Source organism: Spea bombifrons, chromosome 2 (genome assembly GCF_027358695.1).
Source record: "Spea bombifrons isolate aSpeBom1 chromosome 2, aSpeBom1.2.pri, whole genome shotgun sequence".
Classification (NCBI taxonomy): Eukaryota; Metazoa; Chordata; class Amphibia; order Anura; family Pelobatidae; genus Spea; species Spea bombifrons.
In genome coordinates, this window is record NC_071088.1 from 28,130,380 (window position 1) to 28,250,000 (window position 119,621).

Sequence of the window (119,621 nt, forward strand, 5' to 3'; positions counted from 1 at the left end):
AAGCGTTAGCTGGTGGCTATCCCCAGAAGAGCAAATCAAAATGATAATCGCCTCTTAAACACAAGTGGATCGATCCGTAGTTTTGACAAATACTTTCCTCATTAGACATCCACCGATAGCTCTCGTCATGTGTATTCAGAGTACTAAAGAACTGGAGTGTATATTCCTAGCTATTTATAACATTTGTGTTGAGAATTCTTCAGTACCGAACGTACTTGGAACACACACCATGCAAATGGAATTGGCTAAGCCAACTTATATGGAGGGTAGCGGTCATCATATAATTATAAACACAGGGCAGTTCATAGAGTGATCTGGATCTCCCACGCAGCCGTTGTGTGCCGTTTCAATGACCTCAAAATACAGAATGGTGATGGTTATGGGCTTCTTTCCCTCTAAACATGATGATGGCATTTTTTTTTTTTTTTTAATACTATGAAATCAGACTAAAGTCAAAATACCGTATGATTCCGGATTTTTGTTGTACTGTATACATTTGGTTTTTTTTCTCCTTCCTTCAAATCGTTAACATTTAAGTTTTTAAAAGGACATTATGTCTTGATTAATAGATGGATAATGGGGGAGTTTCCAGTGGTGAAAGTGATATTCATGCATTAGCTTTATTGTATAACCCTCATTCAAACTAAAGGGACAATACACACAAAGGGATGCAATTATTTAGAAGGTCTCTCTGGTGGGAGGGGGTGTTCGGTTAAGTTTTTTTTCTTTTTTTTTTGTTTTTGTTTTTTAAGGCAAATCATAGAGAATATTTTTCTACAGTTCTGTACAATCATTCTTTCTAATAGATTATTTAGCATGGCATGTCAGTACGTTTATGATACTTGAAATATGATATTGAATTAGCCCTTTGCACCCAGCATTTGGAAGTGCTCAAAAAAAATACTTCCGTACAATACAGTAGATAATAAATGTCATAGTACATTAAATATAAAAGTAATCTCATACCTAGAAAGAAATCTATGCTAACATGTATTCAACATGATCAGTCCTAAATGGTAATCACTGCTTGTACATTTCTCTTAATCAGTTTTGTAATCCAATGAAGAAAAAATGCAGACATTTATATAATAAACTTTCAAATACATGCGTAATACAAGCTGTTTGTTTTTCCATTTTGACCTTTCTGACCAGATTACCAATGGGAAATAAAGGGATATAAGTAATTATTGCACTAATGATCTTAAAGAACTTTTAAAAAAAAAATTACACTCTGAAACATATGTGAGGACATTCGCTGTGCCGGACCTCCCTCATATAGTTCAGGTATAGAGCAAACACATGAAAACATAGCACTGCAGATATAGAGCAACCGAATAACACAAACCCAGCCTTGCATGTATAAATCACTTAAGATCTCATGTAAACTCTGCATTGAACGTTTAGATCAAATAAATAATACATACAAACTCTAAACTGCAGACATACATGACATAGGTCACGCACCCTAAAGGCCAGCCCTGGAACCCAGATTGCCTCCACAGGACCTGCCCAGTACCCAGATTGGACACGTAGGACTTGCAATCTTTACCCCCGAATAGCCAGCCTGTGCCATATTTGCCTGCACTTAGACACCCCCGTTATCAAGCACTCATACTTGCATGCATATATACATACATGTGTCAAAGAATTCCCGAGTACTTCTATACCTTGGGGTTCCAAATTATGTAGATATATTTATCAAGCAGCCCAAGAGAAATCAGACACACAGACAGGAGTGTATGTATAATAAGATCTTTGTTTATTACGTCCCATTATGGCTACATTTATATGACCTTATAAACAGCATATCTAAAAAAAAAACAGAGCAAATGGGTGGGCAATGGATACTTGTTGTTGCATCCAAAAGAACCTAGTACCTAGTTCCAGCCGAAACCGGTGTTATCACATAATAGTGTGGACGTGCACTTTCAGGAGAACAAAATATGGAATAGAGTTCATCCTGCATTCTTCCACACATGCATACATACTCATTCATTCACTTGTTCACACATATTCATTCACAGATTTATACCCCACAAAGAAAATACAAGCTTAGAAATGTGTGGCCCAAGCTGGCTGATTGAATGTGACAACACTCTAATTGAGCGCTGTTACTTTCTTTTCTAGGGATTTAAATGCCCTAACAGAAGTTCCCCATCACTGACGTCGCCAGGGAAACCCCATGATGCACCGGGACCTGCAAGGCATATAAAGACCCTGATTATTATTTCAGTGTGTGTGCAGTTGTGCTGCAGCCCCAGGACAGAGCTGTGACAGGGCTGCACACAGCGACCAGAGAGCTCCCCATAGGATTCCCCTGATTGCTGTAGAGGGGAACATGACAGGGGAGCCCCCGAATTGTGTGCTGGGGAACCCAAACAGGTAATGTCATCGTTGACATAACAGAGGTGCACTGCTCTCTAATAGATGACTGTGTTAAAAATCATAAAACATTTTAAAAAATCTAACTTTATAGTTTAAAAAAAATCCCATTGTATCTATCGCTATATGAAATATCCCTTACAATGCTTCCCAGTTACCACCCCAAAAAATAGAAGATCCAAAAAATGAAACACTTTTATGCAAATTTGCCTACAAGAATGATACAAAATCACTCCAATATCATGTGGTAAGCTGGTACATGCTTACCCCAAAATAGGGCCATCTAAGTGCCGTTGACAGAGGTGCCCAGTGGGGTCATGCAATTCTCATTACGTGACGCCACAATAGTAGGGCAGAAGCAGTGCAGCAGTTCAAGCTGCAGTGAAGACAGGGCTCTATGTGAGGTAAGAGGGAAGGAGAGCTGTAAGAGCTGCAGTGATAATGGCAGAGAGTAAGTGTGTATGATGCTGGAGAGTGTTTGTATGGTGTGTGTTACTTTATGGTGTTAGAGTGTGCACAGGAGTATGTGTGAATGTTAGTATAGAATTTAAGATTGTCAGGGGTGAACGTAGGGTTAGCTGTGCGAGGAAAAGTATAGCAGGGAAGAGTGTGAGTATGTATGTGTGAGTGTATGGTGTTAGTGATTGTTAGAATGAATGTGCGTGTGGTATGCACATGTGTTTTTGAAATACTGCCACTAACCCCTGCACCTAAAAGACATAAAGCTCTTATTGCACCCAAAGGTGGCTCTATGAAATATTGAATATTTATGTATATGATTTCTTTTTATTCTGGGATAATTGGAAATGGGTCTAAATATTTTTTAAAAGCAACATGCATACACATATATTCACTTTCCCTGATTATTTTTTTAATTTCAGGTACAATTTCCTTAAAGAAGGCTGATAGCGCCATCTCATGTCAAACTAATGAACTGCCGCTAAATTACAACTACGACTATGCAAAGTAAGAGGCAAACTATAATATGCACACCCTAAATCACACAAACTTCTTACCCGATAAACCTTTAAGTTGGAGACTATAAGTAAATTATTACAGAAAATGCGTCCAGTGCACAGTCTGCTGCAGAAAACAAATTTCAATGACACATATATGTCTCAGGACTCTGTAGATGAAGTTTCCGAAAGGCTCGTATTTAACCGGTAGGCCATTTTTATTAAGATCGAAGAGGTCTCTGAGTAGACTGGATGTATTGAAAGTCTGTTCTTGCAATAAGAAGGCTGATGGCCTGGTCTCCCTTGTAAAAGCAGAAGCCGGTGTAGCTGGCTCATCACAGACAAATGCAATGTAACACACACACACTCTCTCCCCTCTTTCCCTGTGGCAGACTTGATACAATGTAGCGGATGCATTGTAACTACCGTATTTGCTCGATTATAAGACGACCCTGATTATAAGACGACCCCCCAAAATCTGAATATTAACTTAGGAAAAAAAGAAAAAGCCTGAATATAAGACGACCCTAAAGGAAAAAAGTTTTAGCAGTAAATGTTAATTCATGTAAACTATTTTTTTTAATAAAAGCTATGATTGAGAAAAATATTTTTTTTTTGTTTTTATTTCTTGTATTTTCCAACCTGTCCCCCAGTTACGCACATCTGCCCCCAGGCTTGCCACACCAATATGGCACTGTGGCCCATGATATGCCTTTTAACCCTCTATATGCCACTGTGCCCCATGGTATGCCTTTTGACCCCCTATGTGCCACTCTGCCTCCAGAAATGCCTTATACCCCTATATCCCATTCTGGCATTTAGGGGGTTAAAATGCATATTATGGGGCAGAGTGGCATATAGGGAGGTATAAGGCATTCCAGGAGGCAGAGTGGCATTAAGGGAGTTAAAAGGCATTATATAGAGCACTCTGCCTCCAGAAATGCCTTATACCCCTATATGCCACTCTGGCATTTAGGGGGTTAAAAGGCATATTATGGGGCAGAGTGGCATATAGGGAGGTATAAGGCATTTCAGGAGGCAGAGTGCACTATTAAATGCCCCCTTAACGCCACTCTGCCTCCTGAAATGCCTTATACCTCCCTATATGCCACTCTGCCCCATAATATGCCTTTTAACCCCCTAAGTGCCAGAGTGGCATATAGGGGTGTAAGGCATTCCAGAAATGCCCTACACACACACACACACACACACACACACACACACACACACACACACACACACACTTACTTACTTACCGGTGCTTCCAATTTCCTGCTGTATTGCCGGGGCAGCGGGTTGACGTCTCATTCCGCGGCAGCCGGAAGGAGGTGGAGTTGGCAGCGGGGGTTTGTATGCGTCCGTCGCAAATACCTTCCCCGGCTGTCAGAGATCAGGAACTCTTGAACTCTGATCTCTGACAGTCGGGGAAGGTATTTGCGACGGACGCATACAAACCCCCGCTGCCAACTTCACCTCCGGAAGCACCGGTAAGTGTGTGTGTGTGTGGGGGGGGGCGACGACAGGAGGATCCAGGTCCCCTGCAGCGGTGCGGGGGATCTGGATCTTAGTCTCCTAATCAGACCTCTATTTGAGGTCTGATTAGAAGACGACCCCGATTATAAGACGAGGGGTATTTTTCAGAGCATTTGCTCTGAAAAAAACCTCGTCTTATAATCGAGCAAATACGGTAATACTTGCAGCAAAGCTAAGCAATGACCTCTGCCAGTTCATTCTGTTTGTACATGGCTAGTATTTATATAGCACAGGGGCGTCCAACATGCGGCCCACGGGACCTCGAGGTGCGGCCCGCGTGAGACCGGCAGCCAGGATCGCAAGAGCCCTGCTGCTTACTTGTGGGAGGGTCTATGCAGAGCCGGCCTTAGGTGTTCTGGCGCCCTGTGCGGACTACTCGTCTGGCGCCCCCCCATCCCAAAAAAAGAAAGGAATCAAAACTTGTAACAAAACCCCAATCACTATATACTACGCCAAACATTGATGTGGTGTAGGCCTACCACTTCATTGTCTGGCTTAGTAGTAGGGATGCACCGAAACGAATTCTGGACTGAAACCAAAAGTGCAGCATTTACCTGGCCGAAACCGAATATGACCCCCCCCCACACCATAACACATAACAAAACAATTAAATAACAATATTTATATGATTAACAGCAATCACATTCTTATCATGCCCGCAGATTCCAGGATGTACTCGTAGACTACTTGGCATGATAGGAGTATGATTGCCCTATGTACCCCGTCTCACTCCATTCTCCCTATCTACCCCCTCCTAACTATCTACCCTCTCCCTCTTTGAAGTTCACTTACCTTTCAGAAGTCCTGCGGTGAGGGTGCAAGGCCTCTGCCTCCCAGCTCTGCCACTGTATGGAACAGTATAGAGTGATGGGAGTTATGATGTACTTTAGAGCATAATTATATAATGAAAAATACATTGGAAATGGTACAGCATAACACCCATCACTCTCACGCACTTACTAATCCACACATATATACACCAATCCACACGTATACACCAATCCACACATATATACCAATCCACACACATACACCAATCCACACACATACACCAATCCACACACATACACCAATCCACACATATATACCAATCCACACACATACACCAATCCACACACATACACCAATCCACACATATATACCAATCCACACACATACACCAATCCACACACATACACCAATCCACACATATACACCAATCCACTCCACACACATACACCAATCCACACACATACACCAATCCACACATATACACCAATCCACACATATACACCAATCCACTCCACACATATACACCAATCCACACATATACACCAATCCACTCTCACTATCACTCTATGCTTTCCTACCTTTCCTCTTTCAGTTTCTTTGCCTCCTCTTCGCTCTTCTTCTTAGTTCTTCTGTCTTCTCTTCTTCCGGGTCAGAGGGCATGGAGACCGGTGGGCGCGGCTTCAGTGCTGTGCGCCGGGATCTGACAGCAAACCCCGGCGCACAGCAGCTGTTGCCGCGGGGATCACAAGGGAGCGGTATCGGAGGTCTGTTAAAGACCTCCGATACTGCTCCCTTGCGAGCCTGCTCCTCCAGCGGCGGACATTACTGTCCGTCTCTGGAGGGGTGCCGGGTGCCCCCATACTGGCGGCAGCGGACCCCGCGGCGGCAGGGGCGTCGGACCGCGCTGCGGCGGCGGCGGACCCCGCGGCGGCGCCCCCTGGAGTGTGGCGCTCTGTGCGGTCGCACAGGTCGCACACCCCAAAGGCCGGCCCTGGGTCTATGCTCTGCTCCAGTCCTGCCTCCTCTGTGGGGAGAACGAGGGAGGCCGCGCCCCCTGCTGAAGTCAGTGATCGGCATTGAGAGAGCTGTAATGCAGGTAAGGGGGTGGGGGAGTGTGTTTGAATGAGTATGCCTGATTGAGGGAATGAATCTGTGAATGAATGGATTTGTGTGTGTGATAGCATGGATGTGTAAGTGCTGGAACCTAGGCATGATGGGACTGTGATTGCTGTTAACAATCCCACTCCTATCATGCCAAGTCAGCCAGTACATGCTGAAATCTGGCTAGCTGCCCCCTTGTGTATTGATGCTGCCAGCAGTATGGGGTCTGCACTTACAGCCACCCTGTACCAGCATGTACTGGCTGACTTGGGATGATAGGAGTGTGATTGCTAACAGCTAACAGCAATCTGCTAACAGCAATCACAGTCCCATCATGCCTAGGTTCCAGCATTTAATGGTTGCCTGGGTATAAAAAGAGTGTGTTTGCTGTTAGCAATCACACTCCTATCATGCCAAGTCAGCCAGTACATGCTGAAACCTGGCTAGCTGCCAGCAGTATGGGGTCTGCACTTACAGCCACTCTGTACCAACATGTACTGGCTGACTTGGGATGATAGGAGTGTGATTGCTAGCAGCTAACAGCAATCTGCTAACAGCAATCACAGTCCCATCATGCCTAGGTTCCAGCATTTACTGGTTGCCTGGGTATAAAAAGAGTGTGTTTGCTGTTAGCAATCACACTCCTATCATGCCAAGTCATATTGTTGATTTTTTTTGTCCAATTGTGGTGTGTTACTTTTAATAAAAGCATGGTTACACACTAAAATTGGACAAAAATACCGGTACAATGCCCAGCCAACCAGTACATGCTGGAATCTGGGTATGCCTGAGATTGCTGTTAACAATCATAATATATAATTTTTTGTACAATTTTGGTTTGTAACTTACTTTTATTAAAAGTGTGTGGGGGGTCATTTTCAGTTTCGGCTAAGTGAACCCTGAATTTTTGGTTTTGGTCCAGAATTTTCATTTTAGTGCATCGCTAAAATAAATAGAACTATTTTATTTTTTACTTATACAGAATCCTGCATTTGTAGTCACAAAACTTTCTAGGCCCAGAAATCAGTGAGAGGAAAAGTAAAGGTTTTGTGTCATTTAATTTATTTTAAGCTGCATATTTTATTAAAGGCCATATTTTCTCACAGTGAAAAATGAGTGCGGCCCGCGCACGTATACAATTCTGATGAAGTGGCCCACTGCAGAAAAAACTTGGACGCCCCTGATATAGCGCCTTTCTCCCAGTGGGACATAAAGAGTCGCCCCCCCAGAATTAACCAAATCGAATAAAGATGATGATGTGCATAATTAACTACTGATGCTGAAGGGCAAAACATCAGTGTGGTTAACTTCTGCAGTCCTGGAGTGCAAAGCTTCATAATTTTTCACAACAATTGTGGAAATGATTGATTTTTCTGCCTGGAAGGTGTTTTCAGAGCAGCGGTGTGTATTGGGGACATTATCAATTGTACAAAATTGTACATAAATTCAAGACCAGAATTATTACCATTATTACACATTAACTTACTGAGGCTTACTTAGGGAGAAATCACACAAAAATTATGCTCATTAAAGTGCATATGATGACCGGATCTTCCCTTTCAGTCAGTGACATGACTTTCAAGAAATCTGCCCCATTAACTGCGCATTATGCAGGACAAGCTCACCTCTTCTTAGAGAAGAATCATGTTTGGGTTGGTCCTTCATAACAAGTACAACTGGTAGTTCCTGGCTTTATGAATACAACCTATCACCTACCACCATACATGCTCACCTGTAGAACGTAGGTATGCTATGTTCTTCGGTATTGTAATCCTGTTCACACTAACCTTGCTTGTTGTTACCTAAACCTGTAATATTCTATACGTTTTGTTGACTTTAAGGTTATTGTCAGGCTTAAGATGACAATGTACAGAGTGTCCTCTGATACAAAGAGACAGAGTACCTTAAATAACCAGCACTAAAGCGGTTTTATACATGTGAGAGCTCACATAAAAAAAAAATTGGGAAATTTAAGCCTAAAGAATCTTTAAAAGACCAGGACCTGATGGGGAGTAGGACTTCTTCCAATGTCTCCTGACATTGGCATGTATTGCTTTGGCATGCCTAGTACCTCTTGCTGCTCATAAGTAAATGTCTGAAGAGGTAATACTTGAGTTGTCTGAAACCTCCTGGAACCTCCTTAATGTAGTCTCTGCGCCTCCAGATTGAGTACCAGGAAAAATGGTAAACTGGCTCTGATGTCCACGCAGGACCAGTAGGCCTCTGGTCAGCTACTTTACAACCACTAGATAAGTGTCTGTATGTTGTGAACACTTTGCTTTAAACATTGTACAGCTCTCAAAATAACAACCACCAATATTCTACATACATGTTTTAAATGAACCGTAAGCACACCTAAAACCAGATCTTCTGCTTTACACGGCCATACTTGGGAATCCCCAGGGCTTTTGGCTCAGGGTGAAGGGGTAGATTCTGAGGGTAACAGTCTGGCTGTGATCACACATAAGACTCCCAATTGATGCTTTTGCTACTGGTATCTTATGGAAGATATCCCTGCTTAAGTGCAGGTGACTCGATTAAGCGTATCTTTACTGGGACCTATATTTGTATTTATCTTTATATCATATCTGTTTTTATATAGCAACATAATTATAATTATTATAAGTATTGATTATACCTATATATATATATATATATATATATATATATATACTAATATTAAAACACTATTACACCTAATTCATTTTCTTTTTTACCTATTTTTTTACCTATTTCTAGGTAGATGTTTTTGCAACAATACAGGTGCCCGAAGGTGCCATTTTTCAGCTTTAGTTTTTTTTTTGGCCATCCCGTTCATTACGTATTTAAAACTACAAAGCCAGATTCTTTTAAGGAAGATGCATGTCTCGTGTAAAATACATGAATAAAGTTGGTTGAGGAAAAAAAAAGAACGCAATGACGCCAGGCATATAAGTGCCTTTTATTGGATAGGTTGCGGCCCGATAACTGAACGCTCGACTCCCTCTGGCGCAGGGGTGATTACGTCATTAGGTTTCCTACGTCCAGACGCCCTGCTTACGGCTGCACGCGCCGGTTTCCTACGCACGCGGGAGAACGAGCTGGTCATCTTTTGGCACTCACGCTTCGCCTGTTGTAACGCCGTTTATTACGCCGGTCATACCGCTTTCTCCGTTCACGCCAGTGTCCTGGGCCGTGTCTTCGACGTTTAGTTTGGCTTAGAATCTTTTTTCCGCTATGCCGAAGAATAAAGGTGAGCTGCCGGTGGGGTTTTCGAAGCCGGAAAGGTAAAGGCCGCGTGGGGGGGGCAAAGCCTCTAGGTTGTGTAGTGGGGTATCCGCGTGTGTTATCCTCGTTTTTGCCGCATTCGTCTCTAGTCCTACGAGTAGGCCTCAGGCTGACGGCCCTGTCAGGTCCTTGATATGCAGCTGTAGGCCCACGAATGTAAAACATCTTGGCCTCTGAATAAAAGCCTGCTTGGGGTTCATCATGGCGCAGTACATCCTCCACATTCTACACAATGAGGTGTGGATTGGTGGGGACCAGGCGCTATTAGGGGGTCTTATTGTAATTTTATCAATCCCAACGTCGGATATCTAATTTGCCCCTTTTGTATCATATCATCCAGACACCCCAGGCCTTTCACACACAGAGTGTAACAGCAATCAATTGTGCGCTTAAACTTAACTAGGAATTTGGTCAAGACCAGCTGAAGTCTTTAGTGGAACTTGGGTGTGTGTGTATGTGTGTGTATATGTATGTATATATATATATATATATATATGTGTGTCTATATATATATATATATATGTGTGTCAGGTGGGACTTTTTTATTTGTTTGGAGAAAAGATATTGTGAAACTGCATTTCGGAACACTAAGCCACACTTTCTTCAGAATTATGTTACGATTTGATCATGCAGTCCCCAGTTTCTAGATCCAAGTGCTGAAACAGAAAATATCTTGATGGAAGCTGGGTTTGTAAATGTCATACAGGTTCTAATTTAATTGTTTGTATGACGTCTGGCAAAATTAACCTCGTGATGCCTAAACTCTACTAAGACCTGCCCTAAGAATTTTTGTTCACCTGGGCCGTTTGTAAGCATGCACCTTCATTACTACCAGCTTATGTTATAAAATCTGCGCCATGGCATATGATGGTGCCAAATAAAACAAACAATAAAATACTTACAACCTAACACCATAGCAACCAGTAGAATACCCTGTTGACGGACTGTTTCATTGTTTCTGACGGTAATTAGATTTTTTTTTTTTTTTCTACCTCTTGCTGGAAATTCTCAGTATATCATCCCATTGTCTTATGTTTTCATGGCTAGCATTTTAAACAATATTGTGCACCTCCTATAAGATGTTGTGCATTCAATTCCAAGTTCACAATCACAAATACAGTACATACCCACAACTTGTCAACATTATTGTTCTCCAGCATGCATTCACTTACATGGCAGCGTGGCTTTGCAGTAACTCTTGTCAATATCACGTTAGTGTGATGACTTCTGCTGCATTTATTCAAGTTGCTGAACTCGGCTAAAAAGCATTTGCCCCTCCACCTCCCTGATGACTAAGCCATGTAAGTAGTAAGTTTAATTTCGGTGCTGGCCTATACCTACTGGAGGCCTCCCCTTAGTGACATGTTCATTAGACGTTCTTGTTAAAATTTATAAACATTAAAACCTTATATTGGTCAGTGTGTGGTAGCAACTGCAATGGGTTATGCTACTGTCCCACATAAAACAATGTTTCGATAGAATGCATGGCAATGTCTGGTCTTCTGGCTCCCAGCTTCTACAACAATGCATCTACTCCTTGATGGGTATAAAACACAAGTGATTTAACTAATATATATATCACAGGAAAGCAGCTAGAGACCTTTCCGTGAACATCTGAAGCTTAGTTTCTTGGAGTACTTAATATATGTTAAGGTGTATTTATGAAACCGTGTGCTTAACACATTGACTCGGACATTATTGTGCTTTATGCTGGGTAACTGCCATTTGTCTTTACCAAAAGGGTGATGTGGAGCTGCATAATGCAAGGTTTTTCAGGAGAAGGTGGCAGTCAAGGAATATCTGGCATTGATTAAACATTATGTGGGAAGAAGCAAGAAACTGGTATTAGACCTTCGGAAGCTTTAGTAAAATCATGAAGTTAAAGTGTTCCTCGGTCTGTTTATTGGGTAGAATACATAGTGTATTAATATTGTGTACAAATCTTTTTCTTCTCAGGTAAGGGAGGTAAGAACAGAAGGCGTGGTAAGAATGAAAATGAATCAGAAAAGAGAGAACTGGTGTTTAAAGAAGATGGCCAAGGTAAGGATATGTAGATATTGTCTCTAAAGCATCACTAGAACCTTTATTACACCTCTAAAACTTTGTTATTTTGCTTCCTCAGAGTATGCACAAGTGATCAAAATGTTGGGAAATGGCCGACTGGAAGCCATGTGTTTTGATGGTGTCAAGAGGTTATGTCATATTAGAGGAAAGCTGAGAAAAAAGGTAACTAGCCATTTGGTCGCTAGAACATGCGCTTTAATGAAGGCCATAAATATATTCTATAACATTATCGTCTGTTTTAGCATTCATAATGCTAACATGTCTGTCGGGGAGTTTATCTAGTGTGTCATGAAAATGTTGTATTTCAAATGTCGGTCTTTATACTGTAAAAACAATTCAATAGGTAATGCAGTGAAAATTTTTAATGCAGAGTCACAGCTTATTGTAGTAGTGCTCTAATTGAATAAAATGTTAATTCTGCTCCTGGTGATCTTTTTCTTTTCTCCAGGTCTGGATAAACACCTCAGACATTATATTGGTGGGCCTCCGAGACTATCAAGTACGTAACTCTAGTTATTTTGTGTATCTTTATGGATGTACCATAAAGTAGTAGGTTTGCTTACTAGCCTTTTTTCCCCTCAGTGTTTTTATATCCTAAAAGCCAGATGTATGCTAGACTAAGATTCCTTTATTCATGTTTAAAGTACCCACGCAGTAAAGTAAGTGAAACTTTGTAGGGCCTTCTTTGGAAACCATATTTATACATATAACACAATATGGGTACTAACTTTAAACTAAGTCTAAACTTTAAAAAAAACTCTGTTCAGCAGCATCCCCTCACTATGGTAATACCCAATACACACATCTTAGAGGGCCATATTGCTGTTACTTAGTACTATATAAAATTTAGAATCTGTTTATCCCTCTGGTCTCGCTTTGTACTGGTCACAGGGCTCCATTGGGGTTGTGATCAGAGTTCTTATCAGTGTCTAGAGAACCCTGTCTCCAGTCTTCAGTCCTTCAGGCAGTGACACCCGCTGCACGAGAACACCAGATTATATGATTGGCTGTTCAATCAGGGAAGGTGTATAGGCATTCATACTGAGCTGTGGTCTCAAAGCCAGCAGTGCTTCTTCAGCTAGTGCCATTTCCCAATCTCCAAAACAGCAGCGTTGCTGTCCTTTGAGAGTTGTGAAAATTGTTGTCCTGTTCAAGCTATCAATTTTGTAGTCTAAACCAGAATAAAACTATTTGTTAGTGTTGGCCAGCAATGTGATCTCTGGGGGAAAAAAACTTGTCTGCCTTTCTCAAATGCCTTTGTTAGGACAACAAAGCAGATGTTATACTGAAATACAATGCAGATGAAGCCAGGAGTCTCAAGGCATATGGAGAGCTTCCTGAACACGGTAAGTTAAACGGGTGTAACGTCTGGTGTGCGTTCAAGTTGGTGAATCAGCCCACTTTTAACCTGTTTTTTTTCTTTTTTCCCCTTCAGCTAAGATCAATGAAACAGACACATTTGGTCCTGGAGATGATGATGAAATCCAGTTTGATGATATTGGAGATGATGATGAAGATATTGATGATGTAAGTTTGGGTTTTTTTTCTCTCTTCGTTTGCTGTTATCCTCAATAGTATTGGGTTGAGTTCTCAGAATAAACCAGATTAAATTATACCACACAGTATATAAAGCAATTGTATATCAGTATTGATATTTATTAAACATAAAACGTTAATGAACCATTCTGTCATTAGATTGCAGCCTAAACTGACTTCAAATTAGTTATATATTATAGGGCTCTATCTTTCTGACCAATGAGGGGCGCCCAATGTGTCGCATGTCTGTTTTTTAACATTGGGTGATTAAAAGTATACAAGCTGAAATAACCCACCATGGCTAAAACAGATGGTTATTGATAGGAAAGTGCATTTTGAAATGCAGACCTGTATGTAGTGAGTGGCTCAATTCCTACATCCCTGTTACTCTTGTTCACTTGCATATACCTTGCTTTAATATTACATATAGCATGTTTCCTTTCTATAATTTTTGTCATGCTGCCTCACATGTATTTGTTTTTCTCTTTTCCTCAGATCTGAGCACAGATGTTTATTCCATTCCGATAAGCAATGATTCTACTTTTGTTTTGGATTTCGTGTGAAGCCCTCCAACTGAGAACATATACACTTGCGCTCCATTAAAAATAAATACATTTAGTTTTAACCTATTTATATTTCAGTAGAAGTCAAATATGCTGGATATTCAGGATCATCTGAACATTTTAAATGTTTGGCATTGTAGAGCTTCCATGTGGGGCTCTGCCTTCAAAGTGGTTAACATGCTTCCTTCTGCATTACTGCTCCTACTGCATCCCAGTTTCCACCTACTGTACACCATTGTTTTAAAGTCTGATCATCATGATTGATTTAGTTGGATTTGTCATTATCCAGAAAATGGTAAGTGTGCGATTACCAACACTGTGGCCAAAATAAATGGCGGATTCTTTCTCTTCTAGATCTGTCATCCATTTTTTTGGCCACAGTGTTGGTGATTTCCCATGTTTTTACCACGACTTGTTTTTTTTTATATAAGTTTCAATAACTGGCATTTGCATCTTTATTCCATGACTTCCATCTGCAATCTTCAGCAATGTTTCGTAGTAATACAACGAATAATATACACTGTACAGTTATCACAGACAGAATACTGGATAAAGCCTAATGACTATTCCTTTAACTATATCCTTTTTTTGTTCGATTAAAATTCTGAATCTTATTTTTGTCAAATTGCCTAACTGTACATTTTTTTTTTCTTTCAAGGGGTATATAGTCTTAAGATACAGAAAGTGCTTTAGCATGTCACTTTAGGGGGTTCTTGTGCAAGGTACTCTGCAAGATTACAGTACAAGCTATTTTTGGAGGCAAACTCCAAAGAAAGGTTAATGCTTAACAGTTTTTAAAAAGTCAGCACAACCAAGTCTGTCAAGAGTCCGTATGTGAAACATTTTGTCCTGTATCATTTATAAACTTAAAACAAAACCGCCTCACTAATGCAATTAATGGCTAATTACGACTTATACCTTCGCATAGGTTGGGATGGCAAAACTGACGGGAAATATTTGGGCTTCTTTAAATTATCCGGTTAAACACACATTAACTAGTCTGCTGAGTACTTCTGTGCCAATTTGCATAAAACGCTTATTGTACCTCATTTAAATCAGGTTCTCTGTATCGTGGTCTGGAAGGGTTTAGCGACAAATATCTTAGATTGGAGGACCGTGCATCTCTCGGAATTATACTCACGAGTATCTTTGTAATTTGCAATAAAATTGGGGTTTTGCAGGCAGGCTCAAAGTCATATCCTAACACATTGTACTGTGGGCTCTGATGTGTTAATGCTCCAGAACTGGGCCATCTGTGCCTGAGTAGTTGTATCCTTAAATTATAGCTGTTGGGTGTATTAATGCCACCTAGTATTGGGGAAATATAATAAATGTCTGGGTTGCTCAGTGTTCCTAAATAGGTTTATGCAAATTGGCATTTTATGTATCTGGTCAGGAGGCGTGCATTAAGATTTAAGTAAATGCCGTATCAATTATAAATATAAAGACACATCTAGCAAAAGGATTACACTTTAATTTTAACGGACAAGAATAAACCTTTAGAAGATAAAGGTTATTGAAAACCTTTTTTTTTCCATGTAAGAGTTCATTAACAGTATCATTTTGTATAATATGTGAATTGAGATTGTGTACAGATTGATATTGGTGAAACTTTAAGGCATGTGTTCTAAAACCAAAATAGTAAAATTAATGGGGAGATACCCTGATAATTGATTGGAAAGCATCCTCAAAGAGCATAATTTGTGCTTGTCTTTTTCCCCTAAAAAATGAATAAAACAACCTAAAACAAAGTTGGGTTTTGTGTTTAATGTAAGTAGAATGTCCTAAACAGTTACATTGTGCTAAAAATGTATTGCTTGCACCTTACTAGCACTCCTAATGTCCAGTCAAACCCCTTGTTAGGATCACATACATGCATGTGAGCTGCCGAGTGCCTTTATGTGCGTGAGTCTATATATTATGGAAGCTTTTGACATTTTACGTTCCTTCAGGATGCATACATATCCCTTTCTTCCCTATTTTCAATTCCTCTGCCTTATAATATAATATCATATGCCCCTTAAGACTTGGTCAAGCCACATACTGCCTTAATGTTAATATGTTGGTAGACTGGCATAACTGTCAGTTTCATTACTATGTGAATGTAATATTTGTTACAATACTTATGTTAGGTTTTAAACTGAGTTGTATGCGAATCCTGCCTTTGAACCACTTTTTCTTTTTAATGGTAAGCAATTTGATAGAGGAAACATCTTTTGGAACCTAAGTCATATTCCATATTTTTTTTAATCGGATGTAGCTGAATATAAATTAAGTCATTGTTCAGCTGGGGCACTTACAGCATAGAAGAAAACTTAAGCAATTAAGATTGCAGGCATTTTTTTCTTTTCTTTCTAAAAACAAAAAAAAACACACCTGGAGCTTTTAACCCTAACACTTGCCTACCCATGATTTTTAGGCACTCTCTTCCATCGCATCCTTGAGCTCAGAACACTACAATAATGCTACAGACAACTTGGTGTGTAAAATGTTGTAGGTACAGGTCCCACGTATTCCTGAAACGGCTGCAAATTCTGCCTTCATGTTAGTCTATACAAAGCTTTATGTAAAAAAAAAATGCATTTACCATAACAGACATGCATACAGAAGATGCTACCTGCAAACAACTATCCTTTCAAATTTTTACCATGTTTTATTTTTTTATAGTAAATAATATCACAACATATGAAGAAAGCCCACCTTGTCCTGAAAAAAAACAAAATATAACGTCTGGGTACACTAAATGAGTGAGGAGAAAATTACAGCTGAACACACGCACCGCAAAAGTGTTAAAACAGCCTCTGTCCCACAGGGTACAAAAAGAAAAAATGAGCCCGGTCCTTAAGGGGTTAAGAGGCGTTTTTTTTTGGGCGTCCCGGTATGTCCATAGGGCATTGAAGGGGTTAAGGACAATGGGCGGTCCCTACACCCATTGAAAACAATGCATTTTGAGCCTGTACATGTATGGGCTTTGTCATTAAGGGTTAATGTAACTAAGGCATTTATAACCCCTTCAGGCCCGAAGGGTTTCATGACCTAAGGCCCAGATTTATTTTTGTTTCACATTTTTTACTATATGTTTGTAAAGCCATGATTCCTCTTTTTCCATATATGCTATATGGGCAAAAGTATTGGGACACCTGACCATTACACCAACAGGGAATTTCATGACATTGCATTCTACATAGACGTTAACCCCTTAAGGACAATGGGCGGTCCCTAAACCCATTGAAAACAATGCATTTTGAGCCCGTACATGAACGGGCTTTGTCATTAAGGGGTTAATATGTATTTGGTCCTCCTTATAGCTATAACAGCTTCCACTCTTCTGGGAAGGCTTTCCACAGGAGTTTGGAGTGTTTCTGTGGGAATTTTTGCTTATTCATCCAGTAGAGCATTTGTGAGGTCAGGTGCTGATGTTGGACAGGAAGCCCTGGCTTGCAATCTCGATTCCAGTTAATTTGAAAGATGTTTGATGGGGTTAAGGTCAGGATCTGTGTGGACCGGTCAAGTTCTTCCACACCAAACTCATTCAACCATGGAATAGAAAAGGGCCTCCCCCCAAACTGCCCACAAAGTTGGAACTAGCATTGTCTAAAATGTCTTGGTATTTCAGCCTAGCGCATAGATTTGGATCAATAACGTTATCAATAGGTCACAAAGTCAAATAAAAAAAAAACTTGGTAAAGCCCTCTAAAGGACCTAAAATTGTCGGGGGCCCAAACCAGAGACATAGTGTGAGTATGCCAATTATGGTTATTCCACGAAGTCAAGGTTCTGGCAAACATTATCAAGGAAGAGTAGAAGTATCCAGGGGGGATATTGAGCACATCCAGGAGAGAAAGAAAGCTCTTCCCTTTTGATGAGGAAAATACCAACTTATGGGTCCTTCCAAGTTGTACTGACCCAATAAATAGGAAAAGAGGTTTCTGGTTTCTTCAGAAAAAGGAAGTTCCTGAAGAAGAATATCTCCTGTCAGATCCTCACAAGACAAGAACATCTGCATGGTTTGAAGTATTTAAGAGAGAGGCACTATTCCAGCATTCCAAGCGTTTGGCTTGTGGCAGCCGGAGAAACAGTGGTGAAAAACAAACAAACAAGGGTGTCATTCTGAGTACCCTAGCTAAGACGAATTCATTGAGATATGCAGTTTCCTGGGCTCCAGCTCTTGCTTGCCCTCTAAAGCATTCATGCTAAGACACAGAAATCCTCTCTCCCTGGACAAGCCTGTTCTGCTTTTCAGAAGCATTACACTTTCCCTAAGGTGGTGGCTCAGAAGCGAGAATTTGTCAAGGGGTCTTTCACGGAGTCGCCTGGTGGACTACACTTCAACGGATGCCAGACTGACAGGCCCGGGAGCTCATTTGGGGGACGAGGTGGCCCAAGGCATTTAGCCAGGAAAGAACAGGCATGCTCCTCAAATTACAAGGAACTTCTTGCTGTATGGAGAGCTCTATGGTTCTGGCAGAGGAAGATAATAAGAACAAAATTTGAATTTTCTCAACAGGACTGTGGTGGAATATAGGCAGAAAGCTAACGCAACATTACACAATAAGATCATACCAACAGTCAAAAACAGTGCTGGTAGTGTGATTGTGTGTAGTTTCTTTGCTGCTTTAGGGCCTAGGCAACTTTTCATAACTGATGGAACCATGAATTCTGCTCCCTACCAGAATATCCTGAAGGAGAGCGTCCGGCCATCAATTTGTGACTGAAAGCTCAAGCGCAGTTAGGTTATGCAGTAGGACAGTGATCTAAAGCGATAAAAACAAAAGGGGTAAAACAAAGTACACGACGAGAGTAATTTAAGATTGGCACCTCTTTATCAAAAGCTACATGCAAACAATTTCTCATTCAGAGCTGCACTCTGGGACCTGGGTAAGAAAAGTTTGTGGGGCCCCTTTGTTATTAGGAATAGGCAGGTCCCACTCTTCCTCAAACCTGTGATATCTGCTGGTCTGAGAGAAGCAGACGTAACATCGTATCTCAGTGCTAAGCTTCATTTGGACTAGAGAGACCACAAGGTTGAGGAAGAATAGTAAGCAGTAGGACTGTGGGCCCCTTCTAGGTGGGGGCTCAGGAGAGGAGTCCAGCTTGCCCTGCCTAATTGTGGCCCCAGCCTCACCTATGCACAGGTATGTAATAATACCTGTCATTATATATTATGATGAAACAATAATGATGAACCCCTCTTCCAAGAAAGACTGAGCTGGCTGAGAGTACAGCGTAGTTTAATCAGTGTGATGAAGCAGTAGCAGCAGTTAAATTATATATATATATATAAATATATATATATATATATATATATAAGGCTCTGATGTATGATATCTTGTTTGACTAATGTGGGTTGGTCCCTGTCCTTTGCACCTGCCACACCAACAATACTCCCGTCTCTGACTGGTACAGTGTGACTTACACTTATTTTATATATTTGTCCTTTTATATAATATCTTAGTCTGTGTATATGTGTTCTGCAAAACAAGAACCGTGCTTTAGCAGGCAATAACTAGGAAATTAAAGGAGAGGCTGTGACCTGCCGGTGGTAAAGTAGTGTTATATTTTCCTTTTTCTCCAACTACTGGCTGAAAAAGCACCTTAGTATTTGGAAAAAGGGTATATTTAGAAATATGGTTACTAACCTACCAAATGAGAATAATTATTACATTGTGAATTTTACATCATTATTACAATCAATGAAACAGAGAACCATACAGCTCATTTAGTCTGCCTAGTTTTCCTGGTGTAAGACTCAAAGCTTAATTAGACTTTTCTTAGATTCCAGATAGCTTTATGTCCATCCCATGCATGTTTAAATTCCACCACTGCATTAGCTTCTGGCACTTCTACTGGGAGGCTGTTCCATTTATCTACCACCCTCTAGAAAAAATTATGCTTCCTTACATTACATTGAAGCGCCTTTGAAATACATTTCTCTCCTGCGCTTTGTTAAATCCCTCTGAATCATATCATCATATGTCATATCATATCATCATATATTATATCATCTCAATATATGTCATATCATCATATGATCTACCTCTCCTGAGTCTGTATTTCACTAGTAGCCTCCACGGCAGCTTAGATCTCAGGTGGCAGGGGAAATGGTCAAATTCACCGAATTTCCCTTGAAGTAGAAGATTAACCCGTTAGAATCTGGAGAACCCCGAAGCACATATTAGAGCTGGGCATTTCAGATCCCCTCCCCTAGATCCAGCTGACTGTAAAGGTAAACCGGATTAATGGAGTGGCAGCAGTAAGCCTACAGCCTGTGGCTTGAAGCCCAGCCCCCTGCACCTCCTCCTCGTTAAGATCCTCCACCTCCTTTCTTCTTGCCCGGTGTTTGCCTCTGCCCTGGGCTGCTGAATGCACCTTTTATTGCGGGGCTGACACATATGCTGCGTCTTCTTAGCTGATTGATAGCTTTACTGCAGCTCTCTGCCGGCAGATGTGCGGGGAGGGTGCCTAAGGTCATCATAGGCAATAAGCTTGCCCATTTCGGAAAGACCCCCCCGAAAAAAATTGGAAGGTGACTGCAAAGGGTTAATAAGGAAAAAATAATAACATTTGGCATCTTGAAGATGGCGGATCAGGGGGCTATGAAGACGTCCCCACAGAGCCCCAGGCTGTCTCCAGGAGCTGCTGCAGCAGCAGGTGAGGTCGGGGGTTAGTATGAATGTCTGGCTGTGGGTGGTTTATGGCACCATTCGTGGTAGAGGATGGCGAGTGCTGTTGGCGCCCGTGTGACGTGTGCCAAGGCTCTGTTGCTTTAGCATGGTAGTCAGCAGCTGGACACGGGTGCCATCCCGGCGCAGGGAGGATAATCTGCGGATGATCAGACATTTGCAGAGGTAGCACAGAGGGATTTAATGGCGAGGGACGCAGGGCATGTTTACTGAAGTGTCTGCCTAGCTGGGTGAGGATATATGGGCAAAGTGCAAAGGGGGTGGGAGGAACCTGCTTTCACTGCATGTATTCCTTTTGGGTCATTTGCATATGATTTGCATTTAATTTCTTCTGACTGTTTAGTTTGCTATCTGAGCAGTGAGGTGTGTGGTTGTAGCTAACAGGCATACAAACTGGGGGTATTTGTGTATTAATGCCCCAGCTTATGACGTGTCTCAAGTTACACATGTTCCGCTTAGATATGTAGCTATGCTATATATAGACACACCGTATATACCTGGTCTTTATTAAACTACATGGGCCAGTATAAACCTGGAGGAATCTGCGTAATTAAGGCCTTTAAAACAAATAACAAAAATAGGACCTGTGTACACCAAGTAGTGTCGAGGCCACATATTACTGTACAGCGCAAAGCATACCATAGCCTGGATTCTACTCGCGGCTCTTGCCAAGTCCACAGGCTCTCTCAGCCGTAGTCTGCGGTGATGTTGGTCGGACAGGCTAGACCTGTCCCTGATGCCTTGTAGCCATGTCTGAATTCTTTTTTGTTTTTTCAATTATATTTTTTTAAAACCACTCATTAACACATGTTGACAGATACTTTATATAACCGCGGCAGAGTGTTCTTTTCGGTTGTTCCCCAATTTTAATTTGTGTTTTTTTTTTTTTTTAAAACAGATCATTACGGTAGACATCAGCTCATCAGCCCTACCTGATACTTCCATGTGCTTGTCTACACAAACATTTATGAATTACTAGTCCTTGATATGCTCTTCCTTGGTTTCCCTTAATATACCCTAGAAGGGTAATTAATGTATATAGCACCCTTTGTTAGACCATACATAGGCCATACACCATTTACTTTAATGGTTTGTGTTAAAATTCTGTGCTTAAAATCAAATTTTCCTGAATCTGTTGAACCTCTCGACGTACGTAAGTGAATTGATTACTTGCCGGAGGTAAATTCTCTTGGATGTGTCCGTAGGGATAGGTTTCCGAGGAATGCCCTTGTAATATCCTCTACTAGAGTCCAGCAAACCTCTGGAAGGTTAATTTGTACATTAGTATAATGTCCTGCAGCGTGTATCAGAATAAATGGTTCTGTCCTCTGATTGAGAAATTGAATAATCTGTTTTGTGCATCCTGCAGGTAATCCAGATACATCGAGATAAGTGAATGAAAAAATAGTTGAAAGATGAATGGTAACGATCTTGATAGTAAATGATGTGTGTGCCAGCTGACATGTTGTGTGTCGGGTTGTGCAACAACATCAATTAAAAAAGTGAACATCCCTTCGTTCAAAAATGCTGCATTACTATAGCAACCGATTAAATGGTTCAGTCAGTAGAACCATTTCTATTGCTTTGGTTGCCATGGTGATAAGACCACTTTGAACCTCCAGCACCGGAAGCGGTTTTTTTATTACATGATCCCTTCTGTATGCTAGGACTGATCATCACGTATTATTGTAAGATTCTCAGAAGTGAGTGTCATATTGTAATGTATAGTCTTTCAAAAGACATCTCTTTGAACAATTACATAAACATCAGAAGCCGCATATAATCTTTTATAGAGGGGAGTGAGTGTGGTGTAAATCATTTGTGTTGGCCTGTACACACTTTCAAGGTTTCATTAATCTTTAATTAGACAGTGTCTGGTAAATCACTCTTTACTTTTACATTTAATATGCAGGACAAAAAAAAAACCCAAACTGTAAAATCAAATCCGCCTGTATAGGAATTAATAATGGTTTTCTGCTGGGATTGCGTTGGTGGGTTTTAGACTTTTGTTCTTACCCGACTCCCGTTCAGCGTGTAACTCCACTAGTGTCTGATTGGTAGAACACGTAAACTACGTTTACACGTGTTAGCCATGTTGCAGCCTGATGTGCCAGAGGTTGGAAGTGCTGCTCCGGTGGGGAGTGCTGCCGTCACAGCAGCCTCGCTTCACACCTTGTGATGCACTTCCAGCAACTTGCTCATGGTTCTAATGTGCAAGAATTGAATCTTCTACAGAGCTGCCCAAACATGGAAGAATATTGCAGAAAACATTAAATAATCCTCCTGAAAATGTCTGCCTCCTTGTATTTAACATCATAATGCCACCATAATAAGTGTTAGATTTTACTTTGCTCCCCTTTAATTGTTTTATGAATGCTACCTTGGAACTGTAAGATGGACCTGTAAGCGCTCCCCAGGACATAGTTGAAAACCAAGAGAAATCTTGGTGTATGTTATACAGAAATAATAAAATACTCGTACCGTGTTGCATATAATCTCAAGAAGGGACTAGAGACACTATTCGGGGGGGGGCGATAAAAACCTAATTCTTCATGGTGTTGTTATCAGCACTGTCATTTCATGGTCCTTTTCATGTTCCTCATCATGGAACATACATCGGTAGGAAAAGTCTTCAGCTCCCTCTATTAGACATAAGATGCCGTTCTGCCTCTGCGACCAGCAAAGCGTAAGGGAAACCAGAGGACTCAAAATAGATTAATGGAGAGGTATCTCCTCATCATCTACCGGCCGCACACCACTTTGGAATTATCTTGGTAGGGTCATGAACGGTTTTGTGGACAGTGTATCGAATACATTTATGACCAGTATGCTTTTCTGAGAACATGGATGTACTGTTACTTACAGTGTATGTGTTTTCAATGTGATTAAAAAAAACACCAACATTCAAGTGAACTTTTAAAATTATATTAACCTCACTTCGCAAGAGCAGGGTCCTCTTCTCCCTTTGTGGCAGCATATGTCTTAGCGGGTTAATGTTATTGTACTTTTTGATGGTATTGCTAATTTTATGTTTAAGCAATTCTCTAAAATAATATAGACTGGTGTGTTCAAACTAGATAAACAAAAGAGAGGGTTTGCAGGAGATATGTTAAATTAGTCATTATCAAGGACAAATTTCTCCCATGAGATGGGCTAAGTAGGCCCTACAAATTTCGATCAGTTAGGTAAAGGTTCAAGAACTTATGTGCAAATAGGGCCAACGACTCTCTTTCTGGGGGTTAGCCCCTCGTAATGGAATGTGTTAGAATGTTCCTCTCCCTGTTTATTCACGTTTTAGTGAATGAGTCTCATGGCATTGTGGATGGATGTGAAGTAGTAGGCCACCTTCTCAGCCATATCACATCTGTCTCTGACCAGCCCTGCTTTCTTTTCCAGAGCTTGTAACTTTAGATGTTCACATGCATCCTGAAATGAATCATCTGTTCAGCTTGTGTAACATGATGATAAAATAATACAATGTTTGTTCAGGTTGTATGAGTTTGCTTGTAATGGAAGCGGGAAGTGTCTACAGTTAAAGTATCTTGGTTGTCCAGTAGTCTGTTAGTAAATGTATAATTTTGTATAACTCCTGCAATTAAATAGATCATATAGAAGCTTGGACAATTTTTACTCTTATGTAAAAGGGTTCACTCCCTTTTCTATGTCTCATGCTACGTGTAGCTTGGTGTCTTAATTTCGAAGGCTTAATGAGAATCTTTATCATTAATAATGAAACACCCTTGATTGTACCGATGTTTATTGCAGCATTTTGCATCTGAATAATGTACAATTAAATTCATATTTAAAAATGACTTCTGCTAAACCTAGTTTGTATGTAATGTGAGTTGGCATATGCCACAGCTTCAGGTGAGTATCCCAGTGGCAGTGATTGAGCATTGAGTACATGCCAGTGGGCTCATAAAAGGTGACCACTGTGAGGCAACTGCTCTAATAGGGGGGATACTCAGGCCAAGACTCAGAGATAAGGTCAAGAGAGAGATCAAAACTAAATAATCCATCCAAGTAGAAGACGGACCCAATTACTGAGCTCTGCTGTAGAATTTGCAGTTAAAGTGATTCTGGAGCAAGTAAAAGTGGCCTTTTTGCTATGTCAGCTAGTGGAATTGGGCCTGGACTGGCCATCTGGCACACTGGGCATGTGCCGGCTGGCTGACACCACCACAAACTCACCCTATCTGCCATTTCAGCAGCAGGTGGGGTTCTGCAGCATACAGCCCGCAGCTGGACGTACCCAGCCACACGCTACATGAGCAAAAACAGCATTGTACGGCAGCGCGTGTCTAGCTGTTGCCTTCACTGACACCAGCCTTAAATTGCCAGGGCCACCTGGCCATCGCCAGTTAAGCTCTGAGTAGAATAGTCCCTTTTTATTAGGTGTGCCCTTCAACACCAAGCGTGTAGACATGTTAGTTTCTACTTGTATATTATCTATAAACACAAGTGTCATCACAGGCCAAATTCTGTTTGGTGTAGGTTTGCTGTCAGCCGTCAGGGTTTTTTTTTTTGTTTTTTTTTTTATATCGGCAGTAGTTAAAATGCATTACAAGCATCCAGCAATAGCGGTTTGTTAGGAGGAACGTTCATAAAGGTATAACTGTTTTGGGACCAACAGTTCCAAACTCTGTATCTGGTAGACTTGACGTTAAGGGATTGCTTATATGGAAGTGTTCAAAAACGTACAGATTTTCAGAACTGAAAACCCAAAGTCTAAATGGTTTAGGCAAGAAGCTATGTATAATTTGAGATTTCCTGATTCCCAGGGTTTTGTTTGTAGGTAAAGTCATTTTCGTGCTCCCTAATTCTCAATATTTAACTTGGCCACGTTTTATTACAACAACACCTTGCTATGCTTTCGCAAGTAACGAGATACGGGCAGAGCGGTTAAACATTTATAAATACAAATTCAGATACTTGTATAACAACATTGAATGTACAAAATGGAGGTGTCATACCCTTATTGAGGCTGAAAAGCCCAAACACCTTTTTAGTAAGATTTATGTAATTAACATCTGATCAAATAACGCAACGTATTTGTTTGTAAATATTATATAATATGAACGTGTTTGTGAATATAACTCTGATGTGCATTAATGCCTCTGCAGGAGCCATATATTTTAGGCTGTAGTGGTGTTAATTTAATGCAGTTAAGTTCTATGCCAGTGTCTCCCAATGTAATACCCCACGGATTGTGGGTTACTTGGGGTCCCAGGATCTACTGTGTTTAGATATCTGTGGAGTGTGGAAGAATGGGGTGTGTGTGCGCGCGCATGTGTATTTAGACAAAAATGCAAGAAATGCTTACAACAATGTAAATACTCCAGTGTTTTGCTGATTGTTTATATGTTTAGAATGCAATATGGAACATGTCAAACAAGATTACTCACTTTTTATTGCACATACCCTATGTTCAATGGTTTTTACGAGGGCTATTTTATAGACGGGCTATGATGTCCATGTAGAATCGTGATTAAGAATGATCAGAGGTATGTGTTGTGGTGTTTTTTTTTTTATTTTTTTTTTTTTATTGTGTGTCTGGAAAAAGGTGAACAAAATACCATACATGCATTTCTTGCTACCCAAGTTACTAGGTAATGAACAGATTTAGTTAGTTTGTCCTAAATTTAGCCTACAGAAATACAATTTTGCTGGTGGGTTTTGCGTATATCCACAGTGCCCCGTCTTCTATGTCTTTAATCTCAATGCATTGATAGTAAATACTAGTACTCTTCCTGCAATTAAATAGATTATTCCACGTAATGTTGCTGAATTTAATGCTTTTTTTAACTACCTGTAGCATTAGAAACATCATCCCTAGCTGCCCAATACCCAAAAACCTTCCCAGAAATAATTCTTTACCGTTTTTAAACCTTGCCTCGTTAATATTTTTGGCAAGAATACTAAAAAGTTTGACAGCGCTTGGTTATTGTATGCATTAAAAGTAACTAGAGAGTGTAGTTAATGTTTTGGCCGAAGTAGAGCATTTTTTAAATGTGTCAATAATAATAAAAATTAAAATTAAAAATATATATATTGTTGTGCTCTGTCAGGATTAAAGAATTCAAATCAAAACTGAAGGTATGTCTCGCTCTCTGGCAGGCCAAAATAAATATCTAAATATAAAGCACCTTCCTGTATGTGCGTGCCCTAAACCCTTGAAGGTTTGTAAATTAGTAACAATTTTACAACTTAAATTTACTGCAGTTTTTTTTTTTGGCAAAGATGATTTGCATCTTTTAAAACTCATTATAGGCAAAGCAAGAGAACAAAGCAAATGTGTCATTTTTTTAAAAAGATTCCTCATTAACGCCTAGATCTATATAGAGCAGATCCTTGACAGTCTTTCAGTGGAACTGATGCTTGCGACCTCACTGAAGACTCGACCGGACATTAAAATCAGTCTTGGCACTTTAACGCCAGCAGCTGATAAATGACATACACGTGGCCAAGCGCTTACACTCTCGCAGTGTGCCACCATGTGTATAAAGCTGGTGGCCGCACACTGAAAGACCTGATCTCCTTCATCGGTGACGATAAAGGTTAGTAAATGGCATTTGCCCAGTTTGCTCGATGGTCTGGAGATGGTCAGGCCTGAGAGTCCAAAATAAAGGGAGGATTTTAAGACCTGTCTCTGCTCTTACCCACAAGCCTTGGTCTAGCCAAATTAGAATGGAGGAAAGTATTGGGTGCTAGCCGACACCAGCTATACAACTTAAAGGCCCCTTACCTACCTGGTGTGTTTATTGGAAATGTTAGTAAGGAGGCTACAGCTAGGTGGGTTTGGGCTGCCCTGTGGACACTCCAATGTTTCTGTGCCGGTTTACACAGCATTTGCTTTGCATGCCTTGTGGTGTTAATCTGACATGTGGGAAATGTTGAGTATGTTGCAACATCAGATGGCGGGAACTGCCCTTTTCTGCCTGTTTCCTTAAATGTCATTAGCGTTGCAGGTGACTGGAGGGAAATGGCCCTGCAGTAACCAAGGGGGTAACAATTTCCCTTTTTTAGCTCTTTGCTCTATCAGGTGACTGCATTGACTTTTGGGGTGCTATAAATTGGCTTGTCATGACGATCAAGGCCTTGTCTCTGACTTGCCCACATCTACTCAAAATAACTCTGTCCCACTTCTGTTTGACTCGGTATACTTTGATGTTTTGTATATTGCCAGTTCTTATTATTATAAATGACTTCCTCTGTGTCATAATTATTTATTGTTATTATTTATGATGACTTCATGTAGTTCTTGCAGAGACTCATTTCTCCCTCCTTTTTTGATCTTGAAGTTAGATTTATTTTCTTGGCCGAATCAGATGTCCAACCACTTTGGTCAAATAGCACTGTTTTTGGGTATACAGGCTTTACAAACATTTATTTTTAAAGATTAATTCAAATAGCTATTATTCAAGAAATAACAAGCACAGCATATGTGTTCAGATTTTTTTCCCCATGATTTTGCTAGGGTTTACAACTCTTTTTGTGCCAAAACATAAAAGATACTCTATCTTCGGCAATCCAATGTTAGAAATAACTACCAATCCCTATATGACAAATAGAACCGGTAGTGTGGAGTCCTGAATGCAATTAATTGTTTATCATATTCCACAGTGCTGTACAAAATGAATGTTTTGTTTTTATGGTTTATTTTTGCTCTGGGATTTGCTTCATTTATTAGGAGACTGATAAATTTAACGCGCATGTTATAAATGTAAGCACTTATTTTTTTAAAGATTGTGGCTAAAGACGTGGCAGAGCTTTACTGAGACTTTTGTTTTTACGTTGTGACCTATCTCTAACTATGTGAGTAGTTAATTGTATGGGAATAAGTAAAATCAAATGTATTCATTTTTATTTAAACTGTGGCTTATGCTTTTTTTTTTTTTTTTTTTTTTCCCCCCCCATTAAGAAATTGGGGCTGCAGGACACAGATACCCTCATACTCGGAAAGATAGATGGGCAGGTAGATTTGGACTGTTGACTTTATTTAGATTTAGCCCACCTGTGCTAATGATAGTTAGCCATTAGCCATTTGAGGTCCAGGATGAGATGTATCGTTTTATTTTTTTTATATCCAGCCCACCTTTTTCATGGTCTACAAAGACTTGCCATTAAATGAAAATAGTTTTTGGAGCCATGGTGTAAACAAAACAGATTTGCTCTGGGACAAATGTTGGGAGATTTCTCTGCAAAAAGAGGCTGGGTAGGATCTACATAATTTACTGTTAAATCAATGAGATTTCTAGAGTCTAGTCCTCATTTTTAATGCTTGCTGGATTCCAATTTGCGTGGACCTGATACATTAAATGCATTCAAATCGGCACAGGTATGTAATTGTTGGAGTTAGCAAATGAGACCTTAATGTGATCATTTTGTTGATATATGTGGGTGTGTTTGAACAACCTGATCAGTCTGACATGCTTACTTGGATAAATGAATGATCAGCCATGTATGTAATATGTACACAGGTCAGAATGATCTTTATTGTAGTCTACCTTCCCAGCCCTCTTGTTCTAACAAAGTGTACACACCAATGCTCACTGAGTACTTCTTCATCCTCTGATTATGAATTTATTTTCATATTATATGCCACCATAATAATAACATTGTGTCATTCATTGCAGAATTTAAAAAAAAATAGAATGAATCTGAAATGTGTTAGAATTCCCACGGTGTGCAGTACGATAATATGGATCGCTTTTTCTACAGCTGTTTCTGCTTTATGTTTTGAGTGCTGATATCAGCAACATTAAAGTTGTTTAAAATGTAGTTTGAAACATTAGGTGAAACATTATAAAATATCTCAAAAACAAAAAACATAATGTGCGCCCACACATGATCTCCTGACTCATTGTGTGGAATGAATAAAGTGGCAGATCTCTTAATGTTTACTTGCTAGAGAGAGCAATTCATATTTTGCGTGGAACAAACCTTTTATTCTTGATGTTAAATGTGCAATCATAAAATCATTTTGTGGTGTTAATTAAATGAGTCACAAAACTAGTAACATTTGTTTAAGAGCCAGCAATGTAAACACGTGTTGTACATGTTCTATTGGCTGTTGCTGTGTTTTTAGGTTGTAGGTCTACATACCTGTTCTTGTTTATCATGTTATGTGTCACGGAGCAGACCAGCTTGATCTACCGCTGCTTTCAAAGAAATAACTGGGTTCCTTCAGCCTCCTCGTGTATGAACTTCACTGCGTCTCCACCAATCCCCCAAGGAAAACAAACTCCGGCATGAATGTCCCTTTTTGAGCCATGAATTCTGCTTTGTTTAAGATAATTCTACAGGTGTTTATCAGGCAGCCTGTTAGCTGACGTGTAGCTGGGTCACAACGATCTGAATAGTGCAAGCAGGGCTACATCCAAATATTTGAGGAACGAGTAACTTTTGAGAACGGACTAGTCTACTGGTGCGCAAATCCATATCAATCAGGCCACAATTTTTGGATATAACACCTTGGGCTCAGAAATCGGAATTAAAAATTAATGAAACATCCTCTTTTGGAGTAGGATACACAGAATTCCTGGTCTTTTTGCAGCCTTTGAAGATTGTAGTTATGCCGCTCTAGCATTCTCATACCCACCAAAGTCAATGCTTTAAGCAGTTCTGCATGGAGGAGCGGTCAAAATGTCCTTCTCGACAATAACTATTGGAAGCGTCTCTTCACAATTACCACTGCTAAAGGTGGCGTAGCCAAGTTCTGAGATGTTTAATACCTGAGTATCACAAACTCGCATCTAATTACTTTTTGGTTGAGCATCTAATAACTACATGTGCCAATAATATCCAACAATGTAGAACAAGTGGCGTTTTTCTCCTAGTTTTTATTACATTTGAAAAAATAGTTTACATGTGAATTTATATTTACCATTATTTTTTTTTTCCTATAGGGTAGACCAATATTCAGGCTTTTTCTACTTTTCCTAAATGAATATTCAAATTTTGGGGGGGGGTCTTATCAGGGTGGTCTTATAATCGAGCAAATACGGTAATAATGTGTATCAATATTATCCTCCAAAACACATTGTTTGCAAAATGTGCAGATCTGGTATCTTCAGTGTGGTGTTATTGTTTTAAATGGAGATATAGTGGTGGAACTGGTATTTGGAATGCACCAAACCACATTCCTTTGGAGGTTTCTTTATAGTTATTGAACATGCCTGAAGACACACAATGTCAGTGCAGCAAGATCCCAGGATTAGCAGAGTTTATAATTAGGGCTGCAGCAACTAATCGATAAAATCGATAATGAAAATTGTTGCCGATGAATTTCATTATCGATTAGTTAAATCGATAAAATCGAAAATAAGACGAGGGGTTTTTCAGCACTAATGTCCTCCACTTCCGCCGGGGCTTCTTTGATGGAGCACCAGTGTTACATGACCTTCCAGTGCTCCACCATAGAAGCCTCGGCGGAAGTACCGGCCAGCAGCAGCGGAAGTTGTCTGTGCGCAACGTTGCCAGAGAGGAGGATCCCCCGCAGCGCTGCAGGGGAACTGGATCCTCCTTTATGGCAGCCGGTGGGCGTCTGTGCAATGTGCGTAGAATAAACTAAAAATGTACATTATTTTTTTACCCGATTAAACGAAAAAATTATTGGCCAACTAATCGATTATGAAAATTGTTAGTTGCAGCCTTACTTATAATCCCAACTCCATCAGTTTTTTGTTTTTACTTGTTATAATAATATGCATAATAGTAATGCATCTGTAGACACTTTGTCCTGCCTGGTGATGCTTTAGTTTCCATGATGCTCAGATGGCTCCTTCTTTCTCACGCGCTTGACCCGCTGGTCCTGGTCCTTGTCTCATGGTCCGCTTGTTTTGTTTCCGCGACCCTGCGGATGCTGCCTTCATTTTCCTACTTTCGCCCATCTGCCTCACACACGTTACACTACTACATGGTGTCCACCTGCTCTGCTGTTCTGGGACCTGTGTTAACGTTCGCCTGTGTGCTTTTGGATTCATTCGTGCTGTACCCTCTTTTTGAGGGACATGTGCCTGGTCCCCTGTTTTGTTAGTTTTACATATGTCGTTCTGTGTGATATTGCTCTTGCATTTCATCATGGCCCGTCTTTTGTTCTGCGACGGCATGCTGGGTACCACTCCTGTAACCTACTGTGATGCTACCTGTGTCCCCCCCCCTCCCTTTTTTTTCCTTTCTGTATCCCTCCCTCGTCTGTTTGAAAAACAATAAAATTTGATTTACCCTAGATGACATCATAAAAGTGATGAGTGCGCCTGTAATAATTGTTTGAGGTGCAGTTCCTACTGTGTACTAGAATGGCAGCTGTCTTAGTCTTCAGTGGAGCTGGGGGGAAATGTAAGATTTTCTTTCATACTCCCCGGGAAGAAATTCTCACTATTTCATAATATCATGCAGTAACTTGTGCAGGAGTGCACATGTCTATGACATCATGACCTTGCTGACCTCACAACTCATGCAGTGACTTTTCTTTCTTGAAACCTTTTAATGTATTGCTATTTTATATTCACAACTGAAGTCACACAAACATATCTACGTACAGATATTTATTTTTTCCTCCCAAGGTGATACCTTCAGTCCTTTTGCCCACCCATGACAAGATCAAGGACTAATTAAGGTCCGAGTCTCTATATCAGGGAAAAAGCGCAATCTAGATGGGCTTAGTTGTTCTTATCTGCCGTCAAATTCTATGTTTTAAAAACTTCGCTGTAAATGGCTAACAACCATTATTTCTCTAAGGAACCAAAAAGCATATGTTGATAACCCCTGGCTGTTGTAAACTAGTAAAGCTGAGTTGTAAAGGCAGGCTCACTCAGCCTTCTGAGCGTTGGTTCTGCTATGAATCTGCTGGTATAATTATATGGTATCACTTTTTATGAATTTTACTCCGTAAACACATAAAAAAAGTGATTTGGAATTATAAACCTTTGGGCTGGAGTAGAAATATTTCACTGTGTCATGGCTCTGTCATTTACCAAACTCCCAACAGATCGGGTTCTTACGGAGTTTCAGTGTGAACCCTAGTGTTGAGGAAATGACTATAACAGACGAGCACACCTGTGCTCAAGCAGGAATATCACTATATCCCATGAATATAGTGAAATGTGTAGTTTTATGGACTTTTTATTTATATATTATTATAATATGTACTGCAGTTATCAGGCGAGATGTTAAGATGTTTCTCTAAAATCTCCAATCTTGTTCACAATTCTTGAAATGTTTTTGTTAATCTCTGTGAAAGATGTTTGGCCAACAGAGAAGGTTAAGATAAACATAGCCTTTTAGCTTCTTAACAAATGCGTTGCCTTTTCTTATTGTTTGCCATATTTTAAGTTACGTAATTGTTACGTAATCCTGAAAGTTACTAGGCTTGTTCTTGTTTTCCAGTGATCTTGGAAATTATTTCATACTGTGCATAACCACATGCTCTCCTAAGGGCTGCTGAAAGGACTGGATTAAGGGATTTATTTTTTAGCTCTGTTCTTCCCAGGTAACTTGTGATCTGTTTTAATGTCTCAAATGCTACTAGATGTATTGCAACCACCCTCTATTCTTCTGCTGCCTGGCAGCGGTACAGAGAACCAGACACCGCTACAGGATAGAATTATTGTCCTCTTAGGCTTCAGCAGTAAGGGAGAAGGCTGGTTACATTTGAATATAAAGAGGAGCTGTCGCTTATTGAAAAAATAAAAAAATCAATCTTTAAAAAAAAATATTGTCCTCCATGGCAGATACGTCATAATATAATATTTGGGAATAAAACATACCGGTATTTATTAACTAGTTTTAAAATCTCTATGGACACTTATAAGAAGCAATGCACTCAGTCCCTCTCAAGGCATACAGCTTTAAGGAACGGTTTATCTTATTTATTAGTTATCGCCCAAGAAGACTGTCGTACTCTTCTCTGGTAGCACTTTTCTTAGGAGCAAAGAAGTGATACCTGTTGCCAATCCTGCTTTACAGAATAATCTCTTAATCCAACCTTGGCCTTCTAAAGGTGAGGTCATTGATTTTTAAGGCACACGTTTTATGTTTGCTGGGTCTATGCACGATCACTACTGTATGTAAAGATGTGCTGTTTTAAACTCCGGTGGCCCGTACAGCTCCGGCAACGAAGAAAGCATATCGGCCCTGGAGCTGGCTGGCCGTGAGTATGCCTTGAATGTATGTTGGCAAGCAGGAGGGGATGTGTAAAAAGCAAACGCACAGGGAAATTCTAAAGAAACCCTCCATGGATTTGCATGGGGGGGGTAATTTTAAGATCAGCACATTATGTATAGAAAATGTACACTTTTTTTGCAATAGCATAATAATGGCTGGAATGTCCATTAGATTGACCAGTAGTAGCCATGGGACTGATAGACAAGGGACACGTTGATTGTGACATCACTGGAATGAAGAATGATGGCACATTTCCATAGCTGGGAACTTTCTAAATGAGATGACCTTGAGACCCTTGAAATATTAACTCTCTAATAGCCTGATGTCCATATTCTGTATGTTAACCAAATGGCTCTGAAATAGTCCTCATGGAAACTGACTTGTTATTAAAGATACACTTAAATTAGTGACCTGCATTCAAGCAGGCATATGAACCATGGCCTACTGGGAGCAAAAGCAGTAATTTTGGGTCTTGTATATGATCACAGCAGTATAGAATAGGAAGGAGTCACTGCAATCCCAGACTGCATGACCCTGGGATTGGGACCTGAGAGTTCCCAGGTACGTACCTTTCCCACATAAGAAAATTAGGAGGAGCATGGAGAAACTTTGTGATGAGTCGCTAGTCAAGGTTCTACCTTGTAAAAGTAAGGAGGACACGCGGACGTTTTATTGGAGTTGGGTTTGGTTGGATATGGATGGTGATATGGGTGCTGCTCCTTTAACAGCCTGGCACACCGCGAGTATATTTGCGTGAGGTTCTGGTTTCCAGGGCGACGGTGAAAGATGGGTTAGGGCATGCAGCGCCAGTAGCTGTGGAGCTTAATTGTCAAGCCTCCTCCTTTTCATCGACTTTTTCAAATTCCTTTTGTGCTGCCGATAGGAAAACATCACTGCGTGAGGTGAGCTTTCAGCTTCCCCCTTCTAATGTCTTTCTCAAAACATTTTAAAGAAGATAGAACCTTGTTATTGCAAAATGTTTTTTTGCAGATTGAGGAATCTATGGGATAGTCTTCTCTAAATATGTGTACGGTACATTATTTGCTTTTTGTAACCTTTTCCGTGTTTACTTGTTCTAGAATGATATGGACGGCTCCAATTCCTGTCTTTTTAATGCTTTCTTTCTTTAATTAGAGGGCGGTAGATAAGTGGGACTGCCTCCAGGCAGAGGTGGTAGAGGTTAATGTCGTAAGGGAGTTTTAAGCATGAATGGGATGGGCATATGGCTTCTAGGAGAAGACCAAGAACTGATTAAGATTTGCGTCTTTAAAGCAGAAGCAATAGAGAAACTAAAATGGGCTGAATGGTTATCTACCTAATTAAATAAAATTATTCCATGTTTATCAATTTCAGATTTTTTTATATATATATATATATATATATATATATTTTTTTTAATGGACACATTGATAATCCAGAGTGTCGCATATAACAATGCTTATTAATAAAATAATATTTGAAGAGTACACTTTACACTGTGCCTTCTTCCTCTGTTTGGTCCCCACATTAATGTTCTGTAAATGTATGACTTTTTAAGACTAAATTACACTTAAGGGTAAGCATATACTAAGCGCAGCCTTTGTACAGATTGGGTCGCATTGTGTGATTTCTTTTGTAAATGTGTGATTTTCGGCATTTAAATGAAGACTGGTTGCATGCTACTTGTAGGAAAACACTTTGTCTTGTGGAGCTGCCGGGGTAAGCGAGTGCAGACCTGTCCGGGATGTATGTGGCGGTGTCTGCGCAGGAGGCGATCTGGTGAGGGGGAGATATAAAATAACAAGGCAGCAAGTCGGCTAGTTAAGAAAATTCCATTGTAATTGTTGGCTTAATGAGTTTGTGCAGAAACATAGTTAAGCAGTAAACATACTAAGGGGTGCGTATTGTGTGAGTTAAGAGTCAGAGAAGCTGTCTCTCCGGTGCTAGATGTACCGGACTTGCTAGGAAACTGTACTGGTGAAAAAGATTGCGGTCTCGGCATCATTTTACCTGTTTTTTCTTTAAAACAGAATTTAGCGAATACCCGTTCAAGAAACCTATCTAAGGCATAAATATTGGGGATTCCATCACACTATATGGCCGCCACTACGTCAAAGTACCCCAAATGTTTCATGGCTATATTATTTACCAAGGCACTGAATCAGTGGGACTGCACTGTTTTTTAACCCAAATGAGACTCTCAAGCAATTTAAAGCCTACTCTGGAGACCAATAATGAGGAACCTGTATGGCAGGAGGGGTCTTCACCGTACAGTTTGGTCAGAATCTGCAAACATGCTCAGCAAAAAAACAATATACAGCAAGGAGAGCAGAGCATAAATGCATATACATTCAGATTTCCGGGTTGCTGTTAAATTAATAATATCCCAAACAGAGCATGAATTCAGCGCGTACCCAGTGACTAAGATTCACAAAACTCCTATCTCTTGGTAAGCAATAAAGCCATGGAAAACTAGGTAGGACCTGCCGATATTGGGGTAGTTTGGCGTGATGGCGGGCTGAGCAATATAAGACCATATAGTGTCTTATATTTTTTTTTGGGCTCTGTCTCCCTTTCTGTATATTTTTTCTTCTTGTTTAGTGAAGAGGTCAATTCTTTTTCTTCGCTATACTTTATGAACAACTAACCCTAGTGAGCATCTGCAGGAAGAGCTAGGCAGGCCATGTATAATGTATCTTCGTTCTCCTTACCCATTAAAATATGCATTATTCAGGGTCATCTCAACTTTTCTTGCTTTAGAAACTTGCCAGTGTTGACCTAGCGAATAGTGAATAAACCCCATTGTATATATTGTAGCCCAACCAGGAGTCCGCCAGAGGTGGGTGCTTGAGCTCTTTAAGGCAGAATTTTGCGCATTTGGTAATATTTTGGCAACTCATTTCTAATTTCCCTATGTTGTGCATGTAGATAGGCCCTTAAATGTAACTAATATCTGTACGGGAACCTGCTTGTCTGCATGGAAGTTCTTTCTCATAGGAGTACACAACCCTCGCCCCAAAAGGTGCCCCATTTGTGTTGGACAAATAAATATACAGCTTTATTGTAAAAATCATATTTGCTTCCCTTGTAGCAGCATTCTTTGATAAAGCCTTTTCTATAACAACAAATACAATATCACAGAAAATGGCGCACCTTTTTAAATGGCCGGTCAACCCTGTACTGTGTGTGTGTGTGTTGAATTCCATTACGCATTTGATGATGATACACAATATCATCATCGAAATACACCCCCGAGCCAGTCAAGTCTTTCTTTCTATGTGTTCCTTAGAACTGTTTATTAAGGAGACAATACATAATAAATAAACAGAATGGTTTATAGTTTGGGTGAATGTACTTTTTCAGAGGTTTTTATATTGGCGAATCCCACCCAGGGTAATGAGCTGTGAGAAGTGTTGTTGTGCGGTGATGGGTTGTGTGGGTGGCTGGGTGTGAGATTATTCAGTGCTCTTTTATAATGCTAGGAGTCCACTGATGGGTTTTGTAAATGTTTGCTAGCTGAAATGTCCTAAACTTTTAAACAAGATCATAAATATTGTTCATTAAGATGTGGATCATAATATAAGCATGAGGCAAATAATTAAAATACTAGTCATCGTTATTATTATTAATTAAATTCTAGCATAACCTTTGTAATGATGGTTGCAGGTTAAAGTGTATGTGTGTATATATAATATAATATATATATATATGTATATATGATATAATCCTTTATGAAGATTCCTTGTGGCAAACTTTAAAACCAGATAGGACCAAAATAATTGGGCTAATTGACGCACAAACCATTGACTGCTTAGTTGTTGGACGTTAATTTTGTTTTTGTGTAGTGCATTACTGTTCTTACACATACGTGGCAAATGACCCTACATTTCTGTGCAGCATTTGTTGGTCTTGGCCGTTGTTTAGTTTGCCAAGCCCATGTTAGCTGTCTTCAGAAATTCGCTGCTATGTATCTTTTCAGAATGCTGCCTACATAGAGTCCACCACAAGCATTGAACCTGTTTTGGCCAAACTCCATCTTAGAAATACCGTCTATGCCAATTCTGTAGAGAAGATATTTTATAAAATGGGATACTCCCAAGATGACTTCATCACTAGGTGTAGTGAAGGGATTATTATAGTTCGCAGTTTCAGCAGCCTTGAAGGACAAGTCGTTTTCGAGTAATTTTTTTTATGTCAACATTAATCAAGTCAGTATCATACTTGTCTTTAGGATGGCTCTCTTGTGGACCTACATCCCTCTGTATCTCTTTCCTCCTCAATGGCCCTCTTGTCTAGGAATGCTTGCTGGGTATTCATGTATCACACTGTTGTGTAGACCTAAAATGAATTCTTGATCATCTAAATCTCTTATGCAGTTACATAGGGCTTTTCCAGCCCCCATTCTGTTCACACCCCCAAAAATAACAATGAGCTCTAAAAAGATCTTATGTAATGTTGTAAAGAACTTCTGCCCTGAGTATGTTTTGGTGCCATACCCTGTTTGGAATAAGGACCGATTCACTTGATATTTAGCATGTCAACAATCTGTCGCATCCGCTTTGATGTGGAAAAGGATTGAGATGCTTGTCCTACTTTTGGACTGAATGGCTGCTGTCTGTTGTTGGTGCTGCCTAAGGATGCACAAGGAATAAGAATTCCCTGCTTAGAATTCTCACCATATCTGGGACAGAACTTGCAGAACTTTTCAGAACTTTAAACCTTCTTTCCAAGGCTTATTTCAAGCGTATTTATTTAATTTAACTGGGGTGAATGTGAGGACACTTTTTTTTTTTTTTTTTTTTTTTTAATTCTCTATTTAATTGCAGATGTCTCCAATGCTTGGAACGTGAAATATCTCATTGAGATAGTTAACTAAAAAATAGAATACCAGAACAAATACTGACCCTAATCTTAAAGTTTGTATTTGTAATTTTCTGGATGGTTTTTCTTTTTTTGTTCTACGTTGCTCATCTAGCTTACAAAGTCTTATTTTATTGAATGTGGTAATCAATTTTGGGATCAATAAACTTTGTAATGAAAAATGGATTTTGTTAAATCAAGCCTGAATATTTTTACTCAGCCTTTCTAAGGTTTTTAGCTTTTGGATGTTTCCAGGGGCATAGCTAGAGTATTTGCCCCCCCCACACACACACACACTTTTAAAAAACTCTATTTTCCCACCCAGGGGGAGCAGGAACCTGTATGTACTTATTTAGCCTAGACCACTGTTTTGTTCATATTGGACAGAGTTCCATTTTATATCTCAAACCTCATGTCACAGCGCTATAGGCACCCCACCCCATAGGCTATAACTGTACCATGCGTGACTAGACTTAAAAGGTATTTTATACAGGAACACGCAATCATATTTAAACCTCATCTTAAGTATGGAAAGCTATGGAGGTGTGTGCCGACCTTGCAACAACATCTGTACTGTAAATGGGCCAGTTACAGTCCATTGAGGTGTTATTGACATATTGAGCAATACGCCACGATAAAGTTAGTAAAGTCCAATATCGAGTCGTAAGTAATAAGCTTGGCCTACAAATGCAATGTATAGCATATTAAATGTACAGTAATAAGCAGAAGCAATGTAAAAACAGTGTCTGTGTTTGGAATATTACAAAAGAGCGATTTGAGTTGAGTTTCAGAGTTAAGCTGGTTAAATACCTGGTAACAGTTCGCATACCCTCACATTTCAGTACTTCAGGTTTAATTGAGTTGGTTTAAGTAACTTTTTTTTTTTTTAATATTTTTTTAATAAGAGCATTTTACAGACACAAGTTTACCACCTGGATAGAAAGGTCTATGAAGCTGACCTACAATGGTCGTTTAGAAAGCAGGAGAAATATGAGGTTGTGTTTGGTGGTGCTCCCTTTGGACAAGTAATGGTGGGCAGATGCTCAGTTGCTGGTGCTTCAAATACCAAATTTTGAACTTCCTTCAGCAATTGTTCCAGTAAATTATGGTGTTTTGGTTTTTTCCCCTCTATAATAAAATTAGTTGTAAAATATTTTACATGGGTCTTTAGATCACGGTAAACCCTTGTTAAACATTTAACCATCTCTTAAAGATATCAACCTGTAGCCTTTAACAAGTTAATTGATTTCTTGTTTTAACACATTCTTTTAAGGTGTTTTTTTGTTTTGTGTTTTGTTTTGTTTTTTTATGTGATCTAATATGCATTTTTTTCCCCTTAAGCTATGGACACCTTTTTCAAAACAGATGAAAGGCAAAGGTTGGCAAAAGAAAGGAGGGAAGAAAGAGAGAAGTATTTAGGTAAGCTAAAATATTTCATGCTTTTGACAAAAAAAAATGCTTTGATTTCTACTGTTGTGGATAAATTCCAACCATTAACCTTTTTCAGCCCACATGTATTCTCCTCTTTGGCATGAATATGTTTCCCATTTGAAATATCTAGGTAACCTTGTGGTCATGTCACCTTTTCCTTTATTTTCCCTTTTGACTGACAAATACTATCGAAATATTTAAAACCTTCTATTTTACTCTTGTTATAGTGCATTATTTTCAACTCTCCCCAATATAAGGCAGCCAAATAAATAGGTGCCTGTGTTGGAAAGATCATATAAGTGCATTCTACCTTTGTGTTTTCAAAAAAAAATGGGTGGGATGAAGTTAAAAGGATAGGTAGTAGATGCATTATTAAACACTAATCTGCAACCACCAAACAAGCCCAGAAACTTGTTGTTTTTCTCCAAGCTGCCAGAGAGCAGCAGATGCTGGAAAAGGAGAGAAGATCTAAGCTACAGTATGAAAAACAAATTGAAGAGCGGTTCAAGAAGCTGGAAGAGCAGAGGCTGAGAGAGGATCAAAAAAGAGCAGCTGTGGAGGAAAAGAGGAAGATCAAGATCAAGGAGGAAGAAGTAAGATGGGTTTTGCTTGATTTATCAGTGTCTTGCAAAGTGCAATGATCATTGCTTCGCTTACCTACAAAGAATGGTTATAGTTACAGTAATCATGTGTCTTGAAAAATTAGTTCATGTCTATACTGTTGACCTTCTTCGCTTTGCTACGTGTGCACAATCCTGGTCCCCACCAAGGGGATGTATTCTCTAAACTGAGAGGTGGCAGATAGGACGGAACATTTCAATTCCCCAAAATAACTGTGTACAGTATTATTAAGGGCCAACCCTAGTGAACTTCTCCATCAAGGAGCTGAGCAGGCCCTTGGCAATATCACAATGGTGATATGTTCAGCTCTCTGCAAGCTCCCAGGTCAATGAAAACACCCCACGGCTCACAAGCTCACAATCGTACAAAATAATCCAACATAACGGATCTCCGGTGTCATCTGTAGACCACATGTTGGCTTTGTAGAGCATTCTTGCCATTTTTCATTAAATAGGATTGGATGGTAGCATTGATGTTTATGTTGCGCAATTTACTTTTTTTAATCTGATTTACAAGACAGAAAGCACTATATTTGTGTTACATTTATTTTTTGGTACAACCACAATCATATGAGATCTTGAAGTAATTATATAAAATTATTGGCTTTTTTTCGGTGTGTTTTTATATATGCTTATGTGTTATTAATGTGCTGTTCCCCAAAGAAAACCATATTTTTGAGGTAAAGGTATATCAAATGTAAATTCTATTTTTTTTTGGGGGGGGGATAACATAGTGTACTTCCCATTTCTGTTACTGCTGCATGGCTTATAAGCAGATAATCCCTTGTCTTTGCTTCTAGTATCATGGAGAACTGGAAGTTCTTTGGTCACTGACAGAATTGACCATAAAGATGAGGTGTCAGTCTTAGAGGTGTTATGTTGCTACATAATTTAGATAAACTTTTCTGCTGGAAAGTAGCTCTTCCTACCAACTATAGAGAAATGAAAGGTGAAGAAAAGTATATAATAATAATAATAATGCACATTTATTTTATAATGTTCAGTGAGGGATTTTCGGATGCCTTTTGTCACTGTGTATCATACTGGTTGTCTACGATGTCTGGTGTTTTAGCTTCTTCTCTGTTTTGAGCATCACTGCGGATGCATCTATGCCACGACATGCTTTTTAGAGATTTTTTTTCATGTTGGGTTGTAACCGTCTTGCTATTTTCTATTATAATTAATTTTGCATGAAAAGGGTAGACATCAAAGTTTATGTATTCTGTTCTACGCTGTATGAAATCAGTGTAATGATTGTGGTAGTACAGATCTGTAAACGCATTTAAATGTGGTGAACGAAACCGTTTTATGTTGCCTCCTTTGCTGATTATTACCTTACATGTGAGAATTCTTTGGTTTCTCAAATTGTTTAAATCCAACTCATTTAGGTAGACAACAATAAGTCATCTCATACAAAGGACTACGTTTAGAAATGTTAGGAATTTAGGTCCATTGGTAAGTCCATCTGATGGCTGTAACCTGCACAGTGGACGTAGTCGTGGCTCCCAGATTCGTAGGACCTCAAGACTGGAGAGAACCTTCAGTCTTGCCTGAAAAACTATCCCTTCTCACACATCTTATCACTTAACACTAGTACTACTTCCAAACACTTTATACACAAAACTTGTAACTTTATATTAAAGTGGAACTCATATAATTATTAGTAAGACCCACTTTATGTGTATACCATGAGGGAAGCAATCCCACCGACTGAATCTTCTATTAAGTGAGATAGCTCAGTTGCTAAATACCCATGATTGCAGAGCCTGTTCAATGCTCAGGGTTGCAGGTTCAAATCCCGACAGTGTCATCCCACCCCTTCACCCTTCTGCCAATAAAAGGGTATATAATTCATTGGGTAATAAGTATTATTCAGCTTTGTGCAATAAAAAGAGCTTTGAGTCCCGTTAGGAGATCCGTGATCTCCCCAACCAGTACTGGAGGCTGCAGCTGCTGATCGGGCGGTTGTGTGCCCCCTCTAGGCTGGGGCCGAGGCGAGTGCCCTCCCTGGACCCCAGGTTGTGAACCCCGCTAGTTATATGTTCAACTGTCTGGTCTGGAAATCACCCCTTCATTCTCAAGTCTGACGTTTTATCAGTCCATTGGATTGTAGCTTTCCCAAACCCTCTGCCTCGTTTCAGATGGTTGTTTGCACTTACTCACCTACTTCTGTTGATTTTATTAACATATCCTAATTTGCATCCTAACACCCCTTAGCCCTTATTACGTCTACAAAAGAGCTACTACTCCCTCTTTTCACCCTTCCTTCTCAATTACCCATACTATTCCTTTAGCTCTTGAATGGGTCCCTCAAAAACCCACCATTCCTGCCAGGAACTTTGTATATAAGTACCATAAGGATAGATGGCAACTCACAGGTTCTCAACTCTGTGTCTGTATCTATTAATGTATATTTGTTATGTTGTATGTGTTAACTGCCCCATTTAAATTGTGCAGTACTGCGTAATTTGTTGGCTCTAATAATAATTTCACAGCATTTAGTAGGCTGTGTCATTCTCATGTACATCTTATGTAAACATGTTTGTTTTTGCAATTCCTCATATGGCCACTGGGGTGACTAATGAAACGAGGGCAAGGACAGTAGACTGCATTTACCCCATGGCCCTATCCTGTCTAATTCGTTTTCTATACTTCGTACACCTGATGTTTCTGTTTTTATTAGTAAAACCTCAGCGCGTGTTTCCCAGAATGCATTTCCACTTTGTCATGGTTTTTGCGTCAGTTTTTGCCAAATTGCGTCTCGATTTCAGGAAATCCTCTTTAAAGCAACACTTTCCTCCGGAGGCCAAGCAGTTTCTGGTGTAATGCTAGTAGCAGGTCCCCTGGGCTTTTATATAAATAAATAAAAAGTAACCTTTTAAAAACCATCAATAGTGTGTGATGCTGTCATGGCAACTCCAGTCTGCACTTCTCTCTGGGGAGCCATCAGTTTGTAACCTTTTTCTCCTCCATCTCTTCTACAAAGACAAAATCTAATAAATTAAAACCTGTGCTCATAAAAATAAATTGTAAATCCTAAGAAAAGCATTTGTGATTTGATAGGTTCACTTGATGGGTAAGCTTGGCAATATATTGCTGTATGTGCAATTAAAGGGTTAAAGTTATGTCTTGATTATTTACTGGAATTCAGAGTACAATTATTAAATTTTTAATGCTGAGAACAAAAAATGCTGCATTTGGAAGTATCAGCAATCATCAACAGAATAAATTCCCCTTTTTTTTTCTTGTAATCTAAATATATATATATATATATATATATATATATATATATATATATATATATATATATATATATATATATATATATATATATATATATATATATATAATAAAAAAAAATTATCCTTCCTTGATATATCATAGTCTTGGGTGGTTTATTTTTATTTTATTATTCGGAGATTAAACTCACAGCATTGTCTTAAAATTGTCAGGACGCCGGTTCATATCTGTCAAGTGTGACCATGTAATGTCCATCGATGCTGCAGACTGACTTGCAGTCCTCGGTTCTTTGTGTGATGGCAGTAGCAGCTTTAGACTGGAATGAGTTAATGCTGTCAAAGCATTATTCATCAAGATAACTGCTCATTGGCTGCCACACCAGAGGCATCAGATGGAGGAGTCTCTGATGCAACTTGTGTTATTTACCTTCCAAATCCCCTCTAGTGGCATCCGGTGACTAGGAACAAAACCAGCCACCTCCTCGTCTCTAAAGGGTTTGCTCGTCTCCTCCTGGTTTCTCAGGTCTAAGACTCCATCCCTGACAAGCAGTGCTTTTTACTATCCTTCTGTCGTCCTAAACAAAGGCTCTACAAAGCAACTCCCCTTTTTTTCTTTTTTTTTTTTTCTTTTTAATTTGGCCAGGAGCGATTAGAGGCCATGATGCGTCGCTCCCAGGAACGCAGTCATCAGCTGGAGCAGAAGCAGAAGAGATGGTCCTGGGGAGGTGCCCTTGTAGCAGGTTCAGGAAGAGATGGTGAGTTCCTCGAGCCTGCATTGCAGGTCCTTTTTAGCATTAGATCACATTTACACCAAAAGTTTGCATGCATTGACATTGAGAATTATGTTAAACACCATGACGCTGCAGAAATTTGCTACGTTTACTGTGGCATATTATACGATGAATTATTCAACAACTGAAATGTATCAGTTTTTTTTGTAAGCGAAAACCATGTTATTTGAACGCTTTTCTTATGACTTCTGTTTATTGAAAATCTATACATTTTAATTGCGATACCATCCTTACATAAGATATAGAGTCGCATAAGCTTTCGAGACCTTTGAGGTCTCCTCTTCAGATAGAATTAAAAGAAGACTTTGGGAACGAAGAGACCTCCTTAGGCCCTGAAAGCTTGAGATTCTACAACGTTTCTATGTTGGCCCAATAGAAGGTACCACCTCTAACTGAAGACTCTGTTTTAGTGACTCTGCAGATAAAAAAAAAAAAAATAATAAAAAAAAAAGGATTTCTTTGTTATGTCTTTGGTGGAAAAAAACCTGCATGTAGTTTACGTCCAAAGCTTTAAGTCTGGTTGCTACTATGTAAAACTTTTTGTTTTTCAGGATACCGCATTTGTGCGGTTTATTTCCCATTTTAATATAAATTCCATTCAATTATATTAGTTTGACAATATGTTGTGCTCTGGTTTTGTGCTGTGCAGGTGAATCCGAAAGCCCCCCAACCCCTGAGCTAGGTTTCTCTGCCAACACCCTTCCTCCAGACCCTGTGACCTCTGCTGGAGCTGAGGATTCTTCCAATGGTATTATAAGCACCACAGTACCATTGTGTGTGTTAATCACATCACTAAAGTCATCAACCAACCTATTCGTCACCAGACATTGTGTATTTTAGGGACTTTTTATTTTGTCGCATTCGTTTCCACTTTTAGTTGCCTGGTTTGTTGTGTGCCATGCATGCATTTCACGAAAACCCATTATACATCCCATACAAAATATACCATGATAAAATAAATAAATGAAAGCGCTTATATGATTTATATGATTATTTATGTCATGGTTTTATATCATTTCGTATTAGCCTCAGAAGACTGCATCAAGACCGTATTTTATAATTTTTTATTTTTTTTTTAATTTTTTGTGTGTTTATCTATTGCTCCAGACCGTAGTACATAGTTGAAGTTAATATATATGGCAGGGAAATGTTCACAATGCCAATTAGTAAATATTTAATAATAATTAAAATGAGCAGACAACAGTTTCATGGTTTAAAACGACTTGACACTTAGAAATTCTTATGTGTATGTGTCTATATGTTTCCACTGTATGTGTCTATATATGTAACCTAGTCCTTTATTGCTTTTGATTCATCAATGTTATGTTCTAGCAAGTATTATAAATGCTACAGTTAATTCAGGATGGGAGTATGAGGCATGTTAACAAAGCGACTGACCTGTTTGGCCTGAAAGGTCAAAAGCCAACCTGGCTGCTGTATTGCTGTGGGACTCACCAGGACCAGTAGGGACTAGATGACTGTTCTTGGCTGTCTTGCTGGAGGTACATGAGCCGTATTTGGCCTACCTTTCCTGACAGTGCAGTTTGGGATTCCTGGTGCTTGAATATGTTGAGGCTAATTCCATGCGTGATAGCTAGGGATGGTGGAAGTGTCTGTACAAAGGCCCCAGTGTCCGTAGTGGGGTTTGTGAAGGTCCATAGAGCATCATTAAATTGTCTACCACAGAACCCAATAAATGTCCACCATGAGCAATGTTTATGCCTACTCCTGGTGGTAGCATTCTGATAAAAGGATTACAGCAGTTTCTGTAGGCCCATAATAGAGACATCTGGCCTATTTTTCCATTTGTTGATCAGCGATATTATATGTTTGAGCGCTGGAGATGTTGACGGGGAGATTCATGCTGCTTTTCATGAGACTCCTGGTAATATAGTCCCTGATGTTTGCATCTACTGTACCAAGAGTAGCTTCGCCTCTATACGGTTAAATCGTGCTAGCCGTGAAATAGTGAGATGTCACAGGAATGGATTGCCCTCTGCAACCACGCCCTTTTGGGACTTTAATTCCGAAATGGAAAACGCTGCGTATCAATGCAGTCTGCGCTTTCCATAAGATAATGTATGCATTGCAAACGCCTATCACTACGTGGCCACGTTCAGCCCCTGTGCTGTGGGAAGCAGGCTTCTTGCATTCGTTATACGGTTTATGCGAGTCTGTCTGGAATCTATGCCTAGTCATTATTCTGCCCTCCCCCCACCGCATTACCGTAACACTAATTGAATTGTTACAAATCATTACAAATAGTGCTTAATTTTGTCAATACCACCAAATTCAATATTCAAGAAACAAGTGTCCTGCTTTCGTTATTCATTAATATCTAACATTTATGGAAAACATAGGGACTGTGTATTAAATAAGAGACAATAAAATGGCCAGTGGGAAACATTCATTGAAATGAACAATCCACTTATTTTTATAGGAATTTATACATCACGCAGTTAAATCTGTGAATTTGTATATTTACGGCCCATTGTGTTTAATGTTCTTTTGTTGTGTAAAATATTCTTTAATGTTGTCTCAAAAGCTAACTGCATATTAGCCCTTTTTTAAATGTATACCAGTATGTCATTAAGTCACCGTATGTGTCCCACCCAGCTGTGTCCACAATGCCTACTGCATTTGTACTTCACTGTACTGCAGTATTACTGCACATTTACTGGACTTTTTTTTTATATTGCAAACCTACAATTGTACTTCAATGTACTGCAGCTTTATTGCATTTGTACTTCCGTACAAAAATAACTGCAGTAAAACTGCAGTACAGTGAAGTACAAATGCAGTAAAACTGCAGTAAATGTGCAGTAATACTGCAGTAATACTTCAGAAAAACTGCAGTAATTACTTCAGAAAAACTGCAGTAATTTTTTCGTAAGGGTGATTTTAAATTTTAGACGTCTTCTGACCAACTTTGTACTTGTGACATCACAGGGCACTTCTTCATAATCAAGGATCTATTGAAATGCTTTGGTGCTGGTCAGGCAGAAATTAATTTATCTCTCTATCTATATAATTTCTGATGTCACAGCTGTATGTATTTTAATTAAATTAACCTTTAGCAAAATGCCTTGGCCAAGTATTTGTAGAGACCGGTCCCCTGGTGTCATTTGAAGCTTAAAATAAAACTATCCCGGTGGCTATTTCAAATGCTGGGAGGTATGTTATCGTAGGGTTTAAAGAGGCCACGAGGAGAGTCGTGTCCGTTGACCATGCGCAGTTTTGCTGAACCAGTCAGAAATGAGACTGACGAAGCCCGAGGGCAGGCCTGGTGGCCCCAGACTTTAACACAATTAGGAGACCAGTCTTTGCTAATAGTTTTCTGAAGATGTTAGTGGTGGTCCTGGAATATGTTGGCTTTGGTAGGGTGTTTGGTTGCTTTTTCCACAACTTTCTCCAAAAGTTATGTGTAAGACTGCAGATTAGTGGATCCAAAACGTATCCAGCAAACCCGCCTATAATTAAATGTAGATATGAGCAACTTTTAAGTAAATGCGTGGATTGTGGTGGAATCCTTAGAGCTCTGTATCATAATATTCAGCCATATCATTTATTGCGCTGCTTCGCTTGTTTACATTGATTATCCTTTATGAAGACATAGTTTTTGCAATATTGATACTTGTCTCGTTAGTTATAACTAAAGGTCTTTGCAGTGCTGTATGCTTTCTTCTACAGAATTCTTTCCTGAACAGTACATTTTGTGACTCTGCGTATCAGCTTTAACTTTAAAGTGGACCATATAACCTTTTGTAAATAGAGAAGGTGTTTATTAAACAACAATACATTTATAAAAATGTAAAAAAGCTTAAAGCTCTTGTCTGGAAAACAACCATCTCTGTGCATGTGAGTGACATTTAACTTGTATCAATGTGTTCAATGCGTCTCTCTCTACAGCCTTTGACAAGCTGTCATCTTCTACAATGAGTCTGCAAAGGTCCGTGGACTCCCCAATCAGTAAGAGGCTCTCCGCTTCAACAGCAGCAATCACACATTCCCTTGACCGAGGCAAGTGACCCAACAGCCTCCTGTTGATGCTCCCTGTATCTTCCTTTCCTCATGTCTGTCTACATATAACTACTCCCAGTCCCTCGTTTCTAGACCTCTTGTTTCCCTTGTCATTTAAATCTAGAGAAATATGTTTTATGGGCTGGCTTATTTTGGGCTTCTCTGATAGACAAGACAGAAAAATATTAATGGCAAGCTAGGCAAAAGTTCAAAATGGATCTGGATCAGTGCAATTAATGGGTATCTTGGATGCTTGATGCTAAGCCAAGTATCATAAGGTTCTTATGATGTGATGTTTCTGGGTGTAGAGGAGAGCCCTGGGTTACAGAGTTATCGGGGATACATGGCAACAGTTACTTTAACCCCATAAAATGATTATATTTTTAGATAATTTTTCTGTCTTTTCAGGGGCGGGTAGATGGGTTGAAAAGTTTTTTTAGCTCAACATATAAAGAAACAGTTTGATACAAGGTTTTATTAAACACACTCTCCCTTGATGTCTGTGCACGTCATACAATTCGCCATGGCCTTGATTCCAGTGGAACAGAAGTCCAAAGTCTTCATGAGACCTCCATGTCCACTTTCTCTTTTGATGGAGGCACAAGATAGACATTGTTCCTTCATAACATCAGTCTCATCTTCTTGACTGTATATGTGCAAACTTTATTTTAGCTGTCTTCTTTTCAAAAACAAAAATTAGTAGTATATTTTATCATTTAAAATTTCATATTGGCATCTAGGTAAACTAAGGTCCTTTATTACTATGATCATGATTTAGTCCAAAAAAAAATTCTGTAATTTCATCAATTGATTATTTTTTTTTTGTCTTTCCTGACCCAAGAGGCTGAGATTTTTATCCAGAGGTTAGTGTTAAGCCAGGGTGCTCTGATGACCACCAAAACACCAAGGGCTTGGACCTGAGGTTAAAGGATGGACTAAACTGGTACATGGTATAGATGATCAAATGTGTAATAGTATAGCCTATTGGTTTTGTACAGGCGAGAATGTTTCCCCGCCGGTACATAACAGATCAGACGTTAGACAGCTTGGGTTTAGGATCTAGCTTCCTTCGTACTCGGATGTAATGACTTGAGCGGCTATTCACAGAATAAAGGAGAACTTCTCTTTGGGTATTCTCTGCCGGTGGTGTCTTGACGGACACTGCCAGAAACAACATTAGATGTAAAAAGGTTCTCACAGGCTCTATCCAGACCCTCCTGAAACCTCTGAGGCAATGGGGATCCAAGTGATCTTGCTCCAAAAATTGTACAGTAAATAAATATAATGTTGAAAATAGTTAAATAGAAAAAAACTGAAATTAAAACAACTACTCAAATGAAAAAGCGAAGAATAAAAAGTGTAAAAATAAGTACCCAAACACTTCTTCCCCCAAACCAGCAAAAATGCTAAAACAGCAAAAAAGCTTCAGTCAGTTAGGAGAGTAAAACCCCTGGTCATGAAGGGTTACTATGATTAGCTTTCATGGATTAAACATGAGTGCTACCTACACTATATAAGAGCTTCACAATTGTCATATCTGGGGAGAAGGTACTCTGGGAGCGTCAGAATGTTTGTTCTGTTGCAGTGCAGTAGACAGGAGGATGATGGTTCACAAAGGGTTTGTATAAATGCCAAAGCTGCGGTGACTTTGAATCCATTAGAGGTCATGTTCTCTGCTTTTATACGTGCTGCTATTTTTTCTATTTAACATTTATATTTTGCTTTTTTAGGATTAACCCTTTTTCTGTTGCATTAAAGGGACTTACTACATTGTTGCAAGAACATACCACCTCTGTGCATATGGTGGTGTTCCTATATTGTTTTATGAATTTTCAATTACAGGATCACTAAGACCCCCCCCCCATTTGTACGCTGTATGATTGTGGCATCTTATGGCAAAGCTATTGATCCATCCTCAAAGAAAAACACAACCGATCTATAATCCGATTCTCCCGAATGCTGTATGTCTCAGGCATATAAAAAATGAACACTAAGAATTTAAAGGAATTTAGAACATATTTAGTTTTTTTTATTGTGTGTACTATATTTTTGCATGTATTCATAGAATTTGCAAATGAGTTTTCTTTTGCCATATCCTATCATTTCATATTCATTGCTTTTTTCCCCATTTCAAACCATCAGCTTATTTTGCTCATTCCTGTTTGTTTGTTTTTATATTTTTATTTTGTTTCAACATTAAATGCTGTGCTTCCATCCTTCAGCCCATCGCATGCATCTTAGTCCCTCGGAAAGTTTCATTGTCACTCGTCTGTTGATGCCAACCCATTCTTCTTTAGCCAGAAGCAGGAGTATGGCAGTGCTCAATGAGTCCTGCCATTCAATGTCAGGTAATAGAGGAATGGAATATATAGAAAAAATAAGTAAAATTGAGTTTTCAGATGGACAAGGCATGAATGTCCAATTATTTTCGCTGGATTGTTCTAAAGGAGCTGTATGTTGCATTGTTTAATATGAATGATGCTTTGGGGATGGAATATTTGAAGTCGTGTACTGGACCATCATTTATTATGAGATTATTGTGTGATGTCTATGGAAACACAGAACCTTCTATAGTATGCTTCCTGTTTTTATATAATGCTAGCTAATGTACCCATCAATAAAATGACAGCATTGCAGACTGTTTGTATAAATATTCCAATGATTTTCAGAATTTTTAATTCTATGAAGTGGTTCTGGTGACGGGGGTTTATATTTGCTTTTGATTTGGGGTTATGGATGCTTCACATACCCATCCGTACAATAGCTTTGTGCTTGTGGAGCAGTGCAGTGATGATTGTCAATAACTGTTCTCTCCTTGATGTAGTTATGCGTGACATCATATTGTCTGTTCTTTATGAAATCTGGCCAGCAGTGGTATACGTAGTGCATTTGACACCTGGGACCAATCTCCGTGGATTGCCTCAGCCTAGGAATGCCACTGCTGGCCTGGATGTTATAGTTGGTTGAAATACTCCATGTAAAAATAGTTGTATTTTTAGAATACAGCTTTTTTTTCTCTGCAATTTAACCTTTCGTGTAATGGAAGTTGCAAATGTTGGGGTTTTTTTTTTTTTTAATTAGAATTATTATTATTATTCTAACATATGTTAAAACAGTCATTTTAAATAGTCACATTGGCACTGGTTGATCTGGTTAAAAGGTGTCGGTACTATGAAACCAAGTAAAAAATATAGTAGAACATAACTAGACCCCTTTCTTATTACCATGTTTTGCATGAAATGTGAATTGCAAAAAAATCGAAGTAAAAAGGAAAACTGAAACTGGAGTTCACCACATGATAACATCTTAATTGTGGAATTTGCATATTTTTGTTTTACTCTTAACATATCGGTATTTTTTTTCCTTTTTTTTTTCAATTTTTCCTCCTTTCTTGAACTTCCTTTTGCATGCGCCTATTATCCTATACCTTTAAACTATAACTCTTTAGTCTCCCATGTCTGTCCTCGTGTAGCACCTGCTAGTCCTCTTAAATCACCCTACAAGTCTTCTCCTGTACGAAGTGCTGAAAGAAGGAAGACCTTGACATCTCCTATTACACCAGATGGCAACAAGGGAGCGACATCACCGGAATCCACACCGGTAGTGTAATTTGTCATTTACCATTGGCTGTTGACACATTGGTCTCAGGGAGACTGGTGCAGTACAAGTTGCAAGAACTGAAACCATGCTGCACAATATATTTTTAATCTTGTTTTGGAGTGTGACTTCATTAAATAAAAATAAATTCTAAAATACGCTCTAGAAGATCTTTTTGATCTTGTTTAGATTTTTGGAGTATGACATCTTATTGTTATTACATAATCATGACATCATCTTAGCATTATTACAACATTTGGAAACATCCTAAATGTGCTGTGCAAGATCTTTTTTACTCTTGTTTTGTTTTGAAGATTTTGGTTTTGGAGTGCGACATCATTAAAATGGACACCATGGAATTATTACAACATTGTAAAAGATCTTTTAATACAATCACAACACTTACACACTTCCTATTGAAGCAGGATGTAACGTCATAGGTTTACGTTTTGTTCGTGTTTGTGAAGGCTATCCTTAGAAAAAGCAAATGAAAGCAGTAGTTACGCATATAAGCAAAATTGCATAATCGGTGATTGATGACATATCTTTATTATTGCTGTTATGTCTACTTGTATCGGTCTCAAGAAACCCAATCGATGTTTGATATTTCAGCTTGAAAAAGTAAAGAAGGAAAAACGACCCACAACCCCTTCACCGTCGTGTGCAGCAAGTTCTCCTCTCCGAAGATCAGAGTCCCCTGCAACATTTTCAAAGAGGACATCTTCCCCAGCAGCATCCAGGTATGAGTAATGGGTAGACCATAAGTTGATTGTAGTAACAATGGGCGGTTTGAGCATATCCGTCGTCCAAAATTCAGCAGGAAATGTCCAAAAATGAGGAAGGGCCCCAACCAAACAAACACAAATTAAGCTGAATGCTCAGAATTTGAATTTGAATTTTGTTTTCTGCAGTCACAATCTTTTGCTGGCTCCCTACCTTCTCAGTCTCAATTTCTGCATGTCTGCTTCTTGTTTTCCACTCCTTCGTGTCTTCGTTCCTCTCCAGTGATCCACTGCATTACGATGGCCTTGTGGAGCACTTTCGCATCGGGGTGAAGCCTCAGCACGCACCAAGGCTCTGACCAGATGTAGAAGTGCTCCAGGAGACCAGAATAATACAGATGGATCCATGGAGAAAAAGATGCATTTCTGCACTTCTTTCTCTGCTGATCCATCTGCATTATTCTGGCCTCATGAAGCCTTGAAGCTCACCATAAGGACAACCTCCAATCAGGCAGAAGTGCCATGGAGGCCGGGGTAATGGCAGCAGATCTACGGAGAACATTAAAGACGCGTAGAACAAGAAGCGGAGCTGTTGAGACAGAGAAGGTAGGGAGACATTGAGAGTGTGTGTGAACAAGAGAGAGAAAGAGAGAGCAAATGACAACAAATTTTGTTTCTGGGGAAAGAGCCTCGGAATTTCATCCAAAACGAAAGGGCAGGAACTCATTTTTGATTGTCCCAAAACAAGTAGACCAAAAATGAAACTCCAAATTTGTCAAAATAGTTTTTGATCCTAATATTGGTTGTATCTCAGGTCTTTAGTTTCTGAATGGTTCAGCATTCATTTGTGGGTTATTAATCTAAGCCCCTTAGAATTTTAGTAATGTATCCTTTTTTAATTTATGTAGATCACTTTCAAAGTCATACTCTCAGTCTCCTGGAAAGAATAACAAACGTTACCCAGCAGCATCTCCTGTCAAAACTCGAGCTGCGTCTAGCCTTGGTCATGAGACGCCTAAAAAGAAAGGAGAAAAGGAACAAGTTGGTCATAGACCAGATGATAATAATGTGGGCCAAGGGACATTATCGCCAAAAGCAGAGACACCTGAAAGTAAGTACTAAAACAACGGGGGGAATATGTTCTATGAAAGGTGACATCTGGTGGGGTCTTTTTTTCTTTGATCAGTAAATATGGTGTGCTAAGTGTGTTTGTGTGCGTTCTAAATGTCCCTTAATGCCGGGTTAGTTTTAAGTTTATACATTAATACATTATATGGGTCAATGCTAAATGCGGGTAATCATTTCATCTTGCTCTCTTTTTTTTATTTATTTACTTTTATAGAGCCGTCTAAGTCTGAAAAGGTTTCCTCACCTGGAGTTAAAGCAGAGACACCTGAAAGTAAGTAGAAATGAGAGGCAGTTTTTTCCCTAAAAGCCTGGGGTATCTCATGCTTTTCATTCTTATGTGAAGATAGTAGTAGAGCCACAGTGGAAAACATTCCCACGGTCTTCCTCTTCTTGGGTTTCACTCCCCACATATGTAATTAGAGCCAATATGTTTACCAAGTGGTGTGATCATAGAAAGTTTTGTAGTGAGACACAACGGAAGTAAACAGGACTTTGCCTTCAGTTGATGTCTAGTAGTGTTGAGGAATGAGATTGCATTAACATTTGCCATGGTATCCACAATGTCTGTTAAAACTTTTGTTAACTCATGATATAAAATACAAATCTTATGTAAAACTCCCTCAAAATATTTTAAACCCAAGGTGTCATTTGATAGATATATATATTTAAATACAACATTCTGGCATGTTGTATGTATTAACACAACAACAATGTAATCCAAACATATCAGTTTTAGGCTGGATATTATTTTCATAAGTTTGTCTTGCTGATTTGGTTGATACAATGTCCACATTACTTCTGGTGGCATTTGCTATGGCATGGGCTAGTGTGCTTGGATGACTGGCAACATGATATATTTTACCCGCATGCTAGATACAGGGAAGACCGGCGCAGGCACAACCGATGCAGAAGAAGCGGCAAAGATTCTGAGTGAGAAGAGGCGCCAGGCCCGTCTTCAGAAAGAACAGGAGGAGCAGGAGAGGCGTGAACGAGAAGAAGCAGAAAGGTAACCTAGAAAATGTTTTTCATTTATAAAAGGATTTGTGCTTGAATAGGGCAGAACACAGTTTTCCACCATTGTTTTTACTTTTATTGTTACCCCTCCATAAAATACCACACACCATCCAATTGTCTTGATTTTTCATGCTCCTTCAGAAGCATCTCTATTCAGGGGGAATGTTCTAAATTAAAGAGCTCCTATGTTCTCATGGCACTAATATAATCCATAAAACAAACCCACAGGCAAAAGATGGAGGAGGACAAAAAGAAGGCAGAAGAAGAGAGAGTGCGCCTACAGGAGGAAGCTCGCCAGCTGGCGGAGAGAAAAAGATTGGAGGAGGAAGAAGCAAGGAGAAGGGCAGAAGAAGACGCCAAGAAGAAAGCAGAGGAGGAAGCGCTGCAGAAGGAAAAGCAAGAAAAAGAAATACTGGCCTCCCTAGAAAAACAGGTATGCTATGTGGCTTCAAGTTAAATGTGAAATATCGGGTATGGTCATTGCTAAAGCAGATCTGTATTTATTTTTTCCTTTCAAGCTCCAATTCAAGACATTACATAGATATATTTATATTTAATGTGTTTGCTAGAGCACAGTAAACAAAATGTGCATCTGTACAAGCTACATTTATTTACTCTATAGTTTTTTTATTTTTAGGGAGATATCATTATTTTTAAAATGGGAAGGATCTGTTTTGCTTTGTAGAAGTTCTAACCTTCTGTTGAAATCCTCTGTAAATGGTTAATATGGATAGTAAGGTAATGTTTGCTAAGCAGTCGGTGTAAAGTAGAAGCCAGCGGTTGTAGCATTTTTGCGGACTTTCAATAAAATTATACCTGCAGACGTTCCTGTCATTGAAATCACCACTTTTTTTTAAGGTTTACTTTTTAATATATTGTAAAGAACATAACATATATATATATTTATTTATTTATTTTTTTTTTAGAAAGAAGAAACTGAGACCAAAGCAAGAGAAGCTGCTGAAGCAATGAGGATTGAGAGGGAGCAAATAATTCAGCAAATTGAACAGGAACGGCTTGAGAGAAAGAAGGTAACATAGCCAGTGTTCTCCGATGTACCAGGAATGGATAGATCCCACGTATATTTTTGTTTTCTGAAAATGAGATGTATACCTTGTAACCCATCAAAAGCATAATGCGCAATCAAGTCTGACTGTTCCTGTGGAGAGAGATGTCCATTTTCACTCAAAGCAGTAGACCATGTCTACTTAAGAGCAATGAGTGTCTGCAAGACGTCTGAACTAGTCCCCAAAAGAAAACTGTAACTTATAAAGCTGCCCTCTCAAAATGTCAAGTGTTCTTCAAAAGAATCCAAAGTAATTTGTTTAATGATACTTTAACTAAAATCTTTGTTTTGCAGAGGATCGATGAGATCATGAAAAGAACAAGGAGAAGCGATGCTCCAGAGGGGAAGGTATGATGGAAAGATTTCACACGTGATACAGGTCTAGGTTTCAAGTGGGAAGTAACAACAGTAGAACAAACTCTTTCTAATAAGGTGTTTACATGAGACCAGTCCATTATTTTAGTTGTGTACATACTGTGTTCTTCCAGCTTCAGTACTCAACAGCTTTGTTTAGCTATAAGCTGTATTAGGAGGAGACAAGTAACAAGTGTCATAAATTAGACTGTAAGCTCCACTGGGTAGGGAACATCTTTGCTAATGTATTCATGCCTATTATACCCCAATCAGGTCCGTAGACTAACTTATTGACTGCACTTTTTATATCTCCCCATTGTAATACTGTAAACCATAAAGGAATGTGTAACTCTATTACCACATAATAAACAAATAATAATAATAAAAAATAAATATATATATAATATACTAATTCTTAGCCATCAAATAACTTACAGGATTAATTTATACCATTATGTATTTATTCCAGAAGGAAGAGTCCAAGATGGATATTCCACAGTCACTTGAAATGGTGAATGCAGAAAACACTGACGTGAAAGGTGAGTTTCTTTGTATTGCTTTGTATTAATCCTTAGGATTAATGTACCTGTCAGCTGGGTGACTCTTGCATCAATTGAATGTGTATTTCCTCCAATAAACCATGCGGCTCTATTAAGCTAAAAAAAAAAATGCAGCTCCGATTTAAAGGTAAAATTCATTAGCATACAAAGTTTCTGTTCGGCTTTTCATGTCAGGATTCTAGAACAAATAGTTTTTGTCTTTTTTTTAATTTGTTTTCTCCATATATAGATAAAAGGCCACGTGTTTACATTTGTGTTTTCTCTTCTTGTGTATTATGTTGAATTTTAGCCTGTTTTAATAAATTGTGTAAAACCGGAGTAGCCCAGAGGCTGTTCATCAGCCGTTAAACTACAACTCCCATGACTCTAATCAAGCCAATTGCAGTCTTCGACTTTGTAGTTTAGCAGCCAAACATTTAAAAATAATTGCCGGGACGTATCTTGAATGTTTGTCATTCATTTTCCCCTTTGCCTGGTTATCTTGTCAGTCCTTGTGAATGGGTTATCCAGCCATCATGGAAGCAAGGAATCGGCCCCTGCAGTGGTTGAAACAAAGCCTCAGGAACTCTTCCCCAATGGGCTTAAACCATCTGTTGGCGTTATCCATCTAGATGCCCTAGGCGGAAAATGCAACAGCTTGGATGATTCCGCCGATGAAGTCCAGTCAATGGATGTAAGGTATAAATCCCTTCTGGTTCTACTTAAGCCTTGTATACAGCTTTTTTTCTCATTTTTCTTTTCATGGCAATTTCACAACAATACAATAACTCAAAGTACCCTGATTTGAGCTTTCTCATCTGGGCCCTCATTGCTCTGCATACCCTGTACGGTAATATTTGATACTGATAACTTGTATTAGTGATGCTACCATTCTCCTCAACTAAATGGCTACCGATTTTTCTTTAACGGGAAGTTCCCCAGTTGTGATGTTAAAAATCCAATTTTCCGAGATCCTTAAAGGACAGTATTGTGCTTATGTCTGCCTGAACACTGCCAGAAATGTAGGTAGTATAACACTGATGTAGCACATATTAACTGGGCAAGTCTATGAAAATGAAGGTAGTGAGAGACTCTTATTAATGACGTTCCATGCCGTCACGTGGTCAACATCGCATCAAACGACCTTCGGTCATCAACAGGTTAACTTTGTCTTGATGGTTTTCCCAAAACCGAAAATAAAATTACTAGTGTATCACTGATATGTGCACATTATGTACTTACAACCAAATGTTTTTTAGTGCCATTAATACCAGTAAAAAAAGATGTAAGGGCAAAATGTCCAGTAAAACTGCCTCTAGAGTGTGACATTGGTTAGCGATCAATTATATTCACCATTGTGTCTTACATTAAAAGTAAGTGAGCGTTTTGCCTTTAATTTTAGCTTTAAACTGAGCTTGTTTGAAAACAATATGACATACTGTGTTACTTAGTTACCCACGTTTGTCTTATTAAAGCGATTAGAGATCTCCCATTGAGCAGTGACAGAGGGGATGCTGCACCCCCTACCAAACCTGCCACAATATGCTACATCCGTGTTCAACAGAACATTTGGGGATGTTTGTCTAAGGGGGGGATAGTTACTGGAAATCCACACTTTAAGTATATGGCACATTGATGTTTATTCCAGCCTCCAAAGGCAGCAGACGTGTTTTATGGAAAATAATTGCCTTGTTGTTGCGTGCTGATGATAGTTTGGTTGTATGTTAAACCAAAGAAATCTTTGATACATTTTAGTGGCCCTTAAGATGAAGAAGGGACATTTGAGGTCTTGAATACATATGTTGCTCCACTTAAATGGATTAGAAACCAATACAGAAATATCATCTATTTTGTGCAATTATGTGTTGGAAAATATAGAAGAAATTTGAACCCTCAGGGTCTGACACCCATATACTAGCCTCTTGCTGTTCCAGGCTAATTTTAGGCAAGACATTCACTGCTCCATAGTATATAACAGAAAAAAAGTGTAAATATCCATTTATTTGCCACATAGGCTGAAATAAGAATGTTTGTTTAATAAGTAGAGCCCCAAAAACATGAGGAGAACATGTTGTTTTGTTTTAATTATTTAACAGCTAGGAAGTTATCCCTTTGCTATAAAATGTTATTGCTGTTGTGTTCACAGTCCTGCCTCTAAAGAAGAGCTTATATCCATCCCGGAATTTTCTCCATTGAATGACCACATTCCCAGCGTATCATTGGACCAAAATGGAACAAATCATTCCAGAGCCCTGGAGGAACTTCTGGACTTTACCGGCCAGGTGACGTACTCTAAGATCTCCAGCGAAAGTATCGGCATCGATGACTGTAACAGAAATCTGATTGATGGATTTAACAGCCCTGGCCAGGAACCTAAACTTAACTCAATATGTTGACTTATCCAGCTTCAAATGTAATGGAGGTAATATGATTTTTTGTAAAAATTCTTTTGATCTTTTATCCCATTCAGCATGAAGAGAATAATAGACTAAGACTACTTATATTTCATTCTGTGGTTGCAATTCATAAAAGTAATTTAATGTGGAGCAGTAGGACATATGGAACATATATGGTGGTCCTGTACCAAACTGACCCCCTTCTGGTCACATATTCTCACAATGGTCAAATTAATAACAACTTCTATTAACTCTCTGACCCCAAAGATGGTTTTATTCAAAGTGATTCCCAATGTTATTCCCAAAGTACAGAGAATTATCCTTTCCCATTTATTCATTGCTGTCACTTCTATTCTCCCTAGACACTGGGGTAAACAAACTGTCCCAAATACGCAAGAATTGTTGACACTTTATAAAGAAAATAAATCTTTAGAACTCAGTGTACGTCATTTGACGATAGAATACCATACATTAAAGTACTATTGGGATGAATTTGATAGGAAGCTTCGTAACAAATTTAGGTCAGAATGGGACTCTACTTAGGAAAAAAAGAGAAGTGTATTGTGTCATTTTCAAGTTCAACTGTGATATATTAAGATTGTACCTTGTGATTGTACATCTCATTATACTCTCATGTGGATGTACTACAGTATATATGAAAAATTTACATTAACTATTGTAAGTAGCTGAACCCCTCCCTTTTTTTTTTTTTTTTTTCTCTTTTTCTGTATTCCTATCTTAAAAGTTATACTTATCTGTTATTTGAAAAACCTTTCAATAAAAATTAATTGGGAAAAAAAAAAGTAATTTAATGTAAAGGTTTATTTGTTATAATAAATGTTTAATAATAAACTTAGCCCTTGTTTACCTCACATGAAAGCAGAACCAGCCTTATGGGCATAGCTATATAATTCCATGTATTTATACAAACTGCTCAAAATTGCTAATGGGTGAAAAAAATCAAAGTACATACGGAGCCATCCCCATAGACAATAACTGGCAGTAGAATGGGTCGTAAGATGCCACATTTGCCGCAAGATTTCTGCCCTGCTAGATCTGCCGACGTGCGCTGTAAGCACTATTATTGTGACGTGGAAGCATCTAGGACTAACATGAGCACAAGCACTGTGCGTATTGGAGCTTCGTGAAATTGGTTTCTATGGCCAAGCAGCTGCACACAAACCAAAGATCACATTTTAGGCCATTGTACACTTCCAACTTTGTGGCACCAGCTTTGTACATAACAAGGTCCGTAAGGAACATGGTTTGATGTGGAGGAACCCACACAGAGCTCTGGCCTTAACCCAGTTGAACACCGTTGGGATATATTGGAATGCTGATTACGAGCACAGTCCAAAATCTTGTGGAAAGTCTTCCCAGAAAAATGGAGGCTGTTATAGTAGCAAAGGGGGTTCCAAATATGTTAATAGATTTTGCCTCATTAATTTCCTTTTTTTTACACCATTAGCAGCAAACTCTAAAAGACTGTTAGGTAATGTAACATGGACATGTATGCTAACAAATAGGTAACCTGGATCCTATAGTTTTATAACCAATGTATTAGGCATGGCTGGAGTATCTTCTTTGACATGATGAACAGGAGTTGAGCTAAGCCCGCTTTACTCGTTTCCAAAAAGTCTTTGGACTGGATTAGAAATCCTTTTTGTTGGCAGTAGGTCTATGGCTTACCTGAAACGGCTGAACTGTGTCTTAACAATTACATTCCTCATAATGTCTTGGCTTTTGCTAATAACCTCTGCTTTATTTTGTTACAGATCTAATACAGTAACAAGGCGAAGGGAACACTTTGCCCCAATGATGCTGCTGGCAGTGAGACAGATAGATAGAAGAAGCTTTTTCTTGCAGATCTAGCACCGGATTCTAATATTGGAACTGAATATAACTTGCAAGTCGTATAGCATTAAGAGGTTTGCATCGGCAAAAACCAAGCCTCGGCTTCATAGATTTTTTTTATTTTTTTTTCTGAAACTATCACGTTTTATTGGTTCCAGCTTGTAGCAATGTTTGATTCATTTGACACTGGGTTAAGTTTATAGTTTTGCAGAATTCTTATGGTCTTTAGTAGGGGGAAAAATCCTATATTAAGGCTAAACCTGACTGCTGTAATGAAATACTGTGACTCACATTGCAATTATTTATCCTGAAAACGAATGGGCGTTAATTGCTGTTTTATTGCAGAGTGGTTATAATGTTGGGCAATATAACAACCAGTAGAATGTAATTGCTGATTACCACTTTTTGCACCAGAATTGCTTCATACATAAACCCCAAATCCCATTGCATGCATCCCGTTAACGTTCTATACCATGTGGCTAGCCGGTTAAAAGTACGTTATTGTCATTTTATATCATTACAGTAGAGAACGTGTAAAACTGCCTATCTGCAAGGGTTTGGAGCAAATCTTACACAGCTGGGGTAGCCAAAGTACATTTGTAAATGGAAAAAAATAACTCTGGATGCATGAAGTGCAGTTCTAATCCAAAACAGAACATCAGGAGCATTCCCTTAGTTGCTATGGTGATTGCACCACCTCCATAACTTTGTACCAACATTACACTTTCACACCCATTATATTTAATGTTTAACTTGTCTACTTTTTTTTTTTTATAATATTCGGGATGCATTGGGCCAGATTAGAGTAGAATATATTTAGTTTTAGGTCGGTTATGGCACAGTACCTTCCAAATAATAGCCCAGTCAATAAATTACTACGATGATTAGACCATTCTTTCATGGCTTCAGGTTTGAGTCCTTCCTGCAGCTCCTCTGCTTTAATGTTGTTGGGTTGCCATGCTTTTGGCGTCTGTGTGCCCTGAATAAACTTTAATTTAAATTGAATAAACTAAATGTTGCTCTTATGAAGGAAATAATGGTGATTCAGAAGTTCTACAGAATGTTTTATGTATGTTACAGTATGTGTTGTATTCTGGTATCACTGTTCCTTTAAGTATATCCAGGGCATATACAAAATATATAGGGCGTTCGCTATTTTCTGTGCAGTTTAGGCTTTTCAACAAACACTATGTTTTGCAGCAACAAGCCTAGCTTATGAAATATATTACTTTAGATCAAACCTCGCAATTCCCAAATAACATCTTGTGACTTGGTGAGAGTAAAAATCCCAGAAAACGCCTTTATATTTTTTTTTAACAGACATACAATATAAAGAGGTTTATTCACTAAAGAGAGAGTTGGCAGGAGAGTGGTAGTTTCATTTTACTGACTTTACTTGAAATTATGGAAGTCCAAACCTAGTAAGGTTCTGTTGCAGGATTTCTTGTCACCTTGTTGATTGAAGAATGCATTATGCAGGGCTAGCTCTGTCCTTCTTGCCACTGAAGGCCCTTTATAATGTATAATGAGTTCAGTTGAAATCACAACTCTCCTGCCAAATCTGGTTTAAGTGGATATATTCTAAAGACAATAGTTTGCGTTTATACTGATGTGCTGTAAATAAGAGGATTTCTACCCAATTTGAATAATTCCTCAAAATGAATCGGCTTAATATGATACAATCTCTAAACATTTTGTATCACATAGTGTTATTCATTCCACTGCGCACGGTTACCCAATACAGGGATATAGTTATCAAAGATGAATAAATGTGTAATCATATTGTAAGTACTATAATGTGAGTAATTTGATGTACGAGAGACTTGCTGTATATAACTTTCAGACTGTCCTTGGTCGCTTTGCAGATTGTGATATCTCAATGGGGCTGGAAGATCAATGTGTTGGACTTTGTTGCGAATGTATTCTGTAAAATAATTAAGTGCCATATTGTACATTTAATTAACTTTTTTTTTTTTTTCTTTTTTCCCCAGTCGGTGAATTATTTAATTGTTCTCAAAGTGTATATATTTTGAAGCCTTCAATTAGAAAGTCACAGGATTAAGATATATATTCAGCTTTGAATCCGTGGCTGTATGATATGTAATAGATAATTGCTAATATACCTCTGAATTGCAGTTATTACTGTCCAGGGTAATGAGCAATAAAGACTACTTTTAAATGTTCCTACAAATTCATACTTATTGCACTAATTAAACTGTGTTACAATAGGAATAAAGGACACAGGTTGGTAAGGCTTATAAATCTGATAAGTGCTAGAGAGTTGACTGTGTTACCTATACCTCTGGCACTTAATGGGTTAAATGTAATTTTTGAAGGTTTTTTATTTATTTCATTTTTTTTGGACTCAAAATTGGATTAGGATTTTAGTTTAATTTTGTTTCTCTTGAGAACTAACATTAAGTACTGCAGCAGCTTTAGGAAGTAATTCATGGCTGTAGCCATCATGTAGCTTTCCAAATAGCGTCTCATGTATTTTGTGTGTAACAGTGCACACGATACGGTTATATTCATACTGGTGATAATTTGACTCGCTAGCTGTGCAGTAAGATTCAGCATGTTACTGTGACCTCAAATTAGTCCTGCCATTGAAAATACAACAGCAAAACGTTGTGGTATATTGTACTTTATGAAGTCATCAGACCTGTAGATTCTCAATTGGCATGACACGTATAGCATGTATAGATCAAAATAAAATACATCCTTGTTTTGAAACTGTAATTTGTCTCCTGTGTCTTGTTTTTTTTACTAATTGACCTCTTCTATACATTGCAGAATACTGAATTAGCATGGGGGGGGGTATGTGGTGTGTGTGTGTGTGTGTGTGTGTGTGTGTGTGTGTGGCTAATACATTTTAGCCCTGGGTTTACCTGAGAAGGTGGGGGTGTATAACTGTGTTTATATTACATTTATTTATACAGCGCTGGCAGATTCTGCAGCGCTTTTACAGTCAGAAGAACAATTTAGAAACACATATAATAACAAACTGGTTCAAAGGAGAAGAGGGCCCTGCTCTTGCAAGCTTACAATCTAGTCGGTGGTTGAGGGGGAAGTGAGACAGCTTGGATGGGGATGAGTTGATCTGGTTCCGATGTGTTGAAGCTGTTGATTTGTTCAGATGGCTTGATTATGATGATGGTTGGGAGTACTGGGAAGGAATGTTGTACAGGTGGGTTTTCAGAGAGGTTTTGGAAGTTGCGTATGAGGCAGAAAGTCTGATGGAACGGGGAAGGGAATTCCACAGGAGGGGTGCGGCGTGGGTGAAATCCTGCTTTCTGCTGTGGTGCTTGGTATGTCGTTTCCCTCCAGTTTAACTTATGAAGAGTCCACTGGGGTTAGGCCACAGTAGTTACATTTCCAAGTGAGGCCTAGGAATTTATAGGGCTGCCTCACAAAGTAGTCAGATAAGGTGATTGCATACAGGAGGCAAATATTTCACACCTTGGCTAACAAATGCAATTAAGCTAGACTAGAGGGCACCAAATCTAACCCTTTGAGAGCAGCAGGGTATGGAGACATGCAGGATAAAGACATACCAGGTGGAAAGCATGTGGTTGTATGGTGTATTACAATGTAACCAGATAATAAATAAACACAGACACAATTTTTTTGGATGAACAAAGGCCGTGGTCTTTTATTTAGCTTATAACAAAATCACCATATAAACACTCAACCAATAACTTAGTATCAACTTCATAAATAACCACAACTCTTGGCCCAAACCACAGAGTTAATAAATTAAAACAAGGCCGACTGCCCCAAAGCCGGTCGGCCTACCACTGAAAAAACCCTGGTGTTCACTCTCTTTACAGAAAGCAACTTAACCCCAATAAAAGCCACGACATGAAATATATACTTTTTTTTTATTTTTATAAATGGAAAATAACATACATAAAATAAAAACGGGGGAAGGGGGGGGCGGTCGACAATTCAGCAGCTCTTCCATGCTGCCACCCCGAAGCCTTGCTGAAAACCGCCGCTCACCAGACGCAATTAAGGTCAGTGCAGTCGGTTAACGCAGCCTGGGGTAGTGAGACGGACGCCTCAGGAACAGCGCTTATATAGTGCAAAATCCTGCCCAAACCATAGCGCGAGCTGTCCGCGAGCGCAACAAAAAGCAGCAGCGCGAGACAAACTAAGCGGCGCGAGCCGCCCCCAGAACATTCTTTCAAAAAAGGCGGGCAAAACTAAGCGGCGCGAGCGCATGCAAAACACAAACCAGGCTGTCCTTTGCCTGACCCCTGCATAGTTAACCCTTTCACATACTCAGCTCCCCCCCAACAACCACATGTAACCCCGTGCTATTTGCACAGGGTTTTTTCAGGAGATGAGGGGTTCAGGTGAAACGTGTGATAGTCATACCAGGTGGAAAGCAGGGGTAACAGCAGGAAATGAGGGGTTCAGGTGAAAGGTCTCATTACTGTATGAGAAGGAGATATGGCAGGTTTATAATTGACTTCTACCTATTATATGTAGTCTGTAAAAATTAAACTCTCTTTAGAAAACCGCTAAAGAAAATGCTACCTATTACAGTCTCGGTATTGTGGGAATTGTTCTAGAAGAGCTAAACTGCTTCCTGTTGGGTGCCATTAATGTGTGTGAATACTTAATTTTAAATAGCTCCAGTCTATGTGTTTATGGAGTCTTAGTTATGTGTTCTGAAAGGATGCAAAGGTATATTTTCACCCTAATGGGTTTTTCTCATTAACAAGAGCCTCTGTCCTTTTTCCAGGTCAGTATTGTGACTTCAAACAGTGCATGTTCGCTATGCATTATGGGGCCCTTGTACTTGGAGGTATCATGCTGTGTTAAGGTTTCTACACATGCATGTAAATCATCTCACATTCATTACTAGTGAGAGGATTCACATGCATGTGAAGTTAATTTATTGTTTTCTTTCTAAAAACTCTTATCTGCAATAAATTCCCAAAAGCTTCCAAGTATATAGAGAACTGCTTATCCATATCTGACCAATAGATGGCGATAAATAACTCCAGATTAACCACTGCTTTACAACAACATCCAGCACTCACCGCAACACAGCATACACATTTGTTGGCTAAAGCACAGGTGTCACCCACGCTTAGTTTAGTTTAAAGTCCATTCAGGATCCTACTGAGAAACCCAGATGTCGGCTTGCACTACATAAACATGAAGTTTATAGGGAATTAAAGTACAGGACAGAAGTTTATTTCAAAGGAGGAGAACTGTTAGAACAATTTACATTACATAACACTTATTTACATAGCACCAGCAGATTCCATAGCCCTGTTTAAATTTAACAAACCAGTAAAAACCGCTTATTTACGTTTGTGGTCTCTCTAATTGCAAAATTCTAAAGTGGTAAACAACCCAAGATATTAAAAAAAATTTTAATAGCGCACTATAAAAACATTCAGGTTTATACCACAAACTCGGCTGCCTAGTTTTGTTTCTAATACCTACTGCAAACAGGGCTTTCATCTACAACATACTAGCTTTAATCATTAAGTGAAGAATATGAAGGACTCAAAGCAGCCGAAGCTCTGTGCATTTTCAGTAGAGCACATGCCTATACATTCCAGCCATCATATGTATTAAATATAGCTGTATTGTCCCTTTAAATTTTCATGCTGCCATTTATTTATTTTCCTGCCGCTGATTGACAGCTTAGAAGCTATAGAAGCAAATTTTAAATTGACTTTAAATTAGTATCCAATTATTACAAACCCACTCTCCTTTTATGGCACCCAGCACAGGCTATCTGGAACCTTTTGGGCAACTGGTTTTACAACATGCTTTGGACAGGTTTTATGGCTGTATTTGACAAGATCTTTAGATAACTAGGTGGACACACAAGGTGGTTTGTTTTTGTAAAGCATCCCTTTACAGGTGGGGGCAGGCATCTTTAATACAAGGACCAACGGCTTTTACAGCTAACTAGTTACAAACAAAACTCTAGAAAGAACAAAGTAAAAGCAATAAATAGTTAATCTATGGACGTGCCGGGTCACCCAAAGCAGGGACTCTCCCCCAAAAGCTTATGTGACCCTATTGCTTCTGTGTTGGTCCAAGAAAACGAATCACCTTTGGCTAAAAACTCTAACCTGTACCCCAACTGGGTACACCTGCTGCCTCCTTCCGAGACACCAGCGGTCAACCCCTTCAGCACTGGGTGAGGCTAACGCTGGCAAGATGAAGCGGGAGCCGTGCTGGCACTGTGACTGGCCTGAGCTTACCTACACAGTGCTAATATTGTCCCGAAAAGAACAATAAATTGTCATAGCCACCCATCCTAATCATCTGACAGAACTAATGTTCAGGTGGAAAATACAAACCGAGGAAAACCAGGAGTATAATCCCATCACTACCAGACACCTCCATACATTTCTATGGCTAGCAATGCCCAGCCAACACAGTCACTATTTGAGTCACGTTTGGTACCAATGGAGAGCTCGGGTCAAAGATGTTATGTTTCAAAAAGTGACTTGATCAGTCGTCGGGACCCTGAGCGACAGCGTTGGGAACTTTCCCAGTAATACTCAGCATATTAGCAGGGCCAGAGTTCCAGTTTCTAAGGATGGGTAATAAAACCAGGTTTCCCAAATGAGCTCCCTCTCTGTACCCACCTCTGATTGTGACCCACCATGAACCCAACATAACCCCAAAAGAGTAACGTGGTAGGGCAACAGATGTCTAGAACGACTCAGCTCAAAATGTCCACTGTTCCTAGGAGCCCCACAGTTCTAGGTCCTGGTGTAGGTGGCTAGTCCATGTAAGTCTGATTAGGGGAGACCAGACCGGGTTTCCTAGTCACTGTGTCCCCCAATGAGCACAGAGTGACTTAGACATGACAGGGGTAGGCAGGCAGGCAGGCAAGGAGTTTCACCAGGAATCCATCAGTGCCCCCCTCCCGAACTCAAACATACCCCAACGTGTCCTCAACCTCAGGGGGTTACCATGACAGACTCTGTTGTCTTGGGCCAGTATTGCTATATCCATTTCCTAATTAACAATGATTAAGATTGACTTTGGTGGCTTTTGGGAAAATAACTCAATGTTCAAAGACGCGAATATATGCATTTTTAAGAACTGATATTAACATAAATGATGAGTTAATAATTAAGTTGTGACATATGCAGCAATGCTATGACTCCGAGAACCTGGACCTACGGATGGCTGCATATGTTATCGAGGAAGTTTTGTAAAGAATAATGTGTTCTTTTTTAGATAAGCTGTTTTTTGGCTGTTTCTGTCACATTACTATGCAGTTTAGGACTGTGGGGTGCAGCGACTGTCCCTCCTACAAAAGGGGACACTTTGGAGGTATGTATGTGAGCATACTTAAATATTGTATACAGTGTGTGAGTGTGTATATGTATGTATATATATATTTGGATGGATACATATCAAACAGAGCAAACTAGCACACCAAAAAAAAATCAGCAGGTGTATATTCTCAGATTCTAGTATACATTTGACACTCCAGCACAGACACACCTTGTATTTGGGTAACAGTTATTCGGGTTCTTTGTGTGCATTGCAATAGTGACATCAGCAGTAACAGTATTCTAGTACCCCCAGTGCGGCCCCTCCTGACACATGCTAGGCCCGTGTACCCCCCCCAGCGCGTCCCCTCCTGACACATGCTAGGCCTGTGTACCACCAGTGCGTCCCCTCTTGGCACATGCGAGGCCCGTGTAACCCTCAGTGCGACCCCTCCTGACGCATGCTAGGGCCGTGTACCCCCAGTGCGTCCCCTCCTGGCACATGCTTGGCCTGTGTACCCCCCAGTGTGTGTCCCCTCCTGGCACATGCTAGGCTCGTGTACCCCACCAGTGTGTGTCCATGGCACATACGAGGCCCGCGTACCCCCAGTGCGCCCCCTCCTGGCACATGCTAGGGCCGTGTACCCCCAGTGTGTGTCCCCTCCTGGTATGCTAGGCATGGGTGCCGCCTGTGTGTGTCCCCTCCTGACAGCAAAGCTCAGCTCAGCAGCACGCGAGTGTGTGAGTGGGGCAGAGCTCTGCTTTCACTTCCGGGGGCGGACACAACGCTGCAGCCAGCAGTCTGTAAGCAGGAGCAGCGGATCGGATGGGGTGACCAGGCGATCGCACACCGCACTGAACGTCCGACCTCTGCTTTCCCTCCACATCCCCTAATAACGAGTGATAGAGAGCCGCCACTCCGCCTCCCGGGTAAGTGACCGAGCGGCGGGGCACCATTCTCCTTGTGTATGTAAATCTCCCGTATGTCCCCGCAGCATCTGTTTGGGGTACAGGGGCTCCTAGAGATCAGACACGCTGGGACAGCGCAGGGACATGCTGACCGTCATGCAGCGGTGTGACCCCGAGCCTATGCAGTGAAGCACCGGGACTGCAGTGACCGAGGCCCCATAATCCGATTAGTCCCTGTGCTGCTATGTTTAATGCCCCCCGGCTGTTTCCTATGGGATCTCCCCCCTCTTCTCCCCCCACAGGAAGCTGCTCCATCGCACTTTCGTTTCTTCACTGTAATTTCCTTTTGTTCTGCCTCCTAATCCATTCCCCCATCTCCCAAATCACATTCTTACCGAAAAACACCTAAACTTCTACAAAATGCCCATTTCCGCAGCATGCCAAGTGCCCGAGCAGCTCAATGCCTATTAATAGTCAGGAATTAACACTAAAGCTATGTAAATAAACATGATTTACCGTAATAGTTGATAAGTAAAGTATTTATAATTTTCCCCGTATACCGCCGGTCATATACGCAGATCTGTTATTCCAAAATAATGACCGTCTGCTACTCTTGTAGATAGGAAAAGTTGGTATAGCCATACTAGCCCAAAAAAGGAGTCTTTAGTAGAAGCTGATTTGTTTTATTGGGACGACATGATGTAAAGTAAGATTTGGGGACCTCAGAGGTCTCTTCTACAGTATTATAGTGCACCCCGGCAAAAATAAGTTGCACACCTTAAATGCAGTAATTCCAAGGAAAACAAAAAATAAGCGGTATGCTTTTTGCTTGTATCTGTGAATACTGTAAACACAGATTTTATTGGTATAATGTAATTAATGTTATGTGCTTTTCCTTCCAAATGCAAACGTCAGCCTTAAAAAATGAGATAAAAGTGGCTTTTTGTGGCCTCATTAGAAACAAGAAAGCTGCGGTCCATCCATAGCTGGAGAGAAGTCAGTTTTCAGCCCCGGTTTAGAACAATTAATTTACTTGACGTGTCTTTGGATCTGTTGGTTGACAGACGGGGGAAACACCAGGAGACAAGTAGCCATTTTCTTAGTCCTTCCAGAATGTGATTCCCTTGAGTGAGAAAAGTGGTCTTCTCACCGCCGCCACTAAAGGAACGCTCCTGCTGATCACTTGGGACCATTCCGGACCATTCCGCTGTTCTAGGATGGATCTCTATTTATACACAACCACCCCCTGCATCATCTCGGAAATATATGCACTTGAGGGACGTTACGACCATCATATGCATGCATTGTAATGCATGTGATAGCCCCGTGGTCCCTATGCATTTTCGCTTTCCCCACCTTCCAGCAAACGCTGCATGCAAAGGTCTATTCAGACCCTGTTCAAATAGGTCAATAAAGACTGATAAAAAAAAAGGAAAATAATAATAAGAATAAAATAAGAATATTTTTTATACATTTTTTACAAAATGGAAGAAATCCCAAGTAAATTGCCAAAAATTTGGGTTTTTTTCTTAAGTGTTTTTGATGTTTTTTTTATGTTTAATTCATACTAAATGACAGATTACACACAAAAAAGCGGTATAAAGAGAGAGCCCCGTTTGTGTGGGTGAAAAAAGATATGCTAAAATTGTAAAAAAAAAAAAACCAAAAAAACCCCCCTGTGTCACGAAGGGGTTAATGCCGGTCACAGAATTAAGAAAATGAGATGAGTATGTGAAGCGGGTCTTGCGGTCCATTTGCCGCTGTGCTGTTGGTGACGGTGTGGGACTCATTCCTTGGGGGTCTCCAAGGAGTTTTGTGTTGTAGTTGCCCTTGTGGATACATGCGCGGCGAGTGAACGAGAAAAACACACAACTTGTAAAATTCCCAGCACACCTAATTATGTTTTGTATGGCGTGCATGCGCATTAGTCCTTGCCCACAGGCAGCGACAGCTGAAGTATGGTAGCGATGCTCTTTGGGTTTTGTGGCCATACAAAGAAGGCGTAGATGTGTAATTAACCTTTAAACGGCTTCCTAAGTAAATGATTACTTTAATAGTTTTTTTTAAATTATTTTAAACCTTATTTGAAGAAGATCATTGCGCTTCAGTTACATTAAGTGAAAAGAAAACGTATCCCGTATACAATATCCACTGTAGCGTATACAATATCCGGTATAACGTATAAAGAATTCAACAATGTACAATATCCATTTCCCAACAGGCGGGGATACCGTATGTGTAAGGAAAGTATCCGTCGGGGCCGAGGCAAGCTAGGCTGCTTTTAACTATATATGAGAATCCGCTGCACGTGGGGCCAACGGCCAAAGCTAATATTTTTTTATAAAACTTGTTTAATGTTCTTTTAGAGAGCGATTTGCATTTTTTGAATGTATGCAATAGCTGAGAAGTTTCTTTAGGTTTTGTGAAGCCCACCTTGCAAATGTGTCAGCTTCAGCCCTGGCTCTGTGAATGTCATTGGGGGGGTTAATAATGAGCATGAATACTGCTTTAGGTGGGCAGTCAATGTCGTAAACTGTCCCTTTAACAACCTGATGGATGTACAACAGATTGATGGTTTTACTTATAAAGGGACTGGCGCCCGTCGGAGGCGCACTAAATGTTTAGTTCATTTAGTTAATTGCAGGTATGTAAGTGTGAGCCAAATGGATGGCTGACGGGAAATATTGAGTATTTTGTGGACTTCTGTCCCCCAAGAAAACGGACTGGATGATATGTGTACCTGACAGCGGGAAGAATGTACATATAGAACTGACGGTTGCATCATTTAATACCGTTAATAATAATAATTATAATGCGAGATAGCTTAGCTACATATGTTCTGTGTGTCATGCAGGGCCACATCAGCTATTGTTTCAGGAAAAGCTTCCCGGGTTTGGCCTTGGTGAATTGAAACTGCAGCTCTCCTGCAAATCACGTGGAATAAGTGTATTTATTTCCTCCTTACTAGCTTTCCTTCAGGTCCCCCCCCTCCCAGACACCTTGCGTTACTTAGAAGGTGTAGCGAGTAACGTGTGAACGTTTCACCTCTGCCTGTTTGTACACGTGTACAATTATCCGTGATACAGTGACATAAACCGACAAGTTCAGAGGAATGACACTTTGCACTCCCTTTTTACCGTCCAACTCATCCCTACCTATACAATCACGGGCAGGAAACTTAAACTTAAGAGCTGTTTTTGCTAGGGGTCTTATTTTACACCTACTGTCAAGCACTAGGTAAGTACGGATGCTTTTCTTTTACAATATAGTCCGGTAAATATAGTTCCGCCACTACGGTCCTTCCTATGTTAGAAAGGATTTCATGCCGGAGACGCAGCTTGCCTTAAATTTTAACTTTTTTTCAGCATTTCCTTGGAATGCTTCCCTCTCATATATTCTGTATATTTTTAAGGTACATATCAGTATCTGAACTTGCCCCCCCCCAAAAAAATTTTTTTTTTTTACAAAAATGAAATATATATATAATTTTATTGTCTAACGCAAGGCTCTCAACACACACGTATAGAACATATACATTCCAAATATATCTGAGGTCAGAGGCAGCCCCGCTCAGTAGTAAATATCGGTGTGTGTGTTTTTTAGTTACTGCTACATTAGGCTTCAATCCATCCGTACTCTGATGCTGCAAGACAAGCAGCTTCTGCAGGAGCTCGGAGTGGAACATCTTCAAGACGCCATTCAAACGTTCAAGCATCAGCTCTTTGCTCCAGTATTTTAAATGAAGCGGTTTAATATCTTTCACATGTCTAGATAGCAGTTCTCACTGCAGTGTGATGTCACGTCCGGCCGCGTGACAATCATTACGTTGTGATGTCACTTGCCTTCCGTAATGTCGTTGCCTGTTATGGTTGCTGAAACAATGCATTTGTTTTACCGCGTTATTGTTAGCTAAGAGAAGTTGAAGGATAATTATATCTAATGGTGATCCTGCAGCCTTGCAGTTGAAGGTGATTTGGGCTCTGTGCCCAACTGGCCCTGCAAACTCCGCAGGAGCCCGTAGCAACTCCTTTAGCTTGAAGGTATCTTCCAGGTTCATCTGTGGACCGGAGTGGTCTTTGAAGTAACAATTGACACAGGCAGCTTAGGAGAGCTTTAAGCAGTTCTCCAAAGAAGTAGTGTTTCCTCAAGCCTACTGCTAGGAAGTAAAGGTAACCTTTAGGGCTAGGCTTAACAATGTCTACTAGTAGACTACTACTCTGACTGCCCCTGGCTTTGCTTTTAGGATGCCAGAGGATGAATGTCAGTTGTATATACATCATATCGGAGTGGTTCACATACCGTGCGAAACCTATTAGAAGTTGAATTGAGTTGCCTATGCATCATATTTGCCTTAAATAGCTAAATATATATATATATATATATATATATATATATATATATATATATATAATACACACCTATTATTATCTTTAATTTATATAACGCCAACAATTTACGCAGAGCTTTATACAATAAGGTGCAAGAAGAACTATGACTATGACCTGAATACAAATCTATTATTCTGGCCCCGTCCTATTGTGTTGTGTTTCGGATGTTTGCAGAGCGTTTCCACGTCACTTATAAAAATATTCCTGGGAGTTTCTTTTTCGTCTTGTGTTGTTTGCATTGAGCTTTTGTATGTTTGCTGGAACAGTGCTGTACGACGTAGACTGTCAGTCCTTTAAGACTGTATCTGTAAAGACAGGCTGAAAATGACGTTTTAGGACCAGATTATCTAATCAGAGTCTAATATTAGAGTCCAATATTAGAGAATAAATATGTAAAAAATGACATTTCAGTGTCCCTAGTTCCATTTTACGTAGTTAGTAATTCTTTCACCATAGTGTAACTACAGCAGAGCTCCCAGAGGTGAAGATGTGTCCCGACTCACGGGTTAAAGTCGATCTGTCACAAGGCTTGATTTGATTTGGGATACCAGCCATACCAGCTTGCAGTAGGGCGTAATATAAATATATATATTATATATATATATAAATATATATATTATATATATATATAAATATATATATTATATATATATATAAATATATATATTATATATATATATATATATATATATATATATATATATATATATATATATATATATGGGGAAAAAGGGGTTTCCAGGTGCCGACACCTTCGTCTAGGGGTAAATTTGTTCTGATTATGTTGGTGTAGATGGTGCAATCTTATTTCTCAATAGTTGAAAATGGTTTTATTTCGGTGAAAAAGCCTGCATACCGTATTCACAGAGTTACAAGCATCAGGATCCAAACATAATGTTTTCACACAGTCAAAAAGAGAGAACAATCAGTTGTGATGTAATAGACAGGAGAATAACAGATAGTATCTGGTTAGACTCCATTTCTATTACTATGTCTTTGCCGGTCTTTGAAGATTAAGGTTATAGGACTGAATATCCCTGATGATACATGTGACATCCAGATGACATATCTAATGTCTTCCTCGATTAAATAATATATTCCTGATTTTAAAAAAAAACCTTGAAGAACGTGCAGCCCCAATGAGATGAGCCCTACGTCAAAAACCCAATCCCATCGAAACGTCCGCAACGACGATCTAACACGCTAAGGCATATTTGCCCTTTGCAGTATCGATGCACGTATCGTTCTCTGGCATGCACGGCTACCAGAATTATGCATATAAATCTTGCAAAAGAATGTTTACCAGTCTCTGCTTGTTGTTTTTAATGACAACAGAGATCCATTGTTAGAATTCTTTTATCTGTGTGTACGATGTGTCCTCATATCAAAGTTACTGCCAGAACAGGTTGTTTCCCCTTACATATTAAGAAATAAATATACTTATTTCAGCAGAAACTTGAAGGTCTAGTCCAAGAATTTTAGTCGATGAAGTATATAATTATGTGGGCGTACTGTTCAGTGATTGTTCTAAAAAAAAAAAAAAAAAAAAAAAAAAATTTAAAATTTTTCTTTTATTTGGAATGAAACATTTGAGCCGTTGGTTATGGTATAGACACTTAGGACATCTCTTAAACCCACATCCTATCCCCTGATTCTGCACTGATGATAAATCAAGTTTCAGGGGCATACTTTCAAATATTGTATTCTCATGAAAGTGTTAATGTGTTATATAGCATTGAAACGTTAGCAGAGAAGGTGAAATCCCATCTCTATGTCCCCTTGCCTATATGGTAGATAGGGTCCAGACCAGTCGGCTGCTCGTCAAAAAATTAGACAACATTGTATCTCATTAAAGACTGCACAGAATAGAAGTTCTGGATTAATCAAGGTTTGTATATTGATCTAGAACCTCTTATCTTCCAGGTGACAATGTAGGGCCATACATTTTGCCATATTCTTTCAAAAGAATTCTACAACAATGAATCATTCTCAGATCTGCATCAGAAAATATATCTTGGTCTCAACCACACCTTTCCCGAAATAAACATAAAACTGTCTTAAGTATAACTGGCATATGCAAATACGAAGCAAGCAGAGATAAAACTTGTCATACGGTTAATAAAATTGACGATCGGACAGAAGTCTGCAGAAAGTTAATTTCAAATATGTGCATTACTGCTTTTACATTTTTATTTCTTTTTTATTATTTATACCAAGAGTACTGTTAAATGTATAGCAGCGGACTGTACTTCCAGAGGGGGTGGCTGAGCGCCCTCACAGGCTAATTTTCCAAGTTCTCCCATATATCTATATCTATCTATGTCTTGTGAATGTCGCATTAGTTAGAGAAATATGCTGGTTTTGGCCCTTCATTATTAATAATGAAGTGAAAGTTAAAACCACAACTCTTCTGCAAACTCTTCCTTTAGTGAGTAGACCTCAAAGTCTCTGTTTTCTTACCATTTGCCAAGCCTGATACCTGGACATATGGGGGCATCACGCTAAGGCTTTACTTCTAGGGTTAGGGTACTGCTTTAAACGTGTAAGGTTACATGTATCTGTGTGGTTGACACGCTCCTCTGTGTTTTTGTAATGTCTAAGACATGTAGACACCCAGGAATTTCACGCTCAAAATGCCATTACAAAGAGCCTCACCTTTCTTTTCAATGAACTCAGCCTCCGTTTCCTTGTAGCTACTATCCTTTCAAAATTTAAACAACCTCCATTCTCTGCATTGTCTGAACCACGAAAATGGTTATCCTTTTAAAAAAACCAAAACAACCATATGTACTGAGGCCTGTAATACGGTAAATGCACCAAAATCCAACGGACTGGTTCCAAAAACCCTCAGCCAGCTTTGCATCAAAGTAATATTGTCACAGCTGAGACCTGCTATGGGAAAGCAGGCGGTCTTCTGGGAAGGATGTATATCTGTGACGCCCAGCAAGGGGTGGGCCGGCTAGGTGCTGTGCAGGTGCGCCCTAGTGTGGTCCTGCTATTGGTGATTGCTGTATCGGTTCCTGAAGTTTCTTGGCTTGTCTGACTAGCCTCCGACTCATGGTGTACCATACCTGGCTATCCCGACTACCCGCTCTGTGTACCGACCTTAGCTTAGTCTAACTACCCGGTAAGTGTACCGAACCCGGCTTTGGCTAACCGCCTGCTTTGCATTTCTACCTTGGGGGTTTCAGGATGAAGAACTTCTGCGGTGGTCATTCCTGGGTCGTGGCCGTCGTGACAGATATATTATCTATTCCACAACAAGGTCCAGTGGGAGTTTGTTGAGCTACTCGTACCTCTGTGACTACCTTAGAGTAACTTTCCAGCAACTAGCAAATGCCATGTCTAGAGGAAGGGGGTGGAACGCCATGTCTAGAGGAAGGGGGTGGATGGTAAATGTATATATTTTAACATAACACCATCAGAAAGGTACAATAAAAAAAAACTCAGAACAATAAAACAAAGTATTTAAAGTGATACTTTTTTTCAGAGTGCAGTTCCATAGTAGTTCTTAAAATTATGTATTAATCATACTCTGAGGTCATTAAATGAATGGTTGCTTCTCCAGTTGGTACTTTTTGGAACACTTTATTGGTTGCTATGGCGATAACACTACTTTCAGACATTGTGCCACAACTACTTTCCACAGATAGCTTCCGCTGTGCAGTGCAGGTTATTTAGGATCCGTGGCCGTAGTAATAGCTACGTGTGTATGTTTACTTTGGCAAAACTATTTCTTTTACCTCGTGCTGCCCAGGTATGATGACATACAATAGGGATTATTGTTCAAAAGCACCACCCGTGTTGTAGATCTAAGTTCGGGAATTTAAATAATGCTTTCGAAAAACCGCACTAAACCTCGGTGTATTGTTCTTCGATTATTCTTCGATATCTGCCTGTCTTTGTTTGTCTGCCTCTGACATAATAATGATGACTACCGCAAAGTAAACCATCTGTAAAGAAGGCTGGCAAAAAAACAAACTGTTAAAGGTCTACTAAATGATTGTTTGCTGCAGGACCGAGAGGTTAATACAGCCGGTGTGGATTGGGTTTCTTGGTTCCACTAGGCTAAGCAATACATTTAGGAAAAACAAAGCAGCCATTGCACTTTTCCCTGTGTGATATAATATTAACCCTTTGAATTTTCCCTTTTCTCTGCTCCCCTTCCTGCTATTTGCTGTCCAGGAGATGTGTTCGGACAAACATATCTCCTGCCGTATGATTTATTTACTGGGAGTGAGTTCCAGCGCTGGCTTGTCAGAGGATGGGTTCCGCTGCAGCTTCTTGTAAACAGAAGTCTTTTATTTTATTTTAAAGATGCATATCAAAAGTACTCACAAAGTTGGTGAGGCTACTGAGGACATTAGATGGTCCCGGTAATATCACTTTTACAAATATACATCAAAACCTACAATACAGTAGCGACCGATGTGGAATTGAGCTCACAAAACACATTATATATATATTTATGTAAATTATTTTTTTTGTTTACTAGTGTTGGCAATTCATCATAGGACAGCAGAGTCTTGGATTGGTATATTGTACATGGTTAAAGTAGTAGCCGTATAGACTTATTTTCAGGGATCATTGAAGCAAACTTAGTTTGTGTCAGAAGACATGAAGTCAGCAGATTTGGGTTTGAGTCATTGAGAACACTCGTTCAGCACTGAACCCAGCCAAGAACTGCCCATGCCACTAGCACTCTACCCTACTAGACAGGCAAGCATGCTGGATCATCTTGGGAAATATCATATAAAATGGCAAGACTGTTCATGTAGCGAGATGGAAACGGTGCCCTGTATATCTTCTATTCGCAGCATGTTGTCACTGAAAACCACAGGTTGAAGAGATGTAGATACCTCCAAGCATAGTAGCAAACTGATGCCCAACTTGGTTGTGGATTTAGATCTCTTGAGTTTACCTTCCATCACGGACCTTAAGAGAACAGAACAATTGAGACAGTCTTAGTAGAACAGTGCAAGTCTTAGTAGAATGGTTCTGAAACATCAAAGTCTGGTTTTATCTAGATTCTTTCTGGAAAAACACTGAGTTATCTGTAAACTCTGGACTGAGATTCTGAGCTCTATCGACAAGAAGGTTCCTATTAGGGCTGCAACTAACGATTATTTTAATAATCGATTAGTTGGCCGATTATTTTTTCGATTAATCGATTAATCGGATAAAAAAAACAATATGCAAATTTTTCGTTTATTTAAAATAATTTAATGAACTGGATGTTAAAAAACAACTTAAAATTTACATTAACATTCTTATTTTGTTATGATGTAATAAAAAACAATATTTTCAAAGTACAAGAACCCAAACACAATATTTATGAAACAAAATAACCCCAAACATTCTGAAAAGAGGTGGACTATTACTGTTCAAGAAACTTTGCCCCAGCCCTGGCACTTTGCACCCAGCACTTTGCACCCAGCACTTTGCCCCAGCCCTGGCACTTTGCACCCAGCCCTGGCACTTTGCACCCAGCCCTGGCACTTTGCACCCAGCACTCAGCACTTTGCACCCAGCACTCAGCACTTTGCACCCAGCACTTTGCCCCAGCCCTGGCACTTTGCACCCAGCACTTTGCCCCAGCCCTGGCACTTTGCACCCAGCACTTTGCCCCAGCCCTGGCACTTTGCACCCAGCAAGCACTTTGTACACAGCACTCAGCACTTTGCACCAGCACTTTGCACTTTGCACCCAGCCCTGGCACTTTGCAGCCAGCCCTGGCACTTTGTACCCAGCACTGGCACTTTGCACCCAGCACTTTGCACTGTGCCCCTGCACCCAGTCTCCAACTCTGCCCTGCACCCAGCCCTGCCCCCACACTCACACTCTGCCCTGCACCCACTCTGCCCTGCACCCACTCTGCCCTGCACCCACACTCACACCCTGCCCTGCATCCCCACCCCCACTCTGCCCTGCACCCAGTCTCCCACTCTGCCCTGCACCCACACTCACACCCTGCATCCCCACCCCCACTCTGCCCTGCACCCAGTCTCCTGCCCTGCACCCCCCACCCCCACTCTGCCCTGCACCCACACCCCCACTCTGCCCTGCACCCACACTCACACCCTGCATCCCCTGAAACCCCACCCCCACCCCACCGTGGACCCCCACCCCCGCGAACCGCTCTGTGCGAATGGAGCCACTCGCACAGAGCGAACCGCTCTGTGCGAATGGAGCCACTCGCACAGAGCGAACCGCTCTGTGCGAATGGAGCCACTCGCACAGAGCGAACCGCTCTGTGCGAGTGGCTCTGTGCGATCTGTGCACATAGACATGAAGAATACTTACCTCCGGAACGCGTCACATCCGTCACGTAGCTAGAAGGCGGAGACTGCAGAGCGTGTAGCAGAAGCGGGGAACGCTCGCGGAGGTAAGTAAAAGGAGCCGAGTGCTCCAACAACGAATCGATCACTCGATTAATCGATAACGGAAATCGTCGACAACGATTTCCGTTATCGATTATTATCGATTTTATCGATTCGTTGTTTCAGCACTAGTTCCTATATGTTTTCTATCCAAAAAAGTTTAAAGAAAATCACTGGCATTATGAAAAACGCCACACTTATTAATATTAAGCAAAAACTAGAACTGTTAAAAAGCGCAATAATTTTAATACTAAAAATGAGGGGATGCATTTGGAGTCTCTAAAAGCCTGTATAATGTGTCCTGGCATATTAAGGGTTTAAAGAGGACTGGTTTGAGAATCTGCTGGCATATATTTCATACTGAAAATAACAACAGATAATGCTGAGGTGTTTTTCCTTCCTGCAAAGTGCTGATTGTAGATTATATCAGATTTCCTTACATTTGAACTCGTGTTTATGGCTTTTTCTATTGTAACACTTATATTCCATTCAGCACTTTGTATTTTAGTCATGTATTATTAACTATATATATATTATACCCAGTACATACATTCAAATGGTATGACAAAAGTAGACCAAGACAAACCAATACGTAGGGTAAAGAGGGCCCTGCTCGCAAACCTACCATATATATAATATACGTTTCATAAAGGGGACTGTGCGGTGAGAAAATTCTACTATACAGAAAGGGTTGTAGATACCTGGAATAGACTTCCAGTTACAAAACCCAAAGGTTAAGTTGTGAATTGTTACTTAATGCCTCCTCCTTATTTCCAAGGAGGTAATTTGGGAGGACGACCCCCTGATTGAGACATCTATCCCTAGGTTATGTCTAAAGATAGATTTTATTTAAACTGGTTTAAATGCCACAAGATAGACCCATTATTTTTAATCTGTCAAAAGCTTCAATAAACAAAATGAAATTACATACTGGTAATACAGAATTTCTAAGAATTAAATAATTTTCATTGTTGTAACTGTTCAAATTGTTACTATTAAGTATATATTGTGCAAAGTCTGACACAGCGTAACCCACCCAACCATCTCATTCTCTCCTGATATTACTTATAGAATTACATCAAATTTTGCTGAAACACATCTGGTCAGTTTATACGAGGTATTCCATGAGGTCAAAAGCTACTGACTTTAATAAATATATCTAACTGATGAGGAATGTACGTAAAGTCTCCATGAATCAGCTTCTCCTCTAGCTTTTGGGAGTGTCTTACTGCTAAACTCTATATAATTGTGTCCACCTCTGTTGTGCGTTATTTGATCTGTATAAATCGACGGCTGTGTGTTATTTTAGAATTACATTTAGCAAATTGCTCCTTCTCGCGTCATCTATAATTTCCTAAATTTCATGCAAACAACCTCTCCCTCCTGCTGCTTTTTTGAAGAGCTGGAGCTAATTTGGTGTGACATCTCAATGTACCTCATTCCCTGTGTCACAGAACCTTGGGCACCACCAGCGATCATGGTTTTTTTGAATGTTCTTCAGGTTAACGCATTCAGATAAATTGAAGAAGTCAAATCAAGTAACACAAAGATGTATGAATGTGTACTGTAAATGTGACATTTGTCATAAGATGCAAAACTTGAACCTTAGGCATCACACATTAGTCCTTTTGAAGGCTATGGACAAATTTAGACAGTCTTGGTAATTACTCAGATTAACAACAATGGCAAGATGAGGAAATCATTAACTGCCCCTGGGGTGTCAGTGAGTCTCGACATAAGGACTGCTTCTGCAGACATGTCCGTGTGATCGACCTTTGTTATTTGTTTACCAGTTGGATAGTATTTAAGCAGTGACTTGACAACACTTGAGATTGTAAGTGTAAGGGGATTTAACAGGTGTTGCACATTTCTACATTCTTGTTAACTCCACTTAGTTTGGACCCTGCTAGAACGCAAGAAGAATTCTGAGTAATGTAACCAAAACTGAGGCTGCTTCCGCAAGCATGAGAAGGTGAGGGTGCTTGTGCTGAAGAACCTAGGAAAGGCCTACCAAAAACACTCTTAAAGAATCTAGTAATCTTAGTGTTAACTTTGTGGAGTCTTGTAGAAAGTGATACTTTTCAAAAGACCAACATAAAACCCAAAATAAGTTTCAAGACCTCAGTGGTGTATTTGTCAGAATATTTGGAGTATTTTGTTCCATCATCTGATGTCCCAACAGTTTATGTACCTCTATATAATTCATATACTCTTAGCATGTTCTTGGCATGTTTTTTATTTTACATTTTTGTGATTTTCACACATTGGGATCTATCTACCTTGAATGTTTTTATGTTGGGGAAGTATTTTAGAGACTATATCAGTAACGGATCAACATATGTTAGTGGCTTTAAAAAAAAAAAAAAAATCTTATGTAACCTGAGGGAGTATTAGGTTTTCTAGCTGTTTCCTTGTGGCAAAATAGAAATCCCATGTCACGGACAGCATTGAAACCATAGAACTCTGTATATGGAGGAGTCTCTGTTATATACAGGGAAATAAGTTTTAACATAAAAAAGCTATTAACTGGAAAATAAATTTAACAAAAAACAGTTAAAAGGAACAAGCTTGCTGCCATATGAGTTGGGAGGTCTCTTGAATTTTTATGTGGTCCGTTTTTCAAATGCATGGGTAGGTGGATGTCAAGGTGAACGTAATTTACATTTATGGAATATTTTGTGCTGTGAATAAAAAAAAAAGGCCTTGACAAGAAAATAGTTTTAATTTTCCTCTTGCTGTCTCTTTCAGTAACATGTCTATGGTTTTTGAAGTAAGATTTTTTTTTTTTTTACGGAAAACTTTCCTATGTGTCATAGAAACAGCTAATTTTAGGATTAAAGCCATAATCAGTAAAACTGTGAAGTATGGGATAACTATGTATTGCTAATTAATTTGTCGCCAGACTCTCAGAAAACCTGCCATCCACTTTATTGCGGCTTCTTTGACAGAGACAGATGACTTGCAGAAATCCCCTGTAATGATTTACTGTCAACCAGTGCCTTTGGCAAGTCTTTTCACACGTACCTCATTACCAAAACAGTACATTTTTTAAATAACATTTGGCTTCTCCACCAAAAATCAAGTTATGCTTCGTTTCCTCTTTACATTTTTTTTTAAAAGGAGGTATAGTTCATGAGAAACACCTTTGTTCTGTGTAACCTTCTAACTGTTGGCCAGCACCCACAAAGCAGTCTTCTCTGGCTTTTTCCTTCTCAGCGATCACTCCAAGAAAGTTGCTTGTAACTTCAAAAGTTGTGAGAGTATTTGGCTCCCACAAGAGAACCTGTTTTTAAATTGTAATGGTACGGTGCATTTTATGATGAGCTGTCTGAGACCTTACAACACACACACACTGACAGTACACACACACAGTGACAGTAATAATTAGGTGTGGCAGGTGTTTACAGCCGTCGATTCTAAAGCAAAGTAAAAGATTGTGACTTAGGAGAGGATGTGTGTTATTGCTATTAGCTTGAATACAGCGTCATTCCACTGTGTTATTGTAACATATAGTTCTGTTTTTTGTCAGAAGTTGTTTGGAAGTTGTTTGGACTGTTATCATAGTAAAAGCCGGTGAAGGTCTGTGTGATGCGCGTAGACAACCTCTGCTGCTGCTGCCGGCACTTCCGTCGGGGCTTCTATGACTGAGCACATGACGGAGGCCAGCGCTCCGTCATAGAAGCCCCGGCCAGAGAGCAAGATCCAAGTCCCCTGCAGTGCTGCAGGGGATCTGGGTCTTAGTCTTGTAGTCAGACCTCTAATTGAGTTCTATTTGAGTTCAAATGCTCTGAAAAAAACCTTGTTGGATAATTGAGCAAATACGGTATATATATATATATATGATTTTAGTGAAAAAGAAATTAGAAGATTCTTTTTATTTAATTTTTTCTATTTATTTTTTTTATTTATAGGTCAGCTTGTCATTTACACATCAGCCCATAGGTGGCTGTCACTGATGAAAAGAAAGTCTTTTGAGGTGCCAAGCTTAATTAGATCTTACTTTTGCATGGCCCGAGGCCTTCAAGAGACTTACATAACTTTTTTAACACACTATTACTTGAAAGACCTATCGCTAGTACAGTGTACAAAAGGTGTAGCCTGTAGAAAAGCCCCTTAAATACTGGGATTTATAACCTTCACCCATCTGGCTTTCCTTTAACTACTACCGATTCCTCGTTGTATGAAACTCCACTTACACCAGTGGCTTTTAGTGGGTTTATTAAAATAACAAATAATTATATGTGAGTATACAGAGAAGCATCTGAAATACAAGGCTATGACTCTAACTACACTATGCTAGTGACTCTGTGTGTGTATGTAAGGATGGGGTGTCCCTGTCACCTTGATGTTTATCCTTTTTCCTTTCCTTTCTTCTTCTTTCTCTATTGCTCACACAACACCTTTATAGCCAGCATGCCCAAACAGTCCCAGCCAATCATCTTCTGAGGAAGGCACGATCTTGTACCTGCACCAGCTGCCTGTAGAGATCGCTCTCAGTGAAGTTGATGGTCCTCAGGGCAAATTCAGGCTGGGTCTCTGGAATGTTGATATTGTCTCCTGCAATCCTTTTTGTTGTAGGAGATTGTATCTCCTGTTTGTTGTTTCCACCTGGTAGAGAGATAGCCCTTTGATTTATTGGCAGTTCCTGGACATTTGGGTTTTGCCCCTAGTGTAATTCCTTGAAACCGGTTTACTCAAGAGGAACCCCACTGTGTTGGGAGCCAGCTGTTGTCCTTGGAGATTCGTAATTGACTTATATTTGTTACATAGCCAATTCCCCAAATGGGTGGATAGCACTGATTTTAATGGGTTTGCTAAATATGCTGAAGTGTTCTTCTATATTTTAAAAATGTATTTGTAACAAATGTTTAAATGTACGTGTCTGTCCAAACTGACACCTGACATTTGTAACATTCAGCAGGTCTTATCGCCTTTCTTGAGCCACAAGGAGATGGGATGGAATGAAACAGAAGTGTGTTAATAAAGGCAATTCCTTGGACTATTCTCGGACATCAAGACTTGCAAAAACATTATTATAGTATTTGGTGTGACCAGAGGTAAGAGACACATCTGTCATGTAAAAAAACACATAGTTTTGTATAGGCAAATGTGTTAAAATATATAGGGAAAAACCCCAGGTTGCCATGGTGTCCCTTCCTGGTACCTATGGTTTCAGGGAGAGCTATCACCAGCACCTCACCAGCTCAAAGCCACTGGGGTAATGAAAGCCTCCTCATTATAAGGGCGGCCTTCGACATCAGGGCCAGCGAACCTTTTCCCACCAGGCCACATACCAGCAGGCCGTGCTCACTCAGTCTCCACATGCTGACGAAATTTCCCAGCACTCAGACACAACCAGCGTGTGGGGACCTTGAGGGAGCATTGGCCAGAAGCGCTGTCCTGAGCCAAGGTAGAGGTAAAAAAAAAGGGGGGTCTTAGTGTGTTTACGTTTATGTTAATATGTATCTCTTTGTTAAGTCTTTGTTAGTCAGTATGTTAATGTAATTGTGATAGTGTGTGTGTTACGTTCTTTAGTACGTTCATTTGTGAAAAGACTGCCAGCGGTTTAATATAAAGAAAAAAAAAATAGATGAAAGTGACTAATGCAGGGGTTGACAATTATGGTTTGCTAGCTTTTTTCCTCAATCATGTTTTTATTTTACTTGCGCCAGGAGTTTGTCGATCCTTGCCATACACTTACATACATTTACACACACTAACCCTATATAGTAACAGACACGCTAACATTTTACGCTCATGTACACACATACTAACACCATACACTAATACACAATCTCTTAACACTATATGCTGACATGCACACTCATGCTAACATAAACAACAATAACATACATGCTAGCACCACACTCTTATATACATGCACACACACACTGACTAACACTATACATATATAAAATAACACACTCTAACTAACTCTAAGACACACACACAGAATCTGGTATAACAATACAGTAAACATACTGACTCTGGCACTGTACATATACACTGATACTACAGTATACACACACACTCACAGACTGACTCAAGCACTGTACATATACACAGTGACTCTGACACTCTCTCTCTCTCTCTCTCTATATATAGATTATATACGGTCCATTTTAAATGTTTTATAAACTTTGATGTGTTATAGCCTTACAACCCAGGACTTTTGGCCCAAACAACCAAGCAATCAATAAATAAAATGTTAATGAATGTTATTTTAAGAGTATTGTATGTTTAGATTTTGGATCTTTTCCTTGTTTAGGGCTAAAGTAAAACAATGGCAAAATCGAGATCCAGGTCGCCTCATTGGAAACACAGGTAAATGAAACCCTACCTGAGACTGATATGTAAGATATTTACAAAGCAAAACTGTTACACCTGTTAAATCATAATCTAATCAAGCAACAAGACATCTATAAATTACGTTATTTTTATTGAATGTACATTTTTTAGCTATTTTGTATGGTTTATGTTATGTTCCTGTCCACCAAATGCAGTCACAAATTCTCCCTCAGGATTTTGTTGAAGTCCTACTGTCAGCTCAAATAGTAAGTGGTAGAACAACTAGCTAAGTACTGATCACGGTCTGGGTGTTTACTTCAGAAAAAATAGGCAGACTGGGTTATTGTTATTGTTTTATATAGCGCCATCAGACTCTACAACACTGTACAAAGGGTAGATAGGACATAACAATTAATATATAACAAAACGAGAAGACTTACAGAAACTACAGTTGAGGAGGACCCTGCTCAAACGAGCTGACAAGCTATTTATGTATTTTTGTAGGCTGCCAACTCATAGAAGCCCTGAGCACTACAGGCAGAGACATCTGAGCAATGAAGGATTTTGTAGAGGTCAAAGAAGACCCATGCACTGGGATGAAGAAAGACCTGAACCAAACAATTCACGGATACCACCATATAATCGGCTCAATGACAGACCATATGACCAGAGTTTTCTTACCCCAGACCTAAGAAAACCTCCTTTGGAACCTGTCAATCGGCCAAAAAGAATCTATTCCCCAGAGAGACATGGAGAACCCATTAAAAGATTCCCTGCAAAATACCCAGATGATGTCCCACACAGAGATCATGAGCGTGATTTGTATCCTCATCGGAGCCACGGACGAAACGCACACAGTGATTCAAATGGTTTTCAGGTGGGAAGACGAGAAGACAACTTTCATGAACCTCACCACAGAGAAAATGACTGGGAAAGACGTGAAAATGAAAATCACTGGAACCAAGAAGTACACACGGATAATTATTTCACGCCAGCAAGAAGAAATTCAGAAGAGCATGGCTGTTTTCAGAAGAGGTACAATAATCGATTTCATGTATATATGGTGAAGTAAATTCTTTTCTGGTGTGGCTATTAAGTTGGGAGACACATTTTGCCAGCCAGCTAGAATTAGTTAACTAAGTTTCCCTTTTCTAACTGTGAAACTAATTATAAAGTAGCCATATTGGCACCTTTAATGGTAATAGTAATATGCAAGAATAAGGCATTGCTGTTATCATTTATAAACACAGAAATATAAACTAGTTTATGTCAACACAGGTATCCTGAGGATCGTAATTTTAGAGAGCATGGTCAGCCTCTCTCCAAAAGACCTAGGGAAGCTGAAAGACTTGAGTTCAGACCGCCACCAAGAAATTCCCAGTGGAAGTCAGAACATACATATCGAACGTATCATGGCAACGACTGGCCAAAAGACGCTGACGTGAGAAAACCCAGCCCCATCCTTCACCGCGCAAACTCTGGGGAGTTCACAAAGCTAAAATATGATTACAGTCATAAATCACCTCCTTATGCTGGTGTGGAACTGTTGTCTGATGTTAACTGTATTGACACATACAACCGGCAGGAGGAAAGAAAACCTGTTCATGGAAAGAGTTCCTACCACCACAGAAAAACCGAAAACGTGAGGAAAAAGGGAAATTACAATGAGTCTTCTCCAAAACACAGTCTGAAGAAGTGTCATAGTGCAGATAGGGACTCGTTTAAAAATAATACCACAAAGGCGCACAATCATAAGTACAAGGAAATGGAGAGAAATGAAAGAGACTCGCGTAAGGGACCAACTCCCCATAAAGAGCAAAAAGGCCACAGTCCTAAGTCTTCTGTATCAAACACAGCTTCAAAGAGCATCCCTTCAACAGAAACAATCACAGTTAATTTGGATTTGACGAAACCAACGGATAAGTATAGGTATTTCTTTTTTTTAACAGTTTTTTTTTTAATGATAAATGCCATATTTGATATGTCCTGGGTTTCTGGTGAGGCTGAGTTAAAAAGTTCATGCTTCTTTCATGACAACACGTGCAAACTTAGGATGGAACGGGTCATAACGTTTATCGTTTGGAGTTGCTTTTGATAATTAAATTCACATTTTTGTGCCAATAATTTGTTTTTAAAAAATACAAAAACAGCTCACCAGGATTCTTTTAATGGAAAATAATCAAGATTTATAGGAAGAGCCTTTTTTTGTAAGAGCTGCAGAGAAAATTAAAGATGGAAGATGGTTGAGACAAGTTTTATTCTGCTTAAAGTGGAAATTCCAAGCATTTTCTCACTCACTCCCTTTGTATAGGACGCCTGAGTATCAAATGAACACCATCCGTCCAAACCTAATATTTTTAACATTAGGAAATTATTAAATTTGTTATAAACATCCGTAGGAATGCTTTACACATACAGTGACTTCACTCTCATTAATCTTTGGAAAGCCGTAAGAAGATCTGATGATTGGATAAATGTTGTTTTTAATTCTCCAAAGAAAAAAAAACTTGAATTTCTTTCCACATAATCAGATTTGCTGGAAAACTTTCTGTCAATCAAAACGGACCGCATGTTACATGGAAATGTTGACTTTATTTTGAACATGAAAATGTTCACAGAAAGAAAATTTGCCCGTATGAAGCAAAGTTCACATAAATTAGAAAATAAATTATAATCTAGTTAAAACATATCTTGCGGGATGAAGGAAGAATAGCATTGCTGGACTTTTCTCTTGTCGTATGTCTGGTCTAGACAGAAACGTGAAACGAGGATAATAAGGGGAAATAATTTACCTTTTTGCCACTTATGGATGGGATACTGAATAATTTATTTGATATTCTGCAAAATAAATGAAAAAGAGTATTGCTCAGCTTCACGCAGATCATTTCCCACAAACACCTAAAGTGAAGCAACGTTATCTGAAAATCGCTTTGTTGTTAATCTCGAAAGTTGCATGAAATTTTTCTCGCCTTGCAAACTTTTTCCGCCTTCGTGCAAATTATAGTTTTTTTCCTCCAACTCCTGGAAATTAACACAGAAAAAGTACCAAAGTTTAACATAATTATTGCTGATTGGGTGGCCACATTTGTTGCCCTGTAAAATGCCCACAATTTGGACCTTTATTATAAGATGTAAAAAGGTCAAGATATATGATAAGGTAAGATAATGTTTTATATATTTTTAGATGCTGTTTTGTGTGCTTATTAAAAAAGTAAAAGCAGAATGTACTGAATTTCCAAGAGCTTTTTTGTTTGTTGCCGTCCTTGGCTAGATCCATGACATATAAATGTTATAGTAATTAAATACATTTTACAAATTTATATATATATATATATCTATATATATCTATATATATATATAGATATATAGATATATATATATATATATCAGGGCTCGACAAATCCCAGGTCGCCATGGCGACAGAGAATTTTGTCCTGGCGCCTAGGTTTTGCCAGCCTCTTACATCCAGAAAAAATTGTGGATGTAAGAGGCTGAGTCACCACACGGGGGCGCTGCTGCTGCTGTCTGCCCAGGAGTCTGGGCAGACAGCACAGCCACTTCGAGCCCGCCCCCGAGCCTGAGATCACTCCCACGGAGTGAGCCTGTAGGCTGAAAACGCGGTTGCTGCAAAACCAGCAATCGCATTTTTAGCTGCCACAGGCAGCTTCAGGGAAGGGGGTTGTGTGTTGATTGGGTCCCCACACAAGTGTGGTTACCTGACACAACACCCCCCAGCTGCCTGATCGCTCCATGAGAGCGACAGTGCAGCGTTAACCCCTTCAATGCCGCGATCGCAGCATTTAGGGGTTAATTCCCGTTTTGTACGGGGCTCTGCTGCTGGTGGTCTGCCTGGAAGCCCAGGCAGGCCAGCAACAGCAAAAACGAGCCCCCACAAGCCCTTTGATGATTCCTGTAGGCATGGAAGCCTACAGCAGTCATCAAAGACTCCCCTCCCTGCAGTGGCTGGTCTGTAGACCAGCAATTTGAGTCCCAGCTGCCAGAGGCAGCTTCAGGGACAGGGGAGAGGGTTCTTTGGTCTCCCCATGAGTGTGGAGAGCAGCCCCAACACCCCCCTGCTGCCTGATCGCTTCCTGAGAGTGACAGTGCAGCGTTAACCCCTTCAATGCCACAATTGTGTATGACACATTCGTGGCATTGCAGGGGTTAACATTTGTCCCCACAAGCTTGTGGGGACTAAATATCAGTCAATGCTGTGCTCCAATGGAACATCAGGATTGAAAGGGTTAAAAAAAAAATAAACAAAAAACAGCACTGACCTGAAAGTCCAGGGTGCTTTCAGGTCAAATGCTTTGAGTTTAGTAAGTGGGCTGATGATGATCAGATCACTCCTGACCAACTGTTAGTTTAAAAAAATCCTGGCGCCTAGATTCACAACAAATTTGTCAAGCCCTGATATATATATATATATATATATATATATCTATATATATATATATATATATATAGATATATATATATATATCTATATATAGATAGATAGATATATAGATAGATCTCTATCTATAGATAGATAGATCTCTATCTATAGATAGATAGATCTCTATCTATATATATATAGATAGATAGATATCAGCTTGGAGGTTGAATATATGATGGGACGTGGTTACGCAGACTGTTCCAACATATCTAAATTATTTGTCATCATATTCTCAAGTCCTGCCTGAAAATTGACATTATTTCCATTAGCAATAATTATAACAGATGAGCATATGAGACAACCAATTTAGGTATAATGACACTATGAAAAATTGTGTAATATAATTATTATTATATCTCATAATATTGGGATAGGAAAGTGTTACATTTTGACCCTAATTGTTTTACTGGATACCCCTGTTTTCCCTTTAGGTTCAAAGAACTGTTATTTGTCCATTGATAAGACAGTCCAAATACACGATCTATCCAGAGATCCCTAAATGCAGTCATTAAGTCCATATATCAGCTTTCCCACATGACCCGGGGTTCGCGTAGAGCCAACCGTTGTATGCTTATGTTGATTGACACACTTAGATTTCACACTTCACACTTGGATTGCCATTCCTGGGCATTTGGACACCCTTATGTGGAAATATAATCTTGACTATTTATTCTTTGTTACGTTAGAAAATCAGGTCTTAACCGGTTGTTCCTGCATGGTCATTTCAGACATAACAATTCCAGCGATAGACAGATGTCTAAGAATTTGACAGGTAGAAAGGAGACTTTTCGACCAGGCTTGGAACAAGGAGATTCTGCCGCTGCAAGTTCCGCTGGGGTACCCAAAACTGAATTCGCTCAGGAAATTATCACTATTATCCATGAAATCAAAGGTAGGTGTCTCACATTGTACACAGGGGTATATTTAATCATGTATTCTGGCTAACAGCAGCAGGTCAGGGGCAACAGGCAATCAAGCTTGCTGGAACACAGCTTACTAAATGGGATGCTTGGTGAGATCATAGATATACCTTGTAACAGGTGATAATATATATATATATATATATATATATATATATATATAATTAACAGCAATGACACTCATATCATGCTAAGTCAGCCACTACATGCTGGAATCTGGGTATGTCTGGGCATGATAAGAGTGTGATTGCTGTTAATTATATATATATATATATTAATATTGTCACCTGTTACAAGATATATATTATATCATAAATATATATATATATATACACAGTATATATTAATATTGTTATTGATTTTTTTTGTCCAATTTTGGTGTTACTTAATAAAAGTGTTTTTTGTTGTTAAAGCTGGGGGGGTCCTGAATTTTGAAAATCCAGAATTTTCATTTCGGTGGATCCCTAATTATTACTTGTGTATTTCCATTTTTTACTGTTCCTAGCAAACCATTTTATGTCTGCTGATATCACACTTCATGAGCGATTTTCCAAATTGCAAACAGAAGGCAATAAACAAGATGTGAGTGCAAAGCAAGTCACACCACAAACTAATCCTGAGATCCACAGGTGAGCATCCCTGAATGTCAGATGGCTACATGTATCTAGAAACTTCTAAGGTCTGCTATGAGAATTCATTGATCACATATAGTTTGAATCAGTGTCAATATACATGGCATGGTCTTTCAAAATGTTATTTTCATCACCTGCATACATGGTCTAGCACCCACAAAATGTAGACCCCCGTCCGCGTTGAGCTGAAGTCATGTCACAGTTTTACACGTCACCGAACATACATATTCTTTTACATTGAAATTGATGTTTCTCTCTCTACGTTGATTTTTATCCCAGGCGATTTGATATCTCCCTAGAAGATCTCCAGAAAAAGACTCTTAACAGAACTGATGTGCCACCAGTAAGTTTTCAGCTTTAATGAACCCGATTTACACTATGTGGTTTTTGGAAGGCTATTCAACATTCTTAGCTAAGGCGAAGACTACATTCCTGTAGCCTGGTGATCCCCCTGTGGGACTTCCTAACACGGGCAGTGGCATTGTAACCCACCTAGATCATAAACCCAATGAGATCTTTTGAAGGAGTGCATGTAATGTTAGCCTAAGAACTTTTGGCAGATTATGTTTTTAATTTATATAGAACCAGAACAGCTGGTGAAATGCTGAAGGCCTCCTTGCAATGTTTTTTTCAGCCTAGCCAGAGGGTGATCGAAGATCCAAACGATTTACGTCATGATATAGAGAGGCGTCGAAAAGAGAGGCTGCGGAGTGAAGAGAATGGTAGTAGTGATGTCAGCTTTCATGAGAGGTTAGTCATCCTGAGCCCGGCAAACCATTAGTAATTCATTAATTAACTGTAAAAATATGGTTTATCTTGATTTTCAGATGTCTAAAGTATCACACCCTAAAGCATACACTCGGGAAAATGTCTGCTGTTATCAAATGTCATAATATGTCCAGCTGCTATGTTAAATCCAGTTTGGACATCAGAGGTCTCTTCTTCAAATAGAGTAGACCTCTGAGATCCCAAAAACTTATGTAACTTTACATCTTTTGTTATGTTGTTCCAATAAAAAGTATCAACTTTGACTACAAAACCCATCTTCTCTCAGACCAATACATTTTTTCCACGAGTCTCGGCATTCTCACTGACATTGGCTTTCTCATCTCCATACATATTGTCTGAGATCCTGTGCTCACAGAATGGCCAGAGTACATACAAATTCAGATTCCGGGGTGCTGCTTAAGTGACCAAAATGTGCATAAAACAAAACAAAATTCATCGCACACCCTAGCAAATACTGTCACGTTAGCCGTTTAATTTTAAATGGCTATACTGCTTACCATGAAGCTCCATTGTGCATCGAGCACCAACACCATAGGCCATTGAAGGAGGGTGTAGTGGCTGTACTAGGGAGCACTCTGCTGGCTAATCGTAATGAACTAATCTTTCCTTTAAAGGGAGTCATCCGGCAGCTCATACAGACCACAGAACAACGGAAGTGGCGAGTTTCACGAATCTTCAAGGGGACCCAGACCTCCTTTCCGAAAGATTCCAGGGCGACCTCCAGTAAGAAAAACTACTGTTCTTCTTTTGTACTAAATAGTGTGCTTGGTACCAGAAAATGCAATCTTTATATTGTTCAAAGAATAAATGAGGAATTATTAATGAAATAATTCTTCATAATATCTGCGCCTGAACATTTTAAGGATAAAAGCAGCGATATTTATTATAGATCTTTTGTGATGTACATGTTTGAACAGGTTGAATGTTGAACTGAAGTGTTCCTTAACTTGACCCGATTGCTTGTGTTTGACAGTCTTGTCAAATACACCCAGGCTCATTTCGTACACCCTTAATGCTAAACAGGTTCTCCACTTCGGATTACACACCATTTCCCCTGCTTGTGTGTATTTTGCAAGCAATGAGTACAAAATATCAGAAACTGGTCTTAGGAGTGATTTAATTAGAAATCGGATACACCCGTTTAGTGAGTCAGGCACTTGTGATGTCATTTTTGTTCAGAAAACAGAGGCCTGGGATATTAGTTGTATTATTATTATTATTAACTCTTACCATTCTCGCATAAAATAAAAAGAGCCTAAAAAAGCAAATTGTAAGGTCTGCTGGGAGGGCAATACCGATTCAGATCATACTGTGTTAATGTATAGTATCTAGCCATGCTTTCTAGCTTCCCATACGTTTAATTTTTTATTTAATTTCTAAACACGTTATTTTGGAAGAAAATACGCCTTATTTCCCAGTATGTCCTGTGTCTGGGACTTTGGGAACACAACATTAGTCATTTCTAAATTCTTTCTGGGCAAAGACTCATTTTCACAAGCATCTTTGTGAGCTGCTAATTTATTACACACTTTAAAAAACAAGTCTGGGTTAAGAGGCTTGACAGTCTGGGCTGTCTGCAGCCTTTATGTTCTCAAACTAGCAACTCACATCATCCTAGACTCTGCGGTCAGGGTGTCCGATACTGGCTTACACTTATGGGTGAACAAAGCAGCATCCATGAGCAAAGTATTTATTTTTGGTTGTTTTTTTTTTATTATTTTTTTATATATATAATTTTTTTTCTTATCTGTTTTAACTCATTTTTTGTCAGCTCCAGGGTCCTTATCATAGAAGAAATCACTACCCGTCTTATTCTTCTCAAAGCCATTCTGAAAACGCAAACAATATTCGAAAGCCATACACGGTATGTAATTTTGAATTATTGCAGTTTGGCTTATTTCTTATGGTTGTTTTTTGTAATGTTGTTTTGGTGCCGTTTTGTTTTTCCATGTGTATCCATTAAAATCAGCTAAGCAAGTTCTTCTGTTGTGTTGGCTGCTTCTTACTGGACTATGTTCTGATTCTTCCCTCTTTTTTCTTTAAAAAAGTCTAACGGGTATATACGATTCCTATGAAAACTATGAAACAATAAAGATAAAAAAATAAAACCGAAACACATAGTTTTAACGTTAATAAAGAACACACTAAATATGGCATACAACTAAGAAATATATATGTAGTCGTTTGCTGGTTACAGAGATTCATCGATTAGCATTGCGATTGCGTGTAAGGAATGGAAAGATAAGACTGAATGATATTTGAATAGGTTGGGATCACAGCTCTTTCACATAAACACGCAAGGTGAGCAGAAGTCATTTGGGGTTTTTTTTAAGACCCTTCAAGCGAACACAAGCCAGCAGTTGTCGCTGTCCTTCTCCCGCGTGTATGTGAGGTCTCTGTTCTTTTTTTATAATACTGGCCTCATAGCGCAAATGCCTCGCTCTGAAACTTCTGAACAGGTGGACAATTATCTGTACGCTCTTACATCTGCTTGAAAACCTTAAAGGATGAATCCACGCTCATGTTGGACTGGAACTGGCGATCCATACCCAATACCCATACCCAAGTTGGACTCACAACCACGCTGTGCATATACATCGCTAGCACAGAACGAAATTAATTGCTGCCAAAATGATTAGAACTAATAAATATGGTATAAATTACCAGTGAAATATCACATTGCCCACAGATGGCACTGCAAGAACATTAACAAAAAGGAAACTAATAATAATATTTAAACGTAATAATATATAAATATAATAATATATTTCATGATCATCACTTGCTTTCCGTAAAATATTCTATGGGAAAAAGTGATTGTGTTATGTATGCGAACATTTATTATTATAGATAAAGAAATCATTAAACAATACACTGAATATACAGTCACTAATACAAATCCCACATTACTCTCCCTCTTTCTCTGTACCTTATGCTTTTCTACAACCCATTTCCTCTACAGAGAGGTGTCTCTTAAGAAGTGCGCTATAAGAAAATGTGAATTATTTCACTTTTTATTTACTGATTACTAAGATACTCTGATTCTTTCTATAGGGACGCGGGAATGCTGCCATGGGAGTATAACACAGTACCTCGAACATAATGAAGATCGTGTCTTTCAAGGGGACATCCTTTCCTGGACATCTTCTAGAGAGCGAGATATACTGCCTGATCTGTGGCTTTCAGACTGTTATTGGACCCGTTATAATCCATCAGCGTACGCGGCTAAGGATGATTGTAGTTGTCCACCATCGTATCCATGTTTTTGAGAGTTGCAACTAAAATGTATCTGTTCTTAATCTTAAAAAATACTATTTTTCTCTAGAGGAATGCTGCACAATCTTTTATACTTTTTTTACTGCTGTTTTTGCCAGGCGGTGTTCAGCTGGAAAGTTTTAGTATCAGGTTATTACGTTTCTGCAAGAACATTTTCAGAGGGGATGTGGGGTTTGTTGGTTTGTCTTATTTATTATACCTATTTTTCTTATGTTTTTGCTTTTTTTGTCTTTTAAAAAGCTTGTTTCATTCAGTATTTTCATTTTAAAATAGGGTTGTTTTTTTTGTGTTTGTTCAGAAGACTCATGCATTCAAACGTTTTGTGTATTAACAAAATAAAAGTGCCTGAATCGTTTAGCTGTGGTTCGTGTGTTTAAATCCTCCACTTTTTTCTTTCTAGCCTTTCGTATTGCAATCACCTCTGTCTGGATAGTTGTTGGGGCATGAAATATTATTGTTCACCTTACAATTTTAATTATTTTTTTTTTTCCCTCTTGAAATGTAACACTGTTGACATCTTGACATCCTGCTAAAATCAGTGCTGTGTGGTCTTATATGATGTGTGATGTTATGCAATAGACAGATGACAGATAACATTTTAAGTATTTAATTATATGATAAAAAGACTTAATGATGTGCGGTTAAATCTCATTAACCTAATGAGGTATCTCTCTATGCCTGTCATATCCCAAATAGTACCCTGAAAATAATGAATACAACGAATCAAAATCTTATTTTAATTAATCTGCCATTGAAAATAAAAGAGGGCTTTGTTCAGTTTGTTGTAGCCTACAATATCTGCCACCTATTATTCCTCTGAGTGCCATCACATATGAGATCTATACATTAATCACCTGAGCATAAAAGTTGAATGTAGGTTGTGTTTACATTGGGTTGGGTCAGCATTTCCAAGATATCTTTACTGCAGTTATCTTTCCTGTCTCGTGTGGTTAGAACATCCTTCCCAGCTGTTCATCTAGAAGAAAGCAAAAATTATGTGTTTAATTGGTCCAAAAAAGTTAACAATTCCCAACACATGGCACAGCACACATCCACTTTGTTTGCTGTAACAATTATTTGAACCATTTATTATTATTTTTATTATTATTTCATTATGTGGGTGGAGATAATTTTGTGAGGTTCAGGCAAGGACATACAAGTTCCCTTGAACTTGCTTGCCCTCGTTTGTGACACGCAAAAAGTGAAGTCACACGCTGTCACGACTGCAGTCAAGTCTAGTCAGTCATGTTTTCCCTTAACTGACTACTCGACTTAGTCCCAAACACCTAAAATTGTGCTTGTGACACAATGATCATTTAGAAACTGTTCTACCAGCTACATGCGTCATTTGCAGATGTGACATCTTTAAAAACCACATCAATAGTTTCTGAAATCTCATTTCTTGGAGGCCTTCAATTGAAGCAGGTGAGTCTTTAAGGATGCGTACATGCAAAGTGAATTGATGGGATCTTAAAGATTTGTAATGTTGAGGTGAGGATGGATTTTCAGGATTTGTGATCAAAGACAAAGTTCTCTATAGTGGCCATCAAGTTAATACAACAGTGCTATTTGCAAGGATTAGAGACAGTTGTATGTACAGGCATACTCCATATTAACGTACTTAAAAAATGTACTACACTGCAATCGTCAGGCTAGTTACACCACAAAAGATGAAGCGTTTAAAAGACGTTCAGAAGATGAGAAGACGCTCTGGCGACATGCTGTTATGTGTCCTCATGAAACGAGCGTTCTTAATCTGGAATGGTTGTGCTGCAACTTTGTCCTTCGTCGCGAATGTCCTTGAAGACAGGGTATGCCTGTGCTGCTCCAAACGGAGACATCCATCCATAGAATAAAATAAAGCAACAAAGATGAAATTGGCGTCTTAGGTGTGAAGGTTTATTTTTACTGTAATACCTGCAATCTGATTCATAGATAATTCCCAGCCATTTTGCAGTGGATATTTGTAACTAGGGCTGCAACTAACGATTATTTTAATAATCGATTAGTTGGCCGATTATTTTTTCGATTAATCGATTAATCGGATAAAAAAAATGTAAATTTTTCATTTATTTAAAATAATTTACTAAACAAATGATGTTAAATACAAACAGCAGAATAAAAAAACTTTGATAATACATTTCTTGTCTTTATTTCCCAACCAGCCCCCCAATATATGCACATTTGAGCCCAGACTTGCTACGCTGCCTCCCAGACATGCCATGCTGCCCCCCCCACATATGCCACGCTGCCTACCACAGCACTCCATGCTGCCTCCCACATCTGCCACTCCACGCTGCCTCCCACATATGCCACTCCACGCTGCCTCCCACATATGCCACTCCACGCTGCCTCCCACATATACCACACCACGCTGCCTCCCACTCCACGCTGCCTCCCACATATGCCACGCTGCCTCCCACATCTGCCACGCTGCCTCCCACATCTGCCACTCCACTCTACCCCCCACATGCCACTGTGCCTGATACGCCTTATACCCCCTGAAACACCACTCCATCCTCCCCAGACATGCCACCCTGCCCTCCCCACATATGCCACGCCATGCTGCCTCCCACATCTGCCACTCCACAATGCCTCCCACATATGCCACGCTGCCTCCCACATATGCCACTCCACGCTGCCTCCCACATCTGCCACTGTGCCTGATACGCCTTATATCCCCTGATACCCCACTCCATCCTCCCCAGACATGCCACCCTGCATCCCAGACATGCCACTTCTCTACCCCCAGATATGCCACTCTACCCCCAGATATGCCTTATACACCCTGATACACCACTCTGTCCTCCCCAGACATGCCACACTGCCCTCCCCACATATGCCTTATATACTGTATATGCCTTATACCCCCAGATATGTCACTTCACTGCCCCAGGATTTAGATTCCCCTAAATTAACCCTAAACTCCCCATTAACCATAACTGCCCCTAAATTAACCCTTAACACCCCCTTAACCACAGCATCCCCTAAATTAACCCTAAAGACCCCATCAACCACAGCATCCCCTAAATTAACCCTAAACACACCATTAACCACAACTGCCTCAAATTAACCCCAAACACCCCATTAACCACAGCTGCTCCTAAATTAACCCTAAACACCCTATTAACATAACTGCCCCTAAATTAACCCTAAACACCCCACTAACCATAACTGCCCCTAAATTAACCCCCACCTCCCCTAACTTTCAGTAGCCCAAATATATATATATATTACATACATATATACACACACATATATATATATATATATATATATATATATACATACACATTATTATATATATATATATATATATACACACACATATACTTACAGTTAGATGAGTGTCAGGGGCGTACCTAGAGTATTTGGCACCCGGGGCGGATCCTGTAAGTGGCACCCCCCCCCAAATGTAAAGACATCTACAAAATTATGTTGGCAAGAATATTTATTGCACCAATTTGTAAACTGTATGTCAACTGTAAACAACAAGAAATCTGAAAAAATAAATTAATAACTTGTAAGTAAAATAAATACGTTTAAATAACATTTACTGAACATATAATAGTGCTTTCTTTAATAACCCCCCCCCAAAAAACAACAAACACAACAAGTTTCTAAGAAGACCTAACAAATGAGTGACAAACATTACAAATTAAGTACTGGCTAAGCAGCTAAAGACACTATAAACTAAAACTAAGCATTTGCATATATAGTGGTGTTGCCATGTCGACTCATGATTATATATACCATATGAACCAGACACTGACTGTGGTATAGCATGACACCTATGACTATATACTGAGCCAGGCAGTGACGGTGGTACAGCATAATGCCTATCACTCTATACTGAGACAGACATTGACGGTGGTGCAGCTTAAGTAATTTCATTATATATTGAGGCAAACATTAAAGTGAAACAGCATAACTCCTATCACTATACACTGAGCCAGATACTACAGTGGAACAGCATAACACCTATCACTATAACTGAGCCAGATATTGATGGTGGTACAGCATAACCGCTATCTTTATATACTGAGCTAGACACTTATAGTAGTACAACATAACTATCATTATACACTGAGGCAGACATTGACAGTTGTGCAGCACAACTGCTATCATTATATACTGAGACACGCGCTGACAGTAGTACAACATAACTGTTTCCATTATATACTGAGGCACGCGCTGACGGTGGTACAACATAACTGTTATTATATACTGAGGCCCACATTGCCGGTGATACAGGATAACACCTATCACTTTATACTGAGCACACATTGACGGTGGGGCAGCGTAATCCATATCACTATACATTGAGCCTGACATTTACAATAATGCAGCATAACCCATATCACTATATACAAAGCCACTGATGTGGTGTAGGCCTACCACTTCAGTGTCTGGCTTAGTATATAGTGGTAGGGGTTATGCTGCATTATTGTAAATGTCTAGATCGATGTATAGTGATAGGGATTATGCTGTACTGCCCTCAACTGCAGATCAGGGGAAGACTGTGAGAGTCAGTACAGCCTTCCCTTCTTCTGACTGCACCGTGACATTGGGAGGTCCTCTCCCCGTAATCATCCCCAAAGTCCATTTGTCCCCTACGTCACTAAACCACAACTCTCTTTTAATTACTCCCTGTAGTTCAGGTGTAGATCAAATAAACAGCACGTGTAACTGAATAAGACATAAATATCCTGTATTTACAGGTATACATAAATAATGTATGGAAACATAGCATTGCAGGTATAAATCAACAGAACACACAAACCCAGCATTGCAGGTATAGATCAACTGGAAATCACTCAGCACTGAAGGTATAGATCAAATAAACAACACATGGAAACAGCACCCCAGGTATTGATCAATACATACAAATCCTGTATTTGCTGGTAAACATAAATAATGTATAGAAACATAGCATAGCAGATACAGACCAACACATTAACACACAAACCCAGCTTTGCAGGTATTGATCAATTGGAATTCACATAAAAACTCAGCATTAAAGTTATAGATAAAACACCCTAAATTACAGGCATAGATCACAGATTGCACACCCCAAAGCCAGCGTCCACATTGCCCACATGGAACCTGACCAGCACCCTGCGGTGGGGGTGCAAGGCCTCTGTCTCCCAGCTCTGCCACTGTACGGAACAGTATAGAGTGATGGGAGTTATGATGTACTTTAGAGCATAATTATAATGAAAAAGACATTGGAAATGGTACAGCATAACACCCATCACTCTCACACATTTACCAATCAACACTTACCAATCCACAGATTCCACACATACCAATCCACAGATTCCACACATACCAATCCACAGATTCCACACATACCAATCCACACATATACCAATCCACACATATACCAATCCACACATACCACACATACCAATCCACACATACCACACATACCAATCCACAGATTCCACACATACCAATCCACAGATTCCACACATATACCAATCCACAGGTTCCACACATACCAATCCACAGGTTCCACACATACTAATCCACACATATACCAATCCACACATATCAATCCACAGATTCCACACATACCAATCCACTCTCACTGTCACTCAGTCTTAATGAATGATTTCCTACCTTCTTTTCTACCTCTTTTCTTCTTACAGCAGTCTTCCTCTTCGCTCCTCTTCTTCTGTCTTCTTCCGGGTCAGAGGGCACTGTGGGCGCGGCTTCAGTGCCGCCGGGGTTTGTTGTCAGATCCCGGCGGCACAGAAGCCGCGCCCACAGTGCCCTCTGCACAGCAGCAGTTGCCGCGCGGATCGCAAGGGAGCAGTATCGGAGGTCTTTAACAGACCTCCGGCTCCCTTGAGTGATTTTAAGCCGGTTCAGGGGAACCGGCTTAAAATCACTCAAGGGAGCCGGAGGTCTGTTAAAGACCTCCGATACCGCTCTCTTGCGAGCCTGCTCCTCCAGCGACGGACATTACTGTCCGTCTCTGGAGGGGTGCCGGGTGCCGGCAAGTTGGCACCCCCCTGATGAGCGGCACCCGGTGCGGACCGCCCCCCCCGCCCCCCGCTAGGTACGCTACTGATGAGTGTCACAGCCATGTGGTTCTGGCCTGGAGAAGGAAGGGGCGGGGCCAGTTGTCACAGTGATTACAGGGAGGGGGAGTAAGTAGGAGCTGCTGCTGTGAGACGGTGAGTCAGACTAAACGGATTATATAATGAGGGGGATTTTTCAGAGCGTTTGCTCTGAAAAAAGCCTCATTTTATAATCGATAATAATCGATTCAACTAATCGATAATGAAATTCGTTGCCAACGAATTTCATTATCGATTATTATCGATTTTATCGATTAGTTGTTGCAGCCCTATTTGTAACATTTATGTACTACGGAGCTTCTTTAAAATTACTGCATATAAGCAAGAAATGACTGAATAACATGCAGTATTGGAGGTCTATTCTAGAATGCCATTTGAAACTATCCATTGGAAAGGGGTCCATAAGATTTAAGCATGATTGTTCTGCTCTAAATAAAGAGAAAAAATGCCATCCTTCGTCTACAAAGGTGATTATGGAGCCGGTTGGCTTCGGACTATTTAAAATAAAATGCGTAATGCAGGCCAGATCATTTTGCTGTGTCTCTGATATAATAATAATCCTCTACAAAGAAGGCACGTATTCACTTTACTATCACAAAGAGAGCGATTGTATTAAATGATTGCCTGCATCTTTACGATCTAGTTTAATGGTTTAGGCAAAAGCTGTGCAGTTAACAAGAGCCGATTCATAGTCCATATTCTCATTATCCATTCTTCCCTGCTGATGAGCCAACTATCTAGAAGCCTGTGAGGCTTCACACACTTTTCAGGGAATGAACTGCTTCGTTATACTGTATCGCTGTTTCCTAAAGTTACCTTACGGCAGCTGCTCGTTACTAAAGATTTACGCACATACTTGAAGGCGAACCTAATTATCCGTAAATGTATTCTTCATTCTCCTGTCACAAATCTATGTATGGATATTCTAAATACTAACCCCTTTAGCATTCAATGTGTTAATGTTCTTAGTGTAAAAAAATACTAGACTAGCAGTGCCTACTGAGCCTGAGTCCATTGAAGCCTCTTCTGTCATGTAATAAAATGTTAGGTAATTATATTCCCAAAGACAGTGGCTGCACCTGTATCTTTACCGTGGAAATCAATTAAGACTTGACATCCAATGTAAACCAAGCCACTTAGTGTAGTCTCTATTAGTAGCCATGTAAAGCTGTCTGTGCCGTTTATTAATAAAGGCACACATGTCTCAATTCAAGAATCTTTGAGGAATTCACATGGGCTACCTGCTAGAAGGTCTGAGATTCTGTAGACTCCATGGTATTATAGATGAGAGCAGAACTAATTCACTCTTGCAGGTTAAAAAGAAATTGCCAAAGTAAAGGGCCATTAACCAAAAGTAGAACCAAAGTAAATAAGATGTGTGTTAGGATGTCTAGTTGGTAATTGCCATAAGACGGCTACTATAATTAGTGAAGCAATCTAGATGTTATTGGGGACAGATTCTGCACATTGGTTGAGACCTTATAGGTCACTCAGGGTCTCCATGTTTTCTTTGTCTGGGCAGAGGAGCAACATTGGGCCGTGCCTATGCCTTGACCACCCACTGAAGGCATGCCTCCCAACAGTTTTTGGGTGGACCACAACCATGCACTTGGTTTTATACTATTTTGTTCTGTATGGACCACCAGGTTACGCGTAACTATCATCATTTTACAATTTATATTTTGAGTAAGTTAATAAAAAAAAGTCATTATAGAAACAAGTCTTATGTTTGCTGCCTCATTCCACAGGGAAAAACATAATATAATGTCCATACATCTCTGTTTGATACATACAACGATGTAGTTTTGTAATACATTATCCAGCACAGTTAGGTTGTAATCTGATGAAGGCCTTCTGAAGGAAATGTGTAACTGTGAGTTTAATCACCAGAGGTCCCTCTTGTACTTCTAACAGACCTTTCAGCTCCTACAGCAAGCGTTGGCAAAAGGCTAAAAACTAGGTCTTGTCTAATATTCGATTTAGCAGATACACGTTTTAGTTATAGAAGTGCCATAAGGGCATTTCCTTCCAGTTTTAAAGGTTCTGTTTACAGGCAACTTCCAGGGGGTGAGAAAACAGGATTCCCCTCTGGTAGTCTAATTGGAAATGATCCTGGTGGACCTAAACACAAAAAAGCTTGCCTAAAGTGTGCAGATACTCAACGTGAGATGACAGGAAGAAGATCACTAGTTCAAAGGGTGAGGAGGGTAATTATAGTTTGGATTATTCAAGAGAGGAAGATCTACCTGTTTGTGATGACACAAAGGATTAGCTAGAGCCAGATCATTTGCTTATACATACATTGATTGATTTCTAGGATTTCCTGCTGGAGCTATGGGCTTGAAAAACAAAGCAAAATACCCAACTAATATTAGCAAATAATACTTTAACTCGCATACATTTTCCATTTTGAGGGGCTCTCTGAATCATTAGAGTGTGATGTACTAATGCAATTAAATAAGATAACAATAGTTACTGAGCTAATGACTCATTCTGAGTCAGCTATGTGGGTCAATTGAGGTCTCCAGGCTTTCAGAATGATTTTTATTGAACTCCATCCCAGTATTGATTGATGCGTCTGACCAATTGTCTGTGAAACAAGCCAGTGAATATAGCTTCAGAAATGGTCAATAAATACTCTGAAATCTGTAACCCTGACAAAAAGAGAAGCGGATGGAGAGACATCTATTCTATCATGGTAACGTCAACCGGGGCTGCAGTAATATTTTAAAAAGTATCATAATAGTCATAGGGGAATTTGCAAAGCCTTCAGTTTTACATCGAAATGTTCCGCAAAATGGACTGCAGATTCTTTTACCATTCTTCAAACATCTAGAAGTTTCATCTAGTTTACCAAATCATAGGGATTATCATTTTAGGGTAAGATCACAGTATCCAGTCTGCAGATTGGTTTAACCTCAGCTGAGCCATTTCCAAAAGAGCTTTCAATTTGTCCTGGACTCAACCAACTATGGTCCTGGACTCAACCAACTTGGAACCTCTATGGTTCCAAGATGAATATTCCGTATTGCTTGCTTATTTCCGTATTACAGATTATGAAGGCAACTCATGGATTCTTGGAGGGCATGTATTTTTTCAACCTAAAATACCATGTTACTATTTTGATTAATTTTTTTTTTATAATCTGAAATGACCAAGCAATTAGATTAGAGATTGCATAATATAAAACACTCAGAAATTGTAAATATTCCCAGTAATACTTTATCTAGGAAACAGTAAATATAAAGAATACTATTTGCAATGCTGTATGTTTGCTATAGAATGCACACATTAGTTCATACTTTCTTAAATGAGGAAGTTTCCACCTAGCTCAATTACCCCACCCAGCTTCCTTTTACGCAAATCATAAGCAGATAACTAGAACTTTGCCCTGTTACAAAAAAAGCTGTCAGGTATTCTCAGAACGTAGCAGATGCAACCTAACTATAGGAAATCTGTAAAACTGAAAATTGTATCAATAGCAGGTTAATGTCCCATATTTTGTCACGTTCAATGGTCAATTCCACAACAGTAAGTAAACTGGTGCAAACCCATAGTAGTGTAACAGAGTCAAAGCAATACTATAGTAACTAATAGCTTTGGGGTTTATCCACTTAATCAGGAGCTTGCAGGAGAGTAGCTCCCTGGTGTCATTGTCATTGACTTATGCACGGCAAGCAAAATTGTTGTTTCATTTTTGCCACATTTGTTTATGGTCAAATAAATTTGTTTTCCCCAAGGTAAGGAAAGAGATTGAGGAGCAACAGGAGCAGTAGAAGGGTCTGTGGCCTGGGCAGGCACTGACAGATAGGCACACGCAGTCCCTTGGTGCAGAACTGATTCCCCAGAGTACAGAAGGAGATAGAGCAGCAACACTTGTACCTCCCTCGCTTCAAATATAGAGTACTGGTAACCTAATTTGGGAAGATTGACTTTCACGAAAGCCATCTGCTTCACCAGGTGTGGGGAGAACTGTCTTCTCTGGGGTTTTATTGAGTATGTTGCCTGTCACAGAAAAACCCTCTTGCTTTGTACACTGGGGGGGCCTATTTGGAACTGGTATACCAGGGGTCACCTGTCTACTTTTTCGGACATGCTTGCTGCCAGCTCTGCCTAACCCATGAAAAATGGAATCACTCCTCACAGACATTTCCAAATGTTTTGTACTTTTCGGTAAAAATAATAATATAACTTAGAACCCTACTCAGGAATTACACAAACTCAAATCCCTGTGATTCGGTCACCAATACTTATTAGTCAATTTCATAATAATAATAATAATAAAAATATAATAATAATGTTGTGTTCTCCACAAACTATCTTACTAAACTCTCCTCAGGAACAGTATTTATTATTTAAACAACTAAAACACACTGAAAGCAAAGTGAAATGCCTAATTTTGTCGCCAATATTTTCAATGATGTATTGCTTTGTGTTGACCAAAACCTAGAGGTGTTTAACGTGAACAAACAGCCCTAAAATAAAATGGGCGAAAATGTCTGTAGTTAACTGATATACAGGTCACTACAGCTTTTCCAATCCATCTCATGTCAGGAAATTTTCTGAACTAAACTATTGAATTAACTGTATGGTAGGTATATATTAATGTAACTGTCATTGGCACTAACAGCCTCTCACTCCAACTCTCATCAGTTTGTTACTGTTAAAATGGCGCCAGCACACATATATCTAATGCTTGTCCCTTCCATTGTAAATGCCGATTGGTCAGAGTGGAACAAAGTATGGGAAAAAGCGCACTCTGGTACACTTTTACCGTTGGTGGGGGAACTCTATGGTCGGTGGCCATTTTAAGGTTGGTCTCAGTTGTTCAGTTGCTAGTTTCTTAACTGCATGGCAGATGAATTCAGATCTGCTCTGTGTCTCTATTAGTTAGTAGTGCTTGTCACTGCTCTCCACCTTAAATCTGCACATGGAAAATACTACACCCACAGGCTGTTGGACCCATCAATCATAGCCATCACCATCAATGACCCCAAACTAATTCTACTTCTTGGTTAATCAGTCATTAATATGTTCCCTCCTACACACTTTACCTCATCAAAGAGGGCCAAAACGGCTTGTAATGGCTTCAAAACGACTTCTCTTTATCTGAGATAATGCACAGAACAGGCCAAGTTGGTTAAAGTTTATACAAATCCGAATGCACAAGTTTATTTTTAAAGATTAACACCAGCAACACTCAGCACTGTATAATACATAGCTGAATAATTTAGATTTTTTTTAAAGTCACCCCAATGATTGAACTATGCATTATACGGGGCCAGCCCAGTCGATGCAGAACCAACTTCCAGGGTTGGCCTTTCATGATGTATAGGTTAGTGAGTTTAATGACAGAAGCATAGATTAGGACGCACGTAAAGGAAGCCCAGTCTTGTCCAGAGTAACACGTCGTGATTTTGGAGGAATGTTATGACCAAAGCAATACCAAAGATATGCTACATCTTTAAGGTTATTACAGCAACAATAAACTTAAAAAGTAGGCTCAAATGCCCCAACACCTAAACCACTAAATTGATAAAGAGGATCATATAATCTGGAAAGTAGTTAAACAGAGAGACCTTGGCCGCAAATGTAGAAGCAGGGGCAAAATCATGCGACTCTGCATATGAAAGGTAGTGCATCTATTCCTTACACCACCAGGTGGCTTTTGGGTTGCTGGACTCTCTGCCTCCCCATGGACATAAGATGCCTGCCTGCTCCTGACTCACCTGTTACTTGTTCCAGCACTCAAGAACCTTTATAACATGGGGGTGCTCTTAGCTTCCTTGAACATTATAGTTTCTGGCCCTGATTGTTATCCTGTGGTGTTTTGTACCGCATCTGATTCTCCGGTTTTGACCCCATGGTGTGGACTCCGACAATGATCCTGGTTTACTCCTTTGCATCGTGTTGCTTATGATAATCTGGACTCTGTCCTTTTGATGTGGACTGATTTCACTTCTCGATTAGTCTTCAATACTGTGCTATTGTTCTCCTTGTATATTACCTCTCTTCCACAGACCCTGTTTGTGTTTGCCGGTTCCGAGACTCCCTGATTCTTCCAGCTGTGTCCACAGATGACGCCAAAGAAAAGGTCTAAGGCTACAGCAGACTGTCCTCTACCACTAGGCACATCTGCCTCCACCTGATCCTGCCCCTGCACAGGGACTCCTACCTGACCTGCCACCCATGTCCCCGACAGCTGCCCTGTGGCAAGCACTGAAGCTGTGCAGGGGCACAGAAAGAGTAAAGGCTGTCTGTATGCTAAAGGTAATGATTATGTATTTTCATGTTATCTTTTATAATAATTCCTTTTTTCACACCTTTTTTCACGCCATCTCTTAAAAAACTCTGCACCTTTTTTTTAGTAAAAATGTTGCCATGACTGTGAACCTTCTTCTGTGTTCCATTTCTTGTATTTGAAGTAAATTGTTTTCCATTTTCCATTTCCCCTTTAGATTTATGAATAATAGAGCTGTGTACTTCTGTATACTGAAGGTAATGATTAACTATGTTTTATATGTGAATTTCATGAAACGTGGAGCAAATGTATGAGTCATCTTTCACAGATTTTAATAAAATTACGATCCCATGAGAATATTTCCTTCTTGCATACTATTAGAGCAAAGGAGGAAAAAAAATACGAGAAGTCAGATTTTCTAAAGTATTTTTTTATCTGGCACATTGTGACCTTGATTTAAAGGTCGGGATTAAACTATTTTGTTTTAATTGAGCTCATTGTTTAGTAAATATGTGCTTTTGTTAAAAATTGTGTAGTCTTATGATGTTCCTATTACACTCTATGTATTTTTTTCCATGATGTTTTCACAGCAGGACAGACGTGTATCCAATGCGTTTTTATTTAATTTGAAACATAAAATCCCGGTATTGCCCTTTGCTTTAAGCCATTTTAAGTGTAAAGTTTTCTAGAAATAGTTTATGATAGAAGCTAGAAACAGCTCTAGAGCTGGCTTAGGACGGGACAAGAATCATTTATCTATCTAGGCATAGAAAGCTTCACTAAACAACAGTTCTGTTGTCAAAAGCAATAGCGCCTTGATGTTTGCTGCGAAGCCACAGCTTTACACTAATTAGGAACATTTATCCAGGGAGATACAACCATAAAAGAGCAAGGGAGGGACACAGATTTAATTTTTCGTAAGTATCTTCTTAGCATAAAATTTGACATAATGTAATTTTAATGTTTCCCTTTCATTAGATAGTGGAAATGCAATTGATTAAATGCTTAGTTCCATATTTCTTTCACCCAGAGTAACAGTCAACATAAGTTAACAGGGCTATAAAAGCAATTGCCATGATGGTAGCGTACCTAAGTAGTAACTATGTGCGGAATCAAGGTGTAGCTAAGAGAAAGATGGAGGAGATGAAGGAAAACAAAACCTATCCGAGCAGCAGCTGCCATTTGGACACTTCCCTGCTGAAGAAAACTGCAGTGATTGAGCGAAAGGGGTTAAGTGAGACTGACACTTGTGGGGAGGATACTAAGCAGTGTTCATACGAGTACAGGTTACTACTAAATAGCTACAAACAACACCATGTGTTGGGTTTTCAGGGGTGGGTTTAGGATATCAGGGACACACGGGACATGGGTTCATGTGCGTAAGATGGCCATGCTTGTGTTTAGTCCCAGGTTGTTGCCCACAACACGTTCATGTTGTCATCTGCACCCATATATATGTAATGTTTAATCACAGTATTCTCCTGATACATGTATTGTAAACGTGCTCATCACCCTTTTGTAGCAGATCTTTCATCCACATCCTGGCATTATCTGAATTTGGGCACAGAATGTCAAAGTATGAGAATAAATGGTGGTCATGTGATAATGAAAAGCCAATCATTCTGTTCTGACAGCTTTACATACTCAACCTCCTAATAGATTGGAAGCTCAGAAGAGCTGGGTCGTCTTCTCCTTCTGTACCTGTCGTAATGTGTGTTAATGGTATTGTCAATTTTGTATATATAGTTTTAATTTTATAGTTAGTTTTGATTGTGCCACCATTGTAACAGTGCTACCAAATATGCTAGTGCTCAATAAAGAAATATAACAAAATGACTAAACCAAAATCTTTTTTATTAGGTAGAATTACAAACAACTGCGAAAGGTTCAGGAAACACATTGTTATTTAGGAATTTATTTTCTCAAATATTTTGAATTCTTACATCTTACCTGGACCAGTGATACTGCAGCACACAATAGTCTGGGACTTTCATATCTTTGCATAAAATACAGAGCGGAAATTGAAGGTCTTGTTTGGATTACGATAGCTCCGTGTCTGTCACCAGTAACCAGCCGGCATCTAAAAGTTGTTCATAGCCCAATCGATCATTCATCTACAGGTATAATAGTGACACATTATACTTTGTCTTACATGTAATCTATTTAGAGGTAGTTATTATTATTACCGGTATTTCTAATATTATATTATAAGCAGGGATAGAAACAGCGTCTGTACAACCACAACAGCACCATCTATGACAAGGCTTGTAGAGGTCATTAATGTCCATGGGGCCTTTAAGAAAAAAAAAAGGGTTGCCATTGTGGCTCAATATGACATCACGTACAGCTACATCACAGACATTTCTTTGTGACCTCTTTTGCAGAATTAACCACCATTGGTTGATGCGGTTGTCATAACAATGATTATGTTTACTTCCGCGGATATAAAGACCATGTGGACACATAACACAGAGCTGCCATAAACTGAGGTATAATACATCATTTTCACAAAGTAAAACTGGAGCAGAAGGTGTAGCAAGTTCCACTACGCACTAAAAAGTCCCATAAATTTTAATAGTATAATTCTTCCTGCCTGTTTAAATCAGATTAGATTCTGCTTCTCGTATAAATATATTTGTTAAATATGTGATATTACATAGTCATTTAAGTTGAAAAAAGACCATCAGGTCCCATCCAACTTCCAATTGTGCCTTGAAAAGGAGAAAGCACCTTACTGCATGTAATCTGATTTCTCACCGAATCGACAACCTATTTATGTATAAATAGCGTTCACGGAATAAAAAATGTTAACGAACATTGTTTGGTTGATAGGGTGATTGTGCCATTTCTACTACTTTGCAACTGCCCTTTGGGATATATGTATCTGAGATGGCCAAGAAAGAGCCCTAAAATTCAGGATATCCTCACTAAAATATTCCAAAGCTGTGCTCTCAACCTAACTCCAAACTAGCAACGAAGATTGACACATAGCCTATGGAGACACTTGGTGCTGCGTATTGGTCTTTTGAACCCAGTCGCTACAGAAATGATCACTGTAACAACTGAAAGCATGATTTGCAAATAGGGAATTCACTGAACACTCAGCAGACAAATAGGCCAATGTCAAGTTGTGGTTTTCTTCCCTCAATTTATCAGAATACTTTGTATTGATCTGAAATGCCTCAGTCGAAGGCAACTTCTATTGCTTTGCACACGCCCTCGGTTTTCACTAGCGCCATTTCGCTTCAGTGCTGTCCTATGCAGGATCCAGGATGATGCTCTATGTAGCTCACTCCCCATCATCCATTCTTACTGCTGAGCATTGGCATATGACACTCCACCTATTAAGGACACGCCATGTCTGGGAACTGTGTGCTATGGTGACTGGGCCTGGCTAGGCACAGTCTTCCATAGCATAAGAGGGCCAGTTAGGGGGATAAGTTTGAGGTTCCCCTTAGGCCCAGGCCATGCCTGACTACACAGAATATGGCACTCTTTCTCAGCTCCGCCCAGCACCAGACATTTTCAAGAGGGTCTAATCAGACCCTCCTCACTGGAATACGCATTTGGCATTATTGATTTCAGAGGGTGCACTTTCCTGCAGTGACTGGCTGCATCAGAAGTTGGCCAGCATAATATGTACACCTTTGGAGAGAGCTTAGGATAGGCAGTGTAAGCCAGGAAGGGTCTTACTTTGATTATAAGAATTGCTTATTTTTCCCTAATAAAACACACAGTGACCATGGTATAGCTATCTTATTAAGGCAGGCCCATGACATGTAAATTAATTTATACGCCATCTCAGTGGTTCCTAATATTTTAAAGTTGGTACTTTCCACAAGGGGGATAACCTTCTGGCTCTTATATTTCCAAAAAATGACTAAAGGGTTATCAAACAAATTATTTTCAGATCTTTGCATAGCTGCAGAGTCAGCAGTTTCAGCAGAGCCAGCCGTCTAATGCCTAAAAATAGTGGGGCAGGAAGTCATGCTGAAAGTATGTTCTGCAGAGGAAAAGAAACCAACAATTTCTAGTGAGGTACATTAAAGCCGCCAGTTAAACTTGAAAAAGCATCATTTTTAAGGTCTGGTATTTAAAGGGAAATGTTTGCCACAAATTTATGTACTGAATTTTTATTTACTTTTATACAGAAAATGTAGCTCAAGTGCTGAGCTAATATCAACATCTCAAATAAAAAAGATGTCTGTTTACGGTTGTTTTCTTGAAAGCAAGTAAAAAAGGGTTAATTGATTGCTGTAATCTGTTTAAAGTGATCATCTTGAAAAACAAATGTTCAACAGGCTTGGATGTTTTGTCAGATTATATACAATTAGACCAACATGGGTGATGGTTCTGCTTCGTTACATTCTATCATAGTTCACGCTTTTGCTCAAATTGACAAAATACGCATAAAGCAAACATTAAAGAAACAGGTTCTTCATTTTTTAACAGGACTGGCCCTGTAAACTTAATGCAGCAGTACCCCTTGACCCCCTAATTCCTTGCAGGTGTTTAGTGTATGCCCTACTAGGCATACTCTTTAAAGAGTTTGATCTTTCTTTAAAATCAATGCTAGTAAGTGAGCCTTTTCGGCATAGTTTCAGGTAACTCTATTACTGGACAACATGGCCAGTTGCCACTGAAGTGGTATAGGCCTACCACTTCAGTGTCTGGCTTAGTATAGTAGGGATGCACTGAAATGGAAAGTCTGGACTGAAACCGGAAATTCAGCATTCACTTGGCCGAAACCGAAAATTTTGGTGTGTTAAACACACTTTTATTTAAAGTAAGAAACAATTGACAAAGAATGCAATAACAATATTAATATATATATGATTGCTAACAGCAATCACACTCCTATCATGCCCAGGCAGCCAGTACATGCTGGAACCTGAGCATGATAGGAGTGTGATTACAGCCTCCCTATGCCATGGTATCCCCCCCACACTTACACATCCATGCTATCACACACATTCACAAACATTCATTCACTCATTCATATAGTCATACTCATATTCAGGTAATATCTGGCATAGTATATAGTGATTGGAGTTATGATGTACTTTAGAGCATAACTCCCATAATTATATAATGAACAAGACTTTGGCAATGGTACAGGCTACAGTATAACACCCATCACTCTCACACACTTACTATTCCACCCTTACTGAATGTTTTCCTACCTTTCCTCTGTCACTGTCACTTTTCCTGCTACAGCTCCTTTTCCTTTTCCTCCTCCTGTTCGTTCTTCCTCTTGGCTCTTCTTCATCTGTGTCCTTCCGGTACAGTGAGCGCAGAAGGCGGTGGGCGCGGCTTCAGTCTTGTGCGCCAGGATATGACATCAAATCCCGACGCACAGCATCAGTTGGCGCGCGTATCCCAAGGGAGCAGGATCGAAGGTCTGTATTAACAGACCTCCCGCTCCCTTGATTGACTTTAAGCCGGTTGGAGGGAGATCCTTGATCTCCCCAACCGAGCCTGCTCCTCTAGCGGCGGACATTACTGTCCATCCCCTGCCAGGCACGCTACTGTGCCCTACTCATTTTGACGATCCTTCCATAAGCACACCTTATGAGAGCAAGGGCGAGCCTAGCCTGGTGCCTTGGAGCGGTATTTCTAACACACAAACTCATGCTAATACCCACTCACTCTAACACCATACATTTACAGACACATTTTGTTACTCCTGCTCTTCCTCTTCATCTTACAGGTGCCATTTATTCACTTGTTACAATAAAATATGAAGAATGCCTATGGGTTTTAATACAAAAAAATTATTCAGTGCTAACCTAGTTTTGTGTTATTATTCAGGTTGTAGCTCACTCTTGGTATCCACCTGCTCTCTAATCTATACCAAGAGCAAAACTGAGTTTGGGCAGAAAATTACAATTTATGTGAGGAAAGTAACACTAATGGTTGTTATTGCTATGGTAGACTTAAAAGTAACAGGGAGCTGGAAATACTGTACTCTATTCAAGGTTGTGTCCAAACTGTTATGTAAGCACTTATGATAACACCATACGCTGACACCCACACACACACATGCTAACACCAGATACTAAAACACTCTTGTTAACATACACTTTTATACACTCTAACACCATACATTGACACCCGCCCACACACAAATGCTAATACCATACACTACATACGTTAAATGTATTAATATACACACACACTGACTAACACTATGCACACAGAAACACACAAAAAATAACTTTATACACTCAGAAACACACACCAACACTATGCACACACACAGACTAACCATATACACACAGGAACACACACAGACTAACACTATACACACAACTTCCCTCCCTCTCCCTTTTACCTGATTCCACTACAGCTCGCTCCATGCAAGCTGCCGTTCTGCTGCTTCCTTACTGCTGCGTTGAACGCATTGGCTGGCAGGTGCCCACTTCTGCAAGCAACCCTATTGCCTGACCAGGCTTGGCACATAAGTACTGTGTCCAGGTGTACCCCCCCTGATGCCATCCCTGTTTTTCAGACAATAATTATCAATATATTGCATTGCTTGGCACAACCCCCAACTTATTATTGGTTCCCGACCACAAATTTTCAGAACCTTGCTCTAATAAAGCCTCTTAGCTCAAATGCAAATCTACATTTTCTATGTGTCAAAACCTAACCCATTACTGTCTGGCCACAAGAACATTCTTTATAAATTGAGGAGCAAAATAAAATATTACTTAATCTACTTGGTGTACCAATTGTTGAAGCTCACTGGAAGATATTTTGGCTGCCAATTGAGAGGTATCTGGTTCAAAATGCAGGTACCTTCAAAATCTGGATTTGAAATAAGACTGTAGCAGAAGCATTATTAAGGACTAATCTACATCCACAGACAAGCCAGAAATCTTGTGGTGCTGTCACAACCACAGGTCCCCTTCTCTATTTTCTTTGTGGGTCACTCTCCTGCCCCTTCCTTCCCTCCCCGGCCATAAGGCCTGCAGGAGGGCCGGATCCTCTTGGTCCCTCCCCGCAAGGGTTGGGGCCACTGAAATAATTGTTAGAGGAGGGGGGCGCTCAGAGAGCTACCTAACCCCCCCTCATTTTTAGGGGACCCAGCTCCACCATGGCTTTCAAGTGATCAATAAAACAATGCCCTGTGTTGTTTTTTAGTATTAATAAAATCAAATTTCAAAAAAGTGAAAAAAGTGCAAAAAACTATATTACTATATTACTTATATATACAAGCGCCCAGTGCTGGACCAGATACTGGGGACCTAATACCACCTCAGGGCTTCATGCTATCCCAGGCCTAAGCTTTTCCTCTTTCACAAGTACTCACTTGGTCATAGCCAAAATGCTTCTTCCTTAATGAGATTTTTCAACATGAGGTTGTGACTCATGCTGGCTTAATGTTTGAGGCTTGGAGAAGCACAGGAAATACCAATAACAAAAGTTATGGTGGGGTGCACTGAGATAAAGTTCACAGAATGGAGATTTTTGGCCTTGCATGATACAAATATGCCCATGGTTACAAAAATTATACCCAAATAGAAATGTACTTATTGACACAGCAACACAATCAGCACATCTCACAGAGCACATCTCATAAGGAGTTTATCTCCTTAACAACTACAAAACTGTTAGGACATTATCGTAACGGAAATTTGAGAACATATCACATGTTTATAATAAGCCATTTTATTTAGAAAATATTGTTGGGCATAAATAACTTTATCTTAGTTGGTTGATATTTGCTATTTCTTAGAGTATGTCATGGATATTTTTGCAGCCTTGTTAAATGGTTTCCTACGACAGTAAACTACGTGGCAATTGTAAGTGCTGAGTTTATTTTCCGTAATATGAGTAAAATCCAGTGTTGGTCACTTACTTGGAGTCTTTTTTCTCTTTTTCTGTTCTGTGTTTGAGTCTGTTTGTGATTTTTATCATAACGCTACATGCTTTTTTTTAAAATCTGGAGTAAATGTTTGCACATACTGTAGATACAATATACAAAGTGCAATATCAGATGTAAGGGAGAATTAGCAAGGCAGTTAGGTGACTACCTGAGAGTCCAGTGTTTCTATCCAGTTGCAGCACTCTCTCCATAGGAAGGGTGCCATATTTCAGTCAGAAAACATAATTTCAAGGGAAAACTTTCTTGTCCTATTCCAAATCCATTGAAATAGGAATATTTGTGAGTAGTAGTCTCACTTATACCATGGGCATCCAAACTATGGTTACTACCTTCAAGAATACACATTGAGGAAATTTGAGACCTTTTGCAAAAGATACAAAATGTTAGCTGTCACCACATTAACATTGATTTTTGAATTGTAATCATTTGCTACCATAAAATATGAAGAATCCACATGGGTTTTAATACAAAAAATCCTAGGCAAATTATTCAGTGCTAACCTAGTTTCATTTAGGTTGCAGCACACTCTTGGTATCTATCCCAGTGTTCTCTAATCTACAGAACTATAATTACAGAACTATATCTCTGTCATAAGAGGTGAGTGACATTAATGGTTGTTATTCCTACAGCTAATTAGGTTCAAGAGTAATGGAGTTGGAAATACTGTACTCTATTCAAGGTTGTGTCCAAACTGCGATGTAAGCACTTGTCCAGGATTTACCATTAAATGTGGTTCCTACTGGGAGGTCCACCTCAACCAAAAAGCTACTGCTACAAATCTCACGTGTTAGATTGTGATTAATATAATAATAAGGGAAAAGGATATAGTGATATTTGTCCACGACAAAATGAAATCTTTCGTCATAGATAGTTAATATAATAAATCAATATTGTTGTCCTTGCTTTAGTATTTTATTCACTAAATATGAGAAAACTAGGAAAGGGACCTCCTTTGCATGTATGTCTATGTACCTATTGTACCCCCAGTCAAAAAGTCTCTAGACTTTGTTTCCTATAATTTAACAGCACTTTTTTACCTCTGGTTTGTTATACTGTAAACTGTACATTGCTAAGTAAATCTACTAGTGCTCCATAAATAAGAATACATATACAATTACAAACAAAGCTCTGCCAAAGTACACAGTACTACAGTACTGTAAATCCGACCGATTCTGGATGGCTGAAGCTCTCTGGATTATACCGTATTTGCTCGATTATAAGACGACCCTGATTATAAGACGACCCCCCAAAATCTGAATATTAACTTAGGAAAAAAAGAAAAAGCCTGAATATAAGACGACCCTAAAGGAAAAAAGTTTTACCAGTAAATGTTAATTCATGTAAACTATTTTTTTTAATAAAAGCTATGATTGAGAAAAATATTTTTTTTTGTTTTTATTTCTTGTATTTTCCAACCTGTCCCCCAGTTACGCACATCTGCCCCCAGGCTTGCCACACCAATATGGCACTGTGGCCCATGATATGCCTTTTAACCCTCTATATGCCACTGTGCCCCATGGTATGCCTTTTGACCCCCTATGTGCCACTCTGCCTCCAGAAATGCCTTATACCCCTATATCCCATTCTGGCATTTAGGGGGTTAAAATGCATATTATGGGGCAGAGTGGCATATAGGGAGGTATAAGGCATTCCAGGAGGCAGAGTGGCATTAAGGGAGTTAAAAGGCATTATATAGAGCACTCTGCCTCCAGAAATGCCTTATACCCCTATATGCCACTCTGGCATTTAGGGGGTTAAAATGCATATTATGGGGCAGAGTGGCATATAGGGAGGTATAAGGCATTCCAGGAGGCAGAGTGGCATTAAGGGAGTTAAAAGGCATTATATAGAGCACTCTGCCTCCAGAAATGCCTTATACCCCTATATGCCACTCTGGCATTTAGGAGGTTAAAAGGCATATTATGGGGCAGAGTGGCATATAGGGAGGTATAAGGCATTTCAGGAGGCAGAGTGCACTATTAAATGCCCCCTTGAGGCCACTCTGCCTCCTGAAATGCCTTATACCTCCCTATATGCCACTCTGCCCCATAATATGCCTTTTAACCCCCTAAGTGCCAGAGTGGCATATAGGGGTATAAGGCATTCCAGAAATGCCCTACACACACACACACACACACACACACACACACACATACTTACTTACCGGTGCTTCCAATTTCCTGCTGTATTGCCGGGGCAGCGGGTTGACGTCTCATTCCGCGGCAGCCGGAAGGAGGTGGAGTTGGCAGCGGGGGTTTGTATGCGTCCGTCGCAAATACCTTCCCCGGCTGTCAGAGATCAGAGTTCCCCGCACCGGTGCGGGGAACTCTGATCTCTGACAGTCGGGGAAGGTATTTGCGACGGACGCATACAAACCCCCGCTGCCAACTTCACCTCCGGAAGCACCGGTAAGTGTGTGTGTGTGTGTGGGGGGGGCGTTAAATTGGGAGGGGGGGGCGACGACAGGAGGATCCAGGTCCCC

General features: G+C 39.6%; 3 protein-coding genes across 11 annotated transcripts; all 3 read left to right on the plus strand.

The window, feature by feature from the left end:
- Positions 1–9,716: 9,716 nt before the first annotated feature.
- On the plus strand, positions 9,717–14,798 carry EIF1AX (eukaryotic translation initiation factor 1A X-linked). Its single transcript, XM_053457303.1, has 7 exons — positions 9,717–9,975; positions 11,967–12,050; positions 12,133–12,236; positions 12,523–12,573; positions 13,339–13,420; positions 13,510–13,601; positions 14,106–14,798. The coding sequence occupies exons 1-7, from the start codon at positions 9,960–9,962 to the stop codon at positions 14,109–14,111; spliced, it is 435 nt and encodes a 144-aa protein (XP_053313278.1). The 5' UTR covers positions 9,717–9,959; the 3' UTR covers positions 14,112–14,798.
- A 5,708-nt stretch (positions 14,799–20,506) lies between these two features.
- On the plus strand, positions 20,507–62,005 carry MAP7D2 (MAP7 domain containing 2). 8 transcript variants are annotated; one of them, XM_053457293.1, is made up of 19 exons: positions 20,507–20,824; positions 40,204–40,281; positions 40,723–40,886; positions 44,796–44,907; positions 45,593–45,691; positions 48,853–48,963; positions 51,186–51,311; positions 52,412–52,563; positions 53,173–53,300; positions 54,191–54,393; positions 54,625–54,681; positions 55,284–55,416; positions 55,653–55,857; positions 56,351–56,455; positions 56,785–56,838; positions 57,314–57,383; positions 57,893–58,082; positions 59,530–59,805; positions 61,555–62,005. In XM_053457293.1, the coding sequence occupies exons 1-18, from the start codon at positions 20,752–20,754 to the stop codon at positions 59,777–59,779; spliced, it is 2,310 nt and encodes a 769-aa protein (XP_053313268.1). In that variant the 5' UTR covers positions 20,507–20,751; the 3' UTR covers positions 59,780–59,805; positions 61,555–62,005. The 8 variants fall into 8 exon arrangements, with proteins under 8 accessions (XP_053313268.1, XP_053313271.1, XP_053313272.1 ...); XM_053457294.1 differs by lacking the exon at positions 20,507–20,824 and adding an exon at positions 34,816–34,925; XM_053457296.1 differs by lacking the exon at positions 51,186–51,311.
- A 7,680-nt stretch (positions 62,006–69,685) lies between these two features.
- On the plus strand, positions 69,686–97,387 carry BCLAF3 (BCLAF1 and THRAP3 family member 3). 2 transcript variants are annotated; one of them, XM_053457304.1, is made up of 12 exons: positions 69,686–69,828; positions 85,494–85,632; positions 86,844–86,899; positions 87,368–87,898; positions 88,142–88,792; positions 92,030–92,193; positions 92,727–92,850; positions 93,133–93,196; positions 93,488–93,603; positions 94,257–94,365; positions 95,414–95,506; positions 96,697–97,387. In XM_053457304.1, the coding sequence occupies exons 3-12, from the start codon at positions 86,859–86,861 to the stop codon at positions 96,724–96,726; spliced, it is 1,923 nt and encodes a 640-aa protein (XP_053313279.1). In that variant the 5' UTR covers positions 69,686–69,828; positions 85,494–85,632; positions 86,844–86,858; the 3' UTR covers positions 96,727–97,387. The 2 variants fall into 2 exon arrangements, with proteins under 2 accessions (XP_053313279.1, XP_053313281.1); XM_053457306.1 differs by having other exon boundaries at positions 85,497–85,632.
- The last annotated feature ends 22,234 nt before the right edge of the window (positions 97,388–119,621 follow it).

Bases quoted from the DNA above. Each gene is read 5' to 3' on its own strand.
- MAP7D2 (XM_053457293.1), top strand. From the start codon at position 20,752: ATGGCGGATCAGGGGGCTATGAAGACGTCCCCACAGAGCCCCAGGCTG. The intron at 53,301-54,190 runs GTATGAGTAATG...TAATTTATGTAG, and splicing joins TCTTCCCCAGCAGCATCCAG to ATCACTTTCAAAGTCATACT. The intron at 55,858-56,350 runs GTATGCTATGTG...TTTTTTTTTTAG, and splicing joins TGGCCTCCCTAGAAAAACAG to AAAGAAGAAACTGAGACCAA.
- EIF1AX (XM_053457303.1), top strand. The intron at 12,051-12,132 runs GTAAGGATATGT...TTGCTTCCTCAG, and splicing joins GTTTAAAGAAGATGGCCAAG to AGTATGCACAAGTGATCAAA. The intron at 12,237-12,522 runs GTAACTAGCCAT...TCTTTTCTCCAG, and splicing joins GAGGAAAGCTGAGAAAAAAG to GTCTGGATAAACACCTCAGA.
- BCLAF3 (XM_053457304.1), top strand. From the start codon at position 86,859: ATGGCAAAATCGAGATCCAGGTCGCCTCATTGGAAACACAG. The intron at 86,900-87,367 runs GTAAATGAAACC...GTATTTTTGTAG, and splicing joins TCGCCTCATTGGAAACACAG to GCTGCCAACTCATAGAAGCC. The intron at 87,899-88,141 runs GTACAATAATCG...ATGTCAACACAG, and splicing joins CATGGCTGTTTTCAGAAGAG to GTATCCTGAGGATCGTAATT.